A 118,883-nucleotide genomic window follows, 5' to 3' on the forward strand; every position below is an offset into this window, starting at 1 on the left:
TGAGTAGAGAGTCTCTCTGGCTCTCTAAGGCCACGGTTACACTACTCTTCCCTTTCGGCTGTTCGGAAATGCAAATGAGGTGCTGATGTGACTATTCTGCAACTCATTTGCATAATGGCAGCTACCTGGTCCATCAAAAGTGCTGATTTCAAAATAAAAATAGCTGTGTAGCCAGGGTTCCTTCAAAAGGGTGCCATGATTTTGAAAGCACCCTTCTTCCCAAAAGACTGGAAAGGGAGGAGGAGGTGAAGAATATCCACAGAGCACCGCAACAGTTTCCCTTTGTTACACCTACTGTTTTTAGCTGCATTCATCTCTATGGTGTGTCCTCATTCACCCGAGAATATCCCATTGAAACAAATAGATCATTTCACACTTCCGTAAACCCCCTGTGCTGCAGAGGGTATGCAGAGCCCTTCCTCTAATACTTCTTCCTTCCAAGGTAAAGCAGGGACTCTGGGACTCTCTGCCTGCTTCCTGCCCCACCTGGCAAATGCACCTCCTCTCTGTCTGGAAGTGTTGTCATTCCAAAATAAGACCTGTTCTGACAGTTCAGAAGCCTGTGGCAATTGCTCTATGGAAGCTTTCGACACCAGACAGCTAGTGGTCTGTGGACAATCAATTCAGCATGGGCAAATCTACAATGGGGGCTACTGAGATCCAGGTAGCCAAAGCACTCAATACCCTTCTGCTATGAGAGACGGTGGGCAGTTTTGAAGCAATGGGGCTTCCAAACTGCAGTGGGGCGATAAATGGAATGCACCAGACCACCTCGCCACAGCACACGCAAACCTGCAGGGGTACTTATCTATGGTGTTGCAGGTGTTGGTCAATCACAATGGGTAGTTTAATCAACATCAATGTCAGATGGTTGGGAAAGGTGCTCGACGCACACATCTTTAGGAACTCTGGCCTGTTCAGAAAGCTGCAGAATGGAACTTTCTTCCCAGATCAGAAAATCGCCATTGGAGACACCAGTAGTGATTCTGGGTGATCCAGCTTTGCCCTTGCTCCCATGGCTCACGAAATGTGACACAGGCAACGTGGACCTCAGCAAGGAGCAATTCAACTACAGGCTGAGCAAGGGCAGAATGGGAGTAGAATGTGCATTTGGCCCTTTAAAAGACATGTTCACTAGTCTCCCAACTCAGACTTCAGTGAAGACAACATTCCTCTCGTGGCGGCCACCTACTGCGTGCTTCATGCTTCATAATTTATGTGAAAGCAAGGGGGGGTGGGGAATTTCACGCTAGGCTGGAGGACAGAGGCAGGTCACCTGGCCACTGATTGTCAGCCGCCAGACACCAAGGCAATACGGACAGCACAGCGAAGGGCACTGATAATCATGGAGGCCTTGAAAAACAGCTTTATGAATGACCAGACAGCAACAAGACAGTCATGTCTGTTGCTCGTAAGGAGGTCCCCTAAAATGATGTGTGCTTGCCTGTAAGATGCCCCTCCCCCCACCACCCCAAGCAACACAAACAATAAAGGCACTAGTTTTGTGAACTTAATTGTTTTTATTCTGGGGACACTAAAGGAGTTCCTGGAAGGGGCATTGATGGCGTGTAAGCAAGGGCATTTTACCATCACAGGTGGGGGAATGTCAGCTTCTGCTCTCAGATGCATCCTTGGGAGTGGGATGCAAGGCTGTCCTTGACTATCCGCCCTGCATTCTGGGATGCAAATGGGGGGAGGTTAGGGAACATGGTGATGAGGGCACGTGGTTCAGCCTCTGCTGCAGTGGCACTCTGTACTCCTGTACCAGGCACCGCAGGAGCTCTGTTTGCTGTCTCATCAACTGCAACGTCTCCTCCTAGGTCTCCAATTCATGCTGTCTGAGCTTTTCCCTCACCTCACAATATGCTCTCCTTTCTTCCTGACCAGCCTGCCTCTTCTCCAGCATGGTTCTCCTCCACACCTTTAACTGTGCCCTCTCCATGCAGGTGGCTTCTGTGTGCTCCATGAACATTATCTTTCTGCATTCATTTTCTCCTGCAGATCTGTGCCAGCATAACATCTGGGGGGGCAGGAGAAGTGAGTGTTAGTCAGAGCCCATTCTTGAGCACACTGCAACAAAACGTAAGTGAAGGCTAGACATTAAGGACATAAATGTATCTACGGTAAATAACACACACAAAGGAATTTTGTCTTTCACAGAGGTTCACTTATGAAAGGGATGTACCCAGGCAAGAACAAATGTTGGCACTTAAGCATCCTCCATGTAGTGTCCCCTGAATACTGGGGGAGTGATTTCAACCCTGTGATTGTAAAAGCAGTTTCTGCAGCTGTACATGCTGCAAAAGGATAGGGAGAGGGGCTAGGGGCTATGGCAGTGTTGGTTACCACATGGTTCTAACTACTTTATTTCCTCTGAAGACCACCCCTGGGTTACACTCATATGTATTTTATTAAATACCACTGTTGGATTAAAGGCAAAAAGGGGAACGAGCTTTCAAGGATACACACTGATACCCTCCTGCACACATACACTTACACGGGTGAACTGACACAGGTGAAGAGTTGCACAGAGACAGCGGAGGAAGCCAAGACAGAGTGGGTCCAGCGGTCTGGCTGCAGTCATGCACCCAGGGCAGTGAGCTCATCATATTACTCTCCCCCAGCCTGTGCTCTCTTGTCAGTGTAGTATTCAGGACCAGTCAGTACCATCCTGCTTGGGGCGATGGGAAGGGGCCCAGGGCCCTCCTGCCTCCCAAACCAGCCGTGACTAACTCCTGCAGAGTGATGATGGCAAGAAGAACCTGCCTATAGCTTTGCACCCATCTGTTTATATGTTTCAGTCCACAGCTCTTGTCCTGTCTCAGTGCCCCAGGGCTCTACATGACCATATAGCTAACAGCAGGTGGAACTCTGATCTGCTCTTGAGGGGGCCTTTTTCTCGGATGGATTCTTTTGCAGGGCTCAGCTCCTATTATTCTCTGGCCATCAAGGTGCTGCTGGCAGCTGGTTGTCCAGACAGACTGGCTTCAGGGACTGATTCCATTGCACACACACCCACATTCACACTTTTCTCCCTTACACAAAAGAAAGGCTCACTTCAGAGAAAGCAATTTCTTTTACAAAGGAAGAGCCAGGATTTCTTATGGACTCAGTCCCTGAAGCCAGCCTATCTGTGTCTTGTAGCAAGAAATTGTTCTCTGATACCATAAGTCCGTAAGAAATCCTAGCTGTTCCTTTGTAAAAGAAATCGCTTCATCTGAAGTGAGCCTTTCTTTGTGTGAGCGAGGAAAGTGTGAATGTGGGTGTGTGTGCAATGGAATCAGTCCTGTTTATATGTTACAAAACAAAGCTCACAGGAAGCTACAGAACTTACAACTAGTGAGGACTGAAAGTTACAGAACTTACATCTGCACTGTATAAAGACTCCACTCAGTCATGTACAATGCTTCTCCTGCTTTGCTCGGATGCTGAGCCTCTCCCTTCCCCCGGGGCTTCGGGGAAAGAAGATGGGGCCAGTATAGTTGTGCTATGGGGTTTTTGTGTCTCTTGCAGTCACTGCATGCTTCCACTCCCTGCTCTGCTGTGACAGGGAAAGTTTTCCTTCCCCCAGCAGCCTGGGGAAGGGTGAGGGTGGCCCAGACATAGTTTCCCCACCCCCCGACCCAGCCTTGACTGGGACAGTGAAAGTTTCCTTTCTCCAAGCAGCACAAGAAAGGTGTGTGTGTGTGTTTGCGGGCGTAGGGGAGGTCAGGCATGTAAGAGCAATTTATGCTATCATACAGTAGCTTAACGCTCCTTCTCCTGGTTCCTCTAACTTGTAAAAATGATATTAGCCTCTTTAGACTAACACACACTGAGAAGGAACAAATGCTGACTGAACATGGGCACAAGGCTGGTTGGTATGCTGTGCTGTGCTGTGCTGTGCTGCCATGACGCTAGATAACTTACTGCTAGCTTGGCGTGGAAAAGCGTCGTGCTGAGGAGGTCAGAATATGGCAGGCCTCCCCAAAAACCTTGTGAGAGGAATTAAAGAGTACCTGTCTGAGAGCTTTATGGAGATGTGCCAGGAGGGTCAGTGCTCCATCCCCAGGCACATTAACAAGTTGTTCCAGGGCTCCCAGGCTGCGTAGGCACAGTGGCTGCCACAGATCACATCCAACTGTCTTAGCCCACCTGTAGCATGATTAAAATTGAGAACTCACCAGAGATGCCCTCCCTGCCATTAGGGTCCGGCAGCAAAATATGGTGGGAGGAGGGAATGAGATCCTGCCTGTCAGCAAGACCAGGTGCTCCATTCACTTGATAATCATTGTCGTCCTCCTCTTCTTCATCCACAAGGTCCTCCTTGCTGTTGCCAGAGGAATCTCTCTGGCAGAATCCACAGACACTCTGGGGACACTGGTTGGGTCACTCCCTAAAATCTTACGCAGCTGCTCATAAAAGCAGCATGTTAATGGCGATGACCCAGAATGTCCATTTGCTTCCTGTGTTTTTATGGTATACCTGCCTCTGCTCCTCTATCTTCATGTGGCACTGCTGGACGTCCCTGGTGTACCCTTTTTCCTCCATGCCCTGTGAGATCTTGTCATATAGGTCTCTATTTCTTTTCCAGCTGTATAGTTGTCCCAGCACAGATTCATCCCTTGCTCTCACAGCAATGAGGTCCAGGGTCTCCTGCACACTCCACGCTGGAGCTTATCAGATGTGCCACTGAGGTGTGCTGCCTGACACGTTGGCCAAACAGGAAATGAAATTCAATTTTTCCTTGGCTGTTTCCTGCACTCTTGAGCTGCGTCTACACGTGCACGCTACTTCGAAGTAGCGGCAGTAACTTCGAAATAGCGCCCGTCACGTCTACACGTGTTGGGCGCTATTTCGAAGTTGAAATCGACGTTAGGCGGCGAGACGTCGAAGTCGCTAACCCCATGAGGGGATGGGAATAGCGCCCTACTTCGACGTTCAACATCGAAGTAGGGACGTGTAGACGATCCGCGTCCCGCAACATCGAAATAGCGGGGTCCTCCATGGCGGCCATCAGCTGGGGGGTTGAGAGATACTCTCTCTCCAGCCCTTGCGGGGCTCTGTGGTCACCGTGGGCAGCAGCCCTTAGCCCAGGGCTTCTGGCTGCTGCTGCTGCAGCTGGGGGTCCGTGCTGCATATACAGGGTCTGCAACTAGTTGTTGGCTCTGTGTATCTTGCACTGTTTAATGAAAGTGTGTCTGGGAGGGGCCCTTTAAGGGAGCGACTTGCTGTTGAGTCCGCCCCGTGACCCTGTCTGCAGCTGTGCCTGGCTCCCTTATTTCGATGTGTGCTACTTTGGCGTGTAGACGTTCCCTCGCTGTGCCTATTTCGATGTTGGGCTGAGCAACGTCGAAGTTGAACATCGACGTTGCCAGCCCTGGAGGACGTGTAGACGTTATTCATCGAAATAGTCTATTTCGATGTCTCAACATCGAAATAAGCTATTTCGAAGTTGGGTGCACGTGTAGACGTAGCCTTGGAGAGCAGTGGAGCTGAAAGTGGTGGCCCGAGTGGTCACACTGGGGCACTGTGAGACACATCCAGGGGGCCAAGAACATCAAATTTCATAACACTTCATCTGCACTATATGGTAACATTGGCAGTATTCCTTGTGAAAAGTACAAGGGTCAAGCTTAGGAGCTCTTTAAGTTGACAGAATGGACCCTTTAGCATGAACTGATTCCTTAGAAATTCGACCTAAATCACTAAATTCAACCTAATCTCCTACAGGTTGAACCCCTTTTGTCCGGCACTCTCAGGATGTGACCAGTGCTGAAGGAGAGAATGTGCCAGATCAGGGGAGGTCAATATTGTCTAGCAGCATTACTAACACTTCCACTGCTTACTGGGTTCTTAGAAGACATTTAAGGGCAAATTACAGCTAAATAACAGCACAGAACACCGAGAGTCAGGACTGCTGGCTGTAAACAAATGTTGTGGGACCACAGAACACTTGACCACACCTATGATAAGTGGTCATCCAGATAACTAAAATCATGCCAGATTATGGACGTTGCCAGATGAAAGAGTTCCAGATTAGACACGTTCAACCAGTAGTATAGACCAATCCTAAAATGAAAGCTATGCTGGACAGTCAATGAAATTCTAGACAATACTCTAAAGAATATTTGATTGGTGAATAAGTTGATGACCAAGGATCAACAGCTTGCAGAGAATTGCAAAGACAGACTGAACAGAGCACTTGAGTTTTATGTCTGAAAAGGCAAAACACAAGAGGATGGATTGCTAATAATAATTATGAATTTTAATCCTATTAAGTTGCTAGGCTATTCTACATTGTAAGCAACACACATTCAACTTGACATTTATTTGACTCTATTGCTTGTGAAGGAGCTTTATTTCCTGCAAGTCAGACAGCTGTATGAATTTCCTTACCATGTGCTCTGCCCGTGTACATCAACCATAATCTCAAAATATCTACAGATGGAAAGACAGCTCAATCTCACCCATGCACAATTTAGCCTCTTTGTCAAAGTCAATCAGGGAGTTAATTCTGAGTTCTTGCTCCTAGAAACCTCAAAAATTCTTTCTCTAGAACTGCTAAGTCACCACTAGGTTTTTAATCACTATTGAGCCGAGCCAGATTCACACTTGTGAGCTAGTGTTGCACAACTCTGTGTCCTAGTCATAATCCTCTGTGCTGTTCAGTCTGCCTACACACAGCTTTATATTCTTTGTAATTCCAAAGGTCTCAAACTTTTTGACTGGTGACCCCTTTCAAATAGCAAGCCTGACTATGGCCTTCTTTATAAATTAAAAACACGTTTTTCTATATATAATACTATTACAAATGCTGGAGGTGAAGTGGGATTCCGGGGTGGAGGCTGACATCCTACAGCCCTCCCTCCCCTCTTGTAATAACCTCATGACCCCCAGTTTGAGAAATCATTTTAATTCATGTACTAACAAAAACCCAGTCTCAGATGCAGGAATCCAGACTTGCTCCTTCTTCAGCAGGGTTTGGAGCATTGCCAGATCACGTTGAGTTGCCAGTGGTATATGTGGGCAGTTTACCTTCTCTACTGCAGTTTAGGTGGCTAAGCACCACCTTTTGGCTGACTGAAAGAGCAATGCTTCAGAAGGAGCGCTTCCCCCTGCTCAGCAGACAGGGGGAGGGATATCCTAATCTAAGCACGACATTTGCTTGGAGAAGAACTCTGACAAGACAGCTCTGGGGACTTTGTGTATTATTGAAAGGATTTAAAATATCAGCTAGAAAGCAAGGGATAATGTGTATACATAACAAGTAAGAGTAGTGCAATCTAGACCTAAATAACTAGTTATGTAGTACCTTAATCAGCATATAGTCATATTCAGTGTTTCCTGTAAGCTTTGCACTTGTGTGGCCACTCGGGAGAAATTCAAATACCACCCGGTTGATTAGCACAGCACCCACAGCTAGGTTTTATTTTTACTATGGTGCACAGTCTTGTGTGCCTTGTAAAAATGTATTCTGCACATGGATGGAAAAGATTAAAGGGCACATTGGTCATACTGATTTTGGAAGGATTACTTGTAGTGATTGATACGCCACCAGTACGCACAGGTAACTGAATACAATAATTAAAGTGACTGAAACAGAGAGGGGACAACATAGTTACACTTGATAACACCCCCCAGAATTTATTTATGTAATATCTCTGCCCTTCATCCATTTTGGGATAGGAGTTCATTAAATTAGGTAAACAAACTGAAAATTAAGTTGTTTTCGAAGAATGCTGACTGAGCACAATTATTCCCCCGCCCCCACAGTGTAATGTATTTTAAACACTTTTTTTTATATTAAGGTTAATCGGAATTCTACATCAGTTATATGGGTTCCAGAAAAGTTTCAGAGTTCACTGAACTCACGGCGTTTTGAAGTGTAGGGTTTGCTCTGGTCCCTCCCTTCCTCACATCATCAGCTACATACAGGGCAGAGCGCCACAGACTCTTTGGGTGCCAGGGGTTGGCACGCAGCTGGAGACGTTGTACAGTAGCAGCCGAGCCAGCAACGGAGACGAACAAACGAGCAGCACACGAGCCGAGCCGGCTGAAGGTGTTCTTGAAATTCAAATTACTCACCTGTCAGTTGCAATCTTCGTTGCCGGGTGGGTAAGCAACAGCCCTGGCACCTGCACGTCCCCTGGCTAAATCGCTTTTCAAACGCGCCCCTGATGTCAACATGCTAAGCCGCAGCTTCAATCTTCTCACAGAGCCGCGGATCGGCTTATGGGCCGGGAGTTTTCTTCCTGCTGTCTCTCCCCAGCAGCTGCTGCCGCGCCTCCTCGCCGCCGTCCCTCCCAGCGCCGGGCGCGGGCCGGGCGGGCCCGTTCGCACCTGCCCGGGGGCAGCCAAGCCGGGAGGTGGCGGGGCTCCCTGACTGACAACCCAGCCTGGAGCGTGCAGGAGCCCGGGAGCGCAGCTAGGCCGGCCCCGCAGTTTCGGATCAGCCGAAGGAAACTCCAGCCCGGGGGATTTTCCCCTGGCCCGGGGCGGGGGCGGGGGCCGGGCAGAGAAGCGCGGCCGCCAGGCCGGGGGATTTCTCACCGCTTCGCCCTCCCCTCCCGCGGGAAATGTGAGAGCGGGACGCGCGGGGAGCTCAGGGCGGTGGCGGCGGCGCGTCCCAGCTCCTCGGGAGCTGCCGCCCTTCCCCAGAGTCCCCCGGGCGGAGCGGGAGCGCGGGACCTCGGGCCCCGATGGCTTAAACAGAACGAGAGCCCCGCGCTGCCGGGGATCGCCCCGCCCCGCCCCGCCCCGCCCGGCCCCACACGTGGCAGGGCGACGGGAAGGCCCGGGGCGCTCAGTGGGTGAGGGCTGTGCGCGGAGGCGTGGCCCTGAGCGAGGTGTGCGGGGAGGGGTAGCTGCGGCGGGGGGGTAAGTGCGGGAGTTTCAGTGGGCGGGCTGTGAGGGTGGGGTCTGAGCACACCAGGGCGCCCCCTTCCCTGTGTGAGGACCAGGGCCAGCCGCTGGGTTAGGGGCCCCCTTGGGCAGGGTGATTCCCCCTCAAGTGCCTCTCCCACGCCCGGGGTGCAGGGAGCATGGTGCTCCTGTCTGGGCAAGGGACGGGGGCTGGGGAGTCGCAGAGCCCTGGGGGGAGGCTGAAGGGAGAGGAGCAGCCGGTCCAGCCAGACGCAGAGGGGGAGAAGGAGCTTCGGGGCTTGGAGGGGGAGCAGCAGGAGCAGGTGGCGACAGAGCCGGTACAGGAGGAAGAAGACTATGAGGAATATGAGGATTTCTCCGAGCTGCCTGACACCCGCAGCATTGCCTCGGATGACTCCTTCTACCCTCCCAGTGCTGAGGAGGATGAGGCGGAGAGCTGGTCTCTGGGGGAGTCAGAGGACAGCAGCCCTGAGCCCCTGAGCCTCTTCCGAGCCTGTTGCACCAACAACGCCGTGGTGCTGAGAGCGCTGATCCGCCAGGGGCCCGAGGAGGAGGAGGTGCGGGAGACTGACCGCAACAACCGGGTAAGCCAAGCACGGGCAGGCTGCAGCCCACATCCCCCTTGTGCCCCCCCCCCCACATAGCCCCACAAACAGCCCAATCCTTGCCCCATCCCTGCCCATCCATGCAGGACCCCACCTGCCAGGTGTTCATCCTCCTTGCTTCGCCCACTCACAGTCACACATTCACATGCATCACACCCCCACAGCACCATCCTGCTCAGCTTCAACCTCATACCCAGGATCTAACCCCCTTCTCAGCTGTCTCCCTGTCTCCTGGCCAACACACTCTGCATAACTTTGTATCACCAGAGCTTTTCTTTCCCCAGGCTCTCTGCAGACCCAGGCAGATGTAACTGCATTATTCTCTCAAGCTTTTATTTGCACTCACAAGGGTTAGAGACTTACTTTTTAAAAACTAGCTGTGGTTGTGATGTAATTATGTCTCCATGATTTGGGGGCTTTCCGGTATACATACATACTCCTTTTGCCTTTATCTGATTCTGTACATCCCCTTGGGCTTCCACTGGGGAGCACTATTGCAACAATCCCACACCCACACACTGTCTTCTCAGATATGCCCTCCAAATCCCAGCGTGTACAACCAACACCCCTAAAATTCCCTTCTTTGCACTTCATAAACATACACATCAGACAGGTCTCTTCTATCCTCTCCTGTCTTCCAAACACTTCCCAGACCCCTAGCAATCTCCAAATACTTTTGAATTTGGTTCCTGCGTTCTTCACACTTTTTTTTGACTCCACTCACCCTCCATATCTCTCTAAAGCCATCCTTTGCCTCCCACACTCTTGACTGTGCCATTCAAACACACCTGGATATTTCACACACCGGAATTCATCCTCTGACTTCCCATATATCTGTGCTTCTGTCACACACTCTAGCCTTCATACCTGTCCCCACACCTGACTCACCTACATACTCTTTCCGCAGACTGTGAAAGTTACAAAGCTTGTATAACACCCAGATTTGCTCTCTGCTGTACTTGCTTGCTCACTCAGAAATATCCTGGAAGCAGAAAATGAAGGCATGAGGTTATCATCATCTTTGTAAAGTTTTAGGGCTACACATGCATTCACATTCCTAAGTGGGATAGAGTATATACCAAGAAGTACCCATATGCACAAGAATCAAGGGGAAAAAAAGCATGGCTGTTAACATACTACCTGACATAACTTTCCATCCCCCTTTCACAAGTAGGGCTCCAAATAAAAGAGGGGAGGGTTAACAATCATTTCCTTACTAAAATAAATGTATTAGCCATGAAAGTTTGAAACACTAGGTAATTTCTGGAGCTCAACTTCTCAGTTTTGTTTTGAGCTGGTTTCTTATTCAAACAGATTTGTTGAAGGAATTACTTAATTACTAATTATTTTACTTATGAGAAGTAAGCCAGCGGTCTTCCACCCTACATGTTCCCCAGGATACTTTACATTTCTTATTATTGAGCAAGTTTAATAATTTCCCCTCTTTCTTTCTTTCCAATACTATTATCGATACTAAAAATTAAGCGTTCTCTAAGCTTTGAAAATATCCAAAAAGGCTTAATGAATTCCTGTGCTAAAACCTGAGCATCTAAGCATTTTTTCTGATTTAATATAAGTATATAAAACCCCCTAGCATACCAGTCCCATGACAGGGGCTGCTAAGGTGCCAGAACTCAGTACCGGCACAAAAAAAAACAGTGCATAGATATATTGTCTGGCTTCAATATGCATACAGCAGTTTTGATTGGTCTGGCACTCAGTTTGATTTGTGGGTGGGACAGATTTCTTTCACTAAAGTAGATGACAGGACTTATAATTTATTTCCTGGGTAATATTCAATAGGCTCAGATATGCACAGTGAAACTGAGCAGTGTTATTAGAGATTCACAGCAGTGACTACAGAATTAAGATTGATAGTTCCAATTAAAAGCCCAATTTGATTTTCTCCACTCATTTTTGCCCACAAAAAGAAAATCTCCCTAAATTCTTTTCATCTTGAAATTGTCCATGCTTAGGAGTTCAGATTGTAAATTTTCAAAGAAGCTGGCATATTAAAAGGCAACTAATGTTCAGTTCTGATAAAACGAGTGGTTTTTCATTGTTTGACCTGCTTTGACCTCAGGACTTTAAAATTGTTTTTATTTATCCCAATTGAAAACTAGTACAGTTTTAGTCTTTTGGAATTCACAGGTCTCTGATCATGTAGTTTTCTCTCACTCCTGCCCCCAATGACCATGAAAATGCTCATGGAAGCCTATGGGCGCATCTACACTTGCACTCCTCTTTTGAAAGAGGCATGCAAATGAGCTAAATTGAAAATGCAAATGAGGTATACATTTGCATATTTGGCACCTCATTTGCATATTCTAGTTTTGAAAGAACTTCTTTCGAAAGAAGAAAGCCAGTGTAGATGCTGCTCTTTCGAAAGTAAACCCATCTTTGAAAGAATTCTTCTTCCCTTTATTTAATGGGAAGGAGGATTCTTTCGAAGAAGTCCTGTGGCACCTCATAGACTAACATACTTTGGAACATAAGCTTTTGTGGGCGTAGTAGTAGTAGTAGTAAGCGGCATCCTTCACTGTACGTAGACTATGGATCGTGCCCTTCGTAGTTCCATTTGGGATCATCATTTGCAGCGTCGACTGTGACTGTGAAGGCCCACACAAGAGTGACAGTCCTTGCTGCATCTGTTGCATGTGTAATGGATGTCTGGCAGGTCCTTACTGTGCTTTCTGTGGGCTCGGTTCTCCTCTGCTAGCTGTCTGATCCTCAACTCACCCTTCTGAAGGCCCTTGTATAGTTCCTGCCTCCATCTGCTGCGATCATCTGCCAACTCCTCCCAGCTGTCTGACTTGATGTCTGCTTCCCTGAGGTCTCTCTTGCAAACATCTTTGTAGCGCAGCTGGGGGCATCTGGGAGGTCTTTTGCCAGAGGCTAGCTCGCCATACAGGATATCTTTTGGGATCCTTCCATCATTCATCCTGTGGATGTGGCCAAGCCAGCGGAGCCGCCGCTGCCGGAGGAGGGTGTGCATAGTTGGGATTCCCGCTTGCTCAAGGATGGTAGTGTTGGGCACTCTGTCCTTCCACGATATTCCAATGATGCGCCTGAGGCAGCACAAGTGGAAGACGTTCAGCCTCTTTTCCTGGCGGGCGTGCAGCGTCCAAGTCTCGCTGCCGTAAAGGAGGGTGCTGAGGATGCAGGCTCTGTAGACTTGCATTTTGGTGTGAGTGTACAGCTCGTTGTTATTCCACACTCTCTCGCTGAGTCTGGACAGAGTTGTGGCTGCTTTACCGATCCTCCTATTTAGCTCAGTCTCCAAGGACAGGGTGTCAGTGATGGTGAACCTGAGGTAAACGAACTCGTGGACGACCTCTAAGGTATAGTTGTCAGTGCTGATTGATGGAGAAACAGCAATGTCCTGAGTGAGTACATTTGTCTTCTTTAGGCTGATGGAGAGCCCAAAGTCCTTGCATGCTTTGGAGAACCGATCCAGCAGCTTCTGAAGCTGGTCTTCTGTGTGTGACACGACAGCAGCGTCATCTGCGAACAGCATGTCTCTGATGAGGACTTCCTGCACCTTAGATTTAGCTTTCAGCCTTGCAAGATTAAACAGTTTCCTGTCAGATCTTGTGTGCAAAAAGATGCCCTCTGTTGAAGATCCAAAGGCGTGTTAAAGGAGGAATGCGAAGAAGATCCCGAACAGTGTTGGAGCAAGGATGCACCGTTGTTTGACAACACTCCTGATGCTGAAAGCATCCGATAACGTGCCATCGTATTGGACGGTTCCTCTCATGTCTTCGTGGAAAGACTGGATCATCCTGAGTAACCGTGGCGGACATCCTATCTTGTGGAGCAGTTTGAACAGTCCATCCCTGCTGACCAAGTCGAAGGCCTTGGTTGGGTCGATGAAGGCAATATGGAGTGGCTTCCTCTTCTCCCTGCATTTCTCCTGCAGCTGCCTCAGAGAGAAGACCATGTCGACAGTAGATCTCTCTGCACGGAATCCGCACTGTTATTCAGGATATACCCTCTCAGCAATCTTCTGGAGTCTGCCGAGGATGACGTGAGTGAACAGTTTACCAGTGATGCTTAGGAGGGAGATTCCATGGTAATTGTTGCAGTCGCTTCTGTCTCCTTTGTTCTTATACAAGGTTATGATGTTAGCGTTGTGCATGTCCTGTGGAACCTCTCCCTCTCTCCAGCACAGACACAGTAGCTCATGTAGGGGTTCCAGGAGAGTGTCCGTGGCACACTTGATTACCTCTGGTGGTATACCATCCTGGCCCGGGGCCTTTCCTACTGCAATGTTGTTGATGGCTTTCTTCAGTTCATCCACAGTTGGTTCCTGGTCCAGTTTGTCCATTACTGGTAAGAGTTCGACTGCATCGAGGGCTGAGTCGACCACAATGTTCTCGCGTGAGTACAGCTCGGAGTAGTGCTCGACCCAGCGCTCCATCTGTTTGGCTTTGTGAGTGATGACTTCACCAGATTTGGATTTCAGAGGTGCCATCTTGTTCTGGGTGGGTCCTAATGCCTTCTTGATGCTCTCGTACATTCCCCTGAGGTTACCAAAGTCAGCACTGGTCTGGATGCTGCTGCATAGCTCGAGCCAGTAGTCGTTGGCACAGTGCCTGGCCGTCTGCTATACTGTTTTTCTGCCTGTTCTGAGCACTTGCAGGGTATTCTGGCTCGGCGAACATTCGTACTCCAGGAGCGCAGCGCGCTTTTTTTCGATGGCTGGAATCATTTCATTGGAGTTAGCTTCGAACCAGTCATTTGTGTTTCTAGCTCTTCTTCCAAACACCGACAAGGCCGTGTTGTACGTTGTATCCCTCAGATGCTGCCATCTGGATGTCACATCGGCACCCCCAGGGTTGCTGCGCAGATTCTCCTCCAGGGTCGCTCTGAACTTTTCAGCTCTCTCTGAGTTGGCCGTCTTTCTGGCATCAATGCGGGGCCTTCCAGTTGGTTTAGAGCGGTGCAGCTTCTTGGGAATCACCTTGAGTTTGGAGCAAACTAACAAGTGATCTGTGTCGCAGTCAGCACTATGATAGCTGCGTGTCAGAAGGACATTTTTGAGGTTATCACATCTAGCGATGACCACGTCTAGTTGATGCCAGTGTTTTGAGCATGGGTGCCTCCATGACACTCTGTGCTGTAGCTTGGTTTGGAAAAATGTGTTTGTGATGCACAGATTGTGGTACGTGCAAAGTCTGAGAAGACGCTGACCATTTTCATTCACTTTTCCCACACCAAAGTGGCCTAAGCAGGAAGGCCACGAGTCATGATCGGCTCCAACTCTCACACTGAAGTCGCCCAGAATGTACAGTTGTTCGCGAGCAGGTATTTGCGCTTTGGCAGCACTAAGCACGTCATAAAACTTGTCTTTTACTTCCGGTGCAGTGTACAGGGTTGGAGCATAAGCGCTGATCAGGTGGACAGGACCAGTGCGAGTTTGAATTATGACCTGAAGAAGTCTTTCTGATCCACCCATGACTAATTCCACCATTTGTAGAAGGGTGTTTCTGATGGCAAAGCCAACACCATGCTCCCTGGGTTCTTCTTGGGCTTTACTCTGCCAGAAAAAGGTGTAGTCCTTTTCCTTTAGAGATCCCGAATCTGCGGCACCTAATAGACTAACATATTTTGGAGCATAAGCTTTCATGGGCAAAGACCTGCTTCTTTGCCTACGAAAGCTTATGCTCCAAAATATTTGTTAGTCTATAAGGTGCCACAGGACTTCTTGTTGTTCTCGAAGACACAAGAAATAATTCTTGCACTCTGTTCTGTGCTGATTAGATGTCAACTGGAGTGAGGGGTCCAGTTCTGGGCACTACATTTCAGGAAAGATGTGGAGAAGATGCAGAGAAGAGGGAAAAAGTGGTTAAAGGTCTAGAAAACATGATTTAAGAGGGAAGACTGAAAGAACTGGGTTTGTTTAGTTTGGAACAGAAGACAGAGAGAGGACATGATGCCATCATTCAAGTACTCGAAAGGGAGTTACAGGGAGAAGGGAGAAAAATTATTCTCCTTAACCTCTGAGAATAGGACAAGAAGCAATGGATTCACTTGAAGCATGGGAGGTTTAGGTTGGACTTCAGGAAAAACTTCTTAGCTGTCAGGGTGGTTTAACAATGGAGTAAATTGCCTGGGGAGGTAGTGGAATCTTCATCTTAGAAGATATTAAAGAGCAGGTTAGATAGCCATCTGCCAGGGATCTGAATGGTGTTTGTCCCTGCATTCATGGCAGGGGGCTTTGAGGTTCCTTTCATGCCTTTTTTTCCAACTGCCATTCATTGCTGTGCACTCCAGCATCTGTGGTGAAAAAAATGGATCCCACGCTTCTCTTGCATACCCTGTTAACTGTCATAAGGACATTGCACATGGCAGGGGAGAGCATCTTTAAATGAGTGACAGAGGAAGAAGACTTGGAAGAGCCTGACAGTGTGTATGATATAAGCAGGGGCATTCTTGTCACTGCATTTGGCAGTCAAGAAGCAGCTGTACAGGGTAAAGCAACACTCTTAGACTAGGGAAATCAGTGCTAACTGGGGGGATCTCATTGTCGTGCTGCTGTGGGATGAAGGTCAGTTGGTATAGAACTTTAGAATGTGTAAAGCAACCTTCCTGGAGCTGTGTGAGCTGGCTCCTGACCTGTGGTACAAGGACAGCCAAATGAGACTTGCCCTCTCAGTCTAGGAGCTTGTGGCAATTGCTGTGTGGAAGCTGGCAACTCCTAATTGCTACTGGTCAGTTGCAAGTTATTTTGGGGTGGGGAAGTCTACCATTGGTGCTGTACTGCTTCAAGTGTGACTTTGGGAAATGCTGGATTTGCGGACATGAGATTTCCTAACCAGGGTTGAGGGGGCAGTAGATGGTGCACACATTCTGATTTTAGCACCAGCCCATTTACCACCAAGTACAGCAACAGGAAGGGATACTTTTCGACGGTGCTGCGGGTGCTCGTGAATTGCTGTGGATGTTTTTCTGTCATCAGTGCAGGGTGGTCTGGAAAGGTGCATGACACATGCATCTTCAGGGACCCTGGCTGGTACAGAAAGCAGCCAGCAGGGACTTTCTTTCCAGTCCACAAGACTACACAGATGTGGAAATGCCCATTCAGATTCTGGAAAACTCAGTTTACACCTGACATACCTGGCTCATGAAACCATACATGGGGTGCCTGGACAGCAGTAAGGACCATTTTAACAACAGCATGAGCAGATGCTGTATGGGGGTTGAGTGTGCTGTTGGGAGAGTGAAGACAAGATGGAAATGTGTCTGTGGCAGGCTACACCTCACTGTGGACAATATTCCTCTGGTTACGGTAGTGTGTTGCATTTTGCACGATTTGGGTGACTCTACGTTGAAACTGTTTGCTCAAGGTGGAGCACTGAGGCACAACACTTGGCTGCAGAGTTTGAGCAACCAGACATTAGAGCTACAGAGGAGCTCAGAGGGATGTTGTTAATGCCAGGGAGGCTTTGAGGGTGACTTTGAAGATGAGGGGCACTGAAATAAATATTTGTTACATTTGCATCCAGGCTGCACCCCTTCATCTAATGTAACACATAGCCAGGAACATGCATTTTAAAGCCTGTATCTGGGTTGGCAGTGATTGGTCTGTGAAATTGTTGAACAGTAAATACAAGCTTTGTACCCTAATAAAAGTGTGCCTTTATTTATATGAAACCAGTGCACTGAAACATAATAATGCACCCTATGACAGCTGGTAAGGGAGGTGCTAGCAAAGGGTTACAACTTGCCAATGTGTGTTGGTCCAGGTGTCATAACTGAAGTAGGGAGATTGAAGACAAGATGGAAATGTGTCTGTGGCAGGCTACACCTCACTGTGGTGACGGAGGGAGAGAGGATGGAATGCATGGAAAAGTGAGAACTCCTGAAGAATGAAAAAGAATGGGGGCGTGGGATTGGCTGGAAATGGAATTTGGAATCTGCTGCAAGGGAGGTGAACCCATGTTTGCTCACTGTACTGTTTGACTAGACATTTGAGGATCTTGATCTGTTCCTCTGTCACACTGATCATGCATTCTGTAGCCTGCTTGGTGAGGGCCTGATTTCCTTCTGGCTCCACAGCTCCTTTTCCAAGTCTTGTTCCCAACATCTGCACTCACTTGCGGATTAATTTAGCACTTTGCAAACCAAATCCTCCCTGTTTCTTTTAGGACACTTCCTTATCTGTTGTACCCTATCTGATATGGTCTGTGGCAGGGCCATCAAGGTCTCTGCTGTTCAGCACAATGCATAGAAAGAAACAACCCCCTTTTCCAACATTTCTGCTCAATTTCCTGCAGACCCTTGCAAGAAACACGTCTCGGCAAGCACTGTAATCCTGGTGAGGGAGGGAGGGGTGGTAGCTGTTGGGTGTGTATATGTACAAAGGGAATTCTAGATGGGGCTAGAAAATTCCCTTTGCAAGAATATAGTTCTAATTATATTACAATTCTCCACAGGTGGGTATTACCTTAGCGGTCATCTCCGTACTCAGGGTAAGCAAGGAAACCAGGGCATAACTTCTTCAAGCTTGTGGCTTTTGCCTTGCTGCATATACAGCCCACCTGTGTTCTGCTTTGGTTCCTGCACAAGTGATTGCTGAATGGTGCAGGCTAGTGTCCTGCAAAGGGGGAAGGGACAAAGGGAGCTGCATTGCCATGGAATCTGAGGCCGAAAAATTTACAAGTACCTCTCTAAAAATGTCATTAGTTTCTCTCTCTGCAGGATTCCATTGTGATCATGGTGAGCAGCAACCTTCTGCTTGGCCATGTGGATTAGCTACACAGGGATATGTGCAGGTCACAGAAACATAGCCTGCCTCCCACTTTTCTGTGCCCTCATCCCCGCACTCCGTAAGCCACAGCCACTAACCCTGCATCTCATCCCCTAGTTCCCAGAAAGCAGTTGCTGAGACTGGCACTGTCCCTCAGCAGTGCAGTGGGGAAAAGTTCCTGGGTGCCAGACAAACTTGGTGACCTTGGGAGGAGACCCTGGTCCTAGTCTGCCTAGGTTTGCTTCACAGGCCTTAATGATAAGCTCGTCTCAGTTCTTCGTTTCCTACTGTCCTGCTCATGCACTTTCCATGCAGATTTTGAGAAATGTGTGTCTTAGTTCCTACAGGCCCCCTCTCAGATGGGACAGAGGAAGCTTCACTCCCCATGCACTGATCAGATCCAGCATCTCTGCAGCTGTCCAACCGATGGAGCATTTGGTACAATGGCCAGATGTAGGCACCTGGGAAAACACCATGAGACCACTGCATGCTGAGCTAACCCACCATGATTTGTAAGGTCAGGCCTGTGTGGTATACCTCTGGCATTGAATCAAATGCCTCAATAACTGGGTGGATGAAACCAGACAGTCCCTGTCCTCTGCAATGAACTCACCCAGAAGAGCTAGCCAGCAAGGAATGGATTTAAATTTTGTGTGGCTTGGAAGGGGGCAGGGTGCATAGTTGGTCATGTGCCTGCAGGGCAGCAAAGTTCAAACTGCTGACCAGAGCAATTGATTAGGATTTGTGAGCCATTTCCCAGAGGCCAAAATCAGCAATAAAATGCCTTGAGGCTCTGGTGTCTGACCTGTTCTGAAGCAGTAGCCACTATATGGGCTACTGCTAAAGTGACCTAGGCACATTATTCTGAAAATATATTTATTGTTCAAGCTGACTAACCACACTCAACTGTCCAAATAGCTACATGTGACTAGTGGCTAGAGTGATAGACACCATGGTCTAGAGGTGTCTACAGTCCATGTTTGTCAACAACACAAGGGCCATGTCTACACGTGCCCCAAACTTCGAAATGGCCACGCAAATGGCCATTTCGAAGTTTACTAATGAAGCGCTGAAATGCATATTCAGTGCTTCATTAGCATGCGGGCGGCCGCAGCACTTCAAAATTGACGCGCCTCACTGCCGCGCATCTCGTCCAGATGGGGCTCCTTTTCGAAAGGACCCCGCCTACTTCGAAGTCCTCTTATTCCCATCAGCTCATGGGATATCAAGCCGATATTAAACATAATTTCCTTTTACAGTTGAACCTGTTCTCAAAATTTAGTGATGCATATATGTCTACTTCCTCTTCAGCTCATGGGAATAAGGGGACTTCGAAGTAGGCGGGGTCCTTTTGAAAAGGAGCCCCGTCTGGACGAGACGTGCAGTGGCGAGGTGTGTCAATTTTGAAGTGCCACGGCCGCCCGCATGCTAACGAAGCGCTGAATATGCATTTCAGCGCTTCATTAGTAAACTTCAAAATGGCCATTTGCGTGGCCATTTTGAAGTTTGGGGCACGTGTAGACGTAGCCAAGAAGGGGAAAAGGCAAAAGTCTCTTGTGGAGCTGGAAGTATTTTGTGATTTTTTTTCCCCCAACAAAAGTCACATTGCAGTGTGAACACTCATGCAGTTTTGTTGACAAAAGGCACTTTTCCTTGACAAAACTTGGCTGTGTAGACAAAGCCTAAGGCTCACATTAAAAACAGTACATGTTGCTTTGTGGTTGTTCCACCAGTAAGCTTGAAGCCCTGTTCTCCAATCCAAAGGTATTCAAAGTAGTCAATTCTTGTATATGGCCTGCAAGGGGCACAAGAGATGAGAACACCTGCAACATTACATGCAGATACAAAGAGGAGCACGGTTGGTGAGCACGCAGCCTTACACTTCTCTGTAGCCTGTTTAATCCGTGGACTTCATGCTGTCTAGCTATCTTCCTCAGGCAGCCTCTTCTCAACTTCCTTTGGTGAGCCAGACTCAGCTGCTTCCAGTCTGATCGCTATCAGATGCAGCTCAGACATGGGTCCACTCCCTTTCCTGTGCCTGTTGCAGTTGAGACAACAGTTTTGCAGTCATTGTCTGCATAAATTCCCCAAATATTCACCCACCTCACCAGTCCGCTACCCTCTTTATGCTGAGTACAAACAGCACTCTGTGTTACTTATCTTTTCCTCTCTCTGATGAGCCTGAGACATAAACATTTAAAAATCTACTGTGACCACGTGTCGTATGCCAATGGTAGTAGAAGAACCCAGACAACTGAGCCTTACATACCAAACTTCTAATCTTAGGCCTTCCATATAGGGAATAAAGAGGAGCCTACAAAAATTTGAAAAATATTATGTAGAGCGTTCTCCTGGCTTCATTAAAGTCTATGGTAAAACTCTTAAATGACTTCAGTGGGACAAGGATTTTATCCAGAATGTGCTGTATAGGTGGCAATTTATATCACGTAGCTAATACAGGCTAGGTCTATGTTGGCCACAGAAGATTGAACGGTTAGGTTCGGTCTTCCGGGGTGCCATTTCATGCATGCGCAAAATGGCACGTTCTGGGGTCAGTGGCGACCCTGGAACTGCTTGCGAACCACAAGGATTAAGGAACGTCGGCAGGAGGAGTGCTCCTGTCGACGTTCTGCAGTGAGGACTGGGACCAACGTTGACAGCTGCAAAATGGATTTTTAGGTGCGCAATTAGCATACCTAAAATTGCATAGTAGCCATCGACATTCCTGGTAAGTGTAGATGTAGCCAGAAGCTATGGAGAAGATTGGGTGCTGTTGATCCTTAAATTCTAAATTTCCAGATTTCTGGGCTTCCAAGTATTTAAAAACATCAAAACTTTAATATTGTAATGAGGTTTTAGTAGAAATCTTTGTTATACCATTGTAACCGTAGCTGCGTATTTCTTGTTCAGTTAAAGTATGTAACTGAACTGTTAAACATTTGATTTGGTCGGTGCAGAGCAACTTTCTTTTAAAAGAAGCACGGCCCAGTTTCTAATACATACAGCAATTATCATCCTAAAAATACTTATAACTATGGCAAAATATATGGAAATATCAAGCCGATATTAAACATAATTTCCTTTTACAGTTGAACCTGTTCTCAAACCTTAGTGATGCATATATGTCTACTTCCTCTTCAGTTCTTCACTTTCTTTACTCCACAGATCTTCCTGGCAATTCTGCTGAATGCAGAAACCACCATACACAACACAATTGAGGCATTATTTATTATTTTCACAGGTACAACAATTTTGGAGATACCATATTTCTGATCATATTTTCCCCTAATTTTGTTAGAATCTGTGAAGACAAAATATTTTCCATGTCCCTGGCTGTTAGTTCTTGTTTTCTTCCCCTCCAAGTTCTCACATGTATCAACAGAATATTTTGCTTTTCTCCATCCAAGTAAGTATGTGTGAGTACAGTTAGAATGTGTCACAGTAACTCTTCATAGACTGCACCACAGTCCAGCATTGTTCTATCCTGACTTAGCTTTTTCAGGGGTGAATGGCTTAAGGTTGTGGGACAGATCGTATTTTGGTGGCCTTTGTCTGTCTTTCCAGAGGCAGAATTCTGAAGGCTTTTGTTGTTCACCGTTATCTCAGCTCCTATTGAGTTACTGTCTGGGTAACTGCTTGCTGCTAATTATCTGCCAATGAACACATACTTAGTGGGGGGACACGTGCACACACACCCACCAAAAACCTATTGCTATCTATTAGGCAGCAAACAAACAGAAGTTTGGATTATAGTTTTGCTTTTAAAAAAACATTTTGACTCGAGCCCAAATCAAATTATTTTGATTGACAAAACAGTTGAGAAAACTAATGACACATTGTTTCACTTTTGAGGATTTTAAAACCTTTTTAAAAATCAAGATTGAGGTTATTTATTAAATTCAGCACAAAATGGCAAAACATGTTGGTTGACAGGAATGTGTATATTTTATTCAAACAAAAGTTTTATCCAAAAAAATTACACACTCCTCTAGTTAGGATCACATGTGAATTGGTCTTAACCATTGACATAAGTACGGTGGAGTTACGGGAGAGGGACATTTTAGAGGATAAATTCTGTTGGAGAGCTCTACAGTCCCATAAATATCAAGTGGAAATGTTTATGTGCCTGCAGTGGAGAGCTAGTTGGGACTGCACAAAGGATTTTCAGACCTTCGTTGCCCAAATAGTTTCACTGTTGGGCCAGTAGGTAGTTCCATACCTGAGGCTACAGTCGAGCAGGAAGAGGTGGGGTGGGGTGAAGTGGGGGCAGGAAGTGGTGGCGTGGAGGTTTGGGAGAAGGTGTAGAGTAGAGGATGGGGGTGGAGCAGGGTCAGGAAGAGGCAGGGTGGAGGTTTGGGGAAAGGAGTGGATTGGGGGCAGGGTCGGGGGGATGAGCACTGGTGAGAAAGGAGGCCGATGCCTGTGACCCTGAGGCATCCAGTTACCCATAACTAATGCTACACTTCTCATAAACTTACCTTGCCAGTTGGCAAATTTGATTCTCAAAATAAGTTGTGCTCTTTTCCTAGTTTACACTACTTTCTGGATCTGGGCAAAATACCTCACACGCTGCTCTTAGGCCTAACCGGTAGTACAGTGTCAAGTCAACATTAGGCAGCTTATGTTGACTTGATTAGGTCTGTGTGCACACTATATCCTTGCCCTCTGCAATGTAAATACTCTACTACTCCACCCTAATACTTTTACCTCCATAAGAGGCTTATGTCATTGTAGTCAGGATGATGCCGTATCTATGTAGACGTGGTGTTGGTTTAGGGTTGCCCAACTTTTGACTGGAAAGCATGGCCAAAAAGGGACTTGGTCAGCTACAGTCAGCACTGCTAGCAATCTAGCCAGCAGTTCAGTGGGGTCCCAAGGCCCAGGCAGACTCCCTTCCTGCCCTGGTTCCGTGTGCCTCCTGGAAGTGGCAGCTAGGTCCCTGTGATCCCTGTGATCTGGGGTGGCCAGGGAGGCTTTGTGTGGTGTCCTTGTGCCCACAGGCACCACCCCTGTAGCTCCCATTGGCTGGGATTCGCCTAGTGGGAGCAGAGGAGGTGGTACCTGCGGGCACAAGGGTAGCAAGTAGCACTTTCCTGGCTGCCCACCTTGCTCCTAGGGCCATGGGGTCTTGGCATCTGCTTCCTGAGGGCCTCAGTAAAAACATGCTCCCAGCTGGGGCTCTCATCCCCATCTCATGCCCTAACCCCCTGCCTGAGCCCAGTGAAAGTGAGTGAGGGTGGGAAAGAGTGAGCAATGGAGGGAGGGGGAATGAAGCAGGAAGTGGTGGGCCTCAAGCAGTGGGGCAGGGTGTTTGGTTTTGTATAATTAGGAAGTTGGGAAACCTACATTACTTACATCAATGTCATTCTAGCTGCACTGCTGCCTTGTCTTCACTCCAAGCCAACCTGGCACCCTGCTTCCCACTGGGAATGGGGCAACCAAACTGGACTTCTCGGCACCCTCCTGCTCGCTGCTGGGAGCGAGGAAACCAGCCAGACAGTGGGAGTAGATCTCCCTCGGGGAGTATGTATGACCCCTCACAAGGTCTTGGCTCCCTGTTCCACACTGAAGCCAGACATGTTTCTGACTGAGAGCTGGTGGGGTGGGGCGGGGCACATTCCCGGTAGGGCAGGGATAGTTGAGAATCTTGGTGCGGCTACCCTGTTCACAGTGGGGAGCTTATGAACCAAGGGGTGAGGGTTCCAATAAGAACTGGAGAGCTGGGCTACTGTCAGGGAGGTGCGTATGGAGCTCAGAGCCATGGGTCTCACTCATCCACACACCCCACCAACAGAAGAAGGGCAGCGTGGACAGAACCGCTGCAGTAATTACTGTTCTGGCTGTAAGATGACCCTAGTGTAAGTCAACTTAAGTTCACCCTGTACATGTGCCCTCAATATCAAAGACATCCTAAGTCTCTCATTCTATCATAAACGGTTCCCATGATTAACCAAATACCAATCACAAAAAACATAACAGTAAAGAGAATTTTGAACAGTGTCCATATTTATCTCCAGCAATACCTTTTTGCAATATAAATTTGTTATGAAATTATAGTAAAGAACAGAATTATTAGATGCATACATGAGCACAGTTTGTTGAAAAAGAGTCAACATGGTTTATGGAAAGAGAAATTGTGCCTCACCAATCTACTAGAACTTTTAGGGTCAAGAATCATGTGTATTTAGGTTGCTTTTATTTTCAGAAACCCCTTGACAAGGTCCTTCACCAAAGGTTCTTGAGCAAAGTAAGCTGCCCTAGGGTAACAGTGAAAGTCCTCTCATGGATCAGTAACTAGTTTAAAGACAGGAAACAAAGGATAGGAATAAATGGTTAGTTTTCAGAATAAAGAGGTAAATAGTGGTGAACGCCATGGGTTTGTACTGGGACCAAAACTGTTCAACATATTTAATAGTGGTACGGAAAAACGGAATATATAGGCAGGTACCAAATTTGAAATTTGCAGATGATTTAGTGTGACTCAAGATAGTTAACTCCAAAGCAGACTGTAAAGATTTAGAAAGGGATCTCACAAAACTCGGTGACTGGGCAACAAAATGTCAGATGAAATTTAATGTTGGTAAGTACAAAGTATTGCACATTGTGAAACATAAGCCCAATGGGACATGTAAATTGACAAGGTCTAAAGTAGCTGTTACCACTCAAGAAAGAGATCTCAGAGACATTGTGAATAGTTCTTGGAAAAGATTCACTTAATGTGCAGTGGCAGTCAAGAGAGCAAATAGAATGTTGGGGATCATTAAAAAAGGAATAAATAAACCATATTGCCTCTGTTTAAATCCATGGTATACCCATATCTTGAATACTGCATACAAGTGTGGTCACTTTACCTCAAAAATGATATATTGGAATCAGAAAAGGGCAATAAAATGGTTAGGAGTATAGAACAACTTCCGTATGAGGGGAGATGAATAAAACCATGACTTTTTGGCTTAGAAAAGAGACGACTAAGAGGGGGTGTCATAGAGGTCTACAAAATCATGACTGGTGTGGCAAAAGTAAATAAGGAAGTCTTATTTACACCTCATAATACAAGATCCCAGAGTCACCAAATTCAATTAAGAGGCAGCAGATTTAAAACAAATGAAAGGAAGTATTTCTTCATATAATGCACAGTGAACCTGTGGAACTCCTTGCCAGATTATGTTGTCAAGACCAAGACTATAACAGGGTTCAAATAAGAACTGGATAAATTCATAAGATCCATCAATGAATATTAGACAGAGTGGTGTCCCTAGATGTTTTGTGCCAGAAGATAGGAATTGGCAACAGGGGTGGATCATTTAGGCTATGTCTGCATCTATATGGAAAGAGGCATGCAAATGAAGGAAATTGAAAATGCAAATGAGGCATTGATTTACATATCTGGCACCTCAATTGCATGTTCTTTTGAAAGAAGAAAAGCAGTGTAGATGCGTCTCTTTCAAGTGTAAACCCCATCTTCAAAAGAACCCTTCTTCCTTAAAAAAATAAATAAATAAAATAAAAAATAGGAAGGGTTCTTTAAAGATGGGGATTACTTTCGAAAGAGCCACATCGCCACTGCTTTTCTTCATTCGAAAGAAGTGATGAATACGCAAATGAGGTGTCAGATTTGTACATCTGTGCCTTATTTGCATTTTTTATTTCCTTCATTTGCATGCCTCTTTTGAAAGAGGAATGCTAGTGTAGATGTAGCCTTAAAGATTTTCTGTACATTCCCTTTGAGGCAACTGGTACTGGCCACTGCCGGCAGACAGGATACTGAGTTAGATGGACTTTTGTTCTTACTCAGTATGGTCCTTGTTATGTTCTGAAAGTTACACCAGGACCTTGAATATAACTTGCTTACCATCTATATTTTTGCACTCCAGCTCTGGGTCATCAACCAGATTTGAACCTATAATCTTCATATTGACAATGCAGACCCCTTCTGAGTGTCTTACAAGGTGGAGCCACTGAAGGGAAGACTGCTTATTTTATTCTACATGTACCAGTTCATCCATGATGATGCAACATACATATTGCCTGCAGATTACTCTAACATTATGTGACAGCCTTAGAATGCTGAGTATCAGGCTGTTTGGTTTCTGTTCCTGGCTGTAGGAGCAAATTTTGGTCTAGGAGGTACAGATGGCATAGCCAAATACAGTGTCATCTCTGTTTTGGTTTCCTATGGGGACTAAACCTAGGCCTTGTTGAAGTAAAAACATGAGTTTCTATTGCCTTTAATTTGAAGGACCCTGTTGTCTGCTGGCCAGGAGTCTTCCTGCCACAAGCAACACAAAAATAGACCCCTTTCAGCCCATGTGGGTTCTGCAGTCCTTCATAGAGCCTCATGATATATGAGGGACAGCGGTTCTACAAGCATCCTCTGAACTCCAGGTTCTCCCTTGTGGTGCCCAGACATATCCACTGGACAGTCGCAGAATTACCAGACCTGCTGATTCCAAATGAACAATACATCACAGTTGTATTATACCTTAGATTACAACTTTGATTCATACACAGCACTTAAACTTAGATTTGATTATAGAGAAAGCACGTATATTTAAAAAAGCCTAGAGATTCAGATGATAGCAAACAGGATTAGTGGAAACAAATGGTTACATATAAAACATAATCATGGCATGCATGCCTAAACTGCTAACAAAATGTTCTCTTGACTAATAAGATACTGATTACCCTAAAATCCTCCCAGCATTTTTCACGCAGGATGTTTGACACCCTACTTTCATGAAATCCATCTCGTTGGCAGCTTGTCTCTCCTTGATGAAGGATAACTCGAGGTTCTTCTGTGCCCCAGATGTAGTTCCCCAAGTTCATTGCCTTTACTCCTGAACAGGATAACTTCTGTTGTAGTCCCCCTGCTATTGATTAGCATTTCACTCCCATTTTGAATGACAAAGACACCTAGGTTTTTTTCTTGAGTGGTTACAATTAATTTAGAACCAAATGTTTGAGTAGTTCAGGCTGTTCATTCCAATGCAGCCTATTACCTTGTATTTTTCAACACTGAATTTTGTCTGTCACAGAGTCAGGCGTCACCTCTGGGAGGCAACGCAGTCCTTAGATTGCAGCAAGAATTTGGAACGAGTTAGTTGTGCAAAGCTTGCAATATGGCATTAGCTTGTTTCTATACCATATAGTGGGGATACAGTGTGATAAATAAGCTTTGCTGTGGAGACTTGACTTATTTTGGAGTGTGGAAAGGATGAGGGGGGAAGATTAAGGGCAGGCCTACAATTAGGGTGAAGGTTTACTTAAGATACACAACTCTAACTACACGAATAATGTAACTGCAGTCAGCATACCTTAAGCCAAATTTCTGTGGCATCTCCACGGTGGGAGGTTGATTGGAGAGTATTTTCCCTTACTCCTCATGACCACATGGAGTACTGGGGTTGACAGGAGAGCAACAAGTGGTTGATTTAGCACATCCCTGCTAGACCCACTAAATCAACCCCTGGGAGATCAATCTCTGGAGTGTTGTTCTCTGGTTAAGTGTTGACATGCTCCAGGGTAAAGAAAAGAAAGGTGTGTGGGCATGGGCAGCAGGTGAACTGCTGGCCCCACCACTTTCATCTGAGCTCCCCCCATCCTTGCATAACAGAAGTTAAAAGAAGGTTGATTGTCATGATTGTCAGAGAAATTTGTTGTCAATGATTCTAAGGGCAGTGCTATAAAGAAAGATCTTTGTAATGTACTTTTATTGTAGTTGTGAAAGATAACTTCATCATGCCTTATTGTGTTTTCCAGGAGGCTATTTGAGGTTAGCTTTGCAATGCTGTTTTCAAGCTGTAATTCTACTAATGAATTAAGGCAACAGCTGTGCTCCTTACCCCCTCCTTCATCCCATTACGAAATTTAAGTTTATATTCTTGGCACAGGACTCTAGTGGAATTATTGTCCCAAGAAACTGAGCCCATGTTATCTCTCACTTAAAAGCTCTTCCTCTTGGTATTTCATTGAGATAGAACATTGTGGTTAAAAATATATTTTGCAGTGCATTTAAAATGGTGGAAAATTACACGTCCTATACGGTTCAAGAGGTTTCCTGATCCTGCTTTCAGGCTCTGGGGAAGCAAGCAATATTTATCTTTGACATCAGCAGTCTGCAAAGAGGTAGCCTGGATCAAGCTGGATTGAATTAAGCTCTGCCTTAGGTAGCAGCCTGCTTTCTCTCTCCCTGTAATTGGTTGGTATGTGTTGGATTTCTGGAGTCTAAGAAAGAAAGTAATTTTATACTGCAATCTTAGAGGAGAAGAATAAATGTTTTTTTCTAACTCTGAGTATATATGTGATGAACATAACACTTTTGATTTTATTTATTGTTTGATGTTTTAAAAGGCACAGTTCATAGTAATTGATGTAGAAACTTGACATATCTATGAACACCATGTAACTGCTATGAAAATTAAGGCAGAAGTTCTTTCTAACATTGGAGTCAGATGACAGAGCAGGATTGGAGGAAAATGCTGAGATAGTGAAACTTGAGAAAAATGTGAAAAGCATGTAATTTCCTTTCTAAAGTCCTACTCCATTCCTGCTAGCAGAGATAGAAAAGGAGGATGACTTTGCTAGCCTTATGTCCTTTCACAGAGTGAAGCAAACTATGGCCAAGAGGCTACATCCGGCCTATCAGACACTCCAGTCCTGCCTGGTTAGGGCAACTATGGCAGGGAGAGCTAGCCCAACTCCTGGGCAGCCTGGTGAGTAGTGGCAGCTTGGCCCGTGGCACCTCCCCTGGTGTTGCAGACCAGAGAGGTTTGGCTAGAGGGTGGAGTGTCTCAAGGGATGGAGAGCAGGGCGGGGGCAGGCATTGGATGGGGGCCAGAGGTAGCAGGAAGTGGGGAGGAGGAGAGAGATAGGGGACAGGGACCAATCCATCCCTAGCTGTTTGGGGAGGCACATCTTTCACCAGCCTTCCTGACTCAGCCCTCCATACAATTTTTCTGACAGATGTGGTCCTCAAGCGCTAAGGTTTGTGCACCCATGCCCTAGCACTAGGATTCCAATTTGCCGTGCAGCAGAACTAGACTTTGCACTCCAGGCTGGCCTCAGTGGATGTGAGAATGTGAGAGGCAACCTAGGAGGGGAAGAAAATAGAATTGTTTGTGCCATTCAGTGGTGTCTCTTTCAGGAAATAAGCTCTTTTTAATGAGCAGTTTCAACCCCATCTGTTATCCCCCTTAACACTATTCTGAATTTGAACACAGTGGCACCTCACAGACAACTTCCCACAACCAGGTCAGGGCAAAGTGACCTTAAAGCTGTCACCTAAAGAGGCAGGTGAAGATAAGCCCAGTCTGAGGGAATCCTGAGATAGCATAAAGTTGGCTTAGCTCAGTATTTGAGTGTTTGTGGGCTGCCTAGGAACAGGAAGGAAATGCCACAGGCCCTGAAGAAGGCAGTGCTGGAAAGTGATATGTTTCACTCATCCCCAGATAGCAACACAGTCTTTAAGGGTCTGTTCTAGCTGGCATAACTTTGGCCCTTGGTCAGGCCCAGGATGGGCAGAAATATGAAGGTGTTTGTCCCTCCTCTGTCACTCTTTTTGTGCATTGTGCCAGTGCAGATGGATATTGAGCCCTGTCAGTTGGAACAGAGGGACAAAGAGAGACTTGTCCACCACTTCATTTCAGAACACATTCTTGTAGGAAGTTAGAAAACCCTTTTGGAGATGGATCCCGCAGGAGAGTGATCCCAGTACATGTGGCATCAGTCTTCTGTGATCTCCCATTTCATTTCTGTGCTTGTAGTCTGTGGTCTCTTCACTGCCAAAGGAGACTTTCAGAAGCACAAAGTTTAAAAGGAACAACGTTGAACTCAGTTCTGCTGCATTTTCAGAAGCAGAAAGGAGAGAAGCATCTTCTTATTCCAGGCCCATTCCAAATCAAGGCATCCTTCTTTTCTCTGGTCTCACTATGCAACTGTGCTCCAACTTTGCCCCCTCACATCCCTATGTATGAACCACACTTTCCCCTCCTTGTCCTTTGCTTCCCAGGTTTCCTGGCTTCAGGGTCATTATTCACTGGGGCACACCTCCTTACTCTCGTCTTTGCTGACTGCCATCACTTCCTATGAGTTCGTGAAGAGCCTGCCTGGTTCCTTCCAGCTGCAGGCTCTGTCCTTGAGCATGTAATTGCTCTGAGCTTGAGGGTACAGTTTCTTTATACGCAGCTAACTGTCCCCATCCCTGCTATTTCCCACCTTTTAGTTGTCAGAGTCAGGAAGCAACAGTAATGATAGGTAGGAGAAAGTACGTGTTCTCTGCAGCAGAGGGACACGACCTTTGTGACTCATTCTGTTCAAGTATCTTGAGCTAGCCTTCCAGGGCCAGACATCCACCTTCCTCCAATGGATTTCCATAAGTCTAGATGATCACAAGGACCATGTTGCCTTTTTGTAGACTATTCCAGTGCGCGGAGTGGGATCCATCACCACGAAAGGGACCTGACCTCTGATCTCCTACATTTTCAGCTATGCCACATATTTGTAGCCTTGTGTTTGCAGCTTCTCCTATGGACTCAACAAAGATGGTATATCTGTGCAATGACCCTTGTAGGCATGCCAATTGTATGTTCATATCCAAGTGATTCATAGATCGAGAGCTTACTTATCAGTGAGCACACAAAAAAAGGTTCTGGAAGGTTTGAACAAACCTTCCCATTCTGTTCAAGATGGGAAATAGCTGTGGAGGTGGTGGAATCTGTCAAACAAGTGCAACTATGTAAGTGTGCCCATTTGTGCTATAAAGGTGTGAACCGCAAGATTTGGAGTTAACGTGCTGCTTTGGGTTAATGCTTTATCTTGACTCATGCATCTGACAAAGGGGGTCTTTTCCCACAAAATTTATGCTGCAAAATATCTGTTCATCTATCAGGTGCCACAGGACTTGTTGTTTTTGAAGATAAAGATTAACATGGATACCTCTCTGATACTTGCTTTACCTTAGTTGTATTTTGACTTGAAGGAGTCACCTAACATGATGATTTAAATGCATTAGGATACCTTTTCTGTTTTTAAATTGTTATTTCTAGCAAGTTTGAGTATGTTATAACCATTTTTGGCAAAGTGTCTTTTTACTCATGTGATATTACATTATTTTCTTTCTCAGTTAGATTACCAAACCAGAGCCATCACTTATTCTTCTTAATAATACTTTGTATTCTGAATTCATTGCTAGACATGGCTCCAAAAGGGCCCGCTATCAAGGGAAATAAAGCAAGAAGAATTTTTAAATGAGTGTAACTTCTTTTTATATGTTGTGAAATAATAAAGTGGTATTTTAGTTCTCTGCTAATTTTATACTGCTAACTCAAAATTTTGAGGATTGTTGGTATTTCTCGGTTGGTTTTTATGTTCTTTTCACAAATAATTTTGTTTTTTGGATTTAAGATGAAGAATTATATAACAGCATGTTTCAAATTACACATATTTCAAGTAATACAGTATGGTTTTGTCCCAAAGTAATATATTCTGGACTGAGGTGGCAAATTTTGTTAATATTCTTAATTTCCATACCAAGTTAATATGAATCTATTCATTGTAGTTAGCTTTTGTAATGAATTGCATGCAGCCTATTTTATTTGTTAATTAACTTCTCCTTATATTGTGTCCATCCTTCTTACGTTGTGTCCATACTGTTGCACTATGTAGTAATAGTTACAGACTGCGTAACTTTTGTGACTCAGTCTTGCTTGGATAAATAAATAACACTTATTAAAAATACTTACTGGAATGATACCCCTTTTAAACATGGAGTATGGAAAGGTGGTGTAGGGTTGTATCCTGGCCCCTTTTGCAGTCAATGGCAAAACTCTCATTGATATTCAGTCAGGCCAAACAGTCACTCTTTGTGCTTGCTTGTACTGCTTCATTCTGAATACTTTTTCCTCACAGTAAATTATTTATTACATGTGCCGTGTACATCCAAGTTTCTACATCTCTGAGTATTTTTCATTATGTCTCCTCACACACACACACACACACCCCTCCCAACCCTGGGCTCTTGACCAGATTTTGCAACATATCCTATATGTCACAATAACAAATAATTAAATACCATATGAACAGAACAATTGTTCCACAGTCTGTAGCTGAACATCTGGCAGTGAATTAGCAATTCAAATTTCAACCATTATGGAAAAAAGAATGTGGAAATGGTTTCCATTTCTCACTTCTATTACTTTTTACTGTGTATGTTAAATTTTATAGGTACAATGTGAAACAGCTTTATGAAACCCAAAGTTATTCAATTTGCCATACAGTGCAGCACATTCTTTTCTTTGGCTACATCTACACTAGCCCCAAACTTCAAAATGTCCACGCAAATGGCCATTTCGAAGTTCACTAATGAAGCGCTGAAATGCATATTCAGCGCTTTATTAGCATGCGGGCGGCTGCGGCGCTTCGAAATTGACGTGGCTCGCTGCCGCACAGCTCGTCCCAACGGGGCTCCTTTTCAAAAGGACCCTGCCTACTTCGAAGTCCCCTTATTCCCATCCGGGGCTCCTTTTCGAAAGGACCCTTCCTACTTCGAAGTCCCCTTATTCCCATGAGCAGATGGGAATAAGGGGACTTCAAAGTAGGCCGGGTCCTTTCGAAAAGGAGCCCCGTTGGGACAAGCCGCGCATCAGCGAGCCACGTCAATTTCGAAGCACCGTGGCCGCCCGCATGCTAATGAAACGCTGAATATACATTTCAGCGCTTCATTAGTAAACTTTGAAATGGCCATTTGCGTGGCCATTTCAAAGTTTGGGGCTAGTGTAGACACGGCCTTTGTGTCAAGGATTTATCTACGGTAAACTCATATCTGGCATTCTATCATCCAGAACTCTCAAATAACTGGCATTTTAACCATAAGTAAATGTTACTTTTCTATACGTATGGCATAGTGAAACTATATACAAACAAATACAGCAAATACAGTATAAATTTACAGTGTATGATACTACTGTTGTTGGTAAATAAAGTACTCTGCATACATTTTTGTTTGTTTCTTAATAGCTAATCTTGTTTTTCCTTTAGTGTTATGCATTGCTAGGTATACTTCCTATTGTCCAGAATATCTGAATATCTGACAACCTCCTGGTCATGAAAGAATTTACTGTAAACAGTAAGCGAGGTGACAACAAAGCTTTTATTTTCAGGCTTGTGATGCACAGCATAGTTTGTGTAATATTTTGAGCCCTGCAGGGGCCTGATATTGCAGTATGCTGAGCACTCTGTCATCTATATATCCTGCCAGCTCCTACATGCTATTTTACCATATCCAAGATCCTTACCTTGCACCGAACTCCACGGCCACATCTACACACACAACTTCTGTCAACAAAACTGGGTGTCTGCTGACAAAACTTGCCAAGCGTTTGCATGATTAAAGCTCTCTGTCGAGAGTTTGTCAACGAAACTCATCTGTTCAGCCAGCAGCATTATACCTCTCCCCAGTCACGTATAACGTCAATAGTGTTTTGTTGACAGACTGTCTGTGTAGAAAGAGGGGTCTTCTGGTTCCCTGGGCAGCCCTGTTTGCAGAGCTTCCAGTCAGCCATTCTGTCGAGAGAGGACAGGGCAGTCTGGCTGCTCTTTGTCAACGGAGTGGCTTGCTCTTTTGATCTGCTTTGGTGTGTTGATGCTATCTGTTGACTAAAGTACTACCGAGGCTTCTCTGTCAACAGTGGCTGTCCATGTAGATGTGGCCCATATGGGCAGACCCTGAAATCAGTGGAAGTTCAAAGTGCTCAGCTTTTTTTAAGACCTGGACACATTCAGACAAAGCTATTACACAATTGTGTAAACTCAATGGGAGTTTTGCCTGCATTAGGAATAGGTGTTTAGATTGAAAACCATTGTGAATAATTATTTGAAATAGGAAGATGATGAATAATAATACTGAACTCTTGGATAGAAGTTTCATTAGTAGATTTCAGAGTGCCTTACACAGCTGGTTGGTACCATGATCCTCATTTTACAGATGGGGAATAGCTGAACATATTAAATTTGATCAGACTAACAGGAGGCATTTGATACAACTTGTATAACTACCCTAAAAGCTAGTGTAATCAGTTGTAATTAATTACAATTAGAGTTTTTCATATGAAAACATAATATAGTATACTGTTTATCACTATGAAAAAAATTAACGTACTGAAATAATAATGGACGATAAACAATATAGTTTGTAAATATATAAATAATTATAACTTAAATACATGTCTGTAGAGATACGTCATTTACCTTATTTTAACAAAGATTTAAAATCGATACTAAGTGTGGGGAGAAACTAGACACAATATGAGAATTTTTGGTTGGAGTATATGGAAAGTGCAGTGAATTGGGAACTAACCAAGTAAGGTTATTTTACTAGTGTTTTTAATGTAAATAATTTCGATTATTTGTGTATAAATCATTTAACTTAGAACTGTCATACTGGATTACATTGTGGTCCACCTAGTCCAGTACTCTGTCTCCAACAGGGACTAATGCTACATTCTTCAAAGGTAAACAACTTGGCATTAAGTACATCAGGCATAACCTGTCCATAAGTATCAGAGAGGTAGCCATGTTAGTCTGTAGCTTTGAGAACAACAAGAAGTCTTGTGGCACCTTATAGACTAACAGATATTTTGGCACATAAGCTTTCTTGGGCAAAGACCCACTTCATCAGATGCATGAGTGGGGGGGTGGTTTCAGAGGGGTATTTAAAGAGTGGGGTCCCAGTAAAAGGGAGGGCCAGAGCTGACAAAATCTATTCAGCAAGGTGGAAATGGCCCACTATCAATAGTACTTATCGAAAGGGGAAAAAACAGGTTAGATCAGACAGGGGGATGTGAGCCTTTGTCAGAGTCTAATGGGGAGATATTAACGCCCAGGGCAGAGAAGCTGGTTTTGTAAGCTGCGAGCCACTCCCAGTCTCTGTTTAATCCTTGTTTAATGGAGTCAAATTTGCAAGTAAATTGCAGCTCAGAGATTTCTCTCTCCACTTGATTTTTGAAATTTCTTTGTTTCAGAACTGTCACCCTTAAATCTGCCACTAAGGCTACGTCTACACGTGCACGCTACATCGAAGTAGCTAATTTCGAAGTAGTGACATTGAAATAGGCTATTTCGATTAATAGCGTCTACACGTCCTCCAGGGCCGGCAATGTCGATGTTCAACTTCGACGTTGCGCAGCCCAACATCGAAATAGGCGCAGCGAGGGAACGTCTACACGCCAAAGTAGCACACATCAAAATAGGGATGCCAGGCACAGCTGCAGACAGGGTCACGGGGCGGACTAGCGCTTCCGGGGCAACAGCTAGCCGCTCCCTTAAAGGGCCCCTCCCAGACACACTCAGCCTGCACAGCACGCGGTCTGAGGAGCCATAGGCACACAGACCCTGGGTGCCGCAGTCATGGACCCCCACCAGCAGCAGCAGCAGCAGCAGCAGCAGCAGCAGCAGCAGCCAGAGGTCCACCCAGCCCTCCCGGCAGGAGCAGGGCTTGCCCTTCTCCGTGCCATGCGGGAGGCAGCTGAGCACCTCCTTGGTACACCGGAGGAGGAGCTGCCCCCAGGGCAGCAGGGCTCAACCCCTAACCCTGCAGCACCCCTCCCCCCCCCCGGCCTCACATGCCGGCGGCTGTGGAGCTACCCCACCAGCACCGACTGGTGGGAGCGGCTGGTGCTTGGGGAGTGGGACGATGACCGCTGGCTCAGGAACTTCAGGATGAGCCGGCAGACATTTCTGGAGCTGTGCCAGTGGCTCACCCCCGCACTCAGGCACCAGGACACCGCCATGCGGCGTGCCCTCACAGTGCAGAAACGGGTCGGCATCGCTGTCTGGAAGCTGGCCACTCCCGATAGCTACCGATCCGTGGGGCAGCAGTTTGGTGTCAGCAAGGCCACCGTCGGGGCTGTCCTCATGGAGGTAAGAGAACCCACGGGGGGAGGGCAGGGCAGGGGAGGGGGGCCCGGGCACAGGAGGGCAGGGCAGTGCAGGGCCACGCACACCCTGCTCACCCCTCATTGGTGCTGTCCCCTGTGCTTTCTCTGCAGGTTGTGCGTGCCATCAACGCCATGCTCCTGCACAGGCTCGTGAGGCTGGGGGACCCAGATGCCACCATCACGGCCTTTGCCACCCTGGGCTTCCCCAACTGCTTCGGGGCTCTGGATGGGACTCACATCCCCATCCGCGCCCCGCATCACAGTGGAGGACGATACCTGAATCGCAAGGGCTACCATTCTGTTGTCCTCCAGGCCTTGGTGGACAGCCGGGGACGATTCCAGGACATTTATGTGGGCTGGCCTGGCAGCACCCACAACGCCCGGGTTTTCTGGAACTTGGGCCTGTGCCGCCGGCTGGAGGCGGGGACCTACATCCGCCAGCGGGAGATCCCTCTGGGGGACACCACCATGCCCTTCTGCATCATCGCGGATACGGCCTACCCCCTCCGGCCGTGGCTCATGCACCCCTACACGGGCCATCTCTCCGCTAGCCAGGAGCGCTTCAACGAGCGCCTGAACCACGCGCGCCAGGTGGTGGAGCGCTCATTTGACCACCTGAAGGGACGCTGGAGATGTCTCCTGACCCGCCTGGATGCGGGCCCCAACAACATCCCCCAGATTGTGGGTGCCTGCTGCGCCCTGCACAATTTGGTAGAGAGCAAGGGGGACACCTTTTTCCAGGGCTGGGCTGCGGAGGCCGGCAGGGCAGACGTCCAGCCACCTACTGCCCCCAGTCGGCAGGTGGACCCCGAAGGGACTCAGGTCCGGGAGGCCCTGTGGGCCCACTTCAATGATGAGGCCGCGGGGTGAACTCTGCCCAGGCCCCCCACTGCCCGCCCCTTCCTCCACCACACTCCTGCCCCAACGCCCACACCATGGAGCACCCCACCGCACCCCCCTCCCACTTTTCCTGGACAAATGACAGCACGCACTTGTGGCTGAACTTAAACTTCTTTTTCTTTCAGAACGTTTTTTTTTAACTGTAAATATAGGAACCAAGAACAAACTATGTACAAACGTGGGAAAAAATAATATGTACAGAAATAAAACAATACAAAGAAACAAGTGTCCTCAATAATAAAAAGAAAACCAGGGAGGATAAAGGGGAGAACTATTTACATGGGGGGGACGGGGCAAACGGGGGGCAAGAAATAAGAGGGTCCAACTATATACAAGGGGGGGGGCCACGTCCCGGGCCCCTCGCCCCTATAGCCCGGCACTGGGCGTGGGCGGCCGGGAGTCCTGCCGCGGTCGCAGCCCTGTCCGGGGCTGGCTGGGGGCGGGCTGGACCGGAAGGTAGGATGGCCAGCGAGTCTCAGTTGGCTCCAGGGGTCCCTCGGCGCTCCGGCCCTCGGCGGTGGGTGGCGTGGCGACGGCGGACGGGACGGCGACGGGCGGAGCAGCTGGTGGTGGGGCTGGTGGAGCAGGCAGGGCGGGCGATGCGGCGGCCGGCGCGGCATGGGGGGCCAGGTAGTCCACCAAGCGGTTAAAAGTCTCCATGTAGGCCCCCCATGCCGCCTGGCGCCAGGCCAGCGCCCGCTCCTGCAGCTGCAGCTGCTGCTCCGCGACCTCCAGCTGCCGGCGGTGGATGGCCAGCAGCTGGGGGTCTGTCGCCATCGGGTGGTGGTGGCGCGGGGTCCGCCGTCTAGCCCGCCGTGGGGCCGGCCGGTCCTTGGCCAAGGGGCTGGCCTGGAGCGAGGGTCCCGGAGGGCTCTCCGGGACGACTGAGGCCTCGCCGGCGCTCTCTTCCGGTCCTTCTGATGGTGCAGGTGCGGGACACAGGAGAGGAGCGGGGGAAGAAGAATGGAGACAGGTGTTAGTGTGGGCCCCGAGCCGTGGCCTTTGTCCCCCCAGCCCTGTGCTGCAGGTTCCCCATCCCCATCCCCGGGAGATGCTGCTGTGATGGATGGGGTTCAGGGGTCCCCCTACCCTGCACCCCGTCGGGAGCGACTCTCACTTCACCCCACAGGGTCTGAGAGCAGGAGAGGTTTCTTAGGCCACAGATGCCCAGTTTCTCCCAGGAGTGACAGCACCAGCTGTCGGAAGAGACAGTCCTTCCAACCCGTCATGGGGAGAAGACCCGAAGGGGGGCCCCTCTGGGATGCAGCTTTCCCCCTCCTCAGGCTGGCTGCCTTCCAGCTCTCCCTTCCCCTAGCCTCTACCTGTGGCCCCCGCCCTCCCCCCCCAATTCCAAGCCAGCTCGGCTCCTCCCTCCTCTTTGTTCAAGGCAGAGGTGTCACCTGCCAGCTGTAGCCCCAGGATCCTCCTTTGCCCCTGGGAGCTATTCGGCTGTTGTTGCTCATATGTAGCCTGAGTCTCCCTTTTGCACTCCCTCCACTCCATCACATGCTGCTGCTGCGGGGTGTCCCACCCCCTCCTCCCGGGGGCCCCTCGAGGTTCCGCTCCCCCCTGGCCCGGGGATGGGGCATGGCACTGTCGTGCGGGGTGGGGGAGGGCAGGGGCTGATGCAGTGCTGTGAGGGCCATGGCCGTGGTGTCCTTGGGGCCATGGCCATGTGAGCATGTGGGGGGCCCTGGACACATATCTATTACCCCCACCCCTCAAGCCCAGGGGTGTACACCAGAGGGGGGTACCTACCTGTCGGTCCGCTCCCACGGTCCGGAGATCCCCGGGGGGCGGAGGCCCTGCTGCTGCTCCGGGATGGCAGGAGGAGGATCTGCAGCCCGGATTCTGCAGAGGAGGAGCCCCCCCGCTCCTCCTCCTCCTCCTCCTGCCGCGATGTTCCAGGGGGGGCGTCCGGGGGGGGCCCCCGGGGTGCGGGGCTTACCTCCGCGGCAGACTCCCGCTGCAGGGCCTGCTGGGGCTCGTCGGCTGAGGTGTCAAGGGTGGCTGGAGGGGAGGAGGTGTGCCGGGGGCCCAGGATGTCCCTGAGCTCCCTGTAAAAGGGGCAAGTGACGGGGGCGGCCCCAGATCGGCTGGCCGCATCCCGGGCCCGGGAGTAACCCTGCCGCAGCTCCTTCACCTTACTCCTGACGTGATCAGGAGTGCGGGCAGGGTGACCCCGGGCAGCCAGGCCGTCGGCCAGCCGAGCGAACGCATCCGCGTTCCGCCTCTTGCTCCCCATTACCTGGAGCACCTCCTCCTCGCTCCAGAGCCCCAGCAGGTCCCGCAGCTCGGCCTCCATCCAGGAGGGGCCCTGCTGCCGCTTGCCAGCCTGGCTGCCCTTCTGGCTGGGCTGTGAGCCCTGGCTCCCCTTGTGGGGGGGTCCCCTGGGGGCGCTGAGGGGGGCTGCCGGGCAGCCATCGCAGCTGGGTGGGGGGCTGGGGGAGGTGCAGGCTGGCCGTGTGTGTAGGCTGCCGCCTGCACGATCCCTCAGCTTCCTGCACAGGAAGGGAGGGGGAGGGGACCTTTAAGGGGCCGCTCCATGCGGCCAGCATGGAGCTGAGGGGCTGGAGAGAGCATCTCTCAACCCCTCAGCTGATGGCCGCCATGGAGGACCCGGCAATTTCGACGTTGCGGGACGCGCAACGACTACACGGTCCCTACTTCGACGTTGAACGTCAAAGTAGGGCGCTATTCCTATCCCCTCATGGGGTTAGCGACTTCGACGTCTCACCGCCTAACGTCGAAGTTAACTTCGAAATAGCGCCCGACGCGTGTAGCCGCGACGGGCGCTATTTCAAAGTTAGTGCCGCTACTTCGAAGTAGCGTGCACGTGTAGACACGGCTTAAGTGTCCAGGGAGATTGAAGTGTTCACCCACAGGTTTCTGTACATTACCGCTCCTGATGTCTGATTTATGTCCCATTTATTCTTTTATGTAGCGACCGTCCAGTTTGGCCAATGTAAATTGCAGTGGGGCGTTTCTGGCACATGATGGCATATATTATATTAGTAGATGTGCAGGTAAAGGAGCCCCTGATGCTATGGTTGATATTAGGTCCTGTGATGATGTTACTGGTGTAGTTATATGAGCAGAGTTGGCAGCGAGGACTGTTGCAGGGGCTGGTTCCAGAGTCACTGGTTTGTGATTTGTAGTGGCTGGTGAGGATTTGTTGAAGGTTGGCAGGCTGTCTGTAGGTGAGGACAGGCCTGCCTCCCAAGGTCTGTGAGAGTGAAAGATCATTGTTCAGGATGGGTTGCAGATCACTGACGATGCGCTGAAGAGGCCTTAAGTGGGGACTGTATGTGAGGGTCAGTGGTGTTCTCTTATTTTCCTTGAGAGGCCTGCCTTGCAGCAGGTGGCTTCTGGGTACCCGTCTGGCTCTATCAATCTGTTTCCTCACTTCCTTAGGGGGGTATTGTAGTTTGAGGAAAGCTTGGTAAAGGTTTTGTAGATGCTTGTCTCTGTCTGATGGATCAGAGCAAATACGGTTGTACCTTAGTGCCTGGCTGTAAACACTGGATCGTGTAGTATGCCCTGGATGGAAGCTGGAGGCATGTAGATAAGCAAAGCGGTCCATGGTTTTTAGGTATGGGGAGGTATTTATGTGACCATCGCTTATCTGCGCAGTAGTGTCCAGGAAGTGAATTTCTTGTGTGGGCTGGTCCAGGCTAAGGTTGATGGTGGGGTGGAAACTGTTGAAATCACGGTGGAACTCTTCAAGAGCTTCCTTCCCATGGGTCCAGATGATGAAGATGTCATCAATGTAGCGCAGGTAGAGGAGGGGCACTAGGAGACGAGAACTGAGAAAGTGTTGTTCCAGGTCAGCCATAAAAATGTTGGCATACTGTGGGGCCATGCAGGTGCCCATAGCAGTGCCACTTATTTGAAGGTATAATTTGCCCCCAAATCTGAAATAGTTGTGGGTGAGGACAAAGTCACAAAGCTCTGCCACCATTTGTGCCTTGGTCTCATCAGGGATAATGTTGCTAACAGCTTGGAGTCCATCTTCATGTGGGATATTGGTGTAATGGTCCTCTACATCCATGGTGGCCAGGATGGTGTTTTCAGGAAGGTCACCAATGGATTGTAGTTTCCTGAGGAAGTCGGTGGTATCTTGAAGAAAGCTGGGGGTGCTGGTAGCATAGGGTCTAAGTAGAGAGTCCACATATCCACACAATCCTGTGGGGAGGGTGCCAATGCCTGAGATGATGGGGCGTCTGGGATTTCCAGGTTTATGGATCTTGGGTAGCAGGTAGAATAAACCTGGTTTGGGTTCAAGGAGTGTATCTGTGTAAATCTGTTCCTGTGTTTTTATAGGGAAGGTCTTGAGCAGATGCTGTAGTTTCTTTGTGTATTCCTCAGTGGAATCCTCGGACAGAGGCCTGTAGAATGTGGTATTGGAGAGTTGTCTGGCAGCATCCTTTTGGTAGTGTGTCCTGTTCATGATGACAACAGTGCCTCCCTTGTTGGCCTCCTGGATGACAATGTTAGAGTTGTTTCTGAGGCTGTTGATGGCATTGCATTCTGCATGGCTGAGGTTATGGGGTAAGTGATGCCGCTTTTCCACAATTTCTGCCTGTGCACGTTGGCGGAAGCATTCTATGTATAGGTCCAGTTTGTCATTTTGACCATTGGGGGAGTGCATGAGGAGTTCTTTTTCTTGTACGGTAGGTGGGAGGGTACCTGTGGGTCAGTGTGCTGTTCAGTGTCATGTTGGAAGTATTCCTTGAGTTGTAGATGGCAAAAGAAGGCTTCCAGATCACCACAGAACTGTATCAAGTTTGTGGGGGTGGTGGGGCAGAGAGTGCTCGAGAAAGGGCAGATTCTTCTTCCAGGCTGAGTGTGTAGTTGGATAGATTGACAATATTGCTGGGTGAGTTAGGGGTACCACTATCGTAACCCCATGTGGAAAGTAGGAGTTTAGATAGTTTACAGTCCTTTTTCTTCTGTAGAGAAGAGAAATGTGTGTTGTAAATCTCCTGTCTTGTTCTAGTAAAGTCCAGCCATGTGGAGGTTTGAGTGGAAGATTGTTCATTTATGAGGGTCTCCAGATTTGAGAGCTCTCTTTTGACGTTGCCCTGTTTGTTGTACAGGATGCTGATTAGGTGGTTCTTCAGTTTCTTAGAGAGTGTGTGGCACAATCTCTCGCTGTAATCTGTGTAGTATGTTGATTTCAGTGGGTTTTTCATCTTCAGTCCTTTTGGTATGATGTCATTCTGACCATCAGGTTATCCCTCTTCACCCCGTTAGTTAAGAGGTCACCTTACATCCTCAGACATAACTTCTCAATCCCACGTTTCTTTAACCCAATATTTACTATTATAAATCTTGATACTCTTGTGTGTAGTTTATGTAGAATCATTATTGTTTCCTGTTTGGGAAACTCAGCAGGAATTATAAATAGGTTCATAAAAGTTTGTTTCAAAGGTATTAGTTGGAAAAAGGCTACAACTGAGCCTTGCTTTGAAAGGCGGTGATAGGGAATATGCCCTTAAAAGATATTTAAGTATCATAATGATTTTTAAAGTTGGAGACAGAATGGACTACTACTAACTACTACTTAACCCTTGTACTCCGTTTAGAGCATATGTCATCTACAAGTCTCCTCCACTTTACTCTGTCTTGGGACAAAATTTCTAGCTGCCTCCAGGAGCACCCCAGTTGTTGTCCTTAAATCTCAGTAGACCTTCTCTGTGTTGTCCGAGGCCTTCCTCATTTTTCTTGAGGGTTCTGTGTGAGAGCTTGATGGACTATTGCTGTATGATGGTTTTCTGAGAGTGTGGCCTAGCCATCCCCACTTTCTTGTTTTGATTTCAGTGTCAATTGGTTCTTGTCCTGCTTTGTTCCAAAGCTCCTCATTTGTGACAGTCTTGCCATTTGACGCGAAGGAGGTACCTCAGGCATCTGTTTATGAATGTCTGTAGCTTGTGATTTGAAGGCTTTTTAATACACCAGGTCTTGCATCCATGCAAGAGCATGCTCTTCCCATTTGTTTTGAAGATCTGCAGTTTCATCTTCGCAGATGTTCATTGTGAACTCCATACGGGACAAAGAGTCTTGAATACAGCTGTTGCTTTCCCTATTCTGTCATCCATATCCTTATCTGTTCCTCCATCTATGTCCATAATACTCCCCATGTAGGTAAACTGCTCCACATCTTCCAGGTCATCCCCTCCTAGTGTGATGGTGGTGGAGTTGGACTGGTTGATCCTCATTGTAGTGGTCTTTCCCTTGTTAATGCTCAATCCAGTCATTTAGTCATTCAGCTTTGTCTAGTGTTGTGACTTTTTCTTTCATGCATTCATGTTGGTGTGAAAGGAGAGCGACATCAACAGCAAAATCAGTGTCCTCTAGCTGTTTGAAAAGTCCACTGAATGCCTTGTTGATAGCTATCTGGTGTCCTGTTCATAAACCAGTCCATTGTGATCAAGAACAGGAAAGGTAACAATAGGTACCCTTGTTGCACTCTTGATAGTATGCTGAAGGATTCTGTCAAGACACCATTTTGAACAACTTGGCATGTGCAGGGTTCATACACTGAACGAATCAAGTTAATAATTTTGGATGGGGATGCCATAGTGTTGCAGCTGTTTCCACCAAGTGTCTCTATAAGCACTGTCAAAGGCTTTTCCACCATTTGGTCGTGGTAAAACTTAACTTCAAGCTCAAGAGGTACACCACAAAACTGACCAACCCAAGACTGAGATTCAATACAAAGCAGCTGAAGGATTTAGAGACAAAAGCTGGTTTCCAAGTGGAGCTGTCCAAAAGATATGCACTTCTGGCAAACCTCATCCCAATAGATGCTACCATGGAACAAATTTGGGAACACACCAAAACAGCCTGGAAAGAAACCTGTGACAGAATGAAACCTTAACCAAAATACAGATTTGTGAATAATGTATTTAATGTTTAGTCTTTATAGAAGGAGATTAGATGATGATGATAATTAGTTAAATGGAGTGTGTGAAATGACAATCTTAGTTTCTTCTGGAAGAAAAAGTACCCCAAAAGCTAACTGAGATTTGACATTTGACTTCCAGGAGCCATCTGAGCTATGGAAAGGAAAAAAAAATGATAAAGTTTCTGATTACACTTCAGTATCCCTTATTGTCACATGTGCCTGGAGAACTGAGTTGATAAAGAGAAAAATATTTCTACTATTAAAGCAGAAAGCATATTTTGCTACAGCCATGACAGTCAACTTCCCTATATAGACAAGGCCCTACTTACAGAATTTGGAAATAATATCTTCCACCCAGGAAAAAAATATCTTATTTCAGGTTAGTTACCCATAAGGACCAGTACTGTACATTATTCTGGTACCAAAGTGACTTATTCTGGAGTCATTACTTTACTTTTTGGGTCTATACAGGAGGTGAAGTTCTCCAACATCAAGGGACTTGTAACACCGGAGAAGTCAACATGCCCAGCTGATTTCAGAATGACATGAAATCTACTAAAAAAAACCCCAAGTAGTCCTGTAGAGACTAAAAATTAGAGGTCAGCCACACTATCTGGGGCTCATACACCTGCACATTCTCTATGATATCTGTCATCATATGCCAGCAATGCCCCTCTGCCATGTACATTGGACAAACTGAACAGTTCCTATAGCAAAGGATGAAAGGACATAAATTAGACATCAGGAATTTGAATACAAATAAATCTGTAGGTGACCACTTTACTCTCCTTGGACATACAATAATGGACCTTAAGGTAGCAATCTTGCTACAAAGGGATTTTAACACCTGATTACAAAGGGAGACATCTGAATTGGTATTCATTGGCAGGTTTGATGCATTTAACCTAGGACTTAATAGAGACCTCAATTATTTTACGCATTATAGGGACAGTTGCCCCACCTTTGATTTTTGCAGGAATGGCACCCATCCCACTTAATTAACTCCTTCCACAGGTCCTAGGAAGGACAGGTGACTTCCCCCCCACTTTTTTTTCCTTCTTTCTCTTTCCCCACCCTCTGCTGCTCTCTCTGTCTATATATACACACACACCCTGTTTTTTTTAATTTTTCTCCAGAATCTGATGAAGTGGGTCTTACCCACGGAAACGTTACCTAATAAATAAGATTGTTAGTCTTTAAGGTGCTTCAGGACTGTTTTTGTTTTGTTTTGGTGAAGCTATAGAAGAACACAGCTACCTCTCTGACACTATGAAATCAACTAGTCATGGTTATAGCTACCAATGGAAAGATTTTAAATTGCTGCGCATCACCATGGCATCTGGGCATCTTCCATGTAAAATCAGTAACAAAGTCCCTAATTGAATTAATGGATTGTCTGCCATTCTTTTAGTTTCAGGATGAAAACTGTGCTTGCAGTAGTGGTTTTATTTTTGATTTATTTATTTGTAGTTTCTTTTGTATGTGTTGGGAGTGGGGGTTGGTTGGTTGGTTGGGATTTTTTAGTAGGAGTGGGCAGCAGTGTCATATAATTCTCCTGTTTAGAATTGCCTTATGCAGTAGACCCCTGACTTACGGGCCTAAGTCAAATTTCCTGTGCAATGCGGAGGAGCCGGGAAACTGATGAGGGCACCAGCCCTGGTCAGTTTCTTGGCTCCAGCAAGTGGAGGGAGCCATGCCAGGCAGACAGCTGCAGCAGCGCTTCTCTCAGCTGGGGGAAGCCCAGGAGAAGCTGCAGCAACGCAGCTGTCTGCCCGCCTGGCTTCCCCCAACCTGGGGGAGGCAGACGGGCAGACAGACACATAGCAGCTTCAACTTGTGCTTAACTCATGTTAATGCAAGTAAAGCGCAACTCAAAGTCATGCATTTCGGGGGTTTACTGTAAAGGATACACTGGTGTTCCATGGGTGAAAATAGGAGAGTCTGAGTGGGGCTATTAAATATATAAAGCTTCGTAGGGGTGAAATTCAGCTACTGGTACAGGGCTTATATAATGTTCCTATTATGCAGCAGAACCCAGAGGGACTGTGCACATGCTTCACATCTTTCCTAGGTTTTGAGGCATGAGGATTCTGTTCTCCCATCATCCATATATTCTTCTAAACAAAATTTGCGTTTACTCAGCTAAAGGACCCTCGCTTGGGTTTATGTTGGCTTCGTGAATTTTACGCCATCCAAATGACATGCTTCAGCACATTTGGAAGGAATGAAAGAAAAGGGACCAGATACACCCACTCTCCCACAACATTTATCCACATTCTTGCTACATATCCTCATCCTCTGATTGGTCTGACCTGTTAGAAAGAAATTGAAGCTTCTGGGAACTTTCCAAAACATGCATGCATATACAAATTACACAGCCAAACTATTGTTTTCTGTAACTCTGTGACCTTAGATTGATGTCACAGATAGTGTAACGTTTCTGGGATGCAGTAATGGCTCTTTACTACCATGAACATTCTACATCATGGATTAGTATCCAAACAGTCATTGCCTGAGATAGTGAAATGACAGTTTTGCCTCCTGATCATCATCAACATAATTATTTGGGTTGAGTATTTTGACTGACCAATATTTTGCCTTGTAACCCCTCAAACTCAGTAAGTAAGCTGTTTCTATTTACTGTAAACCTGGGGTGAGCAAACTTATGAGATCAGGCCCCACCTTTCGTCCCTGAAATTAGAACAGTCCCCTGCAGCCTGAGGGAGGACAGCAGGAATGGATGTGGTAGGGGGATGCTTGGAAAGTGGGTGTTGGGAGGCTCCAGGAGCTGCTCATAAGGGGGAAAGATGCCCAGGGAGAGTACCCCTGGAGGTCATGTAGGGGGATCAAGGGGTGCCCCAAGGGGGAGGGACACATGGGGGTAACTTGATGGGAGGAGGGGCGCTCAAGGGGTGGGCAGGGGACTCCAGGGACTCGCCTGAATCACCACCTCCACCTTATAGGTGTCGCCCTTGCTGCTCTACTGGCCAGAGAGCTTGGCACCACTGTAGAGCAGGGTGGTGGTGATGCCAGGCTGTGCTGTGTGGGGGCAGGATGGTGCATTTCCCTTCCCCGTGCACAGCAGCATTCGGATGGGGGCAGGGTGTCTCAGGTGCCAGCACACTGTGAGGATCAGACTGGCCACCTTACCCAGCTGGGAGCTCATTGGCTGCCCCGTCACCTGATGCAGAGCCACCCAGTGTTTCCTCAAAACATTCTGATTGGCCCAGAGTATGCTGCAGTGGGTGGGGCGCCATTCCCCTGGTCACTGCGCTCCCTAGGGTAGCAGTGAAGGCTGTTGCAGGGGAGGGGAAACAATGGAGGTAGTGTGGGGTGGGGAAGAGGCTGGGGGAGACAGGGGAGGCAGCAGAAGCTGTGGGGCGGGGACTGATCACACTGCGCCCCTTCTTACAAAATTTTGCACCTCCCCAGAGGCTGTGCCCCCCACTTTGTGCACCCCTGCTGTAAACTGTCATTCCTAAGTGTTTACTTCAGTTTTCTTCCCATACTCTCACTCTGGGTGGCAGTTGTTGGAGAGGGTTTTTTTGGGCAGGAGTTGAAGGAGGGCGGGGGCAGGATTGCACTTTACATATTGCCATCACTGCAGTTCTTTCTGTTTAAAGCAGAGGTCACCAACCTTTTCCAGACAGCAACCCATTTTGCCATGTCAGGAAGACTCGGTGACCCAAAGCAATTCAAAAATGGGGTGGGTGGGGGGAAGTGCCATAACTAGCTGATTTTGCGCCTGAGGCAAGACTATAAAATTGCACCCCATCACATTTATATATTCATAACAGTTATGTCACAGGAAAAGGGAAGCACATTGATAACATAACGCTACATTCACTATAGTTAGAGTTGTGGTGGTGGAAAGACACTCATCCCCAAGCTGCTCCACCTGGCTTAAATCCCACAATGGCCGTGTCTACACGTGCCCCAAACTTCGAAATGGCCATGCAAATGGCCATTTCGAAGTTTACTAATGAAGCGCTGAAATGCATATTCAGCGCTTCATTAGCATGCGGGCGGCAGCCGCACTTCGAAATTGACGCTCCTTGCTGCCGCGCGGCGCGTCCAGACAGGGCTCCTTTTTGAAAGGACGCTGCCTACTTCGAAGTCCCCTTATTCCCATGAGACCCTTTATTTAATGGGAAGGAGGATTCTTTCGAAGATGGGGTTTACTTTCGAAAGAGCAGCGTCTACGCTGGCTTTCTTCTTTTGAAAAAAGCTCATTTGAAATTAGGGTATGCAAATGAGGCACCAAATATGCAAATGTATATCTTATTTGCATTTTTGATTTACCTCATTTACATACCTCATTCAAAAGAGGAATGCAAGTGTAGACGTACCCCATGAGTTGGTAAATACTGATGCAGAGACACGCCTGTCCTCTTTTTTTGAAAGTTCAAATATGGTAACTCTAACTGAAAAGGCTATGGGCTGTAGTATTATGACTTCTGCTATATATGCAAATTAAAATGTTCAAAAGGAAGCCGAATATGGAGGAGTGACTCATCCAGAATGTATTCCTGCAAACTAGCTAAGAGATTTCATTAATGAAAAACAGAAAATTTACTTGCAACAGAAAGCACAACTACATATACTCACCGTACCTGAAAAGCTCCTTATCTGTGAGGCATTTGGGGGCCCTGGCATCGAAAAGATGAGAAAGGAGCAAAAACAGATCATATGGTGTCCTTATTTATTCCCTCAAACCACCATACAAATATTTCTGTGTTCCCTGGGAAACTTAATTAAAATCTCTGTCTGACTTGCCCGTCAATAAATTTGAAAGTGCTGTGTTTTATCTATTTAATAGGTAGCTTTCTTCCCTTCTGGGTCCTGTACAGCTCCCCCCACCCCCACCCCAAAAAAAAAAAAAAGGCAGCTTCTTGTATTGTTTCTGAAGCCTAACCACATTTTCTACCTTGATCTTTGCAGATTGAAAATTTAGGCCCCAACCTTGCAAACTCGCATACAAGTATCTTCACACATATGAATAGTCTCAATTGTTGTTGAATGTTAGTCTTGATGGAAAAAGGGCCTTAACTGCAACACAGAATAATTGGGCTTGATAAGAAAGTTAGTACCAAACTTGAATTAACATAGCTTGTATACAACAAATTGAATCCTGACACCCTGATGCAGCTAAACAAGAATGCTTTTCCACCCAGTTTCACAAGAAACATGTTACTTTCCATAAAACCCTATAAAACTAATTATAGTTAGAGAATAACAGGAAGATCATTTCATTTTGACACCTGCGTGCTATTAAATGTTTTTGGCCCACCTCCTGTTAAGGACTGAGCATACAGTTGCTTGAAAGAACAAAGCAAAATGCAGTTTTTAAAAAAATTTCAAATGCAATGCAAAAATTCAGTGTCTGCTTTCCTCAGTATAAGTTCCCAAAAAGTCACGAAAAATGACTATTATGTGATACAACATGAAAAACATTAACCCTGATAAAAGATATTTTAGCAGCAATAAACCATATCAAGCAACCACAAATGTGTGAAAACATGTCTACCTTTCTTCTGTATTTCATCACACAAATTATTTTTCTGATATGCAACTTTATGAAGTATCATTCCTTAATATTAGTGTTTTATATTTTTCTATGGATTGTTTTAGTTTAATGTAGCTTATGTTTCATAAGAGCATTAAACAAAAAAGAACTAATTTTTTCAGACAGCAACATCAGAAAACTGACTAAATATACATTAGTAGTTTAACTGCATAGAGCTTTCCTTTAAACATAATAATAGTCATATAGCTACACGCTTCACTGAAGATGCTTAGCCATTTCTATTAAATGGATAACAGCAGCATATTCTCCTTGCACCTGTTCATAACCTTGATAATGTACAAATCATTAATTACTATTATTGTAGTAAATTACTCAAATTTCTAATAGCAGAGGCAATTAATTGGTAAATCCACTCCAGCATTTAGTATTGCAACTGTCCAGTTCTTTATAGTGCATGTGTGAATCCAAACTGCCCCTCCTCCAAGAATTTGGCTTTTTGAGTAACAAAAACCAAACGTCATTTGATGCTTTTTTTCCTCAAGGGTGACTGATAGGAGGACTTGTAGTACTTTCTGTCCCTGCAAAATCTCCTGCAGCTCTTTCTGCTGCAGAAACTTTACAACGTCTTGCTTTTTGTTTTTACGTCTGTTGTAGTTGTTTCTACACTCTCACTCAACCATCAGAGGTGGCATGGTAATGAGGCAATTCAAAGCAGACTAATGAGGCACTAACGTGCATATTCACTGCCTCATTAGCATAATGGCAGCCGTGCGAATTTCAAAGCGCAGACTTCGAATTGCAGATTGACTGTGAAGATGGGGGCAGCTTCAAAATAAGTGCCCTGCTTCGACATTCCCTGACTCCCACAGAACTAGCTCAGAGTAAGAGAATGCCGAAGTGGGGTGCTTATTTCGAAGCTGTCCCCATCTTCACTGTCAATCTGCAATTCGAAGTCTGCACTTTGAAATTTGCATGGCTGCCATTGTGCTAATGAGGTGCTGAATATGCATGTTAGCATCTCATTGGCCTGTTCTGAATTGCCTCATAACCATGCCACCTCCGAAGGGAGAGTGAGAGTGTAGAAGCAGCCTTAGCTGGAGCTAACAAAATCCATTGGCCACCATGAGTCTGCAGAAATTACTATGTATCTTTAAAACTACAAGAAGTCTTGTGGCACCTTATAGACTAACAGATATTTTCAAGCATCAGCTTTCGTGGGCAAAGACTCACTTCATCAGTTGCATCTGATGAAGCGGGTCTTTGCCCATGAAAGTTTACGTTCCAAAACACATTCATCCCTCATTAAACGAGTACTTTATTTACAAGTACTCGCTTAAATGAGGGACACACATACCTCCCCTAGTTCACTCAATGAGTGAACTCTCCCCGCTAATACAAGACTTACTCCCTCCCTGCATCTCAAGCCTGCTGCAGCCTGACACCCCCGCCGGCCCCGCAGACACCAAACCCCCGAAACCTAAATCCCCCATTGTCCCCCGCTGCTGAAATTTAAACCCCCCACCAGCCCCACGCACCTGGAACCACCGAAACTTACCCCCCTCACGCGCTGGCCCTGCGCACCTGGAACCGCTGAAATTTAAATTTCCCACCAGCCACGCGCACCCGGAACCACCAAACTTTAATCCTCCTGCCAGCCCCGAGCACCCCAAACCACCAAAATTTAACCCCCCCACAAGCCCCGCACACCCAAACCACCAAAATTTAACCCCCTCCGCCAGCCCCATGCACCCCAACCGCTGCAGCCTTAACCCCCACCCCTCCAGTGGCCCCACAGACCCAACCTGCAGCAGCCTGAACACCACCTACCCACCCCCTGTGGATCCAACCCACCACCATGTTTTAATTCTCCCTCCCACGCATGTCTCCAAACTGCCCCCAGCTTTTAATCCCCGCAACCCCAGGCTCACATACCTTTCAAAAGCAGCGCCACCTGCTGCCACTCCGAGCACTTGGAACCAATCAGAGACTTTTACAAGTATTTCACTAGGAATTTAGTGTCCCTCTTTCAAGTTTTCACCTACGAGCAAAAAGTTAGGAACCAATTGTGCTCGTATAGTGGGGGATGAGTGTACCTGTTAGTCTATAAAGTGCCACAGGACTTGTTTTTGAAGATACAGACTAACTCAGCTACCCCTCTGATATGGATGTTAAAATAAGTTTCTTGTGCAAAAGTGTAGGGAGACTGACAAGTTCTGCATCCTCACACAAGGTACAAGAACCTGCAACCTTGTTAGACACTCCCATACAAGAGTAATACTGTAACAGTTTTACACACTGAAAATGAACATCAAAAAACAATGTTTTGTCTGTTCTCATATAATAAACACAACAAAGAGGAAGAAGTTTAAATATTTGGGTTTTATTCTCCTCAAAATACATCTCTGTTGTATTTTGCAAGGGAGAAATAACTCCACTGAATATTGGATTTATACAAGGGGCAAAGTAATGTGAGGACACTAAAGTTAAATATTTAAAAATATTTTTCATCACATACAGCACAGAATTGTTAAACTTTGTCCTTAAATTTCCTGGTGTAGTGATTACCACATCATAGCCACTTCCAAATATGTTAAACCCTGTGTAATATTTATTAACTTGCATGGCTTTTTCACAAGTTTTACGGAAGTACCTCTCTCTACAGTTAGGCAGGCTTCATGCTAGATTCCTTACTTAGTGTGTCTCTGCTTTTACGTGACCATCTGTCCTGTTTTCTCTGGGACAATCCCTTGTTTTAGGCAGGGATACTGCCTTTTTTTTTTTTTAAAAAAAAGCTAATTGTCCCGTATGTTCACTCCTGCTGCTGAGCTGCCCTGTCCCCAAGTCAGTGCAGCTGCAGGTAAAATTAGTTGTGAGCTGGCTGAACAGCAGGGACAGCAAGTACTGACGGACCAGTACAGGCAGCAGCAGGAGGGAGCCAGGGGCCCTGCCGTAGAGATAAGACAGAGTGTGGTGGGGGGTAGGGTAGCGTGTCTCCCTCTAAGATTTTAAGGGGGACCTGGTGCCCCAGCAGTGCTGGTTAACCCCTCCGTGGGGCAGCTGCCCCTGCAGCCAGGGAGATCACTGCAAGGAGGTAGTCCAGTCTCTGATGCAGGACAGCCCCCCGTGTAGCTTCCCCTCCCCCACCCCCAGCAGGGCAGCTGCCTCCACAGATAGGGAGCTCTCCTGTGGGGCGGCAGCCCCATTTCCAGTGACCCGAGGTGTGAAGCAACCACCCTCTGCAGCCAGGGAGGCCCCCAGTGGAGTGCAGCCCCATTGCCGGTGCTTGGAGGTTTGGGGCAGCCAGGAGCTGCAGCCAGCCCCCACTGCCAGGGAGCGTTCCCTGCCCCCATCTTCCCTCAGGGCGGCAGCCCCTGCACTGAGCCCAGCGGTGTGGGGCAGCCGGTGGAACCCTCCCCCCACACACACACCTTCTGCTGGGCAATCACCCTTGCAACTGGGAAGCACCCCTGGGGGGCGGCAGCCCACTTCTGATGCCCCATGCCATGGGGTAGCCAGGGAGCTGCACTTGGTTGGTAGCTACAGCTGGGGAGCCACCCCCGCACCCCACAGTGTCCTGTATTTGGCATAGGAAAGTATGGTCACCCTACTATGATCTGGCCCAAGTGCTTTTCTTGTGCCAGTATGGGCTAGTACTCCATACCAGCTCCTTGGCAGCACCAGCTGTGGAATCCGTGGCTGGGTGGCGGGGAGGCACCCTGCCTGACCCATAGCTGGGAGCCGGCTGGGCATGGAGCCCTGCTGGCAGCTCCAGCCCCAGGGACCCAGCTGGAGCCAGGGGAACCCTAGCAGCCCTCGGGCTGGGAGCTGGCAGAGGTGCAGAGCTCTGGCCAGGTTTGGTGGGAACCCGGCCGGGGTTCGTGGAACCCTGGCAGCCCTGCAGTGGGGAACCAGCTGGGGCACAGAGTCCCACTAGTAGCCACAACTGCAGGAACTCTGGCGGGCGAGGAGGGGGAGAGGATGGGAAGCCAGCTGAGTACCAGGCTCCTTTTTTATTTTTATTTTATTTATGTATGTGTGTGTGTATTTATTTATTTATTTATCACCAAAAAAAGCACCGTCTGTCCCTATTTATGGTACAGTTCTTATAAGGGAGAACAGTATGTGCCCACAAGCACAGTAAATACTGCTGTGCGTATTTAGTCTATGCACCTCTCTCTGTGTGGCTATGGTGATGTCAGTCATATTAACATGAAACGAATGACAGTTTAATGCAAGTATTTTTGTGGCTAAAACATGACTGGCTTTAACTAAACAATGCAGAGATGGCATTCGGAAATGTCTAATATTTGTAGATGTGACCTGCTTATGTTAACTTTCAGATGTTCCCACTTCCATGAATTGCCTTTGGCTGTGAAATAAGCTTTACCATAGCTATTAGGTACAGGAGTTCAAACTACTTATTTTCCACTTCCTCAAAAAAAGCATTTATTTTTAATGCAGTAACTATCACTTCCTGGTTTCTTGGTCAAGTATGTAATGTACAAACACAAATGTTAGAAACAAAACCAATTCTGCTCTGAAAACTACAAAATTTGTCAGCTGACAGTAACTAAGTAGAACTGCAGCTGGTGAGATGCTTATACAATAAACAAATGGAAAACAATAGTAGCAAATATTGTCCTACCAGTGGCAGCCATCACTTTAACACTGGTTTGTTCTTCCAACCTTTATCTGTTAGGGATTGTGAGATTTTTAAGTGTTTAGAAAGAACTTAACACAAAGTGTGTGCAACTGCAAGCAATCATCAAGGCAGTGATGGGCAAATACTGGCCCGCAGGCCAGATCCATTTCCCCAGGGTTAGCCCCTGGAGGGCCGCCACCACTGTATTTACCTGCATCTCTGCAGGTACAGGTGATTGCTGCTCCCATTGGCCACGGATCACCATTCTTGGCCAATGGGAGCTTCAGGAAGTGGTGTCCCGGTCCTCACTGCTTCCTGCAGCTCCCATTGGCTGGGAATAGTGCTCAGCAGCTAACAGGAGCAGCAATTGCTCATAGTTATGAAGGCATAGGTAAGTATAGGTGCAGCTGTCCTCCAGGGCCTAACCCTGGGGAACTGCCCCCCATTTCATTGCCCACCTCTGGTCTAAGGTGACACTATTCTGTCTCCAATGCTTTTGTTAGTCATATTTTTAAAATTACTAGTATGGAGCAATGTGAGATTAGCATAATTGTATTAATAACAGTTCTGTTGTGGGAGCACCTAAAATGGGCATTTTGAACATCTAGCAAGATACAGCCTCCGCTTCAAAGAGCTGAAATTCTAACACGAGGCATGATACAACAAGTGACAGCAGTTGGGGGAGAAAGAAGGAAGTCAGACAGACAGGTTTATAAAAATAAAGTTATACAGTAACTTAGCTGGTATTCACTTGTCATTTTAGAAACAACATTTGCGCAGTGTGTGATGGCAGCCAGGGTGCAGTGTGCCCAGAATAGACTGACCCTTCTTGGGAACTTCTTGGGAAGTTTCAGAAAGACGATATGTAAGGGGATGGACCACAGCCCAGGAAAATGGATGATGTATGTGGAATCCTGACTGGGGATAGCCCTTTGACAATCAGCTTTCACAGGCTCTGTACCAACAACTCAATTGTTGGTGCTCTGAAGGAGTTAGCACTGGGAGTGGAGACGAGCTTTCTTTTACCCTGTTTGAAAAAAGAGCCCCCATCGGGGCAGGTGGTGATGTCAAATCTCAAAGAATGGCCCTGTGCAAGAGAAGTCTGGATAGACCTTTCCCAAATAGAAACCTACATAGATCCCTCAAGGAGAAATGTGGTTTATAAAAGCAAAGTAGCATGGGGAGGTTTTAGATTATTAGGCAAAAATGAACATCTTTCAACAGATACCAAATTTAAAATCTAGTCCTCAGGACTGTCATGTGGATTCATTAATTCCCTTTTATGGAGAACTGTGTGTTGTTCGTAAATCATGTGACTGGATAACACTCTTCATATATGTAGAGTTTTTTATATGTAACAGATTTAATATTCTTCATGTGGCAATTAATTCCAGCATAAGGTACTACTTGTAATCTAAATTACAGAGGTCCCGTATCTGACAGAACACAATAGAATGGAAACACACATAAAATGTGTATGAGGAGATTTAAAATATTTGATGATGTGCAACATGCTATAAAACCAGGAATGCATATGTTGTCTTTCTGGCATTGGCATATCATTGCAGAGACAAGACATTAATTTCACTTTTCCAGCAACCACTGTTCCCTGGTGGTACTGGATTAACTAAGGGAGTCACATTGTGAGGAATCACTGCCGCTTAGAAGTTTTATTATCCCAACCTGACAACTAAACTGACAATGAAATTGGACTATGTAAAACATGCTGAGGTTAATTTTTTCCCCTCAAGCTGCTGCACTGTTTACAGCGACACATCCCATAAACAGTATATGCCTGCTCCCACAAACAGAATGCTTGGCTGGGTTAGAGGGATGTTCACTAGGAGTAATTCGTGGGACAAAGTGTGGTGCTTACTGCCATATTCAAGCTAATGAGGAGAAACAGCTAGTTTGGATCCATCAGTTCAATGATCAGTTCATTCCGTCTATTTACAGTACAGGCTTCATTGGCCAGTATCACTGGGGAATAGTGGTTGCCGTATAATTAAGTGTGCCTGTTATTGGAGCAGGGCTGCTGGCCCTGCTCTGCTGGTTACCGGAGCGTGCTGCTTCACCAAATGCTGGATAACACAGCTGTAACTGTAATTATTATTTTAGAAGGGAGGGCTTTCTTAAATTCTTCTTACACATATTCCCTCAATTAAAATATACACCCTTTAGTTTAGCTGTGTCTGAACATGCTGTCAGCTCTGAGTCTCCTCCCACTCTACATCTTTTGGCTCCTGCTATGTCCCTCTCAAATACTGGCTCTTACAACTTTCACCACCAACCCATTTATCAACTCTCTGCATTGCACTCAGGCACCGTGCTTCTCCACACTGCCCAGGTAACAGTGAAGGGAACTGAGAGTATAGGAGGGACAAGGTGTCTGTGCCTGTCGCCATAGTGGCAAGCAGAAGTCGGGAGTTGCAGTTGCGGGAAAGAATACTGCTTGCCTCCTGCAGACCTAGACTGGGATGTGCTTAGGAGCGTGATGGGGATTGCCCTTTCACAATGCATTCATCACCTTAGAGCTGCCAGGCTCTGGAACGTGCTCAGTATAGGTGGAATCAGGTGCCAAACACTATTCTTTTTTTGAGAAGGTGCAACTGAGATTTTTCAGAGACTTATAATTTATGTAAATGAGGGTGGATTTTCATATAGAAGGCAAATAGGCACATCCCATTTAACACATCTTTTGGAACCGTAAGTACACAATCAAGCAAAGAGCAAAAAAGAAAAAAAATCAAGTACAGTAAGTACAGCACTGTGATAAATGTCATCTTGAAAAAGCAAAGCAGCATTTCCCTTCTGAATAGTAAAGTTTCATAGCTGTATTAAATCAATGCTCAGTTGTAAACTTCTGAAAGAGTCACCAGAATGTTCTGTTCAGAGTTGCAAACATTGAAGTTATTAATTATCTTCACTCCTGAGGTGTCTGCAACTCTGAGGTTTTCCTGTTGCTGGCCAGCCTAGGGAAAAAGGCAGAAGACAGAGCAGGAGGCGCTGAAAAAAAAAGATATTCATCGTTGGCACTAGAAGCATGATGATCTCTCATCACCAAAATCCTGAGCATTTTTGTAGGATTTCTTTTTAAAGCCTGCCATTCATTTCTTATTTTATCTTATATCAAGAACACAAGAAGACATTAATGCCATAGTGATACTGCAACCCCCAAGATAATAAAACCACAATCTAATAGTAATAAATAAAAAATTACTAAAGCCACCACAGGCGTACAATGGTGGGAAAATAATCTCTTATCCAAGATGTGCTTGTAGGGATCCTTTCAGACAAATTGTGTTCAGACCAGAGAGCTGAACAGCCTCCATCTGTCTCAAAGAGCTATAACTGGATTTTTACCTGTTACCTCTTTTGACCCTGAATCAGCTGAGACTGGTTAACTCCTTACAAGGCACCTTGTATCAGTTAGTTAAACCCTTTCCACTTCCCCTTTAACATAAACTGTTTGTTAAGGTAAGCACTTCTAAAAGTGAGGTAACTCCTGTAAAAAAGGATTCCATCCTAGGGATTAAGCATTTACATATAATTCATTCACTATGAAAAGGATATTGGTTTTATAAAGCAGAAGTTTCTGCCAGCCTCCTCTCGTCATTCCCTTGTGTCATTAACTATGCTACTATAACTAATTAAAAGAATTTACATATTAACCTCAGTAAAATTGACATTATTAGCAGAAAACAAGCCTTTCTGTTAGCTTATTTACTTTCCACATAACCACTGATTTATTTGTTGGACAGCATAAGCTTTTGTAACCAAGAAGAATGTCCATAAGCTATTTTCAGTACTGCTTATGGTAGATTTAGATTATAATAGATTATGTAGGGATTTTTAGCAGAACTGGTACACAGACTAAATTCTACCTTTATTTACACCAGTGGAGCCCCACTTACATATGTAGCATTTTATAGGGAAATGGGGAACAGAATGTACCCCATTCATTAAATGGCAGATGAGAGTTAAGCATTATTTTTTTCAGAGAGGTAGCCATGTTAGTCTGCATCTTCACAAGACAAAAAAGAAAAGCAGTCCTGTAGCACCTTAGCAACTAACAATATTATTCACTAGGCAGTGAGCTTTCATGGGGCAGACCCACTCCTTCAGATCTGGAGAATCCTGATAACTGAGAAGGAGAGAATTTAAAGAAATAATAAAAAATGAAAGAAACTAAAACCTGACAAATCAGCTAGATAGGGCAGAAAGAAGAGAGGGAAGTGAGGAGAAAAAAATCCTCTGCCAAGTGTCCATTAAGTGGGATGGCTGGGGTCATTGCAAATATCAAAGGTGGGGAAATTGTCCTTGTAATGCATCAGATAATTGATATCTTTGTTGAGTCCAAGGTGATAGGTATCAAACTTGCAAATAAATTCCAATTCAGATGTCTCTTTGTAATCTGTTGTTAAAATTTCTTTGTTTTAAGATGAACACCATTAATGTTGAATGCTGTATCCTGCTAAATTGAAATGTTCACTTACAAGTTTATGTGTATTCAGATTCCTAATGTTTGATTTGTGTCCATTCATTCTTTGGTGAAGTGATTGTCCAGTTTGTCCAATATACGTGGGAGAGGGGCATTGCTGGCACATGCTGGCATATATTTCACATTAGTAGAAGATGCAGGAATATGAGCCCTGATCATGTAACTGATGTGGTTAGGTCCAATGATGGTGTCTCCAGGGTAAATGTGGACAGAGTTGACAATGGGGTTTGTTGCAAGGAAAAGTTCCAGGATTAGTATTATTGTGATGTGGTGTGTGGTTGCTTGTGAGAATTTTCCTGAGGTTGGGTGTCACTCTGTAGGAAAGAACAGGCCTGTCACCTAAGGCCTGTGCAAGTACAGGACTGCTTTTTTCAAAAAACATTATTTTTTCTGAGGCTTGAGGAACCGCCATACTTTTATGTAGTGCAGAACTCATATACCTCAAGCTAAGTTCTTGGTGTCCTTGATGCTCTGCAGTGGAGGTGACATTTTTGTGACTCCCTTAGTCAGGAACTGGAGTGTGTAGTGTTATCAGGCTTAGCTGTCGCAGACAAGATTTTGCATTTGGTTTTTATGCTCCCTTGCAGTGTCACAAATACTTACATTTCCCTCTTCAGTCCAAACACTCTTTTGCTCTTGTTTGACCCCTGTCATTGGAAAAACCAGCAAATTCCCCCAGGTGCTTGTGTTTTTGTCCAAACAACAATTTTCTCTTTCAAACTCCTGGGGTTTTTTGTCAGTTTCACAATATAATATCTTGGCAATACAGTACTACCCCTCTGTCTCTAAAAGGTCAGTTTCAATTCTGTCTTTGTGAATGACGTTAAAGGATATGCCTGACAGATTTCTGTGGCACACAAACAATCTTTCTCATAGGATTGAAGACCTGGATAATTACTTTATCTCATTCTCTGGTGACCTAATTAGCAAAACCAATTATAAATATAATTTCAGCTACTGGCAGATGTTTCTCCTAATGGTGTATGTAGTCTGTAAAAGTTTATTCAATTCACACAAGTCAGGTAATAACAGATATAAAAGCTCAATACTAAATTCTGATCGATTATTCTGATGTAAATCTGGATTTTTTTCATACGATTTATAGATTACTGTACACAGAGAGCCGGCGGTGATTCTCAGTTTCCGCTGAGGTATCCATGCTAACTCTGCTAGAGCCATCATGCTACGAATAGCAGTGTAGCCATCGTGGGGGTTCAGGCTACAGGTACAAACCCACCTGGGTCCTCTGGGTGTGTATTTAAATAGCAAGGCTGAGCTGTCACCCTTGCTTCTGCAACTACAATGCTGTTTTTAGCATGTGAATCTATGCAAGCTGGGACTCTCACCTCCAGCTCAAAGTGCAGAGGTAAATTAAGAGTTGCGTCAGCATTTCAACAGGAAGCAGAAATTGACCTATATTAAATAATTTCAGGAAATTTTCTTTTAAAAAATGTATATAACAACGGGGTTATCTTTTATTTAATGGCATCTTTAAAAATAAAATATCTAATTTTAATGCCACTCATCACCTTACGCATTTTATTTATGAATTACAGTTATTTATAACATGTAATGCAATAATTCTGACTTTTTCTTAGTTGAAAATTTCTGTTGATTATAAATGCTGTTTGATTTATATACTTTTTAAACTAATAAAAGCAGTTACCGTAATTCTCTCTGTTTGTGCATATATACAATGTTAGAGTTAAATTATTCAATTTAATTAAATCAAATACTTGTTTAATCTTACTTTTAACCAATCTTGTTAAACTGTCACAAAAGCTTGCAAAACTGGGCTCGTGAGGCCTAGATCAATCAAAGGCCTTAGGCACTGTGATGCACAGTGTCCCAAGGCCTACTGTTCAAGCACTTAAAATACACAGGAACCACACTGTGACCCACAAGGTGTGAGTTAGTACCCCTGTGCAGTGCTTGGGTAGAGAATGATGCCTTAAAATACAATCTATGAAGCCAGCATGCTAGGAAGCTTCTTGAATAAGCTGACAACAGGGGTGCGTCTTAAGCCCTTCTCCTCTCATGGGCACAGATGCTTAAGGCCAGACTGCAGGGAGAAATCAATTTCTGCTTGTGATTTGTGCACCATGTGACGGTGTTAGGTGTTAGCTGCTGTCAGGTGCAGGGCCCAATCTGCTAGATGTGCTCAGCTTCAGAGGCCACTTGATTCTATACAAAACAGCTGGGGGAAGAGGAAAGCCTGTCTCTTTACCTTCAGCCTAGTGATTAGGGTGTACTTACCCATCCTGTGGGAGAGACATGAATCCTCCCTCTGCCTACCGAGGTGAGGGGCTTTGAACAGGGATCTGTCACTTCTGAGGTGTGGGGTAGTCTGAAGGGGGGGCATGTCTCTCAGGTTGAAGTGGCCCCCCTTTATAAAGTAATTGAACAGTTAACGTCAGTTTGGCAGACACAACATTAGAATGTCTTTCTACCCTATTAGTGAGAGCACACACAGCTCCCTATCTAAGTCCCTTTTATTCGGAAGGCTGGGGCGCTTGAACTAGGGATCTCCTACAGTGCAGAAGTGGAGCCTAACCTCTAAGCTGCTGTTTATGAGGTAATAGGTCCTTACCGTTTCCCCTGATGGTTTTATATGGAGTTAGGGTATCTCTGAGCATGCACACTAAATCAGACCCAACATGAAACTTAGGCATTCAGCTGCCCTGATTTGTGAAACCGTTGAAGGCTCAGTCAGGAGCTGGGCACCAGGACACCTAGGCCGTGTCTACACTAGCCAAAAACTTCGAAATGGTGGCCATGCAAATGGCCATTTTGAAGTTTACTAATGAAGTGCTGAAATACATATTCAGCGCCTCATTAGCATGCGGGCGGCCGTGGCACTTCGAAATTAATGCGGCTCGCCGCCACACGGCTCGTCCCGACGGGGCTCCTTTTCGAAAGGACCACGGCTACTTCAAAGTCCCCTTATTCCTATGAGCAGATGGGAATAAGGGGACTTTGAAGTAGGCGGGGTCCTTTCGAAAAGGAGCCCCATCTGGACGAGCCGCATCAATTTCGAAATGCCGTGGCTGCCCGCATGCTAATGAGGCGCTGAATATGTATTTCAGCACTTCATTAGTAAACTTCAAAATGGCCATTTGCATGGCAATTTCAAAGTTTTTGGCTGTAGACATAGCCCTAGAGTGGGGCAAAAGTATGTATGTGCTGAGGCAGAAATAGGCACCCAAGGAACTCTTACCACAAAAACCTAGCTACCAAGTGACACTGGGGTCTTCGGGTTTCAGTGGCAGTGGGAGTTTTGTGGATCTTGGTGCAGTGTAACATTTCCACAGCGGTTGCTCACTGTGAATCAGTGATCTGTCCTCTTTGTTCCTTACTGTCCCAGGCTCTGTCATCTGCAGATTTTATCAGTGATGATTTTATTTTTTCTTCCAAGTCATTGATGAAAGATGATAAATAGCATACGGCCAAGTGAGACCCCACTGGAAGCACACCCATTAAAAACACACCCACTAAATGACAATTCCCTGTTCACAGTTGCATTTTGAGGATTATGCATTACCCAGTTTTCAATCTATTTACTGTCTGACATGTTAATTTTATATCATTGGCGGGGAGGGACAGGGGGTGAATTCCAAATGTCACGTGGTACCAAGTCAAATTGTCTTAAGTCTAAGTAAATTATGTCAATACTATGTTGTCCTGCTTGTGGTTTCCAAAATGGTGAGTGGCTGTGTTACCTCTCTCAGCCTCAGCAAGTTGGAATTTTGCCGCAGCTAATCTATGCTAACTCTTGATGCACGAGGTTGTCTGCCTCGCCAGCAGATATTTCAGAACTGTGTTCAGGCCTGCTGACAGAGGTGGGGACAAAAGGGGCAATCCCCCTGGGCCTGGCATTTCAAAGGGGCCTGGCACTTTGGCTGCCGCTGCTATTACTTCAGCAGCAGCAGCGGCCAGAGCTCCAGGCCCCTTTGAATTGCTACTTCTGTGCTGCGGTCCGTGGTGGGGGTGGGCCAGCACCTTGGTCCAAGTGGGCCTGAGAGACAAATGTCCCAGCCCCCACCCCTTCCAGGGCATGGAGATGGGACCCCCTCCCTCCTTGCCTGGGGCCTGTGGAGGCTGTCAGCACCACTGACTGTGTTAGATCCATCAGGTCCAATGCTGGGGAACGTCACTCCCTCCCCTTCTGTGTGCTCCAGGACTGTGGAGAAGGACTCTTCCCTCTGGCTCTCTCTGCTGGCTCAGTCTGTTGTGTGGCATCTCAGCTCCTTAGTTAATTGGTAGGACTGCCAGGAAATGCAGAGGCCGTCGTTGCTGCTGCCCTCTTGCCCTCTCCTCTGCCTCAGGCTCAAGCTGTTAGTGAGAGGAGACACTGTTTGTTGCTCCTTGCCTGAAAGTTGTGGAAGGCTTTGCTTACAACTGCCCTTCTGACTGGCTGAGAGCCCAAGGACTGAATGGGTAGACGTGGAAGCAGACTGTGCTCCTGCCCCATGGGTGGTACCCTGAGTTCAGAGAAGAGTGTGAGTGAGGCAGAAGTGCTTTAGCTGTTGTGTGGATAAATGTAAGTAGAGAAGTTGTCTAACAGGAACCTTTCACCAGCACAGCAATTAAATTGCCTTTAGAAAAATTATTGCAAACTGCTCTACAGTCCCTCAGATCTTACGGATTCATCTGTAGCCCCAGGACATCGGTTGCTAGTAGCCATTTTGTGTCAGTTATGTTTGTTAATTGGGGCCATGGACACTATTTAAAGTTGATTATGACGATTGTTAACTAAGTTTAGTTCCTTTAGAATTAAAACAGCTTTTTGAGATGCTTTATGCTCTTCCAGCTAATGCTGCTGCCTCATGTAAAGGTTGATGAGCGGTTGGTTGGGTATGCCAGATAACCTGCTCCATTTACATTATCGTGGACTGTTATAACCTTTTGCAAGAAGGCTAGGAATGGAGCCAGAAACAGAGGAGGAAACACAAATTAAGACAGCCTGCAGAGACCACAAAGAGCAGTGCACTAGTGAACAACCAGATTTGAGGAGTAACCACGAAGCTCCAGAAGTAACCAACGGTTGTGGTTCTCATGTTTATTGTTTTACAACAGCTAAACTCTCATGTGGCGTTGTCACTACCATATTGGAGCCAACTCTGTCTCGTTCGAATAGGCACTGCATTCCAAACTGTTAAGCAATGCAGATTTTCAAAATCTTGTTTGCAAAGTGAAAGGATCTGGTTAAAAATATTAAAGGTTATAGAATATGAAGAATATACCTGTTTGGTGGAGCTTGCTAATATTTTTAAAGGAACATCTTGAAAAAAAAATAAGTGCTTGCTGCACACTAACATTAACATGTACATTCCAATCAGAAAGTTGAAGAACTGGAACTATTAAGTACATTTTGTTTGTATTAAAGCCACCCATTTTACCTAAAATGTTTCCATTCAATTATATATTGAAAAAAATATATATTGAGATTAGGGACTCTGAAGACTAGTTATCAGTAGTAGAATCACAGCACCTTCTGTGCTCACTGCCCATCTGTCTCCAGTATTAGTAGCAGCTACTGGGAGGGAACCACCTAAACTAGTTCCTTCTCCTTTGTTTCTGGCTCCAGATAGCTTGTACAGTAGGCTGTCTCCCATTCCACCACTGCCCTTGCAATTCTTGCTCTCTTACTGCACATGGAGGAGTGTTTCAAAAATGATGATTCCATTCCCCACCCCATCATGAGACTGGTCTCCTAAATGTGATTTTTAACAAGAAAGATTACATCATGCTTTTTAGTCTGTATTCTGTTTTTTTGAACTCACACAGTACACGTGTCTGACATAGCATTGCTACATCTTTGAGAACCGGTTTGCTATCTGGAAAGATTATTAAATTAAGTTCTGGCATTTTCACAGTTCACACAGGCAGAGACGTTTATTCTCTAGACACACTATTACACACCTTATCCTTAAGTAAACACTTCCAATTAACAAAACACCAATAATCTTTAAAAAACAGTAAATAGCACAGAATCCATATTCCCCTCTAAATGCAGCGTTTTGCAATTTAAAATCATTCTACAGTTACACCAAGGTTCTTATATTAACTTTTATACATATATCTCTTTTTCTACCACCATGGCAACGTCTACACGTGAAGCCTACATCGAAGTAGCTTATTTCGATGTAGCGACATCGAAATAGGCTATTTCGATGAATAACGTCTACACGTCCTCCAGGGCTGGCAACGTCGACATTCAACATCGACGTTGCGCAGCACCACATCGAAATAGGCGCTGCAAGGGAACGTCTACACGCCAAAGTAGCACACATCGAAATAAGGGTGCCAGGCACAGCTGCAGACAGGGTCACAGGGCGGACTCAACAGCAAGCCGCTCCCTTAAAGGGCCCCTCCCAGACACAGTTGCACTAAACAACACAAGATCCACAGAGCCGACAACTGGTTGCAAACCCTGTGCATGCAGCATGGATCCCCAGCTGCAGCAGCAGCAGCCAGAAGCCCTGGGCTAAGGGCTGCTGCACACGATGACCATAGAGCCCCGCAGGGGCTGGAGAGAGAGCGTCTCTCAACCCCTCAGCTGATGGCTGCCATGGTGGACCCCGCTATTTCGATGTTGCGGGACGCGGATCGGCTACACGTGCCCTACTTCGATGTTCAACTTCGAAGTAGGGCGCTATTCCCATCCCCTCATGGGGTTGGCGGCTTCGACGTCTCGCCGCCTAACGTCGATGTTAACATCGAAATAGCGCCCAACACGTGTAGCCGTGACGGGTGCTATTTCGAAGTTAGTGCCACTACTTCAAAGTATCGTGCACGTGTAGACACGGCTCATGAGTCCTCATCAGGGTTGGTTTGAAACCACGGGATGGACTATTGCTTCTACAGAAGATGGGTGAAAAGGCATACTGGCCTCCTCTGCATGGACCAGCCCAGTAAGGAAAACTTAACACACGTATTATCTGTGGGTTACGCAAGTATTTGAGAGACCTCACTGCAATGTGAACATCAAAGCATTGCTGTGGAGGGAAGGAGAATGGTGGCAGAATTACAACTTACCAGGAAATGTCTACATCTTATTTTGTTCATAAACCTTCATAACACATAAAGTATATTTAAAAATGAAAGTCAGCACTTTTTATGTTGCCATTGTGTTTTTGTTACATGGAACATCATTTGAATTTTCGGACAAATCTGAAAACTTTTCCTTTCTTTTTGGGAGGAAGGACAGTGAGGTACAATTACAATAGAAGTGGCTCTGAAATATGCTATGAGTCAGTTCATAAAAGAAAGTCATTGGTTGACCATCTTCTTTGCCACCCATGCAGTCTAGATATCACACCAAATAAACAATATTAGGCTGGTGATAAGCAGATGAGTTGAAAATGAGCTCACGTTGATGAGACAGCTGTCACTATTTGATTAGATTGCTCAGTCTTGTGTCTGTTATTTTGTTCCTTTCTCTGGAAGTAGGTCTTTAATAAAAGTTTCTTTCCATTTTCTGTAACTGTAACTCTCACTGAAGTAATCGCTCCCTGACACATTGCAGTATAGTTTGGCCCTCCTGTGGCTATTCTACCTCTCCAATTTTATTGTAAACTTTTTGGAGCTGGAGCAATGTTTTTCTGCATATGTGTACAAGGACAAGCACAAAGAGACACTGATCTTATTGAGTCCAAGGCACTGCTTTAAAATTCAATCATGACAATAGCTCAAAGCAGGACGTTGGCAGCCATCACATGTTTGATTGCAGACACCAATGAAAAAGAAAGACTGAAGCAACTGTTCAGGGTGTGGAGAAGTTCTTTTTAGTATAATTGGTCAGTAAATCCTTTGGAAACCCTAAAAGAGTTGTGTGAAATATGAACCATTTAAGTACACTCAAGATTTCTGCAAACTTGTATCTGAATTCCAGCAAGTCATGCTTTGACTCACAAAGAAACCTTGCCGAGATCCTTTTTAAAAAAGAAAGGTCTCAAAATGCTGTAATGTGGAAATCTTTCCAAAATGAAAGGGGCAATGTTCTCTCTCTCTCTCTCAATCTCTCTCTCTCTCTCTTTTGTTTTTTGTTTTTTTTTTTCTTCCTGTAAAAAGAAAACTCAGGAACCGAGCAATGGACTTTTCTGAAGTATACTAAAAAAATGTCGGAAACTGTTACAGAGATGATACTTGAAATAGCAATTGAAGCAGTTAACGGTTTATCCATTGAAAATCAGTACTACACTGAATTGTTGTCAAGGCATGTTGAAAATATCATTGTATTGCAAAATATTTTTTCTTAAATAGAACAATTGCTCTCTTTTTCCTGAAGAGCCTTATATTCCTCTAACTTTTTTCACTTATTTTGCTGATACCTTTAATATTATATATTTTCTATATGATCAAACTATGTTTTAATTTGGAGAGAAGTGATTTAAGACCAGAGCATTCAACGGGAAATGAAATTATTAAAGAAATAGAGTGCAAGTTTACACTACGGGAGAAAGTCAATGTAAACTACACAATTTGAATTACATTAGTAGAGTAACTCAAATCGATGTTGCTTAGATCCTCTTATGGTGGGGTCCAAACCATGCTGGGTTGATTGGAGAAACTCTCTCGTCAACTTCCCTTAATCATTTCATTCCAATGGGATACTGGAGTCCAGGCCCAAGTAATTGGTGGTTGATTTAGTTGATCTTACTATACCTGATAAATCAACCCCTTAATGGATTGATCACTGCAGCGTGGGGTCAAGTCAAGAATAATGCTCAGGATGTGACCAAAAGGAGTTGCATTGCATCTCAAGACCAACCATTCAGGCAAAGGGAATGCACAAACCTGCTGGAAGTCAGAATGGTTGAATTGCAAAACATTTTTGATTAGCTGAGACAGCCCCCTGTGGAAGATGAGTGCTTTCTGATAGTGTTATTTGAAATAGTATGCAAATAAAGATGCTGATACTTAACAAGATCTTCTATCAAATTTCAAAGGAATTGTTTGAAGTATTGCATGTTAACTGGAAGGAAATTCAAATGGCCTGTATCAAGGAGTGCTGAGCTTCGTTCAATACTGTGTTTGAAATGAATTGTGCAAAAAAAAAATTAGAATAATAGTCATATTCAAAGGTGCAACTGAAAAATATTGTGGTCTGACCAAAAAAGTGACATCATGTCTATATTTTAACAAAGCTATTTGTCACCTGAACTGGAAGGACAACACAGAATTTAAACGGGACAGGACATTGGTACAACTGTGTAACATTAATATATTATCTACTAATAACCTGATTGTAATGATCATGTAGCGTGGCAGAGAAAGCTCTTTGCCCAGTGGGGTCTCTGTCAGTAGTAACCCAGTTGCACCGACTAGAGGGCTGGGATAAGAGAAATTTAAAAAGGTGGTGGGATTGGCTAGGATGGGATTAACAACACTACTGGTATTGTGGTAAGAATAGGCTGAGTAAACTAAGCCCAGAAGTGATCTGCTGTATTTTGTGAATGCCTTTGTTGTCAATTTAGGCAAGTGTGGTGTGTAAAGCACATCATCAACAGTAGCCTGGAGAGGCTGGAGAATCACAGCTGCTTGCTTACTTCCCCCTTGGTGCACCCAGTGGGCTGGAACCTGAACTGGTGTAAATTAGCATCACCTTATTAATCTCAGTGGAGCTATTCCCGTTTGTATCAGCCGGATATCAGGTCCAATCCTTAACAAAAAAAAAAAAAAAAGACTATAAATGGTTTTGGCCGAGGTCTTTCCTCGACAAGCTTCTTGATCCCATGCCTACAAGAAACCTGTAACTTGGGTGTTTCACATTGATTCAATAAACATCTTTCCTACATGCTATTGTGCCTTAGTGCTGTTTTAATTTTCCCAAAGGAAGGAAAGAAACTCAAGAGTCAGATTCTGGGGAGCTTACTCTTCCCCATTACTCCACTTTCAATGTGACTAGGGGGTTGTAGTCCCTTGGCATCACGTATACGGTGGGCAGTCTGGAGCAGGTGAAGGACCCCGCTATGGTTGACAGCAGTCACCACTTCTCTGATTAAATAGGAACCTGATAGGAGTCAAACGGAGTCATTTGGACCTTTGAGCTGGAAGAAGTTGGGTGAGGTTTGTGTTTGCCACTTCATTAGGTTTCAAGCTTTTTCACCAACAGGGCTTCTTACTTCTCCCTGTAAGTTGGTGGACAAATTCAATTCGGCTTGGCTCTTAATATGTTCTGGCTAGGCAGAGGAATCTGACAGGATGAATTTTCTCCTTGTTCTTTGCCTCTGTCTTCTGAGCAGTTAGTCAGTGTCTTTAGATCAGAGTCAGCATCTAGGCACAATGTGTAAGCAGTGAGGAAAGCCCATGGACTCTGATTAAACATTTTACTTATTGCTCTTTTATTGTGTATATTCAGTGCGTTTTTTGGTGTCAGTACTGTGGACAGGCACCTTGGCAGCCCCAGCCATGGGATTGGCTGAAGATGGGGAGTGGGGAGCTAGCTGAGTACCAGCTCCTCTTTTTTTTCTTTTTTTTTTTTTTAAAACAAGAAAGGCACAGTGCACAGGAAACCCTCATAATGCACGAGTTAAGTGCAACTCAGAATCCCACTCCCCACAGCCGTGGGTCAACCCCACAGCCCTGCACTGTCCCGGTTCAACCCCCCTCCCCCGGCCTGTGTGGTCCTAGTTCAACACCATACGCTTGTGGCTCCAATTCAAAACCCCCCCAGCCCCAGTTCAACCCCCTGTGTGTGGCTCCGGCTCACCACACCCCTGAGCGCAGCCCCAGCTCAATCCACCCCCCACCACCCTCCCTGTTGCTTTAAACCACCCCAGACTTAACCCCCCCACTCTCTCCCATGGCCCCAACACTCTGCCAGGCCTAACCCTTCCCAACAGCCCCTGCAACCCGAGGACTTACCTTTCAAAAGAAGCTCCAGGTGCTCCTGCTGCTTCCCTGGCTGCTGAATGCGCTGGGGAGAAAAGCTGCCCCGCAACTTACAGGAAGTTCAAGTTACATCAGGGCGTGTAGGAGCACAACCCTCGTGTAACTCGGGGGACTACTGTATTTTTATCAGAGCACCATGGAATGCTTCCACACTGTGTTATACAAGTAATCCTGAAAACAAGAGGTAATAGTTTTAATCCTAATGGTCATGTGAGATATTGAAGATTAAGTACTCTAGTTCCATATAATCAGTGGCTAGAGTGTTTTGATATGCCAGGGAAGCTGTTGTTTCTTTCTTTTTTAATTAAACAATGGCTTGAGGCTAAGTTAATGGTCAGATACATTTCCTGGCTTCTCTTCTTCCCAGAGATTGTACTAAGCTTTTGGTTATCAAGAACAGTAAATTGTATTTTTTTTTTAAAAAAAGGGCTGATTTATTTCATTAACAATGTGGGATTGCCAGGTGATAGCTGAAATATTGAAAGATGACCAGAGATATTGTGATCTTAAAATTACAGATAGATATATTTGCTTTTCAGATGATTAAATGTAAAATCACCCAGTGATCTGAGAACTTGCTGTGTTCATCTCAATATATAGTCATTGGTACACAATTTTTTTCTAGACCTGCATATCATTAAGCCACTTTTGTAAAATATTTTGCCCAGTAGTACAGTACTATATGCGGTTTATTGCTGTGTGATAATATAAGAAAACTTCTCATATACCACCAAATATGTGTATATGGCACAGAAATCAGTATGCCATAAGTGCCTTAATTTGAATTTCCCAAATTTAAGTCAGAACATTAGTGTTCTATTAGCACACTAGTCTGTATTTTAAATTCAGCCATTTTTGTACTTCCAAAAATGAGTCATAGGAGTTTCATGGTAGCTTGTGAATACTCTTATACTTCATAATCCCAGATTGATTTACGGTACAATGCCTCTTATACTGTTTGAGCTACATGGTTTTGTTTATCTGTGATCTGCAATCTGTTGTGAGAAGTGGAATTTCCGAATTAAAATATTTTGTCAAAGCTCCTTTCTGAACCTGGAAAACCATGGTCACTTCCTGAACGACAATGAATTTCTAGTGGCTCTGATTCATAAATGGGAGTTAATATGACTTGATGAATTTTAATTTTCCCTAATGAATAAAATTGTTAGAGATGATGTAATATTTTTCAACACACATTATTTACTGTGTGGGTTTTCTTAAAGGAAGTAATTTACAAATGTAAACCCGGGTCTAAAAAAAGGGTTAATCATTCATGCCAGGCACTGTTCTGCATTTAGAGGAATGTGGAGAGCTCCACAGATCTGCCTTTACCCTCCTTTTCCTGTTCGTTCTTGGAGACACAATCATGGCCTAACCCACGTCCTGCCCCTTTGGGGTATCGTGCACCCAAGGGGGTACATGCATCAAGCAGTCCCTATAGTATAGGAAGCACAGGAATGGACTGAAGCCCGTTTCAGTGCCTTTCATTACCACTTCAACCCCTGTGCAGCCAGGAACTAGCAGGGAACAATCTGGCCCTAAGAAAATTAGCCTGCATGAGAGCTCCTGAGCCAAACACACACCCAGCTTTGTGGAAGCCACATCCATGTCTAGTTTAACCCCTCACCCAAACTACCCCAGATCTATGTAAAGTCAGATTTAAACTTTGCAATTTAGGCCTATCACAAGTTAAGCCTCAAATGTGATCTGATTTCTCACGTGTTAAAAAAAATAAATAAAAGAAAGTAGAGTAAGCCAAATGATATGCTTCCTCAATGTACTATTGATCAGACTGCTTACTCTTAACCACCTCCTTATTTTTTATTTATAGACTGGCCTTATTGTTGCCTGTTACCAGGGATTTGTGGATATTGTAATAGCCTTAGCACAGTGTCCTCATGTTGATGTAAACTGGCAAGACAATGAAGGGAACACAGCTCTAATTACAGCTGCACAGGCAGGTAAGGTTCTTTCACCATTTCATCTTTATGTATCAAATGTACAGCAGTATGTTTGTCATGGCCATCACTTTGGGACAAAAATGTGACTCTTTGGTTTTTTTCCCCAGCAGTTCACGGACTTTAAAAAACCACTAGTCCACTCTCAAGCAAAGATCTCATGAAACTTAAAACAAGTTCAGTATATAGAAATGTCAAATTCAAACAATACCTTTTGTAGTAAAGTATGGGAGAGTAACCTGGGCTAATGAATGAGACCAAGCAGTTAATTATGAATGGGAGATTTTAATTATTTTACCTTCAAAGAAAATAAAATTTTTCTCAAAAACATGACCCTGTGTCTTTTTTATTTTGTTTTTGTTTTTTGATTTTTCAATGTTTCTTCCGTAACAAACAACTTGTCAAAATGATGTTAATATAGTGTATTATGTAGCTGTGGCTTACATTCACGTACCTTGAACATATCTAGCTGGTCTATGGTCATTGCTGAATGTTTGAAAGAAAGTTAAGAAGCTATGTGACAACTCAGAAGCATTTTAGCTGTAAATATGTTGTTTGGTCATTCCATATTAAGGGCAAGAAATCTTATCAGATATTATAAGCCTAATTCAGCATTCACTAACACTGGTTTTATACCAGGGTACTCCATTGACTTCTGGGGAGCTACTCCTACTTTAGAATAGAGTGGAACCAAATAATTAATCTGCATATTTTATCCCACCCAGCGACAAATGTGTGTCTATTTCTGGCATGAGTGCCCTCATAATCAGCTATTGATTCTTTTTAAAAGCTGATTTTCTGTGCTTTAATCTCAAAGACTGCTGTAGTTACATGCTGCAAGTGATTACAAAGTACTGAAGGGGCTCAGAAGAGAGATGCGCAAATACAATGAGGATATGTGTCTACTTACCAAACAGACTCTGTTTCTGACATACCAGGCTCTGCTCATCTAGGCAAATCATCTAGTTTGATCCTCAGAGGCAATCACATAACAGCTAAATGGTGACTCAGCCTTCTCCCCTCCAGCCCTTCCCAGGCATGGAACCTACTGTGTTTGTTGTTTCAGGTGTTGTTGTACCCATGTGGGTTCCAGGATGTGAGAGAGACCGAGTGGGTGCGATAATATATTTTTATTGGACCAAGTTCTGTTGGTGACCGAGGGAAGCTTTGAAACGTACACAGAGTTCTTTTTCGGTTCTAGAAAAAGGTACTCAGAGTACCAAGGCTGTACAAGGTGGAAAGGGTAAGGAGTGATATAAGTTTCACTGGTGTCGGTGGCAGTGTGCACAGTGATAGGTCAGCATGAGACCACGTCTCTCACTGTCAGCTAGAGCAGCTATGTGACTGATCTTACAGTGACAGAGCTGTTAGCGTAGACACAGCCTGAACAGATTACAGATTGTTGTAATGGGCAGTGAATCCTGAAGGGAGGGGCTAGTGTGAGCACAGCCTTCTGGAATAGCCTATTTCGAAATAACACTGCTGTGTAGATATACCTTTAGTATCTCTGACTGGCAGGGAGTTTGAGGTGCTTCACTGTGAAATTGTAGACTTTGAGATAGTTAATTCTAACATATGCTACTTAAGAGAGTTTATAGCTGGTGTTGAGGAGTTCCAATCTGAGACCAAATGACCTGAAGGAATGGAATAATTAGCAACAAAACAGTCAATATACATATAACATATGTTCAGTGTTATGTTTAATGGTAGAGTGACCATATTTCCTTTTGCCAATATGGGACATCCTAGGGGAGGGGATGGGGATGGGGTTGGTGGCTCCCCAGCTGTGGCTGCCAACCAAGTGCAACTCCCTGGCTGCCCCATGCCACAGGGCATCCAAATGGGGCTGCTGCGCCATGCAGGAGGTCGCCAGTTGCAGGGGTGGTTGCCCTGTAGGAGGGGAGGGTTGGTGGCTGCCCTACCCCGCCAGGCTTCAGGAAGGCTTCAGGGATGCTCTCTGGCTCCAGCGGTGGCTGCCCTTGTTGGGGGAGCTCCTTGGCTGCCCCACACCTCTGAAAGCCAGGAATGGGGTTGCTGCCCCACGGGAGAGCTCCCCAGCTGCAGGGACTCCCTAAGTGTGGAGGTGGATGCCCTGTGGGGTGGGGGGGCTATGTGGGAGTCTGTCCTGCATCAGGGTCAGGCCACCTTCCCACACAGGGGCTGCCCAGTGCTGCTGGGGTACTGGCTCCTACTTAAAAATTCTTGGAGAGGGGACAAAACCCTACCCCCAACCATACTCTGCCTTACCTCTATGGAAGGGCCCCTGGCTCCCTCTCCTGCTGCTGCCTGTACTGGCCAGTCAGTACTGGCAGCACATGCTGTTCAGCCAGCTCCTCACTGATTTTACCTACAGCTGGGGAAAGGGCAGCTCAGCGGGGGGAGTGAATATATGGGACAATTAGCCTTTTTGTTTTAAAAAAAAAGGAGGGAGGGACAGGATGCCTGCCTAAAATATGGGACTGTTCCAGTGAAAACAGCATGGATGGACAGCATCAGACAAGGGTTCTATCTGTGATAGTCAAAACCGTTTTAAAAACATCTAGGGCTGTTGTTTAAAAAGCATATTATATAGTTTAATGGTAGTATTCTATGCCCTAATTATGATAATTTATTCGGCAGCTAACTTAACATGCAGAGACATTATTTATATAGTAATAAAAACCAATATTACTTTTTCTGCTAGTAATCTGTGGCTTTACCTGAGAGTGGGGTTTTTGTATTTTTTCTGGAAAAGAAAATGATTGATTATTTTCTACTTAGAGGTAGAAATCACTTGGCGGTAGTAATTCCTTATAAAATGTTTCCAAAACAACAAAAAAAGAAGTCCTGTAGTACCTTAAAGGCTAACAATATTATTTATTAGGTGATCATTATTGTTAATTGTAAATAATATAATTCGTCTTTAAGGTGCTACAGGACTGCTTTTTTCGTTCTGTGAAGCTAAAGACTAACGTGGCTACCTCTTTGAGCCTATTCACCATGCAAGGCACTGCATTTAGCTATTTGGAGTGGAACTCCATCAGGTACATGAAAGAACTTGCACAAATCCACATGTTATCTCCTAATGAATTATAGTGTTAGTCTTTAAAGTGCTACAGGACTGCTTTTTTAGTTTGGTGAAGATACAGACTAACACGGCTACCTTAGACTTATAAAATGTCTCTGTTGTAGCAGGGTAATGATCTCTGTAGCTTTCTAAATAGAATCTGGCGGTCTCAGGACTCTGTAACCTGCTTTTCTTTTATCTGTTTCTGACATATATTTGATCCATAAAAGGTTTAGAGTTAAGTCTGGCTCTTTTCTGACCTTTATACTTGATTATAATGAACTCACAATTAATCTACAGTACTGACATTGACTCGACAGACATTGATTAGACACTGTCAGTATTTGATATTGATCCCAAAATCAATAGAGACTGACTTTTGTCAGCAAAAGCTTATCTAAGCGCAAGAATACTTCTTTTTACTTGTTTTCTCCTTTGTAATCCTGAGCCAGTGTGTTTGTACCAGTCATTTAATACATTATTTACAAGATACTGGTGCATTAATACACATTATCATGTGGTTAACATTGCAGTCAGTGGAGTTAACATGGAATATAGTTGCTACGTAATTTTAAGTAGTAGCCTAAAGCAGCGTACTGTAGATAGATGAAGCCAATATTTTATATAGTTTTATTTTATCTTTTCAAGTATAGTAGTAGTAGTAGTAGTAGCATCCTTCAGTCTACGTAGACTATGGATCGCGCCCTTCGTAGTTCCGTTTGGCATCCTCATTTGCAGCGTTGGCTGTAACTGTGAAGACCCACACAAGAGTGACAGTCCCTGCTGCATCTGTTGCATATGTAATGGGTGTCTGGCAGGTCCTTGCTGTGCTTTCTGCGGGCTCGCTTCTCCTTTGCTAGCTGTCTGATCCTCAACTCACCCTTCTGAAGGCCCTTGTATAGTTCTTGCCTCCATCTGCTGCGATCGTCTGCCAGCTCCTCCCAGCTGTCTGGCTTGATGTTTTCAACTATATTATCGTAGACTCATAAAATGCTAGAGCTGGAAGGGACCTCACGAGGCCAACAAGTTCAGTTCCCTGCCTTCAGGGCAGGATCAAGCATCATTTCTAACATCCCTGTTAGATATTTATCTAACCTGTCCTTAAATGTTTCCAATGATGGAGATTCAACAACCATCCTAGGAATTTTATTCCAATGCTTAACCAAACTGTCAGAAAATTTTTCCTAATGTCCAACCTGAATCTCCCTCGCTGCAATTTAAGCCCATTGCTCATTGTTCTATCATCAGAGGCTCAGGAGAATAATTTTCTCCCTCTCCCTTGTAACACCCTTGTAGGTACTTAAAAGCTGCGATCACGTTCCCTCTCAGACTTCTCTTTTCCAAACTAAACAAGCCCAATTCTTTTCATGTTCTCTTACAGGTCATATTTTCTAGACCTTTAATCATTTTAGTTGCTTTTCTCTGTACCCTTTCCAATTTCCCCACATCTTTCCTGAAATGTGGCACCCAGAACTGGAAACAGTACCCCAACTGAGGCCTAATCAGCGCAGAGTGGATAAAAATTACTTCTCGGGTCTTGCTCACAATAGTCCTGTTAATGCATCCTAGAATCATGTTTGCTTTTTTTGCAACAGTGTCACATGGTTGACTAATACTCACCTTGTGATCCACTATGGCCCCCAGACCCCTTTCTGCAGTCCCCCATCCTAGGGAGTCACATCCCATTTTGTATGTGAGAAACTGATTGTTCCTCCTTTGCTTTTCTCTTTACTGCACTTCATCCTATTTGCCTTAGACCATTTCTCCAGTTTGTTCAGATCTTTGAATTCTGACCCTCTGCTCCAGAGCAGTTGCAACCCCTCTCAGCTTGCTTTTATCTGCAGACTTGCTAAGCCTACTTTCCATGACATCATCTAAATCAGGGCTTGCCAAACTTCACATAGGCGGGACCCGTTTTTTTCAGTATCTTTTTTTGCATCCCCAAAATATAAACACATATAAAAAATGAAAAATGAATAAATTTTTACTGTTTATTATTTATTCACAATAATACTAGTACATAGTGATAATTTGCATATTTTCTAAGGACCAGTATTTTTTTTTCCCAAGGACCAGTACTGGGCCAGGGACTACGCTTTGGGAAAGGCTGATCTAAATCATTGATGAAGTTATTGAACAGAACTGGCCCCAAAACTGGCCCCTGTGGAACCCCACATCATCTTCCCTTCTAGTATGACTGTGAATGATTAATAACTATTCTCTGAGAATGGTTATCCAACCAGTTATGCATCCACCTTGATAGTAACCTCATCTAGGTTGCATTTTCCTAGTTTGCTGGTCAGAAGGGCATGTAATACTCTATCAAATGTTTTACTAAAGTCTAGGTATACCATGTCCACCACTTCCCCTTTATCCACAAGGTTTATGATCCTATGAAGGAAAGCTATCAGGTTGGTGTGACATGATTTGTTCTTGACAAATCCGTGCTGGCTGTTACCTATCATCTTATTATCTTCCAGATGTTTGCAGATGAATTCCTTAATTATTTGCTCCATTATCTTTCCTGGCACTGAAGTTAAGCTGACTGGTCTGTAATTTCCTGGGTTGCTCGTATTTCCCTCTTAATAGATGGGCACTGTATTTTCCCTTTTCCTGTCTTCTGGAATCTGTCCTGACTTCCATGACTTTTCAAAGATGATAGCTAATGGATGGGATACCTCCTCGAGTATTCTAGAATGCATTTCATCAGGACCTGGTGACTTGAAGAAAGCTAACTTTCCTAAGTAATTGTTTAACATTTTCTTTCCGTATTTTAACTTCTTGACCTACCCCATTTCCACTAGCATTCACTATGTTAGGCATCCAGTCTCCATCAACCTTGATGAAAACTGAAACAAAGAAATCATAAAGTACTTCTGCCATTTCCATGTTTTCTGTTATAACCTTTTCTAATACAATATTTTTAACCTTTAGGATGCTCCTGTTTTCTGGTTTTCTTATTTGGTTAGGTCACGTCTACACTACAAAATGAAGTTGACCTAACGTACATCAGCATACAGCCCACACAAGTAATTGCATCACTTGAGCATGTTTACACTTTTCTCCTTGTGTCGGAGGTGTACATCCTCATGAGGAGCACTTATCTTGATTGTACTGTTAGTGTGAGTGTAAAGGGAGTTCTGGGGAGACGTGGCTGAGAGTATTGATTCAAAGTTGCTCAGAGACAGTACTACTTAAAGCCCAAGACTGGGGGTCCTCCGCTATAATGCAGCTCAAACCAGTCAGAAAGAGAACTTCTGTGTACCACAGTGGTTCACAAGCAATCATACAATTAATTCCCTCACACAGGCCAATTTTCCTTTATCCCCACCATTATACTCCTTGTACACAGTTGAGGTTATGAAAATCAATCTCCTCAAATAAAAAGGTTCTTCTGATCCCTAAGGACCAGCCACTTTCCCAGGCCAATTTACAACTCAGAATCTTACACAAAAAGCATGCTATTGCCTATCTTTATAATCTAAAAGCTAAAGGTTTATGGGAAGGAAGGGAGGATGGGAAATGTTTAAAGGACTCAAATGCATACGGTAATTGCAAAGTTTTTGGTTCAGACTTGTAGCAGTGATGGAATAAACTGCTGGCTTAAGACAAGTCTCTGGAGTATATCTGCCCTTGGGATGAGTTGATCAGTCCTTTGTTTAGAGCTTCAGTTTGTAATAAAAGATCCTCCAGAGATAAGAAACAGGAGAGAAGACAAAACAGAGGCATTCCAGGGCCCGTTATGTATTCTTTGCCATGTGAAAGGAGTCTCATTGTTCCTTCTGTGGAAAAGTGTATCTCAAAATGGAGTTTGGAGTCACCTGAGCAAGTCACCTGTCCATGCACAGTTCAGATCTTTGCAGATGTTTTAAAGACCATGTATTTGTATATAACGCTATTGTTTTAAATATCTTCGCTATTCAGATGTTCTCTAGATCAGTGGTTTTTGACCAGTGTGCTGCACCACACTGGTGTGCCAAGAGAACTGTCCGAGTGTGCCCTGAAATTTTGCAAATTTCCCCTCACTGTGGCTCTTTGCAGAGCCACTGTGCGTGTGTGCGGAGAGGGAGCGGACTGGCAACCCCGTGCCAGCCGGGGCTCAAGCAGCAAGGCTGCCTGAGTCCCAGCTGATGCGGGGTTCACCAGTTTCTCCTCTCTGGTGATTCTTTGCAGAGCCACTGTGAGCAGAAATGCTGACCCCACAAGGCTCCGTTTGCACCAAGAGGCAGCTGAAAAGCTGCTTCCTGTCCCAAACAAGCTGGTGGGAAGTCCAGCCTCTCTCCCTGCTGCGGCAAGGTGGAGGGAGGGCCAGAGCCTCTTTGGAGATGGGATGCAGTTTAAATGCTGCCTCCTGGTTCCAAAGGGCTAGCAGGGAGGGGAGCTGGCTTTCAGTGGTTACTCATTTACTCAACATCCCTCACATGGTGTTGAGCAGATTTTGAAAGTGTGTCTGTTCTCACTGTCTAAGATGGTGTATTCTGTGGTAGATTTGGAACATTACTGCATTTGATATTTGTTTAGCTTGTTGTGTGCACAGTTATGTGGCAGACCTCTCTAGTATGATTGTAACCATAGTAAAGGTAAGTAAATGGGAGGTTTATGAGCAATCTGTTCAGCTGAAAGAAGTGGGTGTGCCGTGGGCTTGTTTGTCTCATTGAAGTGTGCTGTGTTATTGAAAAGGTTAGGAACCACTGGGCTAGATTTCAATGGTTGAAAAGAAGAGTTTCTCCGACCAGAGCTGTCCCATCCATAGAACTCTGTGGGGCAGCCCAGGCCCTGTGCTTCTGGGAGCTCCACAGCGGCCACCCCAACCATCCTATGAACAGGAGGGACGAGGAGTTACCTGGGGCTCAGGGTTGGTTGGTGGAGGAAGCTGGGGTTCTTTTTCCTTTCCCCACACTCATCCCCCAGGCAGCAGAAACAGCAGCCTGCTGCAGCGCACCCCGCTGCTCTACCAGCCCAGCACCTGGCTTCTCCATGGGAGCGGGATGCCGAGCACCTCTCCAGTTTCCGCCACCTATGGAGAAGCGAGGTGCAGTGGGCTGGGAGGGCAGAGCAGGCTGTCGCTCCCGCTGCCTGTGTGGTGAGTTCAGAAGGTAGGAGAGGCCTACAGCACAGTGGCAGTTGCCTCCAGCCCTGCACCTGGGACACTGGGCAGGGGTTGACCCTTCCTTCAGGATGGCCCTGTCTGTTACACTGAAGCCTTTGGGGTACTCAGCGGGATACTTACACATCAAGAGGAACTGAACGTTGTGGGGCTGTTCCTGAGAACCTGCTGCGCACTGGCGTTCTATTAGTGTTACGTGTCTTCATTGTCCTTATTTGTGGCTTGATTCTGCTCCCATTGAAGTCAATAGGAGCTTTGCCTTTGACTGCAATATGAGCAGAATTGGGGCATTTGTTCATTTTATGGGCCCAGTTAAAAATGAGGGTAAACCCATTCTAATTTAGTATTTTTACACATAGGTTGCACTCATTTGTACTGAGTTAAATGATAACACAAGGAGCTGGGCAATTATGCATTTGGTCTTCAATTTCTCTGATTCTTGCCCAGGTTAAGCTCCTGTTTTAAGTAATCTGTGGAATTGTTTGAGTTGCCAGGAAGTTTCTGGTTATACAAAGGATTGGTGGGATTTGGCAAACTGCAGACAAGGGTAAGACTGTAAACAAAATATTGAGTCTGTTCTGGTCTGGCTATGGTCTGAAGAAGTGGGTCTGTCCCACAAAAGCTCACCTAACAAACTATTTTGCTAGTCTTTAAAGTGCTACTTGACTGCTTTTTGTTTTGACTGTAAACATTTGTTACACTAGGACTGCTGATATATCTAAAACCACTTAACTGGTACAAATTTGTTTTTTCTGCCTTCCAGAAATAGTGTAGGACTGTGTTGGTGCTGATGAAAACTGCCCCAGATGTTCTGAGGCAGATTTCTTTTTAAAATTGCTATGTGTAAATTATAGTCTGGTTCAGTAACATGTCTGGATGTACTTGACAGCCATGCATCACAGACTGTCCAACCCGACTGCAGAGTGTGATGGCAGAACACTTTTTACAGCTCACAGTGGTTAAGTTGTGATTATTGCAGCTGCCTGACAGACTGCATTATTATACAAACCATCATCAAATAAATGACAAGTGGAGGGAAAACTGTTTTGAATGAGTCATAATGGCACTAGATATTTGTCATCTTTTGTTGGTCCTGTTATAAAAGCTTGATGTTTTAATTGGCCTTCATTCTGTAACAGTTCTTATTTTAGCCAGTGATAAGCTTCCAGTGCTCTGCATATCCCTGCAGGCACCAGTGACACTGGCACACAAACTGAAGGAAATGAAAGGCCGTGATGGCCATTTTTGGAGAGTAAACCTCGACAGCAGAATGTCAGTTCCATTCATTTTGCTGTGAACCCAGTAACACCGCCCCACTGGCCTGTTGCTAATTAGTCACTCAGCAGCTCTTCAATGCCAGGCCGGGAAAGAAAATGGTGAAAAAGAGTTGGGAAAAAGAGCATACATAATTAATTTGTCTGATATAAACCCACCCAAAGTTCTATTGAGATTTTCAGCTCTGACTGCCGAGGGTAACCAGAAATTAATCACATCCACAATTTTAGAGAAAAGGACCCAGCTTAGCTGTCTGTGTATTTCCACAGCAATATTTTATTCAGTTCCTTGAAAATGCATGTGTACAGTTTAAAACTTCACACTTGCACCACACCTTCCATTTTCCATAGTTTTAGGAGTCACTTTGGTTTTCCCACAAGCCCTGTGTATGGAGCAGGATGTTTTTGCGCTGTTCGAACACACGCCTTGATACATTCTGTATTTTGGCTTCCCCCATTCCAGTCTTGGCTTGCGTCCCCTAGTGCGTATGTGCAGGCCGGTACATTGAAAGTGGTGGAAACTCAAAGCTCTGCCCATTTCCTATCCCTACCAACGAAGATGAATAGGGCATGGGACTGGGTGGGACACTCCTCACAGGCTACTCTCCCCTCTGTGCTACTGTCCACTGCATGGGTAACTGGTATAAGCAAGTATAGGTTCCCTGGCATGCCACAGTCTGGTTCTTCGCTGTTTCCCACAATAACTCCTGAGATGGGTAAGTAGCGGTGTTTGTGCATCTGTTTTTATATAACAGAAAGCCACACTCAGACTCAATGCCAGAGGCGGGATTAGAACCCAAGAATTCCAGGATCCTAGTCCCATTCTCCAGTCCCATTGTGACACTAAAGCATAAATGCTGATGACTGTGGACTATGAAAAAGGATGTGAGAGAGGTGCACAGAAGTGGATATGGCCAGGCTTGTCCATTTGATAGCTGCTAGTGGCCAATTAAAATTTTCAGTTGAAAGTTTTTCAGTAGTGATAACTCTTTTCTTCCCTGTTCTATTCTTTTGTAGGACATATCACCATTACAAACTACTTGTTGAACTATTTTCCTGGTCTTGATATTGAGAAGAGGAACATATTTGGATTCACAGCTCTGATGAAATCTGCAATGCAAGGCCGAACTGAATGTGTCAGAGCCTTAATGTTGGCAGGTGTGTGAAATTCTTTGCTTCATCATTACTTTTTGCTATGAATAAGATATTAGTAAATCAATGAAAAGCTGGCCTTTCCTATGTTTACTTTACTGAGTGGCATGGTGGAGCTCTTAATGCAAATGGCGGCTGTTCCTGAATGTCTTGTTAATAGAGAAGTGAGCAGTTTTATTTATTTAACATTCTTAGTTTTGTTTTTGCAATCCTACTTTACAGGGCTATTAAATTTCCATCTGAGCATCTCAAAGGAAAGTACAAGCCCATGCTCTTTCAGTTATGTCCCAATACACCCATTAACAGAGTTTGTTTACACTAGCCTCATCCAGGAACAGTAGATAAATATTATCTATATTTTTCAGAAGGGGAAACTGAGGCATACAAGATTAAAATGACTTGTTCAAGATCACACTGCAAGCTTGACAAGCTTGAGACAAACTAAGGAACAAACACACAGATCTCCTATGGCTATGCTTTATTCAAGAGACTATCTAGTCTTACAATATTAGAAGAGTAGAATACAGTCCTTTTTTCTTTTTAATCTTGATAAAATATGGGGTCAGGTACACTGCTTCAAAACTGGGCCTAGGTCCACTAAAAAGATTTTAAAAACCTGTGAGGATTTTTAACTTTATAAGTGTAACCCTTCTGTTAAAGCCAGATGCCTGCCAGAAGGGCTGGGTTCAACTCTTGTGGGGTTTTCCTATCAAGGATACAACCAACCGGCTCGAGCCCCCACCCAGTGGCCTGGGACAGTTTCACCCCCGTGCTGGGTGCCTGTAAGGCGGTTCTCCCCCACCCTCGCAAGCACAGAGTCTGAGATAGAAATGGCTTGTTTAATGACCGTAACCTACCCCAAGGTTACAGCAACAGATGCAGCATATCTCAGCACAGAAGAGACAAAACCCCTTTTACCCAGATACCATCCCCATATGCAGTAGAACCCCGTCTCTTGCTGGGGCTCTTGGCCCTTTTCCACACACACACAGTTACAGGGTGTACCCTCTGCGGTGCAGTCCCAAACTCAAAGCCCACAGATACATCACCAGGGCAATACTAGCTGTCCACTTGTCTGTAGCCTCCCCTTGCTGTCACCAGCCATCTGCCAGTCGCCGTCGTCCGCCAGCGCTCCTACCAGCCGCTCGCCAGTCGCCATCGTCCACCGCCGCTCCTACCGGCCGACCGCCATCTTCTGCCACCGCTCCTACCGGCCGCCCACCGTCATCTACCGCCGCTCCTACCAGCCGCCTGCTGGTCCTGCTGTTGTCCACCGGTCCTAACCCCACTGCTTGGGACTGCCCTAAGGCAGAACCCACTGATTTCAGCTCTGTGTGGCCTCAGCTGCCACTCTGTGATTTCAGCTCTTGGTATCTCTAGTGGGGGGTTTCACAAACACCCTAGGATCCAGCTCTATCTTTTAACAGGTGGGGAGGGTTAGTCAAACCAGGCTTATAGCTGCAGGGCCAAGGCACTCAGCAAGCTGGCTCAACCAGTACCCCTCCCCTGTCTCTCACAATGCTTTAAACCAGGGAGCCCTGTGTAATCAATGTCTTACACAGCTAAGGCGACTGCCCTGTCCCCCACAACAACCCAGAGCATTGGTGAGATCTCACAACTCCCGCATTAAGTGTCAGCTTAAATTGTGATTTTACAACTACATGTTTACAATAGACCAAATCTCATGGCTTACTTGCCACCCATTAGGCTTTGCCTGAAAAGGTATCACACATGCACACCTTTTGCATTCCCATGCAGATGACCTCTGGGAGACACATTCCTCCCAGCCTTCAGCAGCACTGCCTTCTCCTTCTGCGCCATTCCCCACAGAAGCAAAGACGGGAGCAGGCTCGCTTGCTCTCCTGCCTCTGGAGGCAGCTCCCTGTCCCCTCCTCCTTCCATCTTCTGGGGCGGGGGAACTGCTGCTGCCCCCCACTTGGGCAGCCCACCTCCTCATCCAGCAGCTGCTGCATCCTCACCCCCCAGGAAAGGTAAGGGGTTTCTTAAAGCGGCGGTTGGGCCCCCTCCACAGACCTCCTGTGGAGTGGCCTGGGACGGGTGAGTTTGGGCAGAGCCCTTCTTCTCCATCGGGGCTCCAGAAGGGTGGCTGCATAGCCAGGGGTGGGGTGTTACGGTGTGCCCCTGCCCCACCCCTGCAGCCACTCCCTCCCTTACTGCCCCCCCACCCGCACCCACCCGCCGCTGGGGGCCCCTCCTCCACCTAGGCCCCCTTCTAACCAGCTGCCCCTTCCTTCTCCCCCTGGTTTCCTGAAGGCTCCGCAGCAGCTGCTGTGGGCCCCCACCCCCTCAGGCGCACGTGGGCACCCCCATCCCGCCCCCATTTCCCCCAGGTTGGCTGTGCCCACGCCCCCTCCCCCGCTTTTATTTTCACTTCACCTAAGCGCCTGAGCCCCATCCCCCCACACTGCACACGCATAAACTTTAATCCCCCACATCCCAGTGCAGAAAAGGAGCCATCTTACCATCTTGTGCTGGGAGTAGCAGCCATCTTAGATTTCACCTTCCCCTGACCTCACTGCCCTTGCTCTGCCCTTCCCCCACCTGACTGGGTACTCAGCCTGGCCGGTGGGGGAGGGGCAGCCACGCCTCCACCCTTCCTTCCACTCCACTCTCCTCCCCTCCCCCACTCTCTCTTAAAGGCCCCCACGCCCAACAAACTTCCCCCATCTTACAAACCCACCACCATGACCCCCACACCCGCCGGAGGGTCATCCGGTGACCCCCTCCTCCCCTCGTCTTCCACTGTCACCCCTCCCACCCCCGAAACGGCGGCCCACTCATCCAGGGCCGCCCAAGACTCTGCCACCATGTCGGCTGAGGGCGCGGGCACAGGCTCCGGGGCTCCCACCACCTCCGCCGCGGCGTCCTCCAGCAACCTGGCCCCGAACCCACCCCCCCAAAAGGGCAGGAAGGGCCAGGGGAAAAGGAAGGGCAAGAGCCCCGCCCGGAAGGCTAAACCCCCCGCGGCGGGGACTCTCCCCCCGGCTGCCCAAGCACTCGCCGCAGCCTCCCCTTCTCCCCCTCCCCCTGCCCCCTCCACCACCCCTGGGGGCCCCGACATCTTGGCCCCCAGGTTGTATGCCCAGGCGGCGGCCGCCGCCCCGCACCCTGCTCCTTCCGCCTCCGCCAGGACTACCATCCCCGACGGTCGCGGCCCCTTCCCCGCGCTCACCAGGAGGCACGGGGTCCGCTGCCTCCTGGTGGCTGCCTCGCCCCACATGGAAACCTACGTGCGGGCGTTGGCACGGGTGGTGGGATCCGCGGCCGTGGTGGCGGCCTCCCGGATGTTCGGGAAGATCGTCTTCTTCCTGGCTTCGGAGGCCGCTGCCCAGGAGGCGGTGGAGAGGGGCCTGGCGGTTGGGGGCGTGCACGTGCCCCTGGAGCCGCTGGAAGACCTGGGCGTGTGGGTGGTGTTCTCGTCCGTCCCGCCCTTCCTTCCCAACACCGCCCTTCTGTCTTTCCTCACCGCCCTGGGCCGGCCTTTGACGGTCCTGAGTCCCCTCCCCCTAGGCTGCAAAGACCCCGCCCTCCGGCACGTGGTCTCATTCCGCCGGCAGGCCTGAGTCCAACTGCCGCCGCCGGCAGCACAGGGCGGGGTGGCCCAGGAGGGGACTATACTGGTGCCCTATCAAGGGGCCCAGTACCGGGTCTTCTACACCCTGGGGGAGGCCGGGTGCTTTGGGTGCCGGGCGGCGGGGCATGTCCGGAGGGATTGCCCCCTGGCCCGGCATGAAGAAGAGGAGCCCAGGACCTCCTCCGACCCGGGGGGCGTCAGCCATGAGACCGGCGGCGCCCCGACCGCGACAGGCCCTGGGACCGCCCCTCCTCTTTTAGGCCCGGACGGATCCATTGCCGCTCGGGCGTCGGAGGGCGCCCGGCAGCATGGTGCTGGGAGAGAAGAAGCGGGCGCTGGCGCCCGAGCGGGCGCAAAAGCCGGGCCCGTGGAGGAGAGGGAGGCAGGGGCGGCGGCAGGACCAAAAGAGGGCCCACCCCAGGGCGGGTCGCCCCTCTCCCTCGCCGCCCCACTCCCCTCCTCCCTCCCTCCCTCCTTGTCGGCCCTATCCCCTGGCCCCTCCTCCTCTACTGCCCAGCCCACCTCCTCGGAGGGCTGGGTATTGGTGGGGGGGAAAAGGAAAAAAGGGGGTGCGTGCGTCCGGCACCCCACCCCGCCAGAGGACGGGGTGGAGGTGCCGCGCAAGGCACCCAAGAGATCCGCCAGCCCCGTTCCACCCGCCGAACCCCCAGCTACCAACCACCTGCCGGGGGCGACGGAGGTTGCCGCCGCGGCGGCCGAGGAGATTAACACCCCTTCGGCCCCGGAACCAGAGCCAAAAGAGGCCGAGATGGCCCTCCCTGTGCCCACGCCCTCCTCCGACACCCCTCCGGCCGCTACCCAGGCGGCTGTAATGGAGCGCCCGGAGGAGGTGGCTCCCGGCCTCGCCCTCCTCTCGCATTAGGTCGAGGCCCTGGGCCCCACCCCAGTGGCCCTGGACATGGAAGGCCTGCTATTAGAGGCCTGTGGGCCGCCTATGGACTCTCCCCCACCCCTCCCACTTTCCCCCACCCCTCCCACCAGCGATCCCTCAATTGCCACCTCCTTCTGCCCTGAGCTGTCCCAAGGGGCAACCCCTCCCTCAACTAGGGACGACCCCCCGGAGGAGGTCGGCCAGCCCCCGGACGCCCCAGGGGAATTAGGGCTCCCCTTGCCCCCCCCCCTTCTTCCCCGCAACTGAAAACCCCGATACCCTCTCCCCCGACCTGCCGGCGCCTCCCGCTGAGTGTGCCGGCACCTCAACCTCTACCCTGCCATTGCCTGAGGAAGCCCCCCTCCTGGAGACCTCCTTGGCCCGTGTTTCCGCCCTTGCTCCCACCTTGGCCTCACTGCTTGCCACACCCGCCTTACCCCTTCCCGGCCAATGCCCCGCTCCAGAACCCGCAATCCCCCCCACTCTAAACCCTCCCCTTCCTCCTCCCCCCCCACTCCCTCCTTTCCCTCCCCCCCATGACCCCTCTCTTCCCCCACTGATCTCTACCTCCCCTGCCCCCATCCCTCCCCCTCCTTTTTACCCCTGCCCACTCATACCTGCCCCCGAGGTCGTAACCCCTCAGGAGGCCCCTCTTGCACTGCCCTCTCCCAGCCCTCATCCTTCCCAAACTCAGGCCCCAGTCCCTACCCCAACCTCTTCTCTGGCCGGGGGGCCCAAAAGAACGTGAGGCCGACGGGTTCTCAAGACCCCGAGACCTCGGCACCCCACGCGCTGGCGGGCGAGATGCGCCAGTTCTTGGAGGACGTTCGCGGCTCCAAGAACAAGGTTACTCTCGCCCTCCAGCGCTGGGGAGACTTTCACTCTGCCCTGGAGTCCGCGAGGGCCCTTCTGAGGGAGGGCAAGGGGACCGGGAAGAGGGACGCCGCGGTCTACCAACGGGCCCGTGGCTTCCGTGACACCCTCGTCACCTTTGGCGTGGCTCACGGCTTGCTGCGTGGCCCCACGGGAACCGCCGGCGCGCCCTCTGGCGAGGATCCTCCCCAGCCCTCCAAATGGCGCCGTTCATCCTTGCCACACTAAACGTCAGGGGCTGCGGGTCGGGTCTCCGCAGGTGCCGAGTGCTCTCCTTCCTCCGAGAGGGCGGGTACTCGGTCACCTTTCTACAGGAGACCCACACTACTCCGGCCGCTGAAGCCAAGTGGCGGCTGGAGTGGGGAGACGGGGTCCACTTTAGTCATCTCTCGGCCCAGCAGGCCGGGGTAGCGACCCTGTTCTCCCCAGACCTGCAGCCCGAGGTGCTGGGGAGCGTCGAGGTCGTGCAGGGCCGCCTGCTGTATCTCCGGGTGCGGGTGGAGGGGCTGCCTCTTCACCTTGTCAACATCTACGCCCCGACACTCGGCCCGGAGAGAACCCCCTTCTTCCGGCAGGCGGCGGCCTTCCTCGACACCTTCGATCCTCGTGAGTGCCTGGTCCTTGGCGGGGATTTCAACTGCACCCTCGAGGAGCGGGACCGCACGGGGACTGAGAAGTGCCAGGCCGCTGCGGACGTCCTCAGGGAGCTCATTAACCGTCGCTCCCTGGTGGACGTCTGGCGCAGCCACCACCTGGACGAGGACGCCGGTTTCACCTACGTCCGGGTGGTGGGCCATAAATCTGCACACTTCCGGTTGGACCGCATTTACATCTCGCGGCACCATCTCTCCCAGGCCCACGCCTCCAGCGTACGGCCGGCCCCCTTCTCGGACCACCATCTGGTGGCCGTGAAGGCTTCCCTCTGGCCGGGGAAGCGGGGGTCGGCCTACTGGCATTTTAACAACAGCGTGCTGGAGGACGTGGGCTTCGTGGCGTCCTTCCGGGAGTTCTGGCTGGCCTGGCGCGAGCAGCAGCATGCCTTTCCCTCGGCACGGCGGTGGTGGGACCTGGGAAAGGTGCGCGCACGGCTCTTCTGCCACGACTATACTCGGGGGGCCAGCCGGCGGCGGGATGCGTTGATAGGGCAGCTGGAACGGGAGGTCCTTGAGCTGGAGAGGCGTCTAGCCGCCAGCCCCGGAGATCCATCCCTCTGCGGCACGTACCAGGAGAAGCGGGATGAGCTCAGGACCCTCGACGCCCATCGGGCACAGGGGGCCTTGGTGAGGTCGCGAATCCAACTCCTCCGGGAGATGGACCGCGGCTCCCGCTTCTTCTACGCCCTGGAGAAAAAGAGGGGCACCCAAAAACATATCCTCTGCCTTCTGGCGGAGGATGGTACCCCTCTTACGGATCCGGTGGAGATGCACGAGAGGGCTTGCGCTTTCTACGCCTCCCTTTTCTCCCCGGATCTGACCGACGCCGACGCCCGCAGGGCGCTCTGGGACCAACTCCCGTCGGTCAGCACGGGCAACCGGGACCGGCTGGAGCTTCCTCTCACTCTGGCCGAGCTCTCGGAAGCCCTCCGTCTCATGCCCACCAATAAATCCCCGGGCATGGACGGGCTGACCGTGGAGTTTTCCCGCGTGTTTTGGGACGTCCTTGGCCCAGACCTGCTCGGCGTCTGGGCCGAGGCCCTGCAAAGCGGGGTGCTCCCCCTCTCGTGCAGGCGTGCAGTCCTCAGCCTGCTACCCAAGAAGGGGGACCCCCGCGACCTCAAGAACTGGCGTCCCATCTCGCTCCTCAGCACGGACTACAAGATCATTGCCAAAGCCATCTCCCGTTGCTTGGGGTCCGTGCTGCAGGACGTGGTCCACCCCGACCAGACCTACACCGTCCCGGGCCGCACCATCTTGCAGAATTTGTCCCTGGTCCGGGATCTCTTAGAGCTTGGGTGTAGGGACGGCCTGTCGTTCGCCCTCCTGTCCCTGGACCAGGAGAAGGCGTTCGACAGGGTGGACCACGGGTATCTCTTGGGCACCCTGCAGGCCTTCGGCTTCGGACCCCGCTTCGTCGGGTTTCTCCGGGTGCTGTACGCTGCCTCGGAGTGCATGGTCAAGCTCAACTGGACCCTGACCGCTCCGGTCAGCTTCGGACGGGGAGTATGACAAGGCTGCCCACTCTCAGGACAGCTGTATGCTCTGGCCATCGAGCCCTTCCTCTGCCTCCTTCGGCGAAGGTTGACGGGGTTGGCGCTTCCAGAGGTAGGACTGCGGCTAGTCCTGTCGGCGTACGCCGACGACGTGCTCCTCGTGGTCCAGGACCCGGGAGACCTGGCGCGTCTGGAGGCCTGCCAAGCTATCTACTCGGCAGCCTCCTCTGCCCGGGTCAACTGGGTCAAGAGCTCTGGCCTGGTGGTCGGGACCGGATGGCAGACGAGCCGCCTCCCACCCGTGCTTCAGGCCATCCGGTGGAGCGCGGGTCCGCTGCTCTATCTAGGCGTCTTTCTCTCCACCACGCATCCCTCTCCGCCGGAAAACTGGCAAGGCCTAGAGAGCAGGGTCGCTGAGCGGTTGCGGAGGTGGACAGGGCTACTCCAGTGTCTCTCCCTCCGAGGGAGAGCGCTGGTGTTGAACCAACTAGTCCTGTCCATGCTCTGGCACCGTCTCAGCACCCTAGTCCCACCCCCCGGGTTCCTGGACCAGCTCCAGAGGTTAATCCTGGAGTTCTTCTGGCCGGGACTGCACTGGGTCCCTGCAGGGGTGCTCCATCTCCCCCCGGAGGAGGTGGGACAGGGCCTGACCTGCACGCGCACTCAGGTCCATGTCTTCCGCCTCCGGGCCCTGCAGAGGCTTCTCAACACCAACAGTGCAGATAGTCCGGCGTGGAGCACGCTGGCGCACGCTTTCCTCCGCCGTTACCAAGGGCTCCGATGCGACCGGCAGCTCCTCTATTTATCCTGCAGAGACCGTCCGCGAGGCCTCTCGGAGCTGCCGGCCTTCTACCAGGACCTCCTCCGCACTTGGCGGCTGCTCGCAGCCTCCAGGTCCTTAGGGGCCACCGTGGGAGAAGACCTCCTCGCAGAGCCCCTGCTACACAACCCCCACCTTCGTGTGCAGGCGGCGGAGTCTCGCACGGTGCGCTGGGGGCTGGTCCTAGGTGGAATCACCAGGGTCGGAGACCTCCTGGACTACGAGCGGGGGGACTGGATGGAGGCCCCGGCGCTCGCCCGGCGCATGGGGCTCTCCAACCTACGCTCCCCCCGTCTCGTACTCCGGGAGGTGAAGGCTGCCCTGCCCTCCACCGCTCACAGTTACCTCGGCCGGGTCCTGCGAGAGGGTGCACCCCGCCCCCCTCCCACTCCTAGCCCTCTGGACCTCTTTGTGGGCCCCCGGCTTCGCGATCCTGCCCGCCCCCCTCCCCCACATCACCTCAGCTGGGTGCACACTTTCCAGCCGGTCCCCTTCCGAACCGCGCCTCGACACCTTCTGTACGCGCTCGTGCTTCACATGCTCCACTTCCCCACCCTCGTGTCCCGCCCCGATCACAAATGGCGGGACCTCTTGCCGTCATCGGAGGGTGGGGAGCCCCGGTGGGCCGGCCTCTACTCCACCTTGGTCCCGCGGCCCGCCGGGGACATCAGCTGGAGAATCCTCCACGGAGCGGTGAGCACGGGTGTGTACCTGGCGCGGTTCAACCCCATCCCGGACACCTGTACCTTTTGCGGCATGAGGGAGAACCTGGCTCACATCTACATCGAGTGCGTCAGGCTGCAGCCCCTCTTCCGGCTCCTCCAGAACCTCCTCTTAAGGTTCTGGCTGCACTTCTCCCCACACCTTCTCATCCTCTCACACCCTATCCGTGGCCCCACAAAGTCACGGGACCTCCTCGTCAGCCTCCTCCTGGCCACAGCCAAAATGGCCATTTACAAAACCAGGGAGAGGAGGCTGGCAGGGGGGTGACCTGCGACTGTGGGGCCTACTTCCGTTCCTCCCTCCGCTCACGAATCCGAGCAGAGTTCCTCTGGGCGGCGTCCACCAACTCCCTGGATGCCTTTGAGGAACGGTGGGCGCTGTCCGGGGTCCTCTGCTCGGTGTCCCCCTCTGGCTCCCTCATTTTAAACTTTTGACCCTCACTCCCGTTCCTGGTTTTTCTTTTGTTGTCCCCCGTATTTACTTGGAACTGGGCTGTTTTTAATGGGTCCCCTCTCATCGTGAGAGGGGCCTTGTAGCCGTGGGCAGGCTACGCCTGCCCACTCCCCCGGCATCCAATAGGTACATCAGAAAGCTCAGTAGTTTTGATGTGATATTGACTTTTGTTACAAAAACTTCACACAGCTCAAATAGGATGAATCTGATATAGTATTAAAATGTAATCTTATCAATATGTTTACATCCAGAATTATATAAGCCACCTAATGTTAAATTAATAAGACACAATGGCTACATCTACACTAGACACATCTGTCTACAGAAATTACTATGGAAAGAGAGGTTCTGACAAAACGTCTGTTGACACATCGCATCTACCCATAAAAACGGATCAATCTTTTCATCCGCTCTGTCAACAAAAGAACCCCCAGAGCTTCTACACAGCGTTTTTGCTGACAGCTTCTGTCAAAAAAATGCATTTTATGCATAGACATTCTGCAGGTTTTGTCTACAAATCCCCCATTTTGTCTACAGAGCTCTCTAGTGTAGACGTAGCCTATAAGCTGTGCATATTAGATACAACTTCCTCTTAGGGTATGTCTATCCAGCAAAGATAGACCCACAGCTGCCTTCTGGTAGCTGACTTGGTCTTGTAGGACCACAGGATTGTTTCATTGTCATGAAGACTTCCAAGTTGGGACTGGAGCTCGGGCTTTGGGATCTTGTGATCCCACGGAGTCCTGCAGCCTCAGCTACAGTCTGAGCCTGGAGGCTTACACAGCAGTGAAATAACCGCATAGCCTGAGTCCTGAAAACTTGAGTCTACAGCCAGCTCATGTAGACTGTGTAAACATACCCTAAGTTGACAGTGTTACTCTGTGATCAGTCATTATACAGTGGATCACTAGTGAAACTATATAAAATAAAATCCCTGCGTCCTTTGTGTGTATTAAGTACGTATAATTTAGCGCCACTAAGCACAATTTATAGAATGTTTGTCATATTTGTTGTGACGCCTCTGGCCCTACAATGTGTATTCGTGAGAAGGAGGAAGCACTTTGCTTGATGATCCTATTACACTGGCGTCAAGTGATGAAAAGAAGAAAAGATATTGCTGTAGCTGCTTAGTTACACATGGCAAATTGGAATAACTGCATTCTGCATGGATTTTGAGGCATGATGTATTTATTACAAGACTTATTTAATTTGTTCATTGGCTATTCTTATTTTGGTCTAGCAGCACTACGATAGATCAGGTTGCACTGATATCTATTTAAAGATGGATGCATCTAAATCCTCTGAAATCAACGTATGTAGTCACATTTTGTTGAAATTTGGTCTGCCTCAAGAATATGCAGGTTGGGTGCATGACCCAAATTTGAACTCAGTTAAGCCCAGAGTTCCAGAGCCCTGAAAAAATAGGAAAAGAAAAGAAAAACAGAAAGTTTCTAGGTGAATTTTTCCCCTCCTGGGATGGAAATCAAACTATTGACGTGGTGCGAGTCAAAATCCCAATCTGTTGAGTTATACACAGTGTAGTTCATGGCACTGACTGAATCTTTGTGAGGCAAAAAACGAGAATAGGATTGAAAAATGTGCACTTGTACACTGTACATGCATAAGTACAGAAAAAGAGACTACACAGTTTCTGTTCCTACCCTTTTATATGTCTTAAAGCTCAACTCCTGTGAGGGAGGGGAGGCAGTGGAGAAGCTTCTCATGCTGCCCCACCCCCAGCAACTCCCGTTGGTAGGTCAATAGGACTGGTGGCTTGGGAAGTATCTCTCCCCCCAGTGCTCAGTATTCAGTTCAGAGCAGCACACATGGCCTCTGCAGCTGCTCTGAGCATGTGCAGAGGTATGGAAGGCAAGGACTCTGGCTAAGGCACCTGCAGGTAAGGGCCTGCTGGCCGGAGCCTGCCTCTGGCACCTCCAGCCCCTCCTCCCTCAACCCTCTACACCCCCTCCTGTATCCCATACCCCATGTAACCCAAACCCCTTGCATCACCTGCTACACATCTCCTCTGGGTCACAACCCCTTTCCAGACTGTGTACCCCAATCCTATCCCTGCACCCCCTCCTGCATCCCTGCCCCAGGTCACCAACTCCTCTCAGACCCGATATCCCCCACCTATAGCCCTCCTCCAGCTCAGAATCCTCTTCTACCCCCAGACCCCCTCCCAGGCCCTGCACCCCTTTCTTCACCCAAACTCCCTTTAAGATCCCACACCCTCTCTTCCATCCCAGTCTCTTACCCCAAGGACTCTTCTGCACCCAATCTACATCCCAGGCTCCACACCTGCTCCATTAATATCAAGGAAGAGTACAGCCCTTGACTACACACTAAATTCTTGGTGTGCCCCCCCATTAAAAATTATGGCCACCCCACTGTAAGAATAACCTTATGTCATGAATTTAATAGGGGTGCAAGAGTACAAGGGAAAGCTAGTGATTTGGTTCTTCAACTCTACATTTCCATACTTTCTAACAAGAGTTTTTTAAGAATAGTTTTACTGTAGCTTATGTTAAAGGAACATCAAAATCTTCAAATATTTGAAAGCCAGGACGTCTTGAGGTCTTCCTCTAGAACTCCCCTCCCCACATACACTGGAATGCATTTACAGCATTAATTCCAGCATTGTGAGATTTTTCTAGAGGGGCAGGTCCAGCTATGCTCAGATGTAGTGCATTATAAATCCTGAAGCTTGCTAGTCATACTGAATAGTAGGCAAGTAAGTCATCAGAAAACAACTGCAAACAGTTTTGTAATGGCATTCTTCAAAGCCAGGGATTCTGTGATGTTCCATTGTTTGCTTTATCATCATCACTTTTCCTTTTCTCTCTGCCCCATAGGACTAAAGTGGTATCACTGCTTCAGAGGATGTTGTTGGTATGCTGGCATGTCCTCTCTGTGCACCTTTGTGTGAGAAAGAGAATTTGTCACTAATCCACTGCAGGTGAAGTTTCTGATGCCAGTGAAATCCCCTGTACAGAATACTTTAGACCAGTGGGTCTCAATCTTTCCTGACTACTGTACCCCTTTCAGGAGCATGATTTGAGTACCCCCCGTTTCACCTCATTTACAAACTACTTCTTACAAAGTCAGGCATAAAAATATAAGTGTCACAGCACACGATTACTGAAAATTGATTATTTTCTCATTTTTACAGGAAGTGTCATTATAAAATAATTTCATTGATGTATAAATAGTGTACTTACATTTCAGTATATAATGTATAGAGCAGTATAAACAACTTATCTGTATGAAATTTTAGTTTGTGCTCATTTTCACCAGTGTTTTTTGTGTAGCCTGTTGTAAAATTAGACAAGTATCCAGATGGGACCAGCCCCTCTTCCCTGAGGTGGAGCTGCGGTGGGGGGGGGGGGTTTCGCTTCAGAGTTCAAACACTTTTCTGCTTCAGTTCCAAGATGGGTACAGTCTTCCTCTCCGAAGGTCTGTTTTCCTCCCTTCCTGGCACCTGTTGGCTGGAGTATGGCCTTCTCCACAGGCTTTCCTGCTGACTCAGGGCCCTGCAGGACCCACATGCCATGCTATGTTTACAGGCATCTGCCATACCACACCTGCAGCTGTCTCCCTCTTTATAAGGCTTAATTGCCTTCCCTTAAGCCCAACTGGGTAGCAGGTAATCATTCCAGGTGCCCAGGTTCCTCATGAAGGATCCTGTGACAGTGAACCTTATAATAAGGATGATCAAAGTGCTATTGAGTAATTTTTCCTGTAAACTGTGACCAGAAGGTGTTTACTACGTACATGTGTTAGTGTTATCATTAGTTGCTTGTGACACTGGCAATGCAAGAGCTCAGCATTGGAGACTAACCAAGTTTCCAATCTGCTGTTGTGCTGGGTATTACCATTGCATGAGGAACCAACAGAGAAAAATGTGATGATTGATTGGAGCCTGATTTTCAGAGAGGCTGTTTTCTGAAGTCAGAGTGTGCAGTTTAGAAATCAAAATTCTGAGGCAGCCGTGGTCACTAGTCACTGTGGACAGTCTTGACCATAAAGTTTACTCTTTAAAGATGGAAATGCACATTTGGGAGTGTAAAATGAATATTAAAGGACGTTAATTACTTTTCTGCTGTTACTTCCATTGGGCTGTCACACTGCCCAGGTCACAAATAGTATCACTTCTCAGCAGAAGACAGTGCAGAAGTGCCAATTGGGATTAAAAGTGGAGGACCAGACAGTGCTCTTGCTTACACCAATATCACTCCCATGACATCATTGGCACTGCTGTGGATTTACACTAATATAACTGAAAACAGAATCTGGACCTTAAATAATACACTATGAAAGAACGGCCTGACAGAGAGCTTCAGAGTTATCTGGCTAGAGTTCTACTTATGCTAGTACTTTCTGATTACTGAACTGAGTAAAATAGGTGCAGTTTTCCTTGAGGATTCCATTTAATTAAAGTCCCAATGTTAGTTAGTGGGGCTGGCATTTTTTTTTAAAAGAGATTAATATTTCACCAGAACTTTAGATCCTGCTTCTTCTTCTTGAGAAGAAGCCCATCATTTTTTTCCATACAGTCACTAATCAGATAGGATAAAGGAGAAATACAGGGAAAAAAATCACAGTACCCTGGGCATTTTTTTATTTAAGGGCCTGAGATTCTGAGTAATTGAACTCTGATGCTTTGGCGGCCTAGCAGAAACATGGCTGCAGTGATGTCAGTTTTGTGGATAACAATCTCATGAGAAATGAAACCTCATTAATTGAATAGAATATTAATACCCCAATGTGACATAGCTACTCAAATTAGTTGCTTGAAAAACAGGATTTGGGACATGATTTAATCTCAGGAAAATGAGGACTAAGGGCAGTGCACACGCTTTCTAAAGGCAGACTTGTTAGGCTTGTCTTAAATCTGAATGATAAATAGTTCAATAAGACTGTTGTAATCTTTGAAAAAAGGGTTTGAATATTCATGTCTGACCAATCGGTAAAGGCTCTAGAAATACTGTTGAATGAGGAACTTGTTAAGGAATGTTTCTGGATTTGCAAAGGAAGTCAGCAGCATCTTTAAGAAGATATTGTGTCACACAAAATTTCATGATCAGAGACACAAAAATCAGCATTGGGTATACTGCTCAAAGATTAGGATCTCTGTATTTGGTAGGTTCAGTTTGTGAGCTATAACTCCCACAAGACATGAAAATGTGTCGGTTCGTATTGATATAATCTGAAATCAGAGGAAAGAGGCACCAAGAATGGTGAGCTCAATGGACCCTTGTAAATGATCTCTGATTGGTTTGGACAGACGTATCTGAAGAAGAAACACAACGTACGTTCTGTGGTTTAGAGATAACTCTTCCATGATCCTATATCTGGAGGCAAACACACTTGGCTTTGTATTGCCTGTTTGCAAACAAATCCAAGTGAAGATGGCTTCTGTGATGACTGTAGGGGTAAAAACCATTTCTGGGCGATCCAGTCATTCAGTTAGCTAAAGTCTTTTCGCAGTTGTCAACTCTTGTGACCTAACCCTAAAAGTCTTGCCTGTACGAGTTAAAACTATAGACAGTAGGTCCTAGAAAGTTCCCAGGAATACTTGGGAAGCCAGAAGTGAGCTGGCAGGCATCCAGGAGAGGTAGTGAAAATAGTCTGAGTTTTTGAAGTGGAAGCAGTGACATTCCTGTTCCTGTTGTTAGTGTGTGACTAGAGGAGAGCCTGGAGGACATGAATTAAGCCAGGAACCTGGACATGGAGAATGCAGTGACATCCATGCCTAGGGCAGGACTAAATCTTGGAACAACAGATATGTGAGTAGAGCAGAGAATGTTTAGTCAGAGCTGATCAGGCACTTTTCTTTATTTTGGGGTTTGTTAGACTTCTCTGTCCTGCATACATGTAACTACCCCCTTACACTATAACTTTCCAAACTGAATCCTAGGGAAGCAATTCCCTGTGTTTTAATCTTTTTATAAGTTGCTCTGTAACATCTAGATACCTAGTAATGTTTAATCAAGTGTGTTCCCTTTGTTTTGTTAATAAAAAGCATCCTTTTAAGACCATGATGTGATTCCCATGTCCTAGAAGGGAGGAGGTTCTGTGTGCACATGCCTGTGATTGTAAGCCGTACTGCAACGAGAAATTACAGTTTTTCAGGCTCTCTTCAGAGGGAGGATAAAAGATCTTGAGGATACCCCACAGGAAGGAATTCTCACATATACCTTCTTGGGTTCCCAAGAGGGGGGTTGCCTTTGGGTGGTGGCAGCAATACTAATCCAAGGCCAGGGAATCTGTGACCTTGGGGACTTTTAAAACAAGCCTTTGGTGACAAGGTATTTTTAAAGTCTCTTGCTGGCCTCCATCAGCTTCTCTAGAAATACCAGAGTGGAGAACAGCCTTGACAGCCTCACAGACTGGTTAATCGTAATATATCAGAATAGCCTCCACCATGAGCATGGGGTCTTGCTGGACCATCTGCCTGGAATTACTGTTGTTTTGGTTTGGTGTGTGTGCAGGTTTATGGTGTGTGCCTGTGCGGGATTGGCTATCAGCAATTTTGCTCTCAAAAACTAGGGCCAGTTTAAGCGCGTGGCTGTCCTATATTTATTACATAGGACACAGCACTCTGTGCTCATTAGACGTCAGCTGGAGTATCGTGTCCAGTTCTGAGCACTGCATTTCATGAATGATGTGGACAAATTGAAGAAGGTCCAGAAAAAAGAGCAACAAACATAATTAAAGGCCTAGAAAACATAAGCCTATGGGGCAAGCGTGTAAGAAATGGGTCGGTTTAGACTGGAAAAGAGAGAGCAGAGAGGGGGCATGACAATAGCTTTCAAATGAATAAAAGGTTGTTATAAGGAGGGAGAAAAATTATTCTCCTTAACCTCTGATGATAGGACATGAAGCAGTGGGCTTAGATTGCAGCATGGGAGGGTTAGTTTGGACAGTAGGAAAAACATCCTAACTGTCAGGGTGATTAAACACTGGAATAAACTGACTAGGGAGATTGTGGAGTGTCCATCATTGGAGATTTTTAAAACTAGGGTAGATAAACCCCTGTCAGGGATAATCTAAATGGTGCTTGGTCCTGCTATAGGTGGGGCCTGGACTTCATGACTTCTTGAGGACCGTTCCAGTTCTAGTCTGTTATGATTCAATTATTCCCATACTGGATTCACTGTTCAAATATTGTCGTAGAACAAACTCCAAACAAACTCCTAATATGCCATTTCCCATATTCCCAGGGAGACTTACAGAGGGGAAGGATTGAGGAATGGTTGGAAGCACAGGGACAGCCAGGTTATGGGGACCAGCTGAGAAGAGGAAATGTGAAGGAACAGGAGCTGCTGTAGGGGAAGAGAATAGAAGGGGTCCAAAGACAGGGTGAGGGACAGGTGGAGAGTAGACCTGGGTCCAACATCATGGCCTCTATGCTGTCATATTCTTGTTGACTTCTTGATAGCATCTGATATTGTTGAACAGATTCCTCTTGAAATCCTGCCCTTTCTTAGCTTTCACAATGCTGTCTTTATCCTGCTCATGTTTCTCTGACTGCTTCTGTATTGTCTTGTTTGGAGGGGGGGTGTTCCTTTTCTTCCTTTCCTCTCCTTTTTCAGTGGGGTCCCACAGAGTTCCATTTTGGTCCCCTCCCCTTCTGTCTGTATACTTGGTCTCTGAGGATCTTCTCTGGACATGTAGCTTTAACAGTTACTTTTAATTGGATTCCCCCAAGATCAGTCTCTGTTTGTAACCTGTCTCCCTCCATTCTAATCCCACTATGGCCCATCTTTCTGATGCCTCCTTGAGGCACTGACCACCAGCAGAAACTTAACGTATCTAAAACGGAGCTTCTGATCTATCGACCAAGTCCTTTCTCTAATTCCTCTTTATCTATCACAGTGCACAGCACCACCATCCTCTCTATCACGCAGGGTATGGCTGCACCAGAAATGATCCAGTGGCACAATTGCAGCTACACCGACGTACGGTAGACATTTACTCCAGAGACAGAAGGGGGTTCTTCCATTGCTGCATGCCTCATTATTCAGTAATCACTGGTCTATGTAGAGCAGGGGTCAGCAACCCAAGGCATGCTTGTCAAGAGTGGAACATGAGCCCATTTTCATGGGCATGCAAGGCAGGAGCTCAGCCTCACCCCTCCTCCCCCAGACAGCTGGGAGCTTGCTCAAAGCCATGTTGCCTTTGGATTAACAAAAGACCAGCTAATGCTACCAACCACCACCTGCATGGTAAAGCTCTGCCTTTTAATTGATTTATTAATGAAGCTGTTGTAAGTAGGACTATGAGTGACTTTAAAAAATATTACCAGCACTTGGACCATACATAGAGGTCAAAAGTCAAATTTCGCCACTCTGCCTTGGAAAGGTTGCTGACCCCTGAATTATAGAAGATAATAGTTTGCTATTGCTACCAGTTACCCTATTAGCTCAAGTGGTCAGAGGTCTGTGCTGTGGATCTAAAGGTTTCAGTCCTATTTGTGACCCATGGGGGAGAGGGGTCAGTATGGTTCCATATGGTAGAATTTGGATCGTGTGATATTTTTGTGGGTTTTTTAGTGTTCTCTTTTTAAATATAGAAAATTATACACCAGTAAACAACATTGAAAACAGTAAGGTTGCAAAGCCAAGCACTCAGAAATTGGGAAATTCTGGAATTAGTGTTCCTCCTTGTGTGTGTGTGCATTAGGATACACTCTTCAGTTACATAATAATAATGGGAGACATCTGAATTGGAATTTATTCTCAAATTCGACACTTTGCACCTTGGTCTTAATAGAGATAGGCTACGTCAACACTAGCCCCAAACTTCGAAATGGCCACGCAAATGGCCATTTCGAAGTTTACTAATGAAGCGCTGAAATGCATATTCAGCGGGCGGCTGCGGCACTTCAAAATTGCGGCCATAGTGTTACAAAGACAGCTTTCCCATCTTTGATATTCATAGTGAACTCAGGCAAGTCACTTAACAGGCACTTGCAGTATTTTCCTCCCTACACTCTGCCCCCTACCTCAGCTGATGTCAGCCACTGCCCCAGCTGATGTCAGTTTTTATTTTTATTTTTGTTTTGTTTTGTTTTTTGTTTTCTATCTCTCTGTTACATATTCATCATGCCAGTTCATTTTCAGCACTAATTCCAGATCTGAAGAAGTGGGTCTCCCCCGCAAAAGCTCATCACATAATAAATTATTTTTAGTCTTTAAAGTGCTACAGGAGTGCTGTTTTGTTTTGGGAAGATACAGACTAACATGGCAGCCTCTCCGTGATAACTGCATACTATTTATCTCTACAGGATCCGTGCTTCCTTCAGCTTAGATTACAGCAGTAGGAGTTGAGCTGTGTGCTGTATAAGCAATGTATGCAAATATTTTTCCTTTCTCTCCTTTAGGGGCAGATGTTCACTCCACTGACCCAAGCCGTGGAATGACGCCCCGGGAATGGGCTTGTTACACAGGCAGATCAGAAGCAGCCTTTCTCATGCAGAGCCTGATGGACAGACCATGCCCTGAGCAGTTTTGCGACCAGTATAAAGCAGAATGGCCAAAGCTGAAGGAATTTGTTGCCAAGGCTGCAGAACCAAAAAGCTGTTTGCAGAGGGTCTCGGAGTGCGTGAGGTCAGCGATGTCATTCAGGAATTCCTGTGGCCCTGAAGAAGATGGTGTCCTTGACCACATGGTTAGAATGACTACAAGTTTAAGCAGCCCCTTCATTGCCACATCTTGCAGGACTGTGTGCCCAGGGAGTCCACCCTGCGTGGGGAAGCGTAGACTGGCTGTACAGGAAATCCTTCGGAAGCAGAGAGCCCAGGAGATCCGATCTCAGGGCAAACACCACGTTAGCAGCTATGAGAAATTATTTCAGAACTCCAGAGTCATGTTCATTCCCCAAAAGAAGGACCGGAGGGCTAGTCTGCAGCCCTTCAGCCTCACCGTTGCTCACATGCACACTGTGGTCACAAGGAAAGGCAGCCTCCTGCCACTGCACCTGCTGAGGAGGAGCAGTGTGAGACCAGGATTTGTCATCCCCAAAGTCCGTGTCAACAAGGCTCCTCCGCCCACCTACCAACCTGAGAGAGTAAGGAGGAAGAGTAGTGCTAAAGATGGCACTTACCTGCAGGTTCCCAAGTGGAGATACAAGGAGCTGAAGGAGGAGCGGAAGAAGGCAGAAGAGGAGGAGAAGAGGAAAGCGGCAGAGGCTCAGAAACTGAGGTTGGAATCTCACCAGAAAAACAGAACTTGATTCAAGGCTGGGGAGGGTGATGTCAGAGGTTCCACGGTTAACACATCAAACTAGGGGCTACTAAACTGAATAATGGCCCTATGGTGCTGACATAATACATGGACAGTCACTGGCTGTACCTAGAGGAGTGAGAGGAAAATCTTTGTTTGCCCGCTAGCAGAAGCTTGTGGTGGGCTTTTTTCCTGCACAAGATTAACAGCTGAGAAACAGCCATCACTGCACATAGACATGAAAGGACCATGTTTTGTGGTCATTTTATATTGGATAAAATTAAGGGCTTCTGCTTTTGACACTAGCTACTCTCCCTTCTACTTCTGTATGACCATATGAATTACAACGCTTTGTAAAAATAATGAAAACCACAAAGAGTTTAAGGCATGCCACAATCTTGGTACGGAAGGTGGAAGGTAACGACTCCTGGGGTATATATAATGCAGATATTTTTTAATATAGTAAGCACTTTATGATTAACATTTTAATTCTGAAAGCCAGAGTTTAAGACATCAAAGGTATCAAACACTACCTATATACAGTCAGAATTAATGCCATTCTTAACACTATTGCTTTTATTTTGTGAAGATAAACAATGGCTGCCTCTCCAGTATATACACTGAGATAATCAGATCCCCTCCTTCAATGGAGCTACACCTGTTTACACCATGTGCAGCTTTGGCACAATTTTTTTAATGTCCTGAGAAACTTTAAGATTTACGTCCTCCCTTATGGCTTTTCCTTTCCTTGCTATCAGCTTTCTCCTCTTTCGTCTCAGGGAATGTTCTGCACAGTGCTTATATCAATGCATTTATCTACAAAATCAGATGGTCTAAGGGCCTCTTCACTGAATCTATGTTTGCCCTGTGGGGTGGCCCCACATACAGGCAAGGACCACATGATCCCTGATTGGATACCTCAAAATGCACGAGTTTGAGTTGCGTTTAATTCTCATTAACACAAGTTAAGTGCAACTCAAAATCCTGCTCCCCGCAGCCCCGGCTCATCCCCCACCCCCTGCCCAGCTCACCACCCACGTACATGGCTCCAGCTCAACCCCCTCCCCACCAGCCCCACTCATCACCCCCGCAGCCCCACTCATGGCTCTGGCTCCAGATCAGTCCCCCAGTGTGGCTCCAGCTTAACCCCCCTGGTCCTGCACAGCCCTAGTTAAACACACCTCCCCCACCCCGCCCCACTCACCACCACGCATGGCTCCAGCTCAACCCACCCACCCCACAGTGTAGCTCTGGTTCAACCCCGCTGTGTCCCAGCTCACCACCCCGTGTGGCTGTAGCTCAACCCCCTCTGCCCCAGTTCAACTGCCCCCCCAAATGCGACCCCAGCTCACCACCCCCCGATCCCCCCTGCAGCCCTAACCCACCCCAGGTATAACCCTTCTGCCCCCCGCCCCGGTTCAAACCCACCACCAAACTTGACCCTCCCGAACTGCGCCCCCCAACCCCAGGACTTACCTTCCAAAAGGAGCTCCAGGTGCTCCTGCTGCTTCCCCAGCTGCAGAACGTGCATTCTGCTGGGGTAAAAAAACCACCCTTTGAGTTATGTGAAACTCCAGTTATGCGAGGGTGTGCGAGAACGCAACCTTCGTGTAAATCAAGGCACTACTGTAATGAAATTGTCTTCGCCTACCTTCAAGAAATATATCAAGGACAGCAAGTGCAGTGAACATGAATGTGACTGAAAGGCTGTATGGCTATGTCTACACAACAGCCTTATTCAAAATAAGCTCTTTTATTCCAGAATAGTTTATTTCAGAATAATGTGGCTACACACAAAAATGCATTTTGAAGTACCGCTTAGCTATTTCCAAATACAGCATCTACACACAGAGCCTTTGAAATAGAGCCATTGGCCGCACGATGGCTTATTTCAAACTAGGCACTATTCCCTGTCTTAATAGCCCCTATTTGGAAATAACTATTTTGAAATAGGCACAATTCCTCATTAAATGAGGTTTAACAATTTCAAAATAAGCACCCGCTATTTCTAAATAAATTACAATAATGATGAATAGTGATTGAATTGCGTAGCTGCTAGCGCATTTATTTCCAAATTAACAGCTTTTATTTTGAAGTAACTTTGCTGGGTCAACTTGACTTATGAGACAACCCATTTCCCAGCATTCTGAAACCAACGATAGTCATTCCAGGGAGATTTGATACAGTGGATCTTGGATGCCACATGGGGAATGCTGCATCTACCTGGAAAACTGTTTCTTAATATCAAAATCACAGCAGGAATGACCCAGGCTGCTTAGATACTGGCAAATGAGGAACAATGTGTTAGACATATTGTTCCACATTCTTCCTGGATCCCATAAAACTAATCAACTGTTGCTGTGAGTGGTAGCTTCACCAACATCAAAGCCCTTCAACTTCCAGAGCAATTCCTTAAGTCACAAAGGCTGTGTCTACACTAGCTGCCTATTTTGAAGGAAGCGTGGTAAGTAGGATGTCGGGGGATTATTAATGAAGTGCTGAGCTGCATATGCAGCACTTCATTAAGCTAATTCTCCCCTGTGGCAACTTTGAAGTGTTGAACTTCGAGTGCTGGCTTGCTTGTAGCTGTGGCTCACCCGCCGGTACTTCAAAGTGCCTGGGCAACTTCAAAGTCCCTTTACTCCTCAAAATTCCATTAATAATCTCCTGACACCTTACTTCCCATGCTCCCTTCAAAGTAGGAAATATACAAGCCCAAATATAAGCCAAGCTGTTAAGTTAGAATGTGAGTGGCATTTATGGTGACAGAAGTGCACTGCTCCTGTTTGCACATATAACCTCTTTGAAACTCAGAATTCGCGTAATTTGACAAAGTTTATTTAAATCCATATTGCAGCTTTTTTTATTCAAACAAAATACTGTGTAAAAGGCTTAGAAAACACTTGTGAGTTTAGGAGTTTTCTTTGGGGGTTTTTTGAAGCAAGTTAGCTGACTCTTTTGGTAAGGGCTCTGTGTTGGCTACTTGCAATAGAAAGCTTGTGGTAACAGTGGTGGTCAAAAGAAAACGGCAGGGCATACAATAAATAACGCATCTATGTTGTTTCTATTTCCCTCCATTGGAAAAGCACTGTATTGTCTGTGTTCCTTTCACTGAGTTACCCTGCATTCAAGACTAGACAGAACTTAACTGAGAATATCACTGAAACTGTTAATGCCCTGGTAACCCATTTTTACCATGCTCGGCAGTACTCTCAATTACAGCCTTCCTCAAAAAAGCAGTTCCCAAAGGTACAAAGGATGTGACTCTCGCTCTATCTTGCTACACATCTGCTCAACAATAATATATTGAACTAAGACAGGAAACAAACTATTGCTGCTCTCAGGTTTTCACACGTCAGCCACTTTAAAGTATTTAAAAGGCCTCAGTAACTTCCAAGTCACTCAGGCACAATCACACCCACTACCAGGGCTGGTGACAGCCTTTGCTGGGCCCTGGGCAATGTGGAGGGGGGGCTCCAATTCAGGCCTCCAGAAGGGGAGACCGGGTGGGACTAGGGGCTAGCCCCCCCCAGCCAGCTCCTCGCACCAACCGGACCATGCAGCAGAGGGCTCCAGCAGTGATTTAAAAGGCCTGCGGCTCTGGCTGTTGTGTTACTGGCAGCCACAGCTGGGAGCCCCACCCCACCCTGGGACAACTGCCCTCTTTGCACCCCACTTCCCTGGCCCACCGCCTCTGCTGGGATGGAGAGCACCCCTGCAGGCGCTTGCAAGGAGGGGTCTCTACACATAGTTGTGGCTGGCTCCTTCACAAGATGCAGAGGAAGGTTACATGTGACCTCCTCCCTCCTTGGCGCACAGAATGATGCAATCAGAGCAAACGCTTTACATTTTATTGACAAAATGTGGTAGTTAGACAAGGCCTTAGCAAGACTCTAATTGCCATGAACCAAAATCCAGCTCCTAGAAAACGTGCTCACACCATAAAAGCATCACTCTTGCCACTAATTAAGTCCTCTCAGCAGGGCCAGGGTGGGTCTGACAAGCAATGTTTTTCGCTGTGGCAATTGTGTGAATGCTGCTTTGTCTCTCCTGCGGCCAAAGGAAAACCACTTCATAGCGAGTGGACGTATTCTGTCGGCAAAAGTGCCAACAGCCAGTGTTCAGACGTGCTGAGTTGCAGGAGTGTGCGCAAACACTGCTTGGCGTTTATGGTGACAAACACTTCCACACCCTAGGTAGTGGTTTTTGCTTTGGCTATAGGAATGACAAAGCAGCATTTACACTCATACTTGTTGCCGCAACACTTTATCTTTCATGTGGAGGAGGCAGGTGTTTAAGCTCCCCGCCCCCCGCAACCCCCACGCACGAACGACAAAAGTTGCGTCAAGCAAGTTGAAGTGAAGACACAGCATAAGCTACCTCAGCTCCTTGGAGCTACAGAGGATTTCACCCACAAGGCTGGCAGTCATATGCATTTCAGTTCAAGCATAGACTTCACTGTTTAAAAGAAGCAGAATGAAAACCACCTGACTGACCATCATGTAAGATTACAAGGAAGGTAATGAAACACCTTAGTTTGGGGGGATTAGGTGACAAACTTTTAGCTATCCATAGAAAGAATACCAAGATAGAGTTCTCCCTGATACACAATACAAGACTGATGAACTACTTTACAATTGATTTTTTTTGTTCATGATTTAAAACACACTGTGCTAATTATCACAAGACAGATTTGGTATTCCCAAAGCAATCACTACTGCAAAATGAATACAGGCCTTTGCACTCTCACTCACGATAGTGATACAGCTGACTACTTTTTCTCAGGGATTGGCATACAGGTTGTCACAATTACAGGCTGAACATGAAGCACATTTTTCTAACCCTATGTACTTTGCTGTGAATATATGTACATTAAAAGAATTAAAAGCTGCTAAAAGGCACTTGTTTTCCAGTGTGATGAAGGGGTTTTGCCTTATTTTTAGATCACCAGGACAGTGGTCAGTAATTACCATTTGGCCTAGATTAAAGGGGTTACCTTGATGACCAGGGGGTTACAATCCAACTCCTAATGAACAAGTGTTCATTAGGAAATCTATTCACCACTGATTTGCGCTCTTGCTGGCTGTCTCTGTTTTACAAAGGTGAGTGGTTGAAAATTCACTCAGGCCCATAGTTGCAGGCCTGATTCAGACAGATGGGCTGAATAAATTGGAAAAACTGGTGATGTTGGCACCTTTGCTACATATCATGTGACTTTTTTATTTGTGTAAGTTCCAAATAGTTTCCATGAAACATCAATACCTTCAGGAATCAGGTGGGCAAAAATTAATCAGCGCCCATCAAGGCAGGAGCTTTGTTTTTTTGTCTGTCAACTGTAAGCCTGATCCTTGAGATTTCCAAATGGATCCTTCAGTTTCCCTCTGACTTTGCTAGATGAAACAACAGAATTTAGGCATCTGTCTCTTTGGTATTCACTGCAGTGGACTTATACTTAATTTACACCAGAGTGAGAGGAGAATAAGGCCCATAATTAGCTACCTGATTTACAAGTTTTTGTAATTGCCCTCATAAAACTGCATCCAGAGTTGTATTTCAGCAGCACTAGAAAGCTAAATTCACAGTGTCTAATGATTAAGGGCTTAGTTTTCGATCTAGGGCTATGTCTACACAAGATAAATTTGAATCTGAATTTATTAAAATGATTTCATAATCCCATTTTTTTAAAATTTGATTTGGATGATCCTCACTCCCAGGCGCCTAACAAATTTGGCATACTGCGTCCACCCTGAAATCCTTCAGCCCTGCGTTCTGAGCCAGGAGCCAGGGGCAGCAGCACTGTCAGTTTCCTGGGTCCCCACAGTTTGGAAGACCCGGAAAACTGACAGCACAGCAGCCCTGGTCAACGTCCTGGCTCCTGCTAGTAACGGGCTGCTGGGAGCCAGCTGCAGCACGTAGCTTTGTGGGATACACACTGGACACTTGTGGAGGCTAACAAATTCAAATTAAGGACATGGCATTTCCACAGTGGCCTTTATTTGAGATTTTAAATTCAAAATTCACACTACACCCATCCATTAATACCAATATTTTGTTGTCGTTATCAGGACAGACTAAATCGAGCTAATGCCATTTACAGTGAAGACAGTGATGTTTTGATGTCGAGCTAGCTCCTTTAAATTCAATTTTATCTCATAGTGTAGACACAGCCTAAGTGGGCCTTCACCTATTTTTTAATAATTCCATCCATCCTTTCAGCAGCTTCCACTAGCAAGATTCCTGTGATTCCGGGATAGCAACTAATGGTGCCACTTCCGAAGCTTCACCAAAGTTTGGGGCCATGTCTCTCCCCTGGCCCGGCCTGCCACCATGTGGTTGCCCACATTCACCTCCTGGTCCTGCCTGCCATGCCCAGGTGATTTAAAAGAGACAAAGTGAAGCTGGTGGGGGACAGCACCAGCATATGGAGGACCCACCCCTGTAGTTCCTTTGCTTGGGTGCCCCATGTAAATGCTGCACCCCACACCTTCTCTCTCCACAGCCAACTCCCCAGCGCCTTCCTCCCACCACCCACTCACAGTCTCTCCCAGAGTTTACTCAGCTGTGGGAGGAGGGAGTCGGAGGGGGGCTGATGTAGGCGCTGGGCACTGCCAAAATTTCTGCAAACCTGCCACCCCAAACAGAAGTTGTACTCATGTCCCATCCCAGTGGCTAATAATAAATTAGAGACTACCATTGGCCAAGGCTTCACATGCCTCAATATATTAGTAGCTTTGAAAATCACTGAAAAGAGCTCCCTAGTGCCCTTGTCAGGGAAGTACTGTCCCTGCTGGGGGAATTCAGTGCAACAACGAGCAATAGGCAAGGTGACCAGATTTCCTGTTTTAAAAGGGACTATCCTTACTTAAGCCCTCCAGCAGGTGTCTTGACTTTGCTTTGAAAATGGGCGCACTGTCTTGTGTTCTCCGTTTCGCCTCTCCCAGCAGTACTGGTGGGACCCTCTGCTGGCCAGATCCTTGCTTACCAGCTGCCCATGGAGCAGCACTTAGTGTTGCGGGGGTCTAGCAGCTGATAATAGAGGAGAGCGTGTAAGGCTGGCAGTTGGGCAAAGCTGGAATGCGCAGGGCCAGCCGCTCTCCTTGCTGGTCTGTCATTGCAGTCCCAGTCACATGCCCACTCTTGGCCAACAGGGTCCCTGTCCCCGCTCCGTGTCCAGCCAGCACAGGCTGCTTGTCACAGCAGCTGGTTGAGTGTCAACTCTACTGCCCACCCATTGGCCCTTTGCATGCTTCCTCTCACTGTCCTCTCCTTGCTGCGCCTGTTCACCCTCCAGCCCCACTGCCCCTCCGCATCACCCTCTCCCACCCCAGCAAGGAGTGTCCTGTGCCCGACCCTGAGAACCAGCCCTGGTCCGAACATTCAGCTCACTAACATGCTGGCCAGCAGGCTCCTTCCTCCTTTTTCTAAACTACGCTTTTGACTGAAAGTAAAATTACATTAAAATCAGGAGATCCATTCTTGTTTCTTTTGCTGTAGCTCCCCCTGGAGATGGGCATGTAATAAATGGTGTTGAGTTCACATAAAAATAGTTCATTTTCAAGTTGTACAGTACTTTGTTTCACTGACTAAAAGTGAATGCTAAGCATTATTCCTGACCCATCTTAGTGCTGATGTGGTCCTCGACATTCATCAGAAGGCATTTTTCTTAGATTTGAAAAGTATTTTTTTTTAATTTCTACTATTCCTTGATCCCTGTTGAGCTACATTTTAGCTGAGATGATCAATTATTGATATGCCTCCACTGACCATGAAAAGTGCTTTGTTTGGCAAGTGGTTCCATTAAAATCAGTGAGCTCTCTCCTGGGGTAAGGTCCTACTCAATTTGAGCAGAAATTTCAGAATCTAGCCATTACAGTCTACCTTTGGAAAGAAAATGTATATAGATTGCATGGTCAAAATAAGTCAAACATAGTTAGGTTTTATATGTGCTGTTTGGCTATTTTTGAATTATAGGTTCTTCTTTGAGTGATGTCCTTGTGGGTGCCCCATTGTAGGTGCTGGGCTCATCCTGGCACCGCAGATCAAAGACTCCTTATAGCTGTATCTGGCCAGTCTGTGCATGTGCTACCGTCGCATCTCTCCGTTCACACTCTTTTGATCACGTGCACAGACTGGTTCAAGCCAGTTCCTCTCAACTGCCCCAGGCTGTAGACGGCACTAACTGCCACTCTTCAACTTGATGTTGTAAGACTGAAAATTCTTTTAAAATTCTGTATATAGTTCTTCTCTTTATATTCTACTCGGCGTCCATTCATCCTTCCTTTAAAAAAAAAGTTAAAAGTTACTGTTCGTTAGACTTAAACCTTTAAAGTTAAGTTTTTGTTGGACTCTCTCTCCACCAGTTTACTGTTGCTAGTTGCATAACTTCAGATTAAGGCCCAATTTACATGGTGCCCCTACATCATGCTGGGCTCACCAGGCTTTAAGAAATGTGAACAATGCCACAAAGCAATGCCTGCCTCACAGGGCCACTCCAAATGCATAAGGTGCCTACGAGAGGGCCCTCAGAAATGTTCACACAGCAGGAAACTAACTGCCACAGCTCGGTGCGATTGTGAAATGCGCCTGGAAATGATATTGTTTGACAAGGCTCTTCAGACTTCTACTGAAGAGGCCAGGGGAGCCCAGGAACAACCTGCTCTTAAATGCAGGGCCTTCTCCTCAACTACCTTGCCCTCCAAGAAATCTAACACCTCGCTGACCAAGTCATTGCCTGCTGTATCGCAGAGTACTCCTGTGGTCACAGCAAAGCCTGGCACTTCTGGCACCACCTTTGTGAAGCCTAAGTCAGCTGTGAGCGGCAAGGCATCGAAGTCCATGGCACCAACTCGAAGCCCGCAAAGACTTCGGAACCAAGACTGCAGGGCCCTTCTTCAAAGTGCCAGGTTCCTAGCATGGTAGCGCTGAGAACTTTCTCAGTGCCGACTACTGCCACGGTGCCAACACGGGCGCCAACAACAGCACTGGCACCGTCTTTCCCATGCTGATCTTCGGCACTGCCCATAACCTCAGCACTGGAGGTCCCTCGTGATTCTGTACTGAGGAAGGCACCGACAAAGGCACAGCACAAAGTCCTTCTCTACACCCGCCATCACCAACCTTTTCACCAGCCTTTTCTCCACCTCTGAAGGGTCCGGCACCGAGATCACCCCCTCTGTGATCTGGATGGCTAAAGAGGCATAGTCCACGATACTACAAACTACATAGACCACCCTCCCCCTTTCTAACTGCTGTATACGATGACAAGGCGTACCGTCATCTGTCAACTTCACCGTCTCCATCTTCCAGGATGTCCTGCAAACCATTTTGTCACAGAGATCTTTCCTGAGACTGGCGCAGATGCTCCCACCAGTCATTGCATTCCCGCCACTCAAGCAGCTGCCACTATCGCAACCATCATCACTACTATTCTCTTAGGTGATACTCCCCCAGCTGGGAATCATTTGTCAGGTCTCAATCGTGGGGTTGCTCTATGCCGGGCCATGCTTTTCCTCGACTATCACCTGTTTCAGCCCCATCTCCATGGCTGCAGTCTCCACTGCCCCAGTGGTTGGAAGTGGAGATGCCACTTGTATCAGATGCAGAGGTGTGGGAATTTGCCATGTCCCCTCTCAGCCAGCCATCCTCGTCACTGCACGAAGCTGTAATTCCAGGGGACATTATGCCCCTAGACAATATAAATCAATTTAATGAGTTATTCAGGAGGGTGGCTGTTAGCCAGGATGTACCACACACTGAAGTCCAGGAAAAGTGGCACTGACTGCTTCGAAATTTACAACCAGCGCAGTCTTCCAAAGTAGCCATACCCATGGATAAGGACATCCTAGAGGCGGCCGATGAAATGTGGCAGACTCTTGCTTCCTCCTACTAAGAAGAATTTAGATAAGAAATACTTCATCCCCCGCAAAGGGGATGGAGTTTTTATTCACTCACCTACAACCAAACTCCTTAATAGTCAATGCTGCGCTACATAGATCATGCACACACCACAGTTTAGGGGAGCAGCAAGGGACAAGGAAGCCAAGCAACTCAACATCCTTGGCAGGAAACTATATTCTTCAACCACTTTACTACTTTGTAGAGCAAACTACTCAGATCTCCTCTCAAACCACAACTTTGACGACGCTAAACTAATGCCACTATTAGAATACCTACTGGAATCTAAGAGACCTATCCTTAAGTCTCAGTGGTTCAAGTGGGCTATAACACTGCCAGGACAGGTGTTCAGCTCGCCCTGGACATAGCTGACACAGCAGCACGAGCCACAGCCAATGTGATGTGGCGTGCCTCCTATTTGCAATCCACTGCCACACCTAAAGAACTGCAGATGAAGGCGGACGACTTGCCCTTTGATAAAAAGAAACGGTTTGCCGAGAATTTGGATGCCGTCCTCCACTCTAGTAAAGACTCCTGTACTACACTGCACAGTCTATGGATGTACACCCCTCCCTAAAGGGGGGTGATGCTATCACCCCACCAAAGGTGCTGTGAAACCAGCTTTTATAAATCCCAACCTTATCAATCAGCCAGACCTTACAACTAACCCTGTTCTCAACACAGACCACAAAAGTGCAGAAATCAAAGTGAACATAATCTTCTCAGTTCACCAGACAGCAAGTTAGACTAGTTGATCGAGAGCAGCAAAGTCATTGTCACCTCCCAGACTCCCACGATGTTCCACCACCTGTTTAGGCCCTTTTTAAATCAATGGGCCTCCATCACCACCGACAGGTAGGTCTCGGAGACCATATGATCGGGCTACACCATTCCATTCATCTCCATCCCACCTCCCACACCACCCAGCCTGTCCCTTTTCAGGGACCCCTCTCATGAGAGTTTGCTGTGCAAGGAGGTGAACCATAACATTCCCCACAACTTCAGGGGAAAACGTTTTTATTCCCACTACTTTCTCACACAGAGTAAGAGCAGTGATCCTAGGGACTGATACTAGACCTGCATCTACTGAAGAGGTATGTGTGCAAACAACGGTTGAAGATGGCGACCTTGACCTCAGTAATCGCAATCCTAGATCTCAACAATTCGTTTGTTGCTCTTGACCTCCAAGACTCCTACTCCATATCACTATTCATCTTGCTCACAGACAGTTCCTATGATTCACAGTAGGGGTGGACCACTTTTAGTACAGGATCCTTCCATTCAGTCTCTCAACAGCCTCCAGGGTATTCTCCAAAACCCAGGTGGTAGTGGCCACTTACTTGCATTGTCAAGGAGTCCTGATATTTTCCTATTTTGATGACTGCCTAATAAAGGCCCCTCTCCTTCAAAGACTGCACACATGGTGCACACTACACAGTTGGTCTTTCACTCTCCAGGTCTTCTCATCAATGAGGAAAAGTCGACCCTCCAACCCACACAGGATCTAGAATTCATTGGGGCTCAACTCAATGCGACCATGGCGAGAGCGTATTTGCCCCTCCACAGGTTCCAGGCAATTCATGGCCTTGTAGAGATCCTAAGGGACAGCCCCACAGGCCAAGTGGTAGTATGCCTCAGACTCATGGGTCACATGGCGGCAACAACCTTTGTACTACAGCACGCCAGACTCCTTTTTCATTTGCTACGACATTGGCTGGCTACTATCTACAACAGCACTCACCGCAGCCTTCACCACTCTGTTGTACCTCTGCCTCATGTTCTTGTGTCTCTTCTCTGTTGGCAGAGCTGGAAGTATCTTCTTCCCAGGGTCCTGTTTCACCTCAAACAACCATCCCAGCTTATTACCATGGATACCTCCCTAGCAGGATGGGGAGCTCACATGGACACTCCCGCCATTGAGGGGCAACAGTCCCCACAAGAACGCCTACTACACATCAACCTACTGGAACTCAGAGCCATTTGCAGGGCCTGCCAGCACTTCCGACGATACATTTAGGGTGTGACAGTAAAAATATTAAGAAAATGTGGCAACAAGGTATTACTTAAATCACCAGGGAGGGGCCCTCTCCCGCTCCCTCTATGCGGAGTCAACCCGACTGCGGAACTGGTGGATTCAGAATGACACTGTACTCGTGGCGTCTTTCTTATCTGGACTCAACAATGTTGCCGCAGACTCTCCAAGCAGATGCTTTGCATCGCACCATGGGTGGGAACTCCGCAGTGGAGGGATCCGCTCCCTGCTCCAGCACTGGGGCATTCCCCTCATCGACCTCTTTGCCACCTGTCGCAACAAGAAGTGTTGCCTGTATTGCTCCAGAGCGGGAATGGGGCAGGGATCATTAGGCAACGCATTGTTCAGGTCATGGAGGGGCCGTCTCCTTCATACCTTTCCCCCTATGGTCCTTGTTCCCAGGGTACTTCAAAAAGTCAGGGCAGAGGAGGCCCCTCCTGTGATATGAGTGGCCCCAGCATTGGCACAACAGCACTGGTTCCCCCTCCTGCAGTGAGTGTCACCATACCCCTCATATCCTCTGCACCTCTTACCAGATCTGTTGACACAGGAACAGGGAATCCTACAGCATCCTCAGATATGCAGGCTATGCCTTATGGCTTGGTTCCTAGTTGGTTCAACTCCTCTGCTCTGCACAGGTCAGGGAAATCTTAGAACACAGCTGGAAGCGAAATACTAGAACTACTCACCTCTCCAAGTGGCACAGGTTTGCTGCCTGGTGCTTAGTACAGCAGGTAGAATCAATGTTGTCACCCTTCAATGCTATTCTGGACTACATACTGCACCTAAAAGACTCAGGGTTGGCACTAACCTCCCTAAGAGTGCGTCTCACAGCACTTACTGCGTTTAGGGTGCACATTGATGGGTTCTCAGTGTTTGCTCACCCAAGTACTAAGAAATTTCTCAAGGGGCTCACAAATATGTACCCCCCCACACAGACCAACTCCTCCTCCATGGAGTCTCGATCTAGTACTACAGGCATTGATGAGACCACCGTTTGAACCCCTGGCTTCTACCCCTTTTAAGCTACTTACCATGTAGGCAGCCTTTCTTCTTGCCATCACATCCACCCATAAAGTCAGCAAAATGTCAGCCCTTATGGAGTGGCTTCCATACACAATCTTCGCTAAGGACAGAGTGACCCTCAGACATCATCTGGCTTTTATTCCTAAAGTCTCTTCCAAATTTCACATCAACGAACCAATAGTCTTACCTGCATTTTATCCTAAACTGCATTCATCACCGCAGGAAGCAGCGCTACATACTCTGGACATCTGCAGGGTGCTTGCCTTTTATAGACAGGATGAAAACATTCTGAAAAACAGAACGCCTGCTGGTCTGATTGGCTGAGCGTTCCAGGAGTGAACCGCTATCGTCCCAACAGATAGCACATATCATCACTGTATGCATCGCTCAGTGCTGTTCTTCCAGCCAGATGCCTCTCCCAACACAACGATGGGCTCATTCCACAAGAAGGGTGGTGACTTCAACAGCCTTTCTGAAGGGACTTCCCCTTAGAGACATCTGCAGAGAAGCCACCTATTGATCCCACTATACTTTCATGAGACACTATGCTATCCAGGACAGATGGAATACGGATACTTCGCTAGCCACAGCGGTTCTGTCCACTCCATTTACAGGGTGACTCCTTTTTCTTTTCTCTCCTCCATTATTGGGGAACTGCTACACGGTCAGCTATAGTGGAACACTCACAGGGACATCACTTGAAGAAAAAAAGGAAGTTACTCACCTTGGTGTAATAACTATTGTTCTTCAAGATGCGTGTCCCTGTCGGTGCTCTGCTACCCACACACCTCCCTGCTTTGGAGTCTGCTTTGTCCGTCTGCCCTTTTTCACAGATTCTGGAGTGGTTTCGAGGAACAGGCTAGAGCCACTCTGTGCATGTGATCAAGAGTGTGAATGGAAAGATGCAGCAGCAGCAGCACATGCACAGATCAGCCACATACAGATATGAAGAGCCTCCAATCTGCGGCGCCAGGACGAGCCCAGCACCTACAGTGGCGCACCATAGGGACACACATCTGGAAGAACAAGACACAGCACCAAGGTGAGTAACTTCACTTTCTAGGCCAGGGGTAGCCAAAATATGGCCCATGGGCCAGATCCTTTTTTCCCTGGTTATTCACTCAAAGGCTACATCTACACGTGAAGCCTACATCGAAATAGCTTATTTTGATGTAGCAACATCGAAATAGGCTATTTTGATGAGTAACGTCTACACGTCCTCCAGGGCTGGCAACGTCGATGTTCAACTTCAACGTTGCGCGGCACCTCATTGAAATAGGCGCTGCGAGGGAACGTCTACACGCCACAGTAGCACACATCAAAATAAGGGTGCCAGGCACAGCTGCAGACAGGGTCACAGGGCAGACTCAACAGCAAGCCACTCCCTTAAAGGGCCCCTCCCAGACACAGTTGCACTAAACAACATAAGATCCACAGAGCCGACAACTGGTTGCAGACCCTGTGCCTGCAGCATGGATCCCCAGCTGCCGCAGCAGCAGCCAGAAGCCCTGGGCTAAGGGCTGCTGCCCACGGTGACCATAGAGCCCCGCAGGGGCTCGAGAGAGAGCGTCTCTCAACCCCTCAGCTGATGGCCGCCATGGCGGACCCCGCTATTTCGAAGTTGCGGGACGCGCAATGACTACATGGTCCCTACTTCGACGTTGAACGTCGAAGTAGGGCGCTATCCCCATCTCCTGATGAGGATAGCGACTTCGACGTCTCGCCGCCTAACGTCGAAGTTAACTTCGAAATAGCGCCCGACGCGTGTAGCCGTGACGGGCGCTATTTCGAAGTTAGTGCCGCTACTTCGAAGTAGCGTGCACGTGTAGACACGGCTAAAGTGGCCAACCAGTGTGGGGGGCATATGCTTCTCTGAACATTGAAAGCTGGGCCGGAGAAGCTTTGCAATCAGCCCTGCCCCCAGCACAATCTTGCCTCTCTCACTGACTGGAAACCGGAAAGCTGCCTCGTTGGTGTTTGTGGAAAGGCAGTGCGCAAGGTGCACACACACACCACTTGTGTAGCTCAGAGAAGCACGTGGCACCTGGCCACCTTGAGGAGCATGCAGGGACACTGCTGGAGGCACCTGCTGGCTGCTAGCCAGGAGCCACCCAGGTAAGAGCATCCTAGCCAGATTCTGCTTCTGACACCGCACAGCACCTTATTCACAACACTCTTCTCCCTGTCCTGCACCCTGTCCCATACAACTCAAACCCTCTGCATCAGTGCTCCATGTAGACTGAGTGATTGGGCAGCCATCCAGGAAAGAGTCAAATGCCGCACGGCTGATTAGCAAAGCACCCACAGCCGGCAATGTGTTGGTGCGTGTAATAAAATGTATTCTACATATGGGTGGAAAAAAACTGCAGGGAGCATTGCTCTGCACCCCCAACCCACCCCTGTACCACCACTCCTGCACCCTTACCTCCTCCCAGACTCTGCACCCCCATAGAATTGATTCACAATTGATGAGTAGGAGTCTGGTGTTGCACACTTCCACAGGGTTATCATCATTCGCTTCTCCTCTGTCAGAGTTGATCTCACTCTGGTATTGCTGCACTTGAGGGAGGGGAAAAGCAATTCACAAAGCTCCATGACAGCAGCCTATGTATGCAAAAGTTCTGCAGCTAACGGTCATTGTTCCATACCAGTTTCTCAAGGCCAATAGGGGTTGGACGGTGTTAGCAGGGTCAGCAGTGATACCTAACAACCATGGGGGCAGAAGAGGGTGGGTAATCGGTGGGGAGGGCTAGAATCATAGGGCTGGAAGGGACCTCAGGAGGTCATCTAGTCCAGCCCCCTGCTTTAAGCAGGATCAACCCCAATTAAGTCATTGCAGCCAGGACCTTGTCAAGACTTAATAACCTCTAAGGATGGAGATTTCCACAACCTCTCTAGGCAATGCATTCAAGTGCTTTACCACCCTCTTCCTGAGGTAGTTTTTCTGAATATCCAACCTACTCCTCTCCTGTAACTTCAGACCATTGGCTCCTTGTTCTGCCAGCTGTCACCACTGAGAACAGTTTCTCTCCATCCTCCTTAGAGCTCCCTTTCAGGAAGTTGAAGGCTGCTATTAAATCACCCCCCAGTCTTCTCTTCTGTAAACTAAACAAGCCCAAATCCCTCAGCCTCTCCTCACAGGTCATGTGCTCCAGCCCCTTAATCATTTTTGTTGCCCTCTGCTGAACCTGCTCAAGCAAATCCACATCCGTTCTATACTGGGGAGCTCAAAACTGGACACAGTAATCCGGATGTGGGCTCACTAGATTGACGAAGGTCACAAAGGGCCACAAGAGTTGGGGAGCTGGCACAGGTGGCTCTGCTGACCATCAGCTACTGGGGCAACAGAGGGCGGGGAGGGGACAGAGGTGGTTACCCTACCTAACAGATGCGGGCACAGTCAGGAGGAGTAAGAGAAGTTAAGGGGACTGTTACTCCTGCTCAGTGCCTTGTGTGTAGAAAAAAAGAGGAGCCGGTACTCATCTACTTCCCCGCCCCCCACCCAAGCCCACGGCTGGGGCTGCCAGCGCTCAGTACCAGCAAGTGCCGCACAGGGCACGGCTCCTGTCGCGCTCCCGCTTGGGGGGGGGGGGGGGGGGGGGACGCAGGGCGGGCACAAGGTAGGTCCAGCTACACCGCTAACGCGGCTGGGGCTCCTGGCTTGAACTCAGCCCCTTGCACAGGCTGAGCAGAGGGCGAGCGGGCCCCGGGGGTGGTGTGTGACATTCCGGGGGCCGCAGCACGACCGGCCGCTGGCTCTGGGGCGCCCCCGGCTCGTTACAACGCCGCACTGCGTCGCTCGTGTCGTGTGGGCGCAGCCAGCCGGCCACGCATCCGCTCACGGCGCTTCACGCGCCCCACGTCTCTCGGGGGCGAGACGGGCGGAGGACACGTTCCCGCCGCCCAGGGCACAAGCCGGGAGCCAACGCCGGTCTCCGGCCCGCGTTACAGCCCCGCGGCGCTGGAGAAGCCGCGACCCGCCCGCCGCTAGGTGGTGCCCTCGCTGAGCCCGCCCCTCTGGGGCTGTTTCCTGCTGCAAGGGCCTGAGTGCGGCTGCTCTCTCCACACGCCCGTGCTCTATGGCGATGCAGGGCCACGCTGCGGCGGGTCACGCCCCTCCCTGGGGCAGCCT

At 47.2% G+C, this 118,883-nt stretch overlaps 1 protein-coding gene across 1 annotated transcript; it reads left to right on the forward strand.

Moving 5' to 3' along the window:
* The first annotated feature begins 9,023 nt into the window (after positions 1–9,023).
* ANKRD33B (ankyrin repeat domain 33B) lies at positions 9,024–101,809 on the forward strand. Its single transcript, XM_074985961.1, has 4 exons — positions 9,024–9,449; positions 71,360–71,489; positions 81,931–82,071; positions 100,959–101,809. The coding sequence occupies exons 1-4, from the start codon at positions 9,024–9,026 to the stop codon at positions 101,807–101,809; spliced, it is 1,548 nt and encodes a 515-aa protein (XP_074842062.1).
* The last annotated feature ends 17,074 nt before the right edge of the window (positions 101,810–118,883 follow it).

The sequence above is a fragment of the Carettochelys insculpta genome, chromosome 2 (genome assembly GCF_033958435.1).
Source record: "Carettochelys insculpta isolate YL-2023 chromosome 2, ASM3395843v1, whole genome shotgun sequence".
Classification (NCBI taxonomy): domain Eukaryota; kingdom Metazoa; phylum Chordata; order Testudines; family Carettochelyidae; genus Carettochelys; species Carettochelys insculpta.

Excerpts from the sequence above, each read along its gene's own strand:
- ANKRD33B (XM_074985961.1), top strand. The coding sequence starts at position 9,024 with ATGGTGCTCCTGTCTGGGCAAGGGACGGGGGCTGGGGAGTCGCAGAGC. Across the intron at positions 71,490-81,930 it reads AATTACAGCTGCACAGGCAG|GACATATCACCATTACAAAC; the intron begins GTAAGGTTCTTT and ends ATTCTTTTGTAG. Across the intron at positions 82,072-100,958 it reads CAGAGCCTTAATGTTGGCAG|GGGCAGATGTTCACTCCACT; the intron begins GTGTGTGAAATT and ends TCTCTCCTTTAG.